At 43.8% G+C, this 144179-nt stretch overlaps 3 protein-coding genes across 5 annotated transcripts; 2 read left to right on the top strand and 1 right to left on the bottom strand.

Annotated features, from left to right (window-relative positions):
- The first annotated feature begins 17803 nt into the window (after window positions 1-17803).
- LOC309353923 (uncharacterized protein) lies at window positions 17804-21813 on the top strand. Its single transcript, XM_081883537.1, has 4 exons — window positions 17804-17869; window positions 18340-18480; window positions 19938-20018; window positions 21584-21813. Exons 1-4 carry the CDS (start codon window positions 17825-17827, stop codon window positions 21713-21715), a joined length of 399 nt encoding a protein of 132 aa, XP_081739663.1. The 5' UTR covers window positions 17804-17824; the 3' UTR covers window positions 21716-21813.
- Window positions 21814-39308: 17495 nt separating this feature from the next.
- PFKP (phosphofructokinase, platelet) lies at window positions 39309-99634 on the top strand. 3 transcript variants are annotated; one of them, XM_081931606.1, is made up of 24 exons: window positions 39309-39462; window positions 44407-44889; window positions 57182-57255; window positions 64032-64109; window positions 66614-66803; window positions 68619-68784; window positions 69971-70015; window positions 70104-70212; window positions 71435-71530; window positions 73372-73464; window positions 74387-74512; window positions 75320-75384; window positions 76484-76553; window positions 81748-81894; window positions 84065-84135; window positions 84780-84867; window positions 85775-85927; window positions 89966-90118; window positions 92731-92895; window positions 93210-93271; window positions 94749-94860; window positions 96159-96258; window positions 97855-97960; window positions 99057-99634. In XM_081931606.1, exons 1-24 carry the CDS (start codon window positions 39453-39455, stop codon window positions 99193-99195), a joined length of 2901 nt encoding a protein of 966 aa, XP_081787732.1. In that variant the 5' UTR covers window positions 39309-39452; the 3' UTR covers window positions 99196-99634. The 3 variants fall into 3 exon arrangements, with proteins under 3 accessions (XP_081787732.1, XP_081787731.1, XP_081787730.1); XM_081931605.1 differs by lacking the exon at window positions 85775-85927; XM_081931604.1 differs by lacking the exon at window positions 89966-90118.
- Window positions 99635-105690: 6056 nt separating this feature from the next.
- On the bottom strand, window positions 105691-136127 carry PITRM1 (pitrilysin metallopeptidase 1). Its single transcript, XM_081931546.1, has 27 exons — window positions 135983-136127; window positions 133973-134081; window positions 132506-132612; window positions 132000-132151; window positions 130535-130649; window positions 130341-130437; window positions 128720-128880; window positions 127679-127805; window positions 126070-126158; window positions 124686-124814; window positions 122700-122813; window positions 122425-122521; window positions 121433-121567; window positions 121098-121236; window positions 120473-120589; window positions 119558-119690; window positions 117630-117750; window positions 116901-116977; window positions 115222-115387; window positions 114748-114848; window positions 113404-113524; window positions 111459-111530; window positions 109588-109700; window positions 108308-108433; window positions 107382-107527; window positions 106862-106964; window positions 105691-106251 (listed from the first exon to the last, which is right to left on the bottom strand). The coding sequence occupies exons 1-27, from the start codon at window positions 136036-136038 to the stop codon at window positions 106158-106160; spliced, it is 3117 nt and encodes a 1038-aa protein (XP_081787672.1). The 5' UTR covers window positions 136039-136127; the 3' UTR covers window positions 105691-106157.
- Window positions 136128-144179: the final 8052 nt, after the last annotated feature.

The raw sequence follows: 144179 nt of genomic DNA, 5'->3' as shown, positions 1-144179 counted from the left end.
CCTACCTCACAAGGTTGTTGTGAGGATAAAATGCTGGGGCGTGGGGAAGAAGAACCAAGGGCTTCTTGGTGAAAAGGTGGCATATAAATTTAATAATGTATTTCTAAAAATGTGGTGTGGGAGGAATTGTGCAATAGGGATTTAAGAAGAAGAAGAGTTTGGATTTGATATCCCGCTTTATAACTACCCGAAGGAGTCTCAAAGTGGCTAACATTCTCCTTTTCCCTTCCTCCCCCACAACAAACACTCTGTGAGGTGAGTGAGGCTGAGAGACTTCAGAGAAGTATGACTAGCCCAAGGTCACCCAGCAGCTGCATGTGGAGGAGCAGGGAAGCGAACCCGGTTCACCAGATTACGAGTCGACCGCTCTTAACCACTGCACCACACTGGCTCTCTTAAGGTTTTGTGCAGATGGGCAGGTGGGATTTCAGAATCCGAAGGACCACATCTCCCTACATGAGCCTGCCTGGGCTTTGCCTCCGCCTGATCAGGCATGTTTGGTGAGGGCATGAGAGAGGGCTTTCTCGGTGGCTGCGCTCAGATTGTGGAACTCCCTTCCATGGGCAGCTAGGTTGGCCTCGCCTCTGCTTTCCTTTCACCAGCAGACAAAATCTACTTTGTTCTGACAGGAACTTCAGCCACCAACCGGCTGTGGTGGCAGTATCTTCTGAGAGTGGGTTCTACTAAGTGGTTTTAAGTGTTTTCCCTATGCTGTTTTTAACAGGGGTTACTCATTTGTGTTCTTGAAATATTTATACTGTGTGTGCGTGCGCGTTTTAGCTGTATCTGTTTTAATTTACGCTTGGGTCCTGCGCTGGGAGAAAGTGGAATGTATAGAAATGTCACAGATACATGAGCAAACAAAGAAAGAAACAAGGCAACTGACTGTTTCTTAAAAAAGAAATAATGGAGAGAGAGAAAAAGAAGTTTGCTGTTCTTTCAGTATTCACAGCCTTCTAATAATTGTGTATTAGAACCTTCCTTTGCTATTTATTTCCTCTCTTTTTTCTTTCTAATTTCCTCCTCCAAGTCATTTGCATCTCATCCTGCCCTTCTTTCTTTGGGTTAGGAAAATATTTCAGGGGAGGAAATGCTCACGGAAGGCTCAGGAAATAAACTCTGCCTTGGTTGACAACCAACGGCTTGGTCGTCTGCATTGGTCTTATGCCTCCCTCTGCTGGTTGCTCAGCTTTGTGCTGCTTTGAGACAACCTTTGGCCAGTCTCGGCCCCACAGGTGCTTTTGCTGTGATCCTGCAACACCAGAGACTGAGGAATTGCCCTGCCTTCCTCTGCAGCTCTTTCAACGGGTCGTCCCCCCTCCCCCGCTGTCTCCTTGGTCCTTTGCTGTCTTTCTCTTAGTAATGACTTGTTTTGTTTTATTTATCTTTTTAATGTCCATACTGTTCTTCATCTGAAGATCACTGGGAAGTTTACAACACGAAAAAGAAGATGATGAAGACAGTGGTGTGGAGGTGTTGCTGTTAGGTAGCTCTTACGCGGACGAGGGGGGAATTGAAATCTTGAAACATGGTATTTCCTCATGAGGAAACCCCAACGAAAGAACAGTGGCAAGAAAAATTGATGAGCTACGCAGAGCTGGCTAAATTGATATACAAATTGCATTCCTTTAAGGAAGAATGGGAGCTTTTTACAATTTATCTAAAAAGACAACAAAATGAATTGGGCTCCTTAGCAGGTTTTGAATAAAGATACACAAATTTATTGGTTGATAACATGGTAGATAGATAATGTATGGATATGTATAATTTTATAATATGCAGAGAATAATACGTCTCTGTGAGGGGAGGGAGGGTTTGAAGGGGTTGGGGGGAAAGGAGGAGAAATGATGAATATGATATATTTTGATAATTTGTTATGTTGAAAATGTTAATAAAATATTTAATAAAAAAAAATAAAACAGCTCAACTGTTGTTTTTAAAAAAATATTGAACCAAGCAGCTTGAAAAGGAGAATACAATGTGAAACCACCCAGTTACAGTCATCAGTTTGATCACCTGTGACTTGAATCTGGGTAAAGTGCTTTTGCTTTTTAATCACACGTACGTCAATGACAGGATCTCTGCATCACCACTAACCAATTTCGCAAATGCCCCCTGTTAATAACGGAAGTATAATTATGATTTCTGCATTTCATTTCCCTCTGGCCTTGCCATTCACTTTCACTCTCTCTCCAACTTTATGTACCTGTCAACTCATTATAGCGCTGCATGCATCTAAAGAAGTAGACTGTTGTCTGTGAAAGCTTATGCCATAATAAATGTGTTTTTAGACTTTAAGGTGCCACAAAACCCTTTGTGGTTTTGTTTGTTTGTTTGCTGCAGCAGAATAACATGGTGACCCCTTTTGAATTTATATTGAATTAGGGTTGCCATATTTCAGAAAGTGAAAACTAGGACACCCCACAATTGATGAGTTTAAGGAAAACCTGTAAGTTGTTGAACTACAAAGATCCAGGACAAAACGCCACCTTTTGGAAATTCCCCTCAGAACTGGAATATAAGGTCCAGGAAAATCCCGATGTATGGTACCCCTAATTTAATGGTCTTTTATAGGGAGATAGTATGGATAATAATGTATCATTGTCAGTGTGTTGAAGTGCTTAGAGTGCTGGACTATGCCAAGGGTCAAATCCCCACTCACTGTGTGACCTCAGGCCAGTAATTCACTCTGAGCCAAACCTACCTCACAGGGTTGTTGTGAGAATGAAATAGGGGGGGAGAACTAAGAATGGCACCATGAGCCTTTGGAGGAAAGACAGGGTATAAATTAAATTTAATTAATTAATTAATTAATTAATTAATTAAATCTCTGGATTGGTCACTCCTGTATTGGTTGGATTGGTCAGTTCTAGAAAATGGTGCAGCTCATGGTCAGACCCACTTTGCATGTGGGTCCCAGTTTGAACCCATGGCATCTCCAGCTAGGACTGAGAGAGAGCCCTGACAATCAGTGTAGATAATATTGAACTAGATAGACCAATGGTCTGACTCTGTATCAAAGACAGCTTCCTGTGTTCCTACGGATGTGACGGAACTGACTTCCTGCCCTTCCTATCTGGGTAATAATAATAATAGTAATAATTTGTTATTTATACCCCGCCCATCTGGCTGAGTTTCCCCAGCCACTCTGGGCGGCTCCCAATCAAGTGTTAAAAACAATACAGCATTAAATATTAAAAACTTCCCTAAACAGGGCTGCCTTCAGATGTCTTTTAAAGATAGGATAGCTGCTTATTTCCTTCACATCTGAAGGGAGGGCGTTCCACAGGGTGGGCGCCACTACCGAGAAGGCCCTCTGTCTGGTTCCCTGTAACCTCACTTCACGCAATGAGGGAACTGCCAGAAGGCCCTCGGTGCTGGATCTGTGTCCGGGCTGAATGATGGGGGTGGAGACGCTCCTTCAGGTATACAGGACCGAGGCCGTTTAGGGCTTTAAAGGCCTCATTGTCAGCAGTCCTGCTCAAACATTGGCCCTTACTCTGACTCAAGTATTTCAGCATCAGCTACTGACACAAAGGAAATCTGATGTGGAGAAGTTTCAGCTGTGGCCACGTATGACTCCAGCCTGACCTTTTCCATGTCAAAGGTTTGCTGTCATCAGAACTGCAGGCACTATTGCCTTATTGGCTCCCACTCTGATTAACTGTCCCTGGTAGCATTCTTGGAGGAGCTGGAGAGGAGCAAAATATTTTTAAGTTTCATTTATCAAAGGCTGCTCATTAAGGTCAGTAATGTTCATGCACGTTCCAACATGTGCAGTTTCTTTTTCCTTGGGTGCCGCACTTCTATCTGCATCGAGTAGCTTCAGTTTCATTTACTCAACTTTTTAATATATATATATACATACAGGTGCTTTTGTTTACAAGATCTGCTTTCCGCAGATGTGCTGCAGCGGACATGATGTCATGTTTCAAGTTGCCTGTCCTTGCTAAAATCAATATTGAGCTTCCGTTTGTTGACACAAAATTGTTCCTCGAAAAGGAAGGGAAATCTTGAGTCTCCAAGATGAGTAGACACACCCTACGCATTGCTGCAGGGGAATGCTTTGAAAAGCAGAAGCTGCCTTAAAACACACACATTCATAACACATTTCCCCCCACCCAAAGGACTCTGGGAACTGGAGCTTATCCCTCACAGAATTACTGTTCTCCTGGAGCTATCCAAGGTGCTACCCATCTTGCTCATTGGCCTTTCTGAACTTAGACCTGCACTTTGACCGCTGTGTACAACAGAGCACTGTTGCAGGAAAGCTACAAGAGAGCCTGTGGCATTCGTACGGAGCCCCCGGTTGTCTCACGGACTATTGACCCGTACACCACTAATCCGCCACCACCAACCAGGTCCTCCCCGGTAAAATCACTTCAATCTCAGTCAGGTTCTCAAGTTAATAAAAAAGAGTGTAGTTTATTTCAGACACAATCAAACTTTAACAGCATTCCAAACACTGTTACTCTTTACTTTCTTAGTCTTATTTTCCTCTCTCTCCAACTCCCTTTCCCAACCAAACAACCCACTAAAACCAACCAACTAACCAACAACACTAAAACCAACCAACTAACCAACAACAACTAACTCAAACCTCGGGCTAAGCCCTTTTATAAATAGGTAGCCTCCGCCTCCGGCTTTCCTACTGGTCTACATTTTTAACCCTTTTTCTCCCCCCTGTTCAAACATTTTCAAATGAACTGGCAAACACCACAGAGCCTTCTGCACTTGAAAAGAAAAACAGATTTATTGTGGCATGAGCACCTATGGACTAGAGAGCCCATGAGATGGGTGGCATTTTATTAGAGGTGTGGGGAGACAGCTAATAGTGTCGCCAATAGACCTTGAAATGCAAGAGGTACATTCTGGGATGATTCAATACCTCCCTTTGCATGGTCTGCATGCAACATTAATCTCTGCTGACCCTCAACATCTTCACAGTAAGTGAGATGCCTGCATTGCAGGAGTGTTGGATTAGATGACCCTTGAGGTCTTTTTCAACTTTACAGTTCTATGATTCTTTGATTCTAAGTGTGGGTGTCTGACTCCTTCATGCATATAAGCTGGCCTTTGTTTCACCAGGTATTTACATATTGAATATTCAGAATTTTCTGTTCATCATTAACTGTTTCATGTTTATATTTTGTGTACAGTGGACGCTCAGGTTGCGAACGTGATCTGTGCAGGATGCACACTTGCAACCCGCAGCGTTCGCAACCTGTGTCTGTGTATCTGTGCACGTGCAGGTTGCTATTCGGCGCTTCTGCGCAAGCACAAAGTGTGATTTAGTGCTTCTGCGCATGCGTGGCCACTGAAATCTGTAACCTGTTCCGGTACTTCCGGGTTTTGGTGGTTCGTAACCCGAAAAATACAACCAGAAGCAGCTGTAACCCGAGGTATGACTGTACTGATTTTATATAATAAAAGTTGTGTATGTTTTTTAAAAAAAGAGGAAGTATCTTTTTATTATCTATAAGGTAAAGGGTAAAGGTAAAGGACCCCTGGACAGTTAAGTCCAGTCAAAGGTGACTATGGGGTTGAGGCGCTCATCTCGCTTTCAGGCCGAGGGAGCCAGTGTTTGTCCACAGACAGTCTTCTGGGTCATGTAGCCAGCATGACTAAACCGCTTCTGGCACAACGGGACACTGTGATGGAAACCAGTGCTCATGGAAATGCAGGTGGCACTGTGGTCTAAACCACTGAGCCTCTTGGCCTTGCCGATTGGAAGGACAGCGGTTCGGATTCATGCAATGGGGTGAGCTCCCATTGCTCTGTCCCAGCTCCTGCCAACCTAGCAGTTCGAAAGCACGCCAGTGCAAGTAGATAAATAGGTACCGCTGTGGTGGGAAGGTAAACAGTGTATTATCTATACAGTGGTACCTCAGGTTACATACGCTTAGGGTTACCTACACTTCAGGTTACAGACTTCGCTAACCCAGAAATAGTACCTCGGGTTAAGAACTTTGCTTCAGGATGAGAACAGAAATCGTTCTCCGGTGACGCGGCAGCAGCAGGAGGCCCCATTAGCTAAAGTGGTGCTTCAGGTTAAGAACGGTTTCAGGTTAAGAACGGACCTCCGGAACGAATTAAGTAATTAACCTGAGGTACCACTGTAATTTATATATTGTTGCACATAAAATAAATTTCTAAGTGTTGTACAAGAAAAGTGTGCAGTGATAAAACAACAGCTAAAATGACAGCCATAGTTTTGAAAGACATTAGCCTACTAAGTCACAACACATTGGGGGGGGGACATTTTATGAAGCAGGGAAAGTCTCAATAAATGAGTAGGGTTTTTAAATCCTAAAATCATAGCACCCCTGACAAGAGTCGGGGTGGTGGGCGCTTGAATTCACACTTGCATCACCCTTTGACCTCTGGCATTTTATCCATTCATCATTTCCCATCCTTCTTTATAAGTTTCCATTTCACTGAAATCCATGGGTCTCCAAAGTCGGTTTTGGTGACACCTTCCACTTCCTCTGGCAAAAATGAGCACATGCTATCTTTCAATGAAGACTTTTGTGCAAGCTGAGACACAGGCACATAATTTCCGGGCATTGTTTGAATTAGTATTTGGGGTGCAGGAAGGGAAAGAAAGGGTTTTAAATGAACTGCTTTCCACACCCTCCCCAAAACATCCTTTTATGCTTCTGACACTTGTCATGTTCTGCTCTCAAATGTGTTGCAATAAAGCGTTACTTAGGAAACTACCCTGTGGTTACAGTATCACCAGCTGAATGATGTTTTTAAAATGGATAAAAGAAAGGGTTTCGCTACTGCACCATCAAAGTTTGAGAAAGAATTGTTACAAAATAATGTGAAACTACTTTCTAAAATGTATAAACTATTGTTGGAATGGTTCACCAAATACGTTAAATCGGTAACAATTCAATGGGCAAGAGATTTTGGGTATAATATGCAGTTTGCAGCATAGGAAAAACTTTGGAGAGAGGATTTAAAATTCACAGCGTGTTATACATTGAAAGAAAATTATATGAAAATGATGTACTGTTGGTATTTAACTAGGACGCAGGTGGCGCTGTGGGTTAAACCACAGAGCCTAGGACTTGCCAATCAGAAGGTCGGCGGTTCGAATCCCTGTGATGGGGTGAGTTCCTGTTGCTCAGTCCCAGCTCCTGCCAACCTAGCAGTTTGAAAGCATGCCAAAAGTGCAAGTAGATAAATAGGTACTGCTCCGGCAGGAAGGTAAACAGAGTTTCCATGCAGTGCTCTGGTTTTGGTGTTCCATTGAGCCAGAAGCAGCTTAATCATGCTGGCCACATGACCTGGAAAAACTGTCTGCGGACAAACGGTGGCTCCCTTAGCTTGTAAAGCGAGATGAGAGCCGCAACCCCAGAGTCGTCTGCGACTGAACTTCACTGTCAGGGGTACTTTACCTTTTAAGTTAGCAAAAATGTACAGGACTAGTTCAAATTTCTGTTGGAAATGTAAGGAAAAGGAGGGCACCTTTTATCTTATGTGGTGGAATTGTAAAATGATAAAGGAATTCTGGGAAATGATATATAATGAACTGAAATAAATGTTTCAAATAACCTTTGTTCAAAAACCAGAAGCCTTTTGGTTAGGAATAACAGGTGTAGAGATAGCGAAGGGACTGAAAAGACTGTTTATGTACACTACAACAGCTGCAAGGATGCTGTTTTCCCAGAGCTGGAAAGATGATAAGATACCTGTGAGAGCGGACTGGCAGATGAAAATACTGGACTATGCAGAGATGGCAAGACTGACCGGGAAAATCTGAAACCAGGAGGATCAAAACTTCAATAGAGAATGGGACAAATATAGATCGTATATAAAAGAACACTGTAAACACTTGAACTCTTTGACAGGCTTTCAATAACTCTTGCAATAATACAAAGACTTTGGATAAAATGGAGGACTGTAATTTGGAGGAATTTATAATATGCAGTTGATAAAGGTATTTAAAGAACCTAAGGAGGCGAGGGGGGACTCCAAAGATTTGGAAGAATCTTGTTTTAATTCTAAGATTTGCAAGAATTTTATTTGTGTGAATGAACTTGTAATACCAATAATAACTTTATGAAGGGGGTGGGGAAACTACCCTGTGCTGAGTCAGACCACTTGTCTCTGTAACTCAGAGTTTTCCAGATCAGATGTAGGCAATGTGGTGCTTTCCCTAAAGATGTTGCTCTCCTACAACTTCCACCATGCCTCACCATTAGTCATGTGGGCCAGAGAGGCTGGGATTTGGAGTCCAAGAATATCCAGAAGGTCTCACGTTGACTACGCCTGGGTCAATGACTGGCAGGCGCGCTCCAGAATTTCATACAGCTGCCTCTCTTAGCCTCCCTAGGATGCCTGAATCTTCTGCACACAAAGAATGCATGTGATTCAGAAAATGGCAACCAAGATGATATAAAGAATGGAGAACGTCCCCACTCACCCCGAGGAAATGTTGCCACATTTGAGGCTTTTTAGATTAGAGAAAAGGCAAATAATATGCAACATAATAGAAGTTTATAAAAAGTATGCATGGCATGGGAACTCGTGGAGATCTGATGAAGCTGAATATTATATTTGTGTCAATTAACTCAACATTTATTTATTACAGTCGTACCTTGGAAGTCGAACGGAATCTGTTCCAGAAGTTTGACTTCCAAAACATTCAGAAACCCAAGCACGGCTTCCGATTGGCTGCAGGAAGCTCCTGCAGCCAATCGGAAGCCATGGAAGCAGCATTGGATGTTGGCTTCTAAAAAAGATTTGAAAACCAGAACACTCACTTCCGGTTTTCGATTGTTCAGGAGATGAAACGTTTGGCAACTAATCCGTTTGAGATCCAAGGTACGACTGTATATTTATTCTTTGTTTTATTTATAACTCACTTTTCTTCCAAGTAGCTTAAGGTGGCTTGTTATCATCACAACTCTGTAGTGTAGATTAGGCTAAGTAGCAGTAACTGGCCCTAGATCACTCAATGAGATTCATGGCTGACTAGGCATTTGAACCTAGTCCAGCACTCTAACCATTGCACCACACTGGCTCTCAAAACTGCTGCACACCTTCACAAAGCACTTAAAGGACTTCCAACCTTCCTTTTGGATGAGTCAAAGTACTGCTTTTACAGCAGATGAAAAACATTGTTGCATAGGCAAGGAGGAATTCACCTTTTGAAAAGTGAGGTTAACACCTGCCAAGTCCATGTTAACCTGTACAGTGATTATACTCTGATAAGTCAGGAAATACACTTCTTAAAAAGAAAAAGGGAAAGGGGTTGGGCAGACAAGGAACCTGTGTAAACTTGACTTCTACTGACAGAGACTTCCTCTCCCCCTCTCCCGCCCCAAAATAAAACCATTTCACTTTCAGGTTTCAGAAATTAAGAAAAGGAATAGAAAGAGAGAAAGACACACCGAGAAAAGAGTGCATAGATCATTTCCAATAATGGGCTAAAGGGACACGTGTGTGTCCGACTTGAAAATTTCGCATATAAAGTCATTATTTGCTTAAGTGATCTTCTCTTGGGAAATTTCAGGTAATATTACTTATGTAACATGCTCATGTGTGTTTTTTTCACTTAGATCGTTGTTCGTTTTCTTATTTCTGTTAACACAGCATTTACAAGAAGGCCCATTGAAATGGATGTCCCTGAATTTTGTTCCGTTTATGAATTTTGTTCCCTTCATAAATGATTGATTTTTTAATAGAAATTCATTAGTTGATTGTAATCAAATCTCAAAGTGGCTTACAAAAAGACTAAAACAATAAAAGTATCAGGAAAGAATCCCAGTTAAAAAAAAACTATTTGAAACATAAAAATAAAAAATAAAAAATAAACTAAAATTGGATTAAAATACATTTCTGTATATGCTTTCTGAAACAAAAGAACATTTTCAGCAAGTGCGAAATGAATGAATTTTGCTGGAGGGAAGAGTATTTCTTTTCTGTTGTCTATTTCAAGGTAGTTCACAACCTAAAATTACAATACATAAAACACAAAATGAATTATAAAAATAGAAGCAAATGGAGACCAATAATACCTCCTTCAACAATGCATTTAAAAGGCCATGAGATGTCAATCAGCCAAAGAGAAATGTTTTTGCCTGGCTTATAAATGTGTATAATGAAGGCGCCAGCTGAGCTTCCCTGGGGAGAGAATTCCACAAATGTGGAACAAGACTCATACAAAGGTATAACTCTTGCATATCAAGGATTCTACATGAACGGGAGATGCTGTCAGGGGCTGGGTGGATGAGGAAGAATGGTGGAGACCGCTGCCCCAGGCATCACCTAGAGAGGAGCAAGGGGCAGGTAGCATAGACCTCCAGGAGTGGATTGTCACAGGGCAGACCTCAGAGGGAGATGAGGGCAAAAGCTGGGAAATAATGGGAGAGGAAGAGGAAGAAGTAGATAGCAGAGCCCGAGCAGCAGTTGAATGAGACGCTGTCACTGGAGAGAATCCCAGAACCCGTACCCTTGCCCCAAACCAGGCGTTCACTGAGAATAGCAGAACAGAGAGCTCAGAAGCAACTGTCACCATCAGAGGCAGGAGGAAGTGTCAGATTAATAGGGAACTAATCCCCTGCTATGCAAAAATCTCCAAATGAATCCCAACTTCAGTGTCTAAAATCCCTGGTAAAGGACAAGGATCCTGAGATCACATTAAGCGTAGCCAAATTCTGTGCGATTGCCATAAAACTTAGGGAACAAGCTCTGCTATCATAATGATTAAGGCCTTAAATGATAATTTTAGGTTGTATGTTAGTGACTAAGTTTTGATTTATATATATATTTAACTGTTGCTATATCTGTATTGTCCCTGTTATACCTAATTGCGAATTCAAATGTATCCCTATCGTGTTTTAGGACTTCCTTGATATTGTATGTGGGCTGGAACTGGTCTGTGACCGAAATAATAAATTCAATAGGGAAGTAACGGAGAAGGGAGTGGAGCTTCACTCGGGTCAACGCTAGGCATTACGGTGCATCTCCAATTCGTCTCTGTAAATTGTATCAATAAACAGAAATGAAAAAGCTTACCAGTTCCAGAAAGGATACCAGTTCCTCCTTCCAACTGGCAATTTCCCTGAACAGTGTCTCTAGTGCCATGGGACCCTCCAGATTCACTTGGTAGGCAGTACAGAGGACCACAGACTCACTGTCTCAAACCGCAGAGTGGTGGAAAAAGTTTCATCCCACAATTGGAAGTCTCTTGCACTAGTGGAACAGCAATGTTTGATACTATCCTAGGCTATCTGCATATCTATTTTCCCCAAAAGATTAAGATGGTAGAACAAGGACTCCGATTAAGATGTATTTGCACTCGCGAAACCAACATGCTGAAGGATCACTTCTAGGACCTTCTGCAACAAGCCACATGTTCTACCAAATGTAGGCCACCTTGCCCCCATGGTTGAGGGGGCCTGGGGCCATGAGACATCAGCACACCGTGTGTGCACGCCCTGCAGTGTGCATGCATGTCATCAGCATGCCCCGCAGTGTGCTGACTTGTGCAGACACACTGCAGCTCATGTGCAGGACACAAACACGACCCATGTCATGCATACACTGCTGCCATGGAACTTTTGGGTGCAGCCCTTTCATAGGAAATATTATGGGGCAGGGGCCCCCTACTTGGCATCCCTGCTGCCATACAGCATTGTAGCATGGTTTCTGGAGTTGGCCCTTATGTGGAGAAATCACATAAAAGGGCCTTATCTATCTGTAATCTGTAATCTATTTGGGAGAACCAGGGATGCTGCAAACAAGACCTCCAGAGCTATGGAATGGAAGGAGTCATTGGTTCAGAACTGTGGCTGGCAAACAAGCCTGCTTCGTCTTGCAGGGCAGAGCAAAGATTTTTCTCATCTCATGGACCTCTGGATTCTGAAATGAAAGAAACAGCAGATCAAAGATTGCCAATGTGACTAGGCCTTGGCCAAACTATGTTCCAGTGCCCCATGGTGTGAAGAAGATGTACAAAGATGGATAGGTCCAGCAGCTTTTGTCCCAGAGTGTACCCTCACAGTCATGACCCCAGAATCAGGTCAGTTGCTTCGGTTGACCCTGAGAACATGTCAGTTGTCCATCAACTGTAACATAAAGCGATGTGATGAACATTTTCTTCTTCATCTGCCATTTACCAACTCAGAACCAAATTTGAGTTATGACCAAAGGTGGGAGAGAAAAAGAACCCATCAGGAAGGAGGAATGTATTTGGGTATGTTGGGGAGCAGAGAGTGGCTCTAGATTCTCCACTGAGCTTCCTCTGAGCTTAATCACTTTTCACACAAGTAGTTTTTTCCTTCGGCCTTCCTTCCTTCCTTCCTTCCTTCCTTCCTTCCTTCCTTCCTTCCTTCCTTCCTTCCTTCCTTCCTTCCTTCCTCTCTCTTTCTGCTATTACTTCTCTCTTCTCTGGAACACACATGGCGAAGAAGAGATCTTTTATACGTCATCCTTGCTGATTGTAATAATTTTACACAGGGTTAGATTTTTTTGTGGGGGCTGCATTTTCCAGTCTTTCTTCAGAGCTCTGATTCATCGGGGTTACTACTTTTGAAATATTTTACTTCTCCATTACCAAGAGGATTCTTCCTAATGATTTTCACATAGCGCATTTTCTGTGCAGGATTTCTTTTTAAAAAACCACTTCTGATTAACTGTTACACTGAGCTAGATTTCCCTGGGCTTTGGGTTATGAACAGCTTTGAATATATTCGATTTTTATAGGTAGCTTTTCCTTTCTCCTTCTTTACAGTGGTACCTCGGGTTAGGTACTTAATTCGTTCCGGAGGTCTGTTCTGAACCTGAAACTGTTCTTAACCTGAAGCACCACTTTAATTAATGGGGCCTCCTGCTGCTGCTGTGCCGCCAGAGCACGATTTCTGTTCTCATCCTGAAGCAAAGTTCTTAACCCGAGGTACTATTTCTGGGTTAGTGGAGTCTGTAACCTGAAGCGTATGTAACCCGAGGTACCACTGTATTTCATTTATTGTGCGGAGGGGGAGGGCAGAGAGAACTAAGACTGTTTTATTCTTTAATTTTTACTAGACACCGGACACTAGACTGATCTCTAACAGCTTGTATCTAAGACCACAGGAGCAGGGCTGGCCCAGGATGCTTTGCTGCTTCAAGCAACACAGAAAATGACCCCTCTCTTGCCACTACCTCTCTCCTCCACACCCACCCGCCCCCTCTGTGCCCACCCAGGCCAGCTTGAAGGTGGCAGTTGTGATGACGGCAGATGGCTGCAGAGGAATACAATAGGCTGACATGGCTAACTATACGTAAGTATTGGAAGGCTTTTTCCTTGGAAAGCTTTGATGGCAGATATAATAATAATAAAACCCCAGTGAACTACAGATGCTGCTCCTCAGCATCAGTGCTGAGGTAGAGTTTATCTTGCATGGTTTTTTTTTTTTAATCAGGGGGCTCGAAAAGGCTTACTATATCCTGGGTTTCTCTTTTGAGTCTCTTAACATCACTTTGCTTCAGGGTTGCAATAAATTTTTGAATACAGTGGTACCTGGGGTTACAGATGCTTCAGGTTACAGACTGCTAACCCAGAAATAGTACCTCAGGTTAAGAACTTTGCTTCAGGATGAGAACAGAAATCGCGTGGCGGTGGCACAGCAGCAGCGGGAGGCCCCATTAGCTAAAGTGGTACCTCGGGTTAAGAACAGTTTCAGGTTAAAAATGGACCTCCAGAACGAATTAAGTTCTTAACCTGAGGTACCACTGTACAGCTGTCCTTGCTAGACTGCTTATGACTGCCTGACAATAGCTATCCCTATATTTTATTGATTTACAGTATTTATATACCGCTTTTTCAGGCAAAGCTCACAAAGCAGTTTTCAGGAGATTTCTACAACAATAAGCATCACTCTTTAAAATAAATAAGGTTACAATAAAATGGGTAAGACAAGTTATTTGTTTAGAAATAGCTGTTGCTGCTGCTTATCCCCTCCTCTCAGGGTAAAGATTCCCATTCAGACTCCCTTGTGGTAGCATTTGTGGAGATGGAGAGACCACGATATATAATGTCTATTATTGAGATTCTGTGTTTGTTCCTTAGCTGTATTAACATGTGTTTCTATCACTGTTATCAGTTGTAATTGTCAGTTGTTCTAAAATGTTTTAATGGTCTACTGGCTGTAGATAAAGAAAACCCTTCCATCACTGAAGTACTAATATTACTACTAATACAGTGGCAGGTTACTACTACTGCTGCTATTATTACACATAGTACAAATATTATTACAGGCATTATTACATCTTGCTAATATTACATGTCCATCTGAAATTGGACCAGATCAACATCTCAAATTCGGTTGTTGGCTCGTGTGAATATAATGCTGAATTCCAAGAATGAGGGTTTTTTCCCTCCCTCTCTCTCTTCTAACTTTGCCACCCACACATCACATTTTTTCATTGCCTGGAATTAAATTTACCTGAACAGGTGGAATACTGAAAGGAGGAAGTGCTTCATGCTTTATTGAGAAGTGGGCAGGACAGTGATGGAAGGGGAGATGGATATTTATAAGGTGCTTGAGACAGGCTGCAGAATGGGGTCTCCAACTCTTCTCCAAAGCGGTGTGTCGAGATCTGAATCGCCTCAGCGAGGTAAGAGTCAGTCAACTTCTCTTTGAAAGCTATTGCCTAAGTAACATTCTTCCATCACCACTGTGATGAAGAGGATAAAGCAGTTCCTTTGAATCGGATGAAACTCACTGGGTGGTTTTAGGCCAGATATTCTCTTGTCAGTCTAGTTTACCTCACAGGGTTGCTGTGAGGGTAAAAGGATTTAAGGATTTATGTCCCCTTAGCTCCTTGGAGAATGAGTAGGATATAAATGTAATAGATGGGTAGTTCCCAAACATTTTCTGCACCACAAACATTTTGGGGAAACACCTAATGCTTTTTCTGCCTGTTGTAGCAATTGTAATGCCCTGTGCTGAATGATTTTTTTAAAATTGTGAACAATACAACAGTAGAGGGAAAGTTTAGTTCCTTGACTGGTGGCTCCATTTTGGCTTCTTTGGGTACCTTCCAGTAGATGTGGATTTCCAAGCAAGAATGCAAAGCAGGAAAGCAATGTGCAGAAAGGAAATGCCCATAAAAATCTGTGATTAAAAATAAAATTTAAAAACTGCTGCCTTCTCCAGTGCTTCTAATATTGGACAGCTTTAGCATACTCAGGAATCCAAAGTTTTTTGTCTCTTTTGTAGGATATGTATACTTTTTGTGGCTTCTGCAATTTCCATTGCTCCTTTTATTTCATATATATTGCATTTTATTGTATTACTCAGATTTTGAATTGTAAAAATCACAATATATGAAATCAAAGAAGCAATAAAAAATAACTAAAATCAGCATGAAGACTTAATGCGATGGATGTGCCACATCACAGATCCACAGACGTGGCATGGAGCACTTGAATGAAGCTCATGGACCACAGTTTAGAAACCTCTGGTGTAGAGGATGCCGTGTTTTCCTTGAACCCGGATGAGCTGATGTGTGATGTAGAGCAAGGGGTTCACAAAGTGTGATCCATGGACCACCGGTGGTCCGTGAGCTTCATTCAGGTGGTCTGCAGCATGTCTGCATTCAATATTCATCTTTTTTTATTCCTTCTTTGATCTCTTATACTATATTTGATTGCATTGCAGTTTGAATTCCATAAAATGCAACATAAGAAATAAAGGAAGCAAAGACGATACAATTAAAAATCATACAGCATCGAGCACGGTACATTAAAATTGTTACAAGAGACAGGGGGGGGGGGAATGATGACATGGTCCGCAAAGACCACCAGCAGTTTTCAAGTGGCGAAAAATGTTTGGGAGCAACTGATGGAGAGTATGATGGAGAGCTGATGGAGATAGCAGCTCGGATTCCTTTCTCTCCTTTTCCTAGAGCCTGATGCTGCCAGTTGGGGGAAGGAGGACACTGATGGAGCCAGTCTTTCAGTAAAGCCATTGGGGTTAGAATAAATCCCCATTCCCAATGTCCATGGTGTTACCACAAACAGCACAGACAACCATGCTGACATTCACTCTCATGATCAGGACACAGAAATGCAAAAGAAACTATGAGCCGTTCCTTCTTGATCAAAAAGGAGTTGAAACATAGGAGAAATCCTCTCTAGAAGGCTGTGCTAGGGCAGTAATTTTTTTCCCTAGGTGGGGATAGCACAGAAAGTTATCCCATACATGCAACATCTTTTTGTCATGTGCAAAAGGGTGTTACAGTACGGTGGTACCTCGGGTTAAGAACTTAATTAGTTCTGAAGGTCCGTTCTTAACCTGAAACTGTTCTTAACCTGAAGCACCACTTTAGCTGATGGGGCCTCCTACTGACGCCACTGCACGATTTCTGTTCTCATCCTGAAGCAAAGTTCTTAACCCAAGGTACTATTTCTGGGTTAGCGGAGTCTGTAACCTGAAGCATCTGTAACCCAAGGTACCACTGTACTGGCAAACATGGGCAAAGATTTTTGACACTGTTTCAAAGCAAGCGACAGCTACTGTTGCAGTTGCTCAAGTTTGATGCGGGTTAACGTTAAGACCAAGTTTCTATCTCTCAGAAAATGTGCTGGTTTGGAAAACTCCTTTTCTTGGCAACTGGTTGCTTCCTTGCACATGCTCTGCCGCATGCCAGAACCAATGAGGAAAACTGTCCCACGGTGAGGAGGTTGCGTGAAACTTGGAAAGAAATTGAAAAACTGGTAAGTTGCATTGGCACTGTTATGTGTACACCAATCTTTGAGAAACTTGGGTTTGGTTTCCTTGGAACAAAGGTCACCAGAGACTGAGGGAGTTTTCGGTGATAGAAAGTTTTTAGAGGGGGGGGTATAGTCAGGGCTTCTTTTTCAGCCAGAACTTGGTGGAACTCAGTTCTGTCACCTCTCAGGTGGGCACCATTACCATTCTAAGAGAAAGAGGGTGGTGTTCATGGTGAGTTCTGGTACCTCTTTTTCTAGAAAAATAACACTGGCATAGTGATAGTGTGTTGGGCTAGAACCTGGGAGGTGAGGGTTCAAATCCTTGCTCCACCATGAATCACACCAGGGGACCCTGGGCCAGTCATAGTCTCTTGGCCCAACCAACCTCAAAGGGTTAATGTGAGGTTAAAATGGGGAGGAGGAGAACCGTGTATGTCACCTTGAGATCCTTGGAGGAAATAATAAGGGAAAACAGATAAACAAAAATAAGGCGAGAGCCTCACAGAATTAACTCTCCTGCTCCCCTGTTTGGTATCTGCTCTGCCATTAGATTTCTGTAGGGGGTCACCAAAGGCATAGCTTTGGGTTCTCACAGAGAAAAGCAGAGCAGTTCTAGAACCAAAGATGTTTGTTTGCTTTGTTCTCTTTCACATCACCTCTAGTCAGAGGAGGAAGGGAAGCCCCCTTCTGCTCACCTTCCAGAAGGTTCTTTAGCTTTTAGTTCCAGTGACAGCAAATCACCTGCACTTGGCCTACTTTCTGGATAAGCAAAGACCCATTTCCCCCAACAAAATGGAATGTGCCAAGCTATCTAGTTAACAAAAGAAATTGTTTTGACCCTTTCCCCCCCAATCCTCTTTTTCTACAGGGTCAGAAAGAGCTGTAAAATTTCAGAGCTGGAAGCACAACACTATCCCCTCACAATACTACAGTATAATATTACAAAGAAGCCTTACACTTTCAATGATTTACCAGCTGCCTTGACCTGATTTGTTTTTGTTCTGTTTTTATGAACCATTGTTATGTGTTTAAATGGTGTTCCTTTTCGTTTTGTCAACCTTCTTTTCCTGATCTAAGAATGGAGGAGGCTCATCTCAGGAATGCACATTTATGAACAAAAGCAGTTTGTGTGAACCAGCACAGATCGTGAAAATGGTAAGATGTTAAGCTTCAGTTGTGCATTGTGACCCTTCTGTTGCTAAATGTTTTCGATGTAAGCCATAATATCAGCCTACTGGCTGAAAAGTGAGATAGAAATAAGTAATAATGCATTTTCAATGGGTATTTGTTTATTTCAGCAATTTATATACTGCTTCATTACACGAATCTCAAAACAATAAAAATTAAATATATTCCCCACCCTCATACTTTTAAACAAGTTTCACAAAGTAGTAGTCCATCTCAGTGGATTGTAGGAACAGAAAACACCCCAATTTTTTTTTTAAGTACAGTTCTCTAAATTCGGGGTAGTAGCCAGCACGATACTCCCCAAATATTATGCGCTAAAGCTCCCAGGATCCTTGGTGATGCTGGTGGCAGCTGATGTGAGCTGCAATTCAACATCTGAAATGCACCATTTGGGCTATCCCTGCCTCTAAATCGTTCTTTTAACATTTACTTTGCAGGGTGTCTCTGATAAAGCAGCTATTGTTCTTCAAATCCTCAATGAAACAGCTACGCTCTTTGAAAGGAAGGACGTCCCCTTCTCCAATGTGAGAGGCGTTCTGGAGTATATCTATTATGTACATGATCAGCTAAAACCTTGTGTAAGTACTAAGAATTATTTTCCTAAGGAGTTATTATGGCAACATGAAGCAGAATGAAACTTGGTGTGCAGAAGAAACAGAGGGTAAGACAAAATGAAACTTGGATTTGTACATGCCTGTCTCTCGGTTAATATAGGTGTGTCCACATGGCATATTCCCCAATGTTGTCCCAGACCTTTCTCCTCTTTGAAAGTGATTCCCCAGGCCCTGGCCCTTTGGGGTTTTCTAAGTATGGGGGGGGGACATATTTAAAGGAGAAAAGGTCTGAGACAACACTGAGTAGCCCCTAAATTTATGGGGAGACAGACAGATGCAAATCCACATTTTGCTCCAGTGTTGACAAGCCCAGAATGTGCATATTCCACACTTTAACTGCTACAGCATGGGTCGGCAAACTAAGGCCTGTGGGTTGGATCAAGCCCAATTGCCTTATGGATCTGGCCCATGGACGGTCCGGAAATTGCCACATGGCTTGCCAGCGCATGCGTTCTTTCCCTCTCCCTCACACGGTGGCAGTGACGCCTCCTCCCTCCTCCTGGCTTCTCCTGGCCCTCCTAGAAGAGGATGGGGCCTGGGCTTTGTTGGTGCTAGCAGTAGCAGTGCTCGAGTGGCCGCCATTTTAAGCAGCCCCTCTCCAGAGCCCTTTCTCGCGCCACTCATTGTGCCGCTGCCACCAGCCCCTGCCACTCGCAAGACACAGGTAAGCAGTGTGGACATTTCACCCCTCCCATTGCAAGAATCTCACGATGTTTTCAGAAAGAAGGGGGCGGAATCTGCTCATCGCTTCTTCCGCTCCAGCCTGACTCTGTAGGAGTCTGTGTGTTATCTGTGTAGAGATAATTTGACTGCATAACGAACTGTAACACTCATGCAGTCCGGTAGCCTCTGTTAGTCTTTAGTTTGTAGTTTATTTCTAGTTTGCAGTAGCTGTAAAAGAATAAAGAAGTTAAGCTTCAGAGCTGTCGTTCGTGTAATTCATACTCTGCTGTGCTCTGCTGACTTTGGTGCTGAGTTCAAAGTTGGGAGTCCATTGCATTTAGACCTCTTTTCCTGAGTGGAAGGTCTCTGGAAGTGCTTCCCAGCTTGCCTAGTCCAATCAGGGCACCGGGGCTGAAGAGGTTGAGCCCAGTCATTGGTAGTGGCTCAAAGGCGAAGCTGAGAAGCAGCCACCGGGACTCATGGTGCTCTTGCATTTATTTATTTATTCAAAATATAGACCAGCCCCCCACAAAGGTCTGAGGGACCGGCCCCCTGCTGAAAAAGTTTGCTGCTACAGGGAAGTCATTTGTCTTCAGTTTACTCTATAGCAGAGAGCTGAATAGAAACTGAGACTCCAACAGCCAAATTTCCAAATACCACCTCTCTTTCTTTTTTCTTCAGAGGTGGGAAACAACGTGTTCTTGCCAACTATGCTAGTAAGGGTCTGTGTTCAAATTCTCTTCCCACTTAATTTACAGCTGCAATCCAAAACCAGTCTTCCTCTGACGGACAGCCCGATAGAAGATTGTTTCAAAAAGCTGCAGCTGTTTTTGAACGATGTAAGTAGACTGAGCGTCTCTTCAACAAAGCTTTTAATTCTAGGAATGCTTCTAACTCATTCTGAGTTTACAGCTGATCACGTGGGCCAACTGCGCAAATCAAGAATGGGGCGCTTACAGGTCTTCCAGATGTTGTGGGACTCTAGTTGCTGTCATTCCTGAGCATTAGCCAAGCTGGCAGGGGCTGATGGGAGCTGGCATTCAACCACATCTGGAGGGCCACAGGTTCCCCATCTCTGCCATAAATGATTTCTCAAGGTCCATGGTTCCCAAACTTTGTTTCCCGTGGACCTCTAGAAAATTGCTGAGGGTCTCCACAAACCACTGAGTGATTTTTTTCTGCTTGTTGTAGAACATGCAATGCGTTGCGCTAGATGCAATGTGATTTTAAATTGCATTTTTATTGCTTATTTTATTTCTAATAAACAGTGTTTTATCACATCACAATTTGAATTCCATAGAGGTCAAATTGTAATACTGTAAAATTCGAAAGAAGAAATAAAAGCGGCAATAAAAATACAATTAAAGACTCAATATCAATATTTAATGCAACGGATGTGGTGTCTCCACAATCTTCAACCACAAATGCACAGACATGTCACGGACCACCAGAATGAAACTCGTGGACCACAGACTGGGAAGCTTTCATTGATGTTTTGCTGCCACTTCCCACTATCCTGCCTCATCACCAGGGTTTCCCAGATGACAGCTCATTGTTTTCGGTTGGGGGGGGGCAGGGATAAAGTGTGCCTGTCCCTATATCTGCATATGAGGTCCTTTAAATAGAACAAGATTGTTGTTATTATAATATGCTTTGATTACCTACCCTTCGCCATAAGGGTGTGCTATAACAATTTCAAATACAATATTTAAAGTGGTTTTAAACAAACTACAAGCCTCACAAAGCCATGCAGGGCTGGTTTGGGGACAGCGGTGTGAGCATTGCACCCCCCAAAAATGCATTTGGCAGCCCCCCATGCTACGCCCCTGCTCTCAGCCTAGCCTACCTCAACTGGGGATTCAGTTGGGAGGAGAACTATGTATTGAGCTCATTGGGGTATGTTGTTGTTTAGCCGTGTCCGACTCTTCGTGACCCCATGGACCATTGGGCTATAAGTACCAAAAATAAATAGCAAATGAACCCAAGAAATCCTTTACCATTCTTCCTTGTTTTTAGACTGTTAGCGGTCCTGGGAAAGTAGGATATCAATGTTTTAAATAAATAAATACCACGTGTTTTCGTGTATAAGACTATATTTTTTCCTGAATTTTTGAAGTTTAAAATAAGGGATCATCTTATACATGGATAGTGCCTGGTGCATTTTATCCCCCCAAAATAGGGGGTGTCTTATACATGGGGGCGTGTTATACACGGAAAAATATGGTAATATCTGCAACAACATATTCCACCAGATGACTAAAATGGACCCGTGACTATATGGGAGTAAACAAACTACCTGCCAGAGAGCAGCACGGTATATAAAGGGCTGTAAGGCGGGTAATAAATATAGAAACACATTAACGAGGATTCCTCTTTTTGTGTGTGTTTGCCTCGCTTGAAACAGGGGAGCAGTCACTGCACTTGGCAAGTGGCTCGCGAAGATGTCATGGTGGTTTTCCAACAACTTGAGCTTGACATTTCTGCTTCACGGCATCGACAGCGTAGAACTGAGGTGAAGAATCTTCTGCTTCCATGAGTCGGCCGATGCTGCCACACAGCCTTGTAGCATTAAATATACCTGTACAATAATATTTGTTTCCAAAATTAATTATAATAAATGTATTTTGAATAGAACATCAGGTGTCACTCGTTTGCTCCATTTCAGGGCTGGGGAAATGTTTTCATCTCAAGGGCCACATTCACTTCTGGGCAATTTTCCGAGGGCCACATGGCAGTGGTGGGAGGGAAAGTGGGCAGGACAACCAATGTGCAGTTTACCTTTCTACAGTACGCTAGTTTCTACACAAACTCTTATTGGCCAGAAGATATACTGGCAAGCTCCTTGACTATTTCTTACTTGTGTGCATTGAATTTGTTTGCAAACTACTTTTCCCAGCAGCATCATTAGCAAATTTATTTGCAAGCAACTTGTTGTTGCTGCTGCTGAATTTATTGGCAAAATACTTTTTTTCTTTCATCATAATTGTTAAGTTTACGTACAAAATATAAAAACTACTTTTTCTATTCAAAGTGCACAAAGTGATGTAAAATCAACTCAAGTTAAAACAATGCACACATGCACAACCAGATATCCAAATGGAAGAAAAATGTATCCTAATGTTATAAGAAAAACTGCTCCCTTTCCCTTATGGGGTATTCCAGAGCCCTTATAGCAGGGGTCGGCAACCTAAGGCCATGGGCCACAAGTGGCCCACAAGAGTCATTTAACCAGCCCACAAGCCACCTCCAAATCGAGCTGCCCACAGATACCGGAAATTGTGGGGGCGCACACAATCCAGCTGACAGAGGGATCTCCGCTGGAGTGAACCGGCCCACTTGAGGTAAACCTTGCGACCCCTGCTTTATAGAATCCTTAAGTGGGTTCCATACTGGCAGGAGAAAAATAACAGAGGCCAACCAGAGTACAGTGGTACCTCAGGTTACAGATGCTTCAGGTTACAAACTCCGCTAACTCAGAAATAGTACCTCAGGTTAAGAACTTTACTTCAGGAGGGAGGCCCCATTAGCTAAAGTGGTACCTCAGGTTAAGAACAGTTTCAGGTTAAGAACGGACCTCCAGAACGAATTAAGTTCTTAACCCGAGGTACCACTGTATATTGAGAAGCAAAGTGGCTAGTAAGCCTGATCTTTATTGAAGGGAAATAAGCTATTGCAACATGGTCCCCACTCACCACACGCAGAAGTAACTTAGTATCGGCAACAATATGAAAACAAAGCAAGCTAAGTAAGCTAGGGAAATGTAATTTGAAACACCCAAATTGTAATTCGGGGGGGGGGAGCATAAAATGATGGAAATAAGTTGTACATTGCAAAGCTCTCTCACTGTTGTTGTTATTGGTTTATTGCTAAAATGTTCAAAGCAGTTTCTTTGTTGAGTAAATGGTCCTAGCTAGGTCTGCTAAATATCTGCTTTGTTATGTAGAAACGAAATAGCTGGGAGATAAACAGAAGGGGGTGTGCGTTTTCTCCTTCCCCTGGCTGTGGTCATCATGGGTGCCAGTGTATGAAAGGAGACAACAGGCTGGTAGTCTTGTCATGGAATTGGCTTGGAAACAGAGAGACCTAATTCTCTCTCTGTAACCATCCAGTGCCATGACATTGTGGAGTCCACTCCTTAGACACCTATTGGGAGGTATCTGCTGTAGTGTCAATGCTGTGAATCTTCCACCATATGCTCAGCCCATAGATAAGTGTAAACAAGCCATATATCACAGGAAAACCCCATCTACCTCCAGTGACCTCCATTCCAAGGAAACCCAACCCAACATATGAGCTTGGACTCTTGAGATCTCTCACCGCTTAGAAATTAGGGTACGCCCAATTTTATTTTGGGAAATTAATTAATAGCACTTAAGGCATATTGGTAAAGGGCAATATTAGGCTAAGTGGGCAATAGGATAGAGTCAGTGTAAGGCAACTCGTAACTTTGTTTGGAACACTGTCCTTAACACTATGCAAAGATTTGTTGGCTCCCAAAACTTTTACTGAGTTTGACTCTGCAGAAATTGTTGTGCTCCAACTCCCATGAGCCCAGCTAGCATGCCAGGTGTGATAGGAATTTTATGGTCTTAGATATATGGTAATGTTCATAACTGCACATACATAGATCAACACAGGAAGACCAACCTGGAACCATCTTGATTCCTAAACTGACCAAATCCTTTCTCTGCAAGGTTAAACTGGAAAAGCCTCCCCATTGTCTCTTTCCTCACAAATCCTGTCTCAAGGATATGTCTGTTTGAATAAGATGTGAGCCTGTGACCTGGCCCAGGAAATAAGTAGTTTACCACTGCAAAAGAATGGCCAGGCTCCCCAGGAAATCCAATCAAGAGAAAAACAACATTTAAATTTCTGTGATGTAGGTGGGATGTATCTGAGGGGTGGTCTTAGGTTACACCCCTTCTGTGATGTATGCATAATGTTTCTGGGGGTGGTCTTGATCTAGAGGATGGGAATTTCAAAAGTCTTTATAAGCCCTTGCACAGCAATTTTGGGGGTCCTCCTCCTCTCCTGTGTGTGAGGGGAGCACCCTGTTGCAACAGATCAATAAAGATCAAGCTTACTAGCTGCTTTGCTTCTCAATATTCTCTGGTTGGCCTCTGTTATTTTCTCCTACCAATAGGGAACCTATGTAAGGACTCTATATGGGCTCTTGGATACCCCATAAGGGAAAAGGGCATATTTTTATTTACAACACAGGGAAAGTAGGAGTATAATTCAGCACCTTCTATCTAGAGGGTCATACAGTTTCCCTAACCCTGTTCTAAGTACTTAAAAAAAAATCAAAAAGCATAATTTTGTATGACTCGTTGTAACGCATGTCTATTGATTTTTCTAGCAAGGCCAATAAAATAACATTCCAAACTTGGCTAATGTGTGTGAAAATACGGAAGGGGGTCATGAGAAGGACGTTTTGACCAAATAAATCAGAAATACAACATCTACTGGACTGCAGATTACAAAACGCTCATCTTTCCTGCACCACCATGTGGTTTCAAGCAGGAGGGAAATCTGGAAAAGAAACCAATGTCGCTGTTTCAGAGCCAGGCTATATATGAAACTCGCCACATGAGAGCAGTCTGGAGCTGTCTATTGAGAATGACTTCCCTGCTGAAAGAGAAAATGAGAGAGGAGACCACAGTAAAATACCAGGATGGGAAGAAGTCACTGGCTGCTCTGTTCTTTTTTATACAGTGGTACCTCGGGTTACGGACACAGGTGGCGCTGTGGGTTAAAGCCTCAGCGCCTAGGACTTGCTGATCGAAAAGTCGGCGGTTCGAATCCCTGCTGCGGGGTGCGCTCCCGCTGCTCGGTCCCAGCGCCTGCCAACCTAGCAGTTCGAAAGCACCTCCGGGTGCAAGTAGATAAATAGGGACCGCTTACCAGCGGGAAGGTAAACTGCGTTTCCGTGTGCAGCTCTGGCTCGCCAGAGCAGCGATGTCACACTGGCCATGTGACCCGGAAGTGTCTCCGGACAGCGCTGGCCCCTGGCCTCTTAAGTGAGATGGGCGCACAACCCCAGAGTCTGTCAAGACTGGCCCGTACGGGCAGGGGTACCTTTACCTTTACCTTACCTCGGGTTACAGATGCTTCAGGTTACAGACGCTTCAGGTTACAGACTCCGCTAACCCAGAAATAGTACCTCGGGTTAAGAACTTTGCTTCAGGATGAGAACAGAAATTGCATGGCAGCGGTGTGGCAGCAGCGGGAGGCCCCATTAGCTAAAGTGGTACCTCAGGTTAAGAACAGACCTCCAGAACGAATTAAGTTCTTAACCCGAGGTACCACTGTACTCTTCCCCAGTCCCCCCCCAAACACAGCAATTTGAACTCTATAAACAACTCTAAACCAAGAAGTGTAAAAACTATTAAAAGTGGGCTCATATATTAAACAGTTAAAAACAATTCCATATGCAAAATTTTAAAAAAATTCCACATAAAAAAACAGCTAAAAATAGGATCCAATACTATTACGCACCACTCTAAGCTCCGAGTGGTGTGAGGTTCAGGGTTTCCCAAACTTGGGTCTCCAGCTGTTTTTGGACTAAATCTCCCACCATTCCTAGCTAGCAGGATCAATGGTCAGGGATGATGGGAACTGGAGTCCAAAAACAGCTGGAGACCCACTAAGCTGTGACAACATTCACATTAACTTCTAACCGTTTCTTACATTATCTTTTTGGCAGTTTTGTGACCTCAGTGATATTTCTCCACTTCTTCCTAAGACTGGAATTCTTTTCCTCCCTCTAGTGATGATGCTTCACTCTTCAAAAATACTGTACTTATTTTGACAAATTAACTTTCTCTTACTTTATCCCCTCTGACATTTCTCTTCTTTGTTTGTGTGTATTGCATATATCTCAACCAAAGGAAATTTCCATCAATTTGTAACACTGCTTGTCCATTTTTACGAAGACATTTGCTTTTATAAATTACATTATCTCCTCCCATACTATCTGATTCCCCTCTCTGTTCTTCCTGCTCTTTTCCAATTGTGTCATGACTATTCTTAGATTGTAAGCCTTGACGCAAGGGAGCATTCTTTCTGCAGTATTTTGTTTAGTTTAAGCACCATCACCTGCCAACCTAGCAGTCTGAAAGCACGAAGTACAAGTAGATAAATAGGTACCACTCCGGCGGGAAGGTAAACGACGTTTCCGTGCACTGCTCTGGTTCACCAGAAGCGGCTTAGTCATACTGGCCACGTGACCCGGAAGCTGTATGCCAGCTCCTTCAGCCAATAAAGTGAGATGAGCGTCACAACCCCAGACTGGACCTATTGATCAGCGGTCCCTTTACCCTTACCTTAAGCACTATCTAGGGTCCTCAACCTTGTTGGGTGAGGGGGGGGCATTTTGAAATCTTAAGGAACTGTAAGGGGTACCACAAAATACCCATTTCACAGAAGGGAAGCAGGCAATGCTCAGATTCCTCTCCCACACCCACCCCAAACAAAACCCCAATAGGAAGAACTCCTACATCACCCTCAAACAACAAGTAAAATACAAGAGAAAGATTACTGTATTTGAATATTTTGTTGGAAGCCACCCAGAGTGGCTGGGGGAAAAAAATTATTATTATTATTATTATTATTATTATTATTATTATTATTATTATTATTAAATAGGCAAGCCCTCCAACAAAACAACAACAACAAAATTAAAAAGAAAGACAAGTGAGAACAAAGGGGTTTATCAAGTTCCAGTCGTGTGTGTGAGGGCACTGTGGAGCCTATGGTTGCCACACTTGGGACACCAGCACTATAATTTGGGTTGCCAGATCAGACACATCCCAGACCCTGAGACTTGAAGGCTCAACCCTAAGATGTGAGGAAGCCCCTAGCAATGCCATGAGGTGGGCCCTGGAGATGGAGGTTAATTGGCAGAGGGGAGCAGAGAAGGGCAGACTCCTCCACCAAAGTGTCTGACAATTTATGGTGTCAGTTATAAATTATGACAAGGCATAATTTGACATGTTTAAGGGCAATGTCCAATGAAGGAGAAAGTGCTGCTGGGGCAGCAGAAACAGCCTTGTAAAGTATCAATGTTATATACTTAGGAGTCTTCTGGGAGAACTACATGATTCAAAAAAAGAAGATAAAGTAGTTTGAGCTCAAGTATAACCACATCTTCCTGCTCAGGAGTCTCACAAAGAAAACCGGAAGAGGCAGGGCTTCCTGCTTTCTAAGTTGTTGACATTCTGACACCCTTATCTGAATGGAATAGGAATAGGAATAGGGATAGTAGATTTCTTTAAACAATTTACTTGTTGGCCTTTAACCAATTAATCACTTAGCTAAAGGGTAAAGGGACCCCTGACCATTAGGTCCAGTCCTGACCGACTCTGGGGTTGCAGCACTCATCTCACTTTATTGGCCGAGGGAGCTGGTGTACAGCTTCCAGGTCATGTGGCCAGCATGACTAAGCCACTTCTGGCGAACCAGAGCAGCGCACAGAAATGCGGTTTACCTTCCCGCTGGAGCAGTACCTATTTATCTACTTGCACTTCGTGCTTTCGAACTGCTAGGTTGGCAGGAGCAGGGACTGAACAACAGGAGCTCACCCCGTCGCGGGGATTCGAACCGCTGACCTTCTGATCGGCAAGTCCTAGGCTCTGTGGTTTAACCCACAGCGCCACCCACATCCCTAATTAATCACTTACATGCAGACAAATTTACATGCAGTACGTATCACGTATCCTAAATCAGTGTTTCCCAACCGGTGTTCCGCGGCACACTAGTGTGCCGCCGGACGTTGCCTAGTGTGCCGTGGGAGGGAGGCGGGCGAGTCGGGCTAATCCTCCGACGAGCTCCACCTCCAGACCCATTGCTCAAATCCTTTAACCCAGGAGGGGAAGAGAAAATATTTTTTTAAAAAAAGGAAAGAGAGGGAAAAAAGCGAGGGATGGAGGAAGGGGAATAAACAGAAGGGGAGGACAATGAAGAGGGGCAGGGCTTGGCAGGCAGCAGATAACTGGGGAGGGGGGCGCGGCTGGCGGCGGCTCAAGGCAGGAAGGGAGGAGCTGCCTCGCGGAGAGTCTTGGGCTGCAGAGATTTCCCGTTCAGGAGCGCGGGAGGCCACGCGGTGGATGGGAATCTCCTCCTCCTCTTCCTCCTCCTCCTCCAGGAGAGAGGGTGGTCCGCCCCACCGAGTCGGGCGTGCTCAAGCGTGGGAGCCTATAGTTAGAGCTCAGCTCCTTTTCTTGCCTTCCCCGCCCCCCCACGGAGCACATTTTCCTCGCCCCCCCAACCCCCGCATGTAGAATAGAAGCCCTCCAGCCTCCACGGTGCACAAACTCTCCCCTCTGCAACAAAGCGCTTTGTTGCATATCTTTGGTGAGGTTTTTAGGCAGTCTTGGTGCACCTTAAATCAGCGCTAATTGCGCCTGGACGCAGTATTTACTTCCGAGTAGGCCCCCCCCCCCCCGGTAGCACCTGACGTTGCTATTTGTATCATCAGGTTTGTTTGTTGATAATTTAATTGTTTTAAAAGCATCATGCTAAAGAGCTCTCTCCCACCCCCAGACCCTTGGGCAAAACAGAAACACACACATACACAAACACAGAGATTGAGCCCTGCAGGTTTTATGAAATGAATGGATTCTGAATGCCTGTTTCAGTGGCTTGTCCGCCTTAGGCTGCTGGGCCAGACACCTGTTACACGGTGCAGTCCGTAAGCTGTGAGCGCTGCTACCTGCCGCCGAGACCACGTAACGACAGTCTTGAAAGACCTACATTGGCTCCCAGTACCTTTCCAAGCACAATTCAAAGTGTTGGTGCTGACCTTTAAAGCCCTAAGCGGTTTCGGTCCAGTATACCTGAAGTAGCGTCTCCGCCACCATCGTTCAGCCCAGACACTGAGATCCAGTGCCAAGGGCCTTCTGGCAATTCCCTCACTGTGAAAAGTGAGGTTACAGGGAACCAGGCAGAGGGCCTTCTCAGTAGTGGCGCCCGCCCTGTGGAATGCCCTCCCATCAGACATCAAAGAGATAACCATTACCTTCTATGCTGTTACTATTTTTTTATTTTTTTTTACATAAGTAAAAAGTGACCTTTCCCCATCTGGCATGGTGGTGTGCCTCAAGATTTTTTTCATGAAACAAGTGTGCCTTTGCCCAAAAAAGGTTGGGAAACACTGTCCTAAATAACTGTCTTTTCTAAAATCCTGACAGAAGGGGACAGTTTCTGTTACAAGTGAGATAATATTCAAATTTAACAAAAAAACTACACTAATTTTTTTGAAGAACAGGGCATCATTACAATAATCATTTGCAGTCATGAGGTATTGTAGTGTTTTGCTTTCTTGTTGAGACCTTATTCTTTCTTATTTCTGATTCTATTATATTCCTTTAGGCAAAAGGGCCTGAAAAATAAAACAAAGTCAAGATCCATTGTTGTGAAAGAGGGACATTTAAATGACATAAGAGAACAGGTAGCTTCATCTACCTGAAGTTGTTATAAGGAAGGAAAGCAATGGCACTTTTGCTGGGAAAGGAAAATTACATTCCACCCTCTCTAAACCGGAAAGGTGTTTTGGCACAGAGCAGCTAGAAAGAACAAGTGCTTCTGGCAGATTTCCCAGGATGCAACTGGCTCATGGGGAAAAATAGGTCCTGGGAGAATTCCTGTGCTCCTAATCGTACACAGTACCACCCAGCAAGGTTTGTGAGGAGCTATCTTCTTGATGTACCCTTTAAAAGGAAAGTTCATGGTCACTTAATGGAGAACAGGTTAGTTGTCCTCAGCACACTATAACAAAACCTTTGCGGTCATATAATTGGGGTGGTGATCAATCCATGCTAACAGGTGAAGTAGGGAGTCGAGTATGCCTGACTGATTGTGAATATAGAACCAAAAAGGTGTTTGCTTTTTCTGGCTAAATATACTGGACCTGATGTCTGTGGTGTAAGATTCGGTGAAGCTGGAATACTATGAGGAATGCTATCCCTTATTAAAGAGGTAATAAATGTTTAAACCACAGAGCCTAGGACTTGCCGAAGGTTGGCAGTTCAAATCCCCGTGACAGGGTGAGCTCCCGTTGCTCGGTCCCTGTTCCTTCCAACCTAGCAGTTCGAAAGCACGTCAAAATGCAAGTAGATAAATAGGTACCGCTCCAGCGGGAAGGTAAACGGCGTTTCCGTGTGCTGCTCTGGCTCACCAGAAGTGGCTTAGTAATGCTGGCCACATGACCTGGAAGCTGTACACCGGCTCCCTCGGCTAATAAAGTGAGATGAGCACCGCAACCCCAGAGTCGGTCACGACTGGACCTAATGGTCAGGGGTCCCTTTACCTTTACTAAACATTTCAGAAATCTGCTGAACCATATATTTCTGTCTGTTTCACTCTTCATTTCTAGACATGCAAGTGATTTGAAATCTTTGCCTTGTCTGTGTCACAGAGGCAATCGTGTTTTTTGGCATGCTTTTTAAAAATTTAAAAACTCACCCCATTCATGAAGGCTGATGTTTGGAACAAAAAAAAAAAAGTAACACGGCACATTAAGTGGCCTGGCTTGTTCAGCAGCACAGAAGGCAAGCTTAAAATAGCACAAGATCTTAAGATGCACTTGGATGAACACATCCCCCAAAGGGGACAATTTTTGAAGTTTTATTAGTAAGTGATGTGGAATATTTAAACGACCAATGCTGGCGTGATGATGTGGCTTAGTGAAAGGGATTTCAGGCAGCATTTATAATTTGCAATACATTGTAAAAGTAGGTGTGAAGAGAAAAAAATAGTAGGATAGGTGAGTAATAACGACCAGAAATGCCCCCATTAAAAAGACCAAAAAGGACAATCAGGTGATTTTTGAGGTTGGTCTTGAAATTTACTGGTAGATTTCAGATTTCTTTGATGTTTCCTATTGTGTTCTTCATCATCTAAGAGAGCCTTTCTCAGCCTTAAGCTGCCCAAATGTTTTGAAACTACAATTCTCATAAGCCCCATCCAGCATGGCCCATGGTGAGTCATGATGGGAGTTATAGTCCAAAGCATATGGGGGGCACCAGTTTGGGGGAGGCTGAGTTAAGTATATTATGTCCTACCTCTGCAGGGAGCAAGGGTCATTTGGCACTGGTTAGCCTTATCAGGTGTCAGGCAACAGGATGCTAGATTCCAAATAGCAGGAGTTTGCAGGACCAGGGAGGGAGAGATCTCAGTGAGAGCATCTCTGCATTTTTGTGATGCTTCCACAAACAAAAGCAAGTCTGAGATCAAATAGCTGAATTACAATGGAGACCTGCTGAGTGTCCCTTAGATGCAAGCCAGCGGGAATTTAAAGAGACTTTGAGCTGTGAACTCAAAGATTGCTGGGCTTTTCCATATGCATGTTAGGAAGATCTTTCAGAAGAATGAGGGTGGGGGACATTTAGTGAGGTGGTTCCTCAGTTGAATCTGAGCCTTGGGTAGACTCTGGTGTCACATCCTTTTCCACTGGCTTAGAGTCTGCACAGTAAACATTAAGGCAGACTCCTGCTGACCTCGGTCAGATGTCTTTGCTTTGCTCACTGTCCAAGCATCCAGAAATTGAGACATGCAGACACTCAATGTTCACTGCATTTCCAACATTCCACAATGTGATAAAACATATTGGTACCCCCATGGGTTTTCATTGATGAAAATATACTCTGAAAAGTGCACTGTGAGATGCAGCACAGCACATAATGTAGATTTCACAGGAAGGATGCCCAGCCGCAAGCAAAGCTCTTTATGCGCTTGTCTGTGCTCTCTAGATGCCTCAGTCGACAAGATGTCTCTCTCCTGAAGCTGAGTCATCGCAGATCCTTCCTTGAACTGCCATGAATGACTCAGTATATGATGGGGCGGGGGAATATCTGAAGAGGTCTTCAGAAGCCTTGCCAAGGATGCTTTAAAAAGCAGTAAACAAAGTAGCAAGACAGTGTATTGATTTGATGAATCATGACCACTGTTTCTCTTCTGGAGAACTGACCATTACTAAATGATAGGTGTGATCAGAATGGAGCATTCTGGCAAATATATTGAAAGCTAGGAATTTCAGACTTCACATTTTAACAAGTCTGAAAAGGGGCATTTCACATTGTTCACATTTTATTACAGAGCAACAAAAGTCTTATAGAGAGCCTAATGTTATCCAGTTTTGGCTATTTATGTATTTCATGCATCCATGATTGTCCCACTTAAAGTCAGAATCTGGATACCGAGAATGTCAGCTTTCATTTAGAGAAAATAACGAGATTCAAGCCCTTGTGTTATGGAGATAAGCTTGTAAACATATTGGTTTGCCAGTGCCCGATAAAATCTCAGAAACCAGGGAAGAGCTTGGCAGGACTTGCATTGAAAGGGGGATTAGGCTAGCGATAAAATATTGTGCTCTCCAGATGTTGTAAGGTGATGACTCTCATCAGTTCCAAGCAGTGTTGCCAATGGCTAGTGCTGATGTGAATTGTGGTCCGCAACACCTGCAGAGCATCATGTCAGCTGGATTTCGAACTCAGTGCTTTGGCACAGCCATAGCACCTTGCTGTTTGTCATGCCTAGGCAAATAACAATACATTGTGGAGAACAAGTGTACATAATACACAATTGCTTAACAACTCAGTCGTGTAGTGTAGCCTTGCATTTCTTGCTCAGCATTCTGGCTATTATTGTTGTTGTTGTTAATAATAATAATTAATAATAATGGTAATAAATGTATTTCTAAATAGCTCTTCATCTCATGATCTAATGCATGTCATTCAACAATGCAGGAATATGCAGCTGTCCTTTACCTGCAACCTTGGTGTTGTCCAAATTTTTTTCAAAAGTCCTTGCATTCATAAGGACTAGAAGATTGCTCTTTTTAAAAAAATGAAAGTGGACATGGTCACGCCACCTTTTGTGCTCATGAAAATGATGCCATATTCACAATCCTCTGTATAAGTAACAGCAGCCAAAGAAATATTTCCTTGGGAATGATATGGATAGATGACTCCCCCCCCCCTCACTAGTTAGCTGATAGGTTCTTGGCCTCTGTAGTGACATCTGTATGCACAATTGAATTGCAATTGTGATTGTAATTGGATATAATAGATTTTCCCCTGACAGGTTACATAATAAAAGTAACCTTTTCATTTGCTGTTGTTTCTGGTCAGTGCAAGACAGGATAATTTATTATAAAATGAACTTTTCCATTTGCCTTACATAGGATCAATACAAGAGACTACTATTCATTCAGGTTTTCGTTGCCAGTTGGAACCATTGTAATAATTCCTTCCTAAACCCTGGGAGCAGCATCTTCATTCTAAAAAGCTCCAAATCCTTTTCTTTGGAAGATCTCCACTAAAGTAAACTAAAGGGTTGCCTGTTTATTTTTAAAAGGTGATGAAAGGCATAAGCATCTTGGTTGTTTTCCTTCACGGTTAGCAGGCTATTACTTGATCTTTTTCTTCACTGAGTGTTTTTACCACTAAAAGGATCTGGAAAAGTCATTCTGGAACAATGCAGGTTGGCTTTTAAGAGCCAGCTTAATAGGAATCTCTGCTGATAGCACCTTCGATTGTCAGATACTTTCGCTAATTCTACAAGTTAATGGTTTAATGCCTTGATTTTTCACTGGTGCTCAATAAGCACTATGAAAGCTCTAACACTAAACAGAGAAGAACAGCTACACCTGTTTTAAGATGCATTACCTTAATTATTATTTTCTTGAGGAGATCTATATCCCTCCTTTTTTATTATTTTCTTGAGGAGATCTATATCCCTCCTTTTGTTTTCTGAAAAGAAATACTCAAGGCAGATTCTTGAGCAAACCTTATAGTTAAACAGAAAATTACCACTGGGTTCCATACAATGCCTGCAAAAGTTATGGGCATATCTAGCAGGAAATGAAAGTGCAAATGTAATTTAGACTAAGTATTTTTGAATACTGGATCAAATTAAGTACTTGACATTACTCAGAGGTAAACATTGTGAACATGGAAATCCAAACCAGTGTGAGAGAAGATCTACAGTGGTACCTCAGGTTAAGTACTTCATTCATTCTGGAGGTCCGTTCTTAACCTGAAACTGTTCTTAACCTGAAGCACCACTTTAGCTAATGGGGCCTCCTGCTGCCACCGTGCCGCCGGAGCACAATTTCTGTTCTCATCTTGAAGCAAAGTTCTTAACCCGAAGTACTATTTCTGGGTTAGCAGAGTCTGTAACCTGAAGTGTATGTAACCTGAAGCGTATGTAACTCGAGGTACCACTGTACTGTAAATATTGTCCAGACCATTAGTCAGGTGAAATAGATATGCATTCATAATCCAATAAACATTTAAGGGATGCATACTTTGATATGCAGAACCTCCTCTTCTATCATCCATATTTCATTATTATATTATATTCTATAATTCAACCAGAAAGCTTAGTCCTGTTGCTGCAGCAAATTGGTGGATATTTGAAATGTGTTGCGGCCCCATTGTGCTCTGAGGGGCTCCTACAGTTCAGTGTCTTCCACTGAGTTGAAGATACAAAATGACAATGGTAAACACAGACCAAGCATTGATTACAGGTTTTGGACTCTAAATTTTGGGTTGGTTTTACCTCAAAATGTTTGTTTTGAATGACTGTTGTGAAAATGTTAGAACAGAGAGTTGTTTGTCCACTCCCTCCCAGACTCTTTTGTTTCTACACAACTTCTGACCTTGATGAGATACAGCAAACTGATAACACTCGGGCTGCAGCAACAGTGAGTCTTAGAGGATGTTGTTATATGTAGCTATTAAAAAACACAGAAGCCACAACTACGTCTCAGAGCCAGACTCAGGGCAATATTGGCCTAAGTGCTTTTCCTTATGATTATATATAATTGAACATGGAAACCTCGGCTGGTGCCACTTTTTATGATTCTAAGATCATCCTTCCACTGCAAATTGTTTCTTAGTCATTGATCTTCAGAAGACGTGTTTCTCAGTCTCAGTGTGTCCCTGTAATAAACTTGCCAGACCGTTTAGAGAGCCCTTTGCCTGGCGAAATTGAGTCCTTGGACTCTTTGCGTGGAGGACTGAGAGGGCTGTGTGAATACAATAGACTGCTGTGCAGAGATGAAATTTCCATTTGTTGCCCTGATCACCGCTGGCAAATAATCTTGATACTCAGGCCTCAACAGCAACCTGTAAACCTAACAGGATATTATTATAAATAGTTAGAAGAGAAGAGAGGAAAGGAGAAACCACAAGAAAAGGATGGGAAATCTTTTTCAGCCTGGGGGCTGTATGGAAAATAAGTGGAAGACATGTTGGGATCACAAGGAGAGAGTTGGCATTTCAATGGGTTTAATTTTTGTGAGCCGCCTTGAGTCCTGGTTCTGGGGGAAAGGTGATGATTTCATCTCTCTGAGGCCTTATGCAGCTAAACCCCAAACTAAGAAAGAGCTAATAATAGATTCTTGCATCCTACGTAAGTTGTGTAGAAATGTGTGGTCTTCTGAGGAAGGGATGTGGCGTTCTGCTAAGACCACAGTGTGAGAACGTACACTCATAATGGTGACTCCCCTCAGAGACCGCCAAGATAAGGCACTGGAGAGCTGCCCAGACATCACTGATGCACGATGGCCCCCTTTGGCCACTGGCCAGGCCTCTGCAGTGCCCAGTCGGGAGAGTGGGAAAGCTTGGTGATATCGTCATAGGATATTTAAGAACAATATAAAGCCCAGTAGTATCCTTGCTTAATTGAAGTTCCTACTGCCAGCTGCACTGAAGGAATAGGAGGACATGCTGCTGTTCTGGAAGAGCTTTCCCAGAAACTCAGAGGGCTGTGAGATCTCGTCTTTCATGCGTTTATGCTTCTTGTTTAGCAAATAAACCCTGTTCAAGTCTCAGCTTGGTGTTTGCTTTCTTGCCTGCCCTGGTGTGAAAGTCTCTCACACAGAGTGCAAATGGTCAAAAGGAAGCAGCCTGCTCCTCTTCAGCAATGGATCAATTTTTTAGGTCCCACTGTAATTTTTGCACATCTGAGATAAATGATATCTGTACGGACACCGTGTCCCCTGTGAAAAGGAAGGATAGGCAACTTCAGAGCCTGCTCTGGTTCAACTGTTTCCTCCTAGAACACAACGGTCGACTTTACATGTTATATCCTTTATTTTGGTATTTTAAAATGGTATACCTCCTTGGGTGCCTTGGCAGAAAGGTGACTGGCAAGTGCAATAACTACTGAAGTAAAATGTCTTTGGGTATATAAATTATGCTATTGGAATTTGCTACATTAGGAGCCATATCTTGTGGCCTTCCGTGGGCTAGAAAATTCCCTCTATTCTCCTGTCCCAGGAAGGGAAAGCAAAGGGGGGGAAAGGGGGGGCACCAATGGTGGCAGGTGGATTGAAGTCTGTTTGATGGGTTCTACAAGTTGTGCAGACCCTGTATATCTTCACAAATCCAAAACAATCTCAGAGAAAAATCAGCTAGGTAGAAGCTTAGGAGCAATGGGTTTTAATAAAAGGTAGATTTATATTAAACATCAGGGGGGAAATGTCTAAACTAGGAGTGTGCCCCTATGTGGGCACACATTGGGGCCCACCCAACTCTAGAGTTTGGCATATTAATATATATGCAACACATTATTTCAGTCCAGTAAACACATTATACAATGATTCCACCCCCCCCCAAAAAAAGGCAAGAATTTCTGCTGTCTCAGGCTGAGTGCTCTTATGTAAGCACCAACGTTGCCTTTCACACCCACTCTGTGTGGATGGGCCAATTCCACACACACACACACTGCATCATGCGCCCTATAAAAAGAAAGCATTGTTATGGGAATTTGGGTCTCTGACTTGCAGAAAACCGAAGCTCTTCCTCTGGTTATTTTGAACTGTAGCAAACTGGGGTGGTTATTTGCTTCACTGTTTATATTGTCTTTAAAGAAAATATATAAACCAAAAGTCACAATTCTCAGCTACAACGCCTCACTATCTGTAGTGCAAGGCAATACCAAACAGAATTGTTGCAGATATTTCATAGTTAATGTATGTGATTGCCTGTACTGTATGTACCATTTAAGGAGGGCAGGAGGCAAATGATCCTTTGGACCATTTGTAATTATTCCCCAGGCGAATGCTAATACTGTATAGCCTATGCAGCTTTTTAGTAGTGCGCTTTTGAACATATCCAAAACAGGCTTTTGGACCTTGCACCTTAAAGCTGTCATGTAAGTATACAAGTATGACTTCATTTATACTATCATGCTGCTCCTTTATTAGGTAAAGGTAAAGGTACCCCTGCCCGTACGGGCCAGTCTTGACAGACTCTAGGGTTGTGTGTTCATCTCACTCTAGAGGCTGGGAGCCAGCGCTGTCCGCAGACACTTCCGGGTCACGTGGCCAGCGTGACAAACTGCATCTGGCGAGCCAGCGCAGCACACACAGCGCAGCTCCTTTATTAACCTGGGGCTTAATCCCTCACTTCCTTCTCCCAAGGGAGTGTTTATTTTCATTTTTAATTAATTTCACCCACTGTTTTTTTTACGCTTAAAGAATGATTCAAGGAGCCCAAGTAAGCAGCAAAGGCTTTGTAGCTATGTCACAGTAAATTATACAGTGGTACCTCAGGTTAAGTACTTAATTCGTTCCAGAGGTCCATTCTTAACCTGAAACTGTTCTTAACCTGAAGCACCACTTTAGCTAATGGGGCCTCCTGCTGCTGCCACGCCGCTGGAGCCCGATTTCTGTTCTTATCCTGAAGCAAAGTTCTTAAGCTGAAGCACTATTTCTGGGTTAGCGGAGTCTGTAACCTGAAGCGTATGTAACTTGAAGTGTATGTAACTTGAGGTACCACTGTAGTTAGCATTTTGTTGCAAACACACTGAACTAAGTTCAGTTTGCTCCTCTCTGCTAGCATGACAAAAGAACCATAATGGTGTTTTTCTCCCTCCTTCCGCCATCTTTTTTACTCTCCGGGAAAACGGCTATGCAGACCATACTCCTATCATGCATGCTGGTTGAAGCCCCTTCAGATCCTGTCCCATGGAAGGCAATAGCCCACTGAAGCTAGGGAAGGCTGATTCCTCTCTTTAAAAGGCCCTTTTGACCTGCTGCACAAATGACAAAATAGGGTTGCCAACTTCTCAACCTGCCTCCTGTAACTATGCCTGTAACACTAACATCATCTTGAGAGGCAGACAATTAGCAGGTGGATAATGTTTCTTTCCACGCAGAATCGGCTGCTGACAACTGGCCATCAAGCTGCAGTTCAAGAGAAGTGCCCTCCTTCCCCATCTGGCAACCATATTTGCAAAAGGGCTCCATGGAACATATTGCAGTCTGTGAACCAAATGAATTTCAAACAAGACAGTGAAGTTTATGCTGTATAAATATTTGCTTTCCCTTAACGAGTTATGGTTTCATAAGTGAGACACAGAACAATGCTAACCGCAGTCTCCAAATTTTGATCAATGAATGCTCAGGTTTTGTAGGTTTTTTAAAATTTGGTGTGAGGATGGGCCTGCTATCCTGTTATTTATTACATTTATGCCCCATCTTTCCCCCCAAGGAGCTTAAGGTGACACACACAGCTCTCCCCATTTTATTCTCACAACAACCATGGGAGGTAGGTCCGGCTGGAAGACCAAATGACTAGTGGGAGGTCACCCAGTCAGCTTCAGGGCTGAACAGGGATTTGAACCTGTGTCTCCATCCAGTACCCTAACCACTACACCCCATTGGCTGTCAATGTGCTCAGTGCTCATTCACACCATGAACAAGACACACATATAATATAAATGCAAATGAATCCAACAGAGTAAATTAAAAATGCTTAAAAATCTCCCCTCATAGCAGACTTGGCAAACTTACCCACCAACCACCCAGCCACTGCAAGACAAGTGGCTTTTGCCGGGTCAGCAGACTCCCTAGCTAGGCAGAAAAACGCTGATTTTCTTAAAAAAACCAAATGCAAATAATAACTCTATCACTACCACACACACACACACCTCTCCTGATGAGGGCTGCACATGAGCAAAGCTCCACACGAGCTGAACATTGGAAACAGTGTATTTTTTATTGTTTTGAAGGCCTGGTTTATGCTCACAACAACCCTGTGGGGTAGGTAGGTCAGGCTGGAAGACAGTGATTGGCCCAAGGTTCACCCAGTGATCTGACAGGGATGAAATAGAGGGAGGGGGAGAGAGAGCAGGGAGATGGCAGTTGATGGCAGTTGATGGCAGTTGGTCTGGGGGTGAAATCCCAGCAGAGCTCATAGGTTTTGTAGTGTTTTGGAGCAAGGAAAGGTATATACAGCAGCAGCAGCAGCAGCAGCAGCAAGATGTCGGAAAGTAAGTCCATAAGGAAAGGTTTTTAAATGATGTAAATGGAAGGGAATGAGCGATGGAGCGCAGCATTAGAAGAAGGAAGTTAGGTGGCATTGTAGCACAGGGGAAGAAAACGGGGCGCTGGTGGTTTTTTCAAAGCCATAGATAAGGCGCCCGTGTTTGGGGAGCAGCAATTGCTCGGCGTTAGAAAGGAAACCAGAAACTCAAGTAAAGGAAAGGTATGGATGCAAGTGACAGAACAGAAATTTCGTGAGAGGGGAAATGAAGGCAGTCGTGGAACAATTAGGTATTATATGAAATATGAACTTGTATATGTGTGTGCAAAAAATAAAAATAAAAAGGGTTTTGTATACAACTCCACTCCAACATATAAAGGCAGTGTTGTATAGTGGTGAGTGGTGAGACCAGGACCTGGGAAACCCGGGTTCGAATCCCCAGTCGGCCATGAAGCTCACAGGGGTGACTTTGGGCCAGTTTGCTGCCCGTCCGCCTAACCTACCTTACAGGGTTGTTGCGGGGATTAATTGAGGAGAGGGAGAACCACGAATGCCACTTTGAGCAACTTGGAGAAAAATAGCAGGATATTAAGGCAAACCCAGCGGGAATGAACAAGACCAAAACGGGTTTAGTTTAAGTTCAGTTACTGGCTGCTAATAATAGTCCAATAAGATATTTCTGGGGCCCTCCCAGAGATTTCTAAAACAGATCAAAGTGATATTTGAGAGCAGATTGTCAAAACTACACCCAGAATCAAAATAAGAACAATGATGAATAATTTCAGTTTATTACCTGCCTTTTACCATAAGGCCCCATGGCGCACTACAGTAATTTAAAATACAATATTAAAAGCAGTTTATAACACTAGCTAACTGTATGTAGGTTAGCAGACCTGTTGCCGGTTTAGTAACTGTAAGACAATGCTTTTCTCAGCTGTTTAGTATAGCAGCTCTCTTTCCTATCTACATACACCTGAAAAGGAAAGGAGATGCTTAATTTTGGCCCTGCTGTAAGGGATTTAAAATCGTGCTTCCACTTTACTCAGCAACTTTCAGGGTGTCCTGGTTTTTCCTTTTTGAAATATGGCAATCCTAAAAATGCCAGTTGTCATATATTGGGACTTGGACTGCATGTAGCTTGGACTACAGACTTTTCTCTGCTGTCAGCCCAATCATAACCAAGCAAATAATTCTCCTGAATTCATTGAGGCTTGCTCTCAGGTAAGTAAGGTTAGGATTGCTGTCTTAATTCATGAGGTTTTTCCTTTGCTTACTTCCGAAGAAAGGATATAATAGCAAAGTGACCATAATCATTTACTTTAGAGAAAGAAGATTTAATTTGATGGTAGATCTGATTATACTATAGTATAACTGCAGCTCAAAAATATACAAGTACATTTGCTATCATGATAAGGGAGAGGCATGGAAGGGAAGGGAAGGGGTGAAGGACATTGCATGCATTTCCCTTCATGCTCCCTGGAGTCAATGTCCATCCTACCCCTACTAACTTATTTTGAGACTTTTTGGCAGGGGGCTGAAATCTGAAGAATCACAACTCTAGCAACTCACATGCAGATTTTTTTTGGAAGAAAGGCACCCTCAAATTTATCCAAAACATAAAATATGGACCAAGCAGGAACAATGATTTATCAATACAGGTACCAGAAAACAGGGGTTGTTACCTGGTAAAGGGATGATACAGATCATAGACTCCAATCTAGTTAGTCTGGACAAATCTCTAATACTTAATTGGGCTATCACGCAAGACAGGGAGTGGAGAGAAGGTTTGCAGGCTCAAGTAAAACATATAAGCCCAAGCCTCAACATCTTTACTCTGAAGTAAGCCCCATAGAGTTCAGTGGCATATACCCACAGAAAGCTTCAGCTGAGTTTCCTCTGCATGTCCTAAACTCATTGAAATAACTTGGTTTATGTGTGTCTCATAGCCACATATTTGGAAGTAATTCCTGTTAAATACATTGTGGCTTATTTCTAAATAAACATGCATAGGACAGGGCTGTGAGTGTGTTTATCTGCTTGCACCGATAATTTGATTTAATTAATATAATTAAATCCTTCTCGCTTTTTCAGAGAAAACTTTGGTGTAAACAAAAAGCAACATAAATCCTTTTCTTTAAAGTGGTAGGCATACTCTCCTTACAGATCATCAATACAAAAGACATTAAAAAGATACATTGGGATTGTTAAACAAAACATCATAAAAGAGTAACAACATAAATGCATTATAGAGAACAAAATCTTTCCCAAACTTGGTTACTGCGTGTGAGTGGGTTGCACGGATAGCTGCATTTCACACTTTTTTGTGTGCATGATCCAGGTAGGATTTAACTAGATTAGCTAACGAAAATCCTATTATGCACCAACCATATAAAAGCTGCTCTTAGAGCCTCTGCCACAGTCAGACAGTTCAGGTTGGCACTAAACCTAGGGTTGTAAGGGTTTCAGCAAGCCGCTTTAACTGTTCCTTTAACCTATGTAAGACAGATTTGTGGATGGTGTGAGGTACAGTTGACCCTGGAGCTGGTGGATCTGGGTGATATAGGATTCCTTCTGAAGGTTGAGGTCCACAATTTTGGGGGACATGGTGGGCCCCTCATTTGTTCTGGAAACTCAGGTAGCAGTCAGATCCATGAATCTGAAGTTGGTTTGCCAGCTGTAATCAATCCAAGAAAAGGGTGGCCTAACTATATGACGCACTTCCTGGCAATCTCCAGGCTGGACTACTGTAATGTGTGGGGAATTGTCACTGAAGACTGCTCTGAAACTTCAGATACTTCCAAATGCATTAGCCTCTGTTTTAGTGGGAATGACTTGCTAATAAGAGCTGTGCAATGGTTCCCAATTTGTTTCCAAGCAGAATTCAAAGAACTGGTTGTAACCTTTGACACTGTAAGTGTATTGGTCCAGAATGTCCTGTACTGTGGGAAACTGCTCTCTGTGTTACCTTTCTTGGAGGCAAGACTAATGATAACAAGAAAGGAGGGCATTTTTGGTAATGGAACTTCCTCCCCAAAGAGACCCAGCAAACCAGATTGGTTTTCATTTTCAAAGCTTTGGGTTGTTGCTGTTTCACTTAAGAGTGCTTCCTTGGGCCTTTTTGCAGGTGACACCTGCTGACCAGCTAGGATACATCTTGTTAACTTGCTCTGCTGTTGCTGACTATAGATACAAGAGAGGTTGCTTATGGGGGCATTTAAGCCTAACTTTACAAGTGATCATGTCTACCCTTACCATCCCTTGGCAACATTTCCCCCCTAGCCCTTTTCAACCTATTTATTTATTTATTTGGAATACTTGTTTTCCATTTTACAGACCCAAGAAGCTCTCAGAAGGGGCATACAAAAGATGTTTGCAATAAAAATCACATTCAAATCTGGCAAATGGAACAGAACCAAAGTCCATGAAGGAAGCTTATGCCACAAAACCTTTGTTAGTCCACAGTGGGAGGCAGTAATGCTTCTGAATGCCAGTTACTGAGGTCCAGCGCCGAGGGCCTTCTGCCGGTTCCCTGACTGTGAGAAGTGAGGTTACAGGGAACCAGGCAGACAGCCTTCTCGGTAGTGGTGTCGGCCCTGTGGAACACCTTCCCATCAGATGTCAAAGAAATAAACAGCTATCGGACTTTTAGAAGACATCTGAAGACAGCCCTGTTTAGGAAAGCTTTTAATGCCGGATGAATCATTGTATTTCAATACTCCGCTGGAAGTAGCCCAGAGTGGCTGGGGAAACCCAGCCTGATGGGTGGGGTATAAATAATAATAATAATTGCTACAAACCCCAGGAAGGGAGAGTGCTCTTGTGCTTGGGATTTTCTTCACTGGTTTCCAGCAGGCATCTAGCTGGCCACTGTGAGACCAGGATGCTGGGACTAGATCAGGGCTGGATTTAGGTTCGATGAGGCCCTAAGCTACTGAGGTACAGTCATACCTCATGTTACATTTGCTTCAGGTTGAGCGTTTTCAGGTTGCGTCCCGCAGCGACCCAGAAGTACCGGAAAGGGTTACTTCTGGGTTTTGCCGCTTGCACATGCACAGAAGTGGTGAATCACAACCCACACACACGCAGTCATGGGTTGTGTTCTGCTCATGTTGTGAACGGGCCTCTGGATCGGATCCCGTTCACAACCAGAGGTACCACTGTAATGGGGCCCTTTATATGTCCAGCTGTCCTTTGTTAACAACAAATTGTCGCTGGTTTTTTTGTGTTGAATATATGCTATATGGTAATTTATGGACCTAATAGGTATCTAAAGCCATTTGCACATGGAGAATGTAGGCACCCTATATATAGAAATGAGCAAAGCAGTGATATTTTAGGGAGCAGGCTAGCAGATGGGGCCCATTACTTACATCATAGGAGCCTACACAACACAAAACACTGTTGCTGTATGTAGGTTTTATTTCGTTTGTTTTTTATCTTATTTTGGAAATGTACATCCAGGTTTTTTCCCTTTGATTTTTGGGGGGTCCCCAAGAGAGTGGGGCCCTAAGCTATAGCTTGTTTAGCTTATACATAAACCTGGCACACTAGACTCCCCCCCCAACCCCTCTTCTTCCCTCCTCTCTGCTCTCCACGCGTTATCCTTCCTTCCACTCCACCTAAGCATCTTTACACCTCCGAGCCCAACGTCACTCGCAACCCGACGCAAGATCTACCTCCCGCCCCTGCCTGCGCGTCGCCATTGGCTCTTTCTTCCTGCCCGTCAAAGTGCCGACAAGCGGCTTTCTCCGGGGAGGAGGCGGGGCTGCTGCTGCTTGGCGTAGAGCTGTCACAGGAGGGAGAGAGGGGAAGGAAGAGTCTATATCGTGTCGCCACTGCAGGCGGGGGGGACTCCTGCTTTGCGCCGCCCGGTTTGCACGCACAGCATCTCTCTCTGCCGGGTTTCATCGTTTCTCTTTCTCTTCCCCCCTCCCTCCTCCCCGTGATCTAGGAAGCAGCCAGGTCTATTATTCGTTCAAAATCCAAACTTTGCGCGTGGAGTCCGTGCACAGCCCTCCTCCGGCCGAGGGTGCCGTCCAGCAGCAGCAGCAGTCCGAGGCGCCGCGCTCCGCCTCGCCGAAGGAAGCAGCCGTCGCTTCGCCCAAGGAAGGAGCGAGACCCAAGGAAGGGGCGCCCCGCAAGGAAGCTCCTTCACCCACCGAAGGAGCCAGAGCCAAGGAAGCCGCTTCGCCCAGGGAGGCTCGTTCCCCCAACGAAGGAGCCAGACCCAAGGAAGGCGCGCCAGTAAAGCAGGGCTCGGCGCCTGCGCTCCAGCAGCTCCTTTCCCCCGGCGACAGGGACAAAGCCGCCCGGGATCCCGCCCCGAAAGTCTTCATCCCTTCCTCCAACAGCATGCCGGACAAGAAGTTCTTCGAGAATCTCTCCGGAAAGGGGAAAGCCATCGGGGTGTTGACCAGCGGAGGCGATGCGCAAGGTAAGACAGGATTTTATTTTTGTTGCTGGGGGGGATTGGGTAATGTTATGCGCAATCCCCAACCCCACCGAAGGGGGGAGCTCATTGCCAGATGCCTCTAGGGGGGTGGTTTGAGGAGCAGGGACCGACCTGAAAGGGGACTGGACGTGGTTTCCGTGCAGGGAGGGTTCAGCTGCGCACGCATGGCTCCGGGAAAGAAACTGGAAGCGTTACAGGTGGAAAGGGAGGGGTCCCTAAGAAGGCATAGGGTAGTGGACGTGAGAGGGCTGGGCCAGAAAGCAGTGGGGATTCATATATGCAGGAGCAGGGGGGGGAAGGGTTGGTGGGGGATGTTGACAGGTGAAGATTGCAGGAATAAGCATAGGTGGTGTAGGGATAAATAAAAGAGGGTACGCGCTGCGTAGCTAAGATTATTCTTTTTTTATATTTTTCTGCTGCTGGTAAAGTAGCTAAGAACTGAGCTGCAGTTTAACAGGAGAAAAACCCAAACCTTTTTGCAAAGGTTGAGTTAAAAATGTTCTTGGAGTGAGAGTGAAACAGACTCGGGGAAAAAATTGCTTCTGACATTCCTCCTCCCTCTCCCATCACATTCCCAAACGTGTGACCTTCCTCTTAAAGGACCAAGCACCGCCAGGCTCTCTGGGAACTGGGTTATCATTCAGATGAGAATGCCTTTCCCCTCTCTGGCAGGAGAGGGAAGACCAGAGGAGGGGGAAAGACCGAGGGAGGCCTTTGTTGTTTGGGCTGGTTTTGGAAGTGATGGGGCTGCCTGCTACAAGAGGGAAGAGGAAACCCACTGGGTGGTATTCAACTAACTTACTCATTTCAGAGCTGTTGAAACTAAGGGACCTAACTTAGTCATGTTCACTGATTTCACTGGGTCTGCTTAGTCAAATACCACCATCTGTGGTATTTGGTTCTGCCAGACCTGATAGCCTCAGGCTTTCCCTTCACTTTATATAACACATAATTGATCCGGAATAGACAAAGGGCTCTCCAAGACAGCCTTATATGGCTAAAAACAACAAGCCACTTACTGGAAATAGTAGTGTGAGGAAATCGATTTTTAATTCTTAAGAATTTAACAGGCTGCTGGATGAGGCCCATCTAGTCCAGCATCCTGTTCTCACAGATGCCTGTGGAATACCAGCAAGCAAGACCTGAGCCCCCTCCCTTCCTGCGGTTTCCAGCAACGAACGCGTTAATTCTGGACAGTTAATTCTGGATTTACTTCCTTCTGCATTCATACAATTTGAATCATGCACTTCAGAGGGCGAAGACAGTGGCGGTTAAGTGAACTTGACCATGTACCCTAAGAGGAAGAAATGGCGGTGGCGCGGTGGTAAACGTGCATGGGAATCACGCACGTGTCTAACGAGAGCCAGGATAGCACCCTGCGTCTCATTCATAACTTCCCCCAACAGTTGCAACCGGTGACTAATAGGGCTGCATGGGATTTCTAGGGGGTGGTAGAATCGCGTTGCAAGACGCCTGGCTCCTCCTTGGGCGGCAGCCAACTGGGGTTTGTTCTTCTCCTGCTCCTGTTGGCATCTGTCTGTCTCGGGAGGCAGTGGAAGATTAACACCTCTGGAATTTGCAACACGATCAAGAGCCACAATTTCCGTTAAGGGCTGAACCGGCTCAAGATCACTCCCCTGCGACTAACTGAGTCGGTTGTTTCCGTTGAGATTCCTGCATTGTAGGGGGCTGGACTAGATGAGACTGCCCTGTGCAGCGGGTCTACTCAGAAGTAAAGCCCACCGACTTGATTGGAGGTTTTTAACGGAGCTTGGATAGGCATCTGTCAGGCATGCTTTAGCTGTAATTCGTGCCTTGCAGCGGGGTTAGACTGGATGAGCCTTTGGGGTCCCTTCCAAGTCCACGATTCGGTGATTCGATTATTCGATGACTCCGCTTGCAGCTCGCGGCCCCCGCGTGCCCTTCTTCCCGGTATCCTCGGAGGCAGGGCTCTTCTGGCCGGCGCAGGCTCCGCCTCCAGTGTGTACGTGATCCTTTGCGAGTCGCTGCGGATTGTGCCTCGGTACGTCACGCTCGCATGTTGGAAGCATCGGCGGCACATCTTCTCCCCGTCTGCCTTGCTCCACCGGGAACGTTGCCCATCCATCAGTTAGTGGCTGGACCAGGGCTTGCTTTGAGACCGGGAGCTAAAGCCTGCGGGTTCTCCTTGAGCACACGCGAAGGAAAACCGTTCTCCTGAGAGTGTGCAGAGGGCAGTCGCCTCGCCAGTGCTGTGAAGCTAGCTAGCTTTATAGCGGAAGGTTCTTAAGTGGTATTATTAAGTTGCACAGAAGCAATTTCACTGTACTACTTGGGGTCAAATAATATTATTACCCCTCCCTCCTCCACGCGTTCTCTCTGCTTACTTAAGCTTTCATCATGTCATGCCGGCGAAAGAACGTGACTAGGTAGCAACCCGAGTAATCCACACTCAAGTGCTGCCTCTGGGAAGCAGGAGGAGGGCAAATCCTAGTTTTCCCAAGGAAATAAACTGCATCATTCGGAGGGCGAGCCCTGGCACACATTCCAGCGTGACTGGGGCTTATATAAGAAAGGCAACAGCGGCGGGGCGGGGGTGAGAGAGACGGAGAGGAAAAATACATTTTTGCCACAAGGCAGTCCATTGCTACATTTAAACCTCCTCCTGAAATTGTGTCTCGATTTGGTTACCTAAATGGCCCCTTGACAACTGTAGCATGTGAACAGCCAAGAGGGAAGAAGAAAAGTTTGCATTGCAAAGGCTGTGAGCATCAGCCAAGCCCTTTTGTTTTCTTCCAGGATCGGAAGAGCACGGGCTGAATCTAGCCTAAAGACTTGGAATGATTATTTTTTCTGGAGGGAGATTAAAGGGACCCCTCTGAGAAAAGTAGGTGTGTGTGTGTGTTTCTGTTTTATTAACCTGCCAGGGAAACAGAAACACAGGCTGGGTTTTGTATCCACATCCCGGAAGGAGAGAGTAAGCATGCACTGGCTGCCTTTGAGTCATAATCTTTCAAGGTCATTGAGACAAGGTGGAGCAAGTGCAACTTCTGACTAAAAGTTGCAACGCTGGAGGTTACAGAGGAAAGCTTATGCAAAGCAGCTCTTTAGATCCACTAGTTTTTCCTTGTTTGCTGGTCCTTCAGTGCCCAAACTTTTTCTTTCAACATTTGTACACATCATTAATCGGAGTTGGAAATTTGAAACTGAATGCACATTCTTTCTCTGAAAGTCAACCACTGATTTAAGTGTCACGTGCATATTTCTATTATATCAAGTTTCTCCTTATTTGCTCCTGTATATTCATACAATCCTAGAATTTTAGTTTTGTATGGTGGAACTAGACAGAAGAATACATACAGATATTAATACTTCATATTTTAAAGCGAGGATTAATAATGTCGTCATGAACACAATTACTTAGGAGTAAGTCTCGCTGACTTTGGCAGGACTCTCAATTACGGATGCATATGATTTGGGCTGCATATTTTCTAAGCTGCACACTGCTATGGCTCCTTTTCAGTAAAATAATTGCCAATGTCTTGTCTGAAAGTGAAGACAGTACGCTCATGATGTGAGAGACATTCCAAGGCTGCCTTTTCAGGCACCACAAAAAAAGGATCTCAGGGCAGAATCCGGAATTGTACCAGCTCCTTATGGTATGCTCAGGGATATATTCACAGCGGATAGAAATCAGCATCATCATTCTGATGTCAGGCGACAAATGGAAAGGGTCTAGCATTTGAAGTCCATTTGCGGTTTTGGTACAAACTCTTACACAAACACCCTTCAAGAGATGTCTCAGTGCCCATCAACTGATCAGAGATGAGAGAGGTCCCTTTTGCAAACAGTATATTATTGATAGGTAGCTCATATTGGGAATAGGGCAATATTTATGACAGCTGACATAAATACTGTGGTTGAGGATGAAGTTTCTTTGTAATTCACCAACCACTAAAACCTACCTATACTAAAATGCCGCTATTTCTGTTAAATCCACTGTATTTACTGCTGTATTTGTCCTGCTGAATTAAAGGGGACAGGTTGTTGTAAAAATTGGTAGTACTGAATTGTAAGTTATTTTGCATTATCATGTCACACATCTAGTAGTTCCAGCCATCAAACAAACAGTATCCCTCTATAAACTCCTTCGCAGCCAAAATAAAAGGCTGCTGCTAAAATCTGATGTCTGCGGCTGTGCAGCAATGACTGAGCACTGTTAATGCTTGAGGATAGTTTTCTGTATACGAGAAGATAATTACATTATTGTAGATATAATTGAATTTCTATTACAGCAGTGAAGAATAAAATAAAGCCTTGCTTTCCATGGCCTCTCATTAGCCCTCTAACTAAAATACCATTCCTCTGTGTCTCTGCATATTCTCGTTCCCTGATTAGAAGTTTCAAGATTAAATTGAAAATGTGAACGGTGACAAAAGTCTTAGGTTCTCTGAGAAGTAACAAGACATTTAAAAGTGTTGAGAGCTGACATTGGATTGGAGTTAATTGAATTTTGGTCCCATTGAAACCAGCCTGACGTTAGTCATACCTAACCCTCTTAATTTCAGTGGGAACAAAGACTAGATCCAACCCAAATGGTTTTGAGAATATGTTTGGTAAAAGGAGCCTGTAGAAACAACAATTTAAACATCATTTTTGCCTAACAATAAAATACAAACCGTGTTTCTCGCAGCTAAAGGTCAGAGCAATCTGAAAATAAAGAAACATTTCCATGTGATATATACAGAAATAGAAAGCAAATGTGCAAATAATGAGCCTTTTTAAGCACTTAAAGCAGGCACCCCCCATCTCGGCCCTCCAGATGTTTTGGGACTACAGTTCCCATCATCCCTGACCACTGGTCCTGTTAGCTAGGGATGATGGGAGTTGTAGTCCCAAAACATCTGGAGGACCGAGTTGGGGGGTGCCTGACTTAAAGGATACCAGCATGTCTGCATTTCACCTCCCCACTACATGAGGTAAACGTACAATTATTTACCCAGTGCCAATGTTATGCTGTATCTCTGAAAATTTTACTTACCGTCTTGGCCCAAATATAAGCTGCATCTGAATATAAGCTGCACCTTTAAAATTAAAGGGGGGAAAGGAAATGACAATGCCCGAGGAGGAGCGGGGGCCGAGGGGGGCCAAGGAGGCAGCATCTTCACTCCACAGCCACGGGCAGCAGCGCTTCCAGAGGGTCTTCGCTACCATGGTCCCCCAACGGGACAGGTGGAGAGAGGCGGTGGTTGGCAGGACTCACGTGCCCCTTGGTGGGCTAAAACCAAGGCAGCACCTTGGGCTAGCGCCAGTCCCAGCACACCGGCTGCCTCTCCTGTTCCTCCTCCTAGCAGACTTTCTTTCTTGCTCTTGCTCTCACTCTCATCTGCGCTCCTCCTTTCCTTCCTCCTCCTTGCCACCTTCTGGCTCTCTCTCAGGGATCTCCTTGCCATGCCGCCATCTTGGGAGCTGGCCCAGCCAAAACCAGGCAACATCCGGGGACAAGCCCACTCCAAGCCAATTTTTATAAGGCTGCAAATATAAGCCGTACTTTAACTTTTCACAGTCAGAATTTGGGGAATATTATTATTATTAATAATAATAAATTTATTACTTATACCCCGCCCATCAGGCTGGGTTTCTCCAGCCACTCTGGGCAGCTTGCAAGAGGAGATTAAAAATATATTAAAACATTAGTCATTAAAAAACTTCCCTGAACAGGGCTGACTTCAGATGTCTTCGAAACGTCAGATAGTTGTTTAGTCCTTTGACATCTGATGGGAGGAAAAAAAGTGCAGCTTATATTCAAGCCAATACAGTATTTTGTCAACTTACAGACTACTTACAATATATAAAAAACAAGTAGTTCGCAGTAAGGAGTCATTGACTCTAGAATACTACCGTAATAATGATGTATGCACATGGACCTATGTTTCTGAGTGTCTGTTAGCCACGATGGCAAGTGCCAACAGGACTGGAGTCAAAACAGCCACCCTGAGAAACAAGAGGAAAGCATCAGCATTCTCTGGGAAACATCAAGGCTTTCAGAAATACAAAGTATATTTTTCAGGAACTCAAACCCCCTCCTCCAAAGCAGGCCACTGACAACAGAGCATGTGTAGCAGGCACGGAATTTTGAAAAATAAAATAAAATTGGAAAGGGGAGATGTAGTTAACTTTGAACAGGGACCCTGAGGATCATCTAGCAATGCAGGAATACGCAGCTGTCCCATACAGTGGTACCTCGGGTTACATATGCTTCAGGTTACAGACACTTCAGGTTACAGACTCCACTAACCCAGAAATAGTGCTTCAGGTTAAGAACTTTGCTTCAGGATGAGAATAGAAATTGTGCTCCAGCGGCGCGGCAGCAGCAGGAGGCCCCATTAGCTAAAGTGGTGCTTCGGGTTAAGAACAGTTTCAGGTTAAGAACGGACCTCCAGAACGAATGAAGTACTTAACCCGAGGTACCACTGTATAGGGAATGATCCTGCAACCTTGGCATTATCAGCACCATGCTCTAACCGGCTGAGCTATGCTGATGACAAACTATAGGACCATTACCTTTGTTTTCTGGTTATGAACTTCTGGAGGCCTGTGGTTAGCTCTTGATGGACCTTGGGTCTGACCCAACACATAGCACATTTAAATGATCCTGCATTTAGTATCTCTTGAGTTCCAGCCGGGTGATCCAACACAACGGTGCTTTATTTCTAAGCAGGAAGGTGTTAGGGCTTAAGCCATATCCCATGGCCTAGAAATCTTGTCCCTAGATTCATACGCATAGGAGTCAGCTGCAGTCACTCAGAAATGACACCCTGGTTTTCTGCTGCAGGTCCTCCATGGCTGAGCAGCGGAATAGAGAATAGGGCCTGGTAACTAAACTATAGCTTGGAAATAATAGGGGAGGGGAAATCAAGTTGCAAGGAAACAACTCAAAGATCTGTCCAGACACCTTCATTTTAGTTGAAAATGACATGTTACCTAACGAGCAATCAGCAGCCGAGCTTCATTAATATAGAAAGCATGCAAGGGGGGTGGGAAACCCCATTAACCTACATATTCCGTTTTACTTTTCTAATTTGGGAGAAAGCTTATTATAGAAAAGGATTACCAGACAAATTCATTAAAGTGAGGACACTACTTACTAAGAAAGGCAGATTTTGGGTTCCCTTTGGGAAATATAAATTATGCAGCTTTAATCATGGTTTATGAGATTATCATGGCTGTAGGATATCTGATACTATTTTTATTGAAATACAGCATGGCTTTGGTTAAAGCACCTTATTAGTTCTGTTCAAAATGAAACAATAAGTGTTGTGTCATTTTATTGGAGACCTGCAGGTACTGTCCGAGAAGTCCAGCATCACATCAGCAGGCATGGCTGGGCTTTTCCTTCTCTCCTCCTTTTGCAGCCTTCACATTCTCAGTCTTCTCTGGAAAATTCCTCAACCTGCTGGATCAGATTTTGGGGGGTGGGGTAGGAACTGTGGCATTGGGGCAGAGGAAAGGAAGGGAAAGCCCCATACATGCTAGTGGAAGTCTGTTGTACAAGTGGGATCCTGCAAGTGGATATAATCCAGTACTATGGTGCATCATGCTGTTGCATTATGCAATATGGGTGATCCTTTCTTTTGACTTTGGTGTGGGCTGATTATTGATAGATAATGAGCATCAATGAGCTGTTGATTATTTTGAGCTGCTGAAATTTGAATCGTCAGCATCAATCAGGATAGAGGCTGAAACCGTTTTGTCTGACATGGTTTGCACCAGAAGGGCTAGACATCAGCCGGTTTAAAATTTGATTTGGAGAGAATTGATCTGTATTCTTGTGAATAGGGTGATACCGCTGAATTCAGTGCTGTATTTTCTCCTACACCCACACAGTGAGCACTCAGAATAAAGGCTGCACTTGACTTCCCTGGGGTTGGAGGCAACATGAAACTGCATAATCCAAGCTGTCTGGATAACAATCAGATCAGATTCAAATTACTACAATTGAGGGTTCAGGAAGAGGACTAGGGAAGAATGCATTCACACTAGGCCAAAGACAACAAAGAACCCTGTGGTGTCTTCAAGACTATCAAATTTGTTGTTATTGCATGGGCTTTTGTGGACTGGGGCCCAGTTAGCTGCTGTGGCAAAATTATCCTAAGACTTAATAATGTCATCTACAACATCAGGGATTCTTTTACTTGTCCATTTTCCAGGGTGATTTGTGCTATGCTATCATCTGCCCGAGGGATGTGGGTGGCGCTGTGGGTAAAACCTCAGCGCCTAGGACTTGCCGATCACATGGTCGGCGGTTCGAATCCCCACAGTGGTGTGCGCTCCCGTCGTTCGGTCCCAGCGCCTGCCAACCTAGCAGTTCGAAAGCACCTCCGGGTGCAAGTAGATAAATAGGGACCGCTTACCAGCACGAAGGTAAACGGCGTTCCATGTGCTGCACTGGCTCACCAGATGCAACTTGTCACGCTTGCCACGTGACCTGGAAGTGTCTGCAGACAGCGCTGGCTCCCGGCCTCTAGAGTGAGATGAGCGCACAACCCTAGAGTCTGGCAAGACTGGCCCGTACTTGAAAAACCGCCATTGTATTCAACTATTAAAACTTCTAATGACACTTAATATACGAAAACACCACCCTATTATCAAAATTATTAACTCCTTTATTAGGGGTACCTTTACCTTTACCTTTATCATCTGCCCACAAGGGATGCGGGTGGCGCTGTGGGTTAAACTACAGAGCCTAGGACTTGCCGATCAGAAGGTCGGCGGTTCAAATCCCTGCAACGGGGTGAGCTCCCGTTGCTCGGTCCCTGCTCCTGCCAACCTAGCAGTTCGAAAGCATGTCAAAGTGCAAGTAGATAAATAGGTACCACTCCAGCGGGAAGGTAAACGGCGTTTCCATGCCCTGCTCTGGTTTGCTAGAAGCGGCTTAGTCATGCTGGCCACATGACCCGGAAGCTGTACGCCGGCTCCCTCGGCCAATAAAGCGAGATGAGCGCCGCAACCCCAGAGTCGGTCACGACATTCTCTTGTGGCGCCTATAACCTAGGATTAAGGTGCCATTTAGCTCCTGCTTTCACATCTCAGTTTCTAACACTGGGCCAGATAGGTCAGTCTCTATGCAAAACAATGAATGGACATCGATTTCATAAATGACAGTATCTATAACCCAGTGGCAGAATGTTTCAGTGTCTCAAGACACTTTCTAACTGATCTTAATTCAGGCGGCTATTCTGCAATGAAGGAATTCACATGGAAGAATACAGCATGAAACAGCTGAAACACAATTTATCAATAAGTTCAGTGCCATCACTTGTGGGTTAAATACAGACATAGGATTTTTAACACACTACATGTGTTAATATTACCAATGCCTGGACATCTGTGCTATCTATAACTGTAGCTTGTGATTAGCTCCATGCCCAACTGCAGGTTGATTGCATTATCACCAATCTGCTTCTGTAAAAGGTTAAAGGTGTGTTTATTTAACCTACACTTAAATTCTAGTTAACACTGACTTCAATCCATCACATTGCAAGGTGAAAGCGAAAGGTGAAATGCATGAAGCGAAATCTTAGGTATACAAAGCAGAATATTGACAAAGTAGACTTAGGTAAGTTCATGAAAGCTTATGTTAGGGGTAGTGAGGATTTTGCCTTTCAGGTGTTGTTGCAGTGCAGCAGTGCCTTGTGAACACCACATTGGCTAACCCTGGCATATGCCATAAAATTTAGCTAGTTCTTAAGGTACCCCAATATTATTTTGTGGGTTTCTTGGGAGGGGTGACTACAAGGGTTCCCCTCTGGAAATTTTTACTAGGTCGTGATTTTCAGATCCAGATGTCAATAGTGGCTTGGGAGATGACCCTCCTAAGCTCCGATGACTATCAAGATCCAGAAACTCCCAAGGCGTTTGCAACTCTGGAATAAGTAACCTAGGTTCTGACTGTAGTCTTTGGCAGAGTGAGTATTTTCTGGCAAATTTCTCTGGAATTTTGATGAGGCTGGCTGTTGAAGCAGAACAATAGTCAGACAATTTCCCCTCTCTTCATTTAGCACTGAGAGTGCAAGGGGGCCGTTAACAAATACAAACACAAAGCTATCTTATAATGAGTCAGGTATTTCCAACTAGAGATGCCTGGAGCTTCCTTCATGTGAGACACGAACTTTACAACTGAACTGTAATCCCACCAAAGGAGGCATATCCTGGCTGCTCCCCAATATCTCTGTTTCAGGCCACATGTGGTTACTCCTCTCCGGTCAACTCACTGATTCTCAGTGGATTTTAGAATGATTGAATGTGTACAAGCTGTGTACTTGTGCTGAAGGCACAGAACCATTTGCTCCCCAGATTATGTGAGAGAATTGTTGCAAGAATAGTCTTGCCATGGCACATGCTGAAGTCTAGATCTGCTCACACATGTCCAGTTGATCATGGCATTTAAATAGTCATAATTTTAGGGTTCTCTACATGTACCAAATGACTCAGGGAAGGGAGGCAACTGACTCATATACTTCTGTCTGCGTTAGTTTTTAGTGTGACTCTACCCCACATTCTCTGTAAACCTGTGTGATGGGCACTGTGTGCTGCTGAACATGCTGCCTTGCCAGGGCACAAGGGGCATTTGTCCTTCACAAGCTGGTATTGGATTCTTGAAGATCTATTTTCCACTGCTGTGGGCCTGTGCTCCCAAGCCATAAATGATCTTCAGTGCATAAGATACCTTCAGGCAATTAAAACCACAGTTGAATGTTCAGGAAGGTGAATGGATCCAGCTACCTACTTGGCAATAGCATGTTACTGTCATACAGGCAGTCAGGCCATGTTAATGTTCATCATCAGTGATGGGATTAGGTATTTGGGTCATCTTGTTCACTGGTTTGCGCAACTGGTTCCAATGATGCCATTGGTGCATCTTTGGAGCCTTGTGAGTGGGTCATCAAGTTGCTGGAAAAGGATGTTGATCCAGGGAAGCAGACAGGAAAAAGTTTTCATTTGGGGCAGGGGGTTACAATTCTCTTTACAGACCCATTTGTAAAAAAGTTTGGAAGCCACTAGCCTATGTTTGTCTTATGCTTTGTAAAACAAGAAGCTTTTAAAGTATTGAACCCTAGTTTGTGGAACAAGGATATTAGCAACTAATTTATGGTAGCTTGCACAGACTTTTGTTATGAATCAGTGAAACTTGCAAACAAAGAAAGCTTTTATGAACCTAACTGGGTCTGTAACATCCACAAGTTAAGGATGGAGTTTGGAGTGGTGTTCTTGAATACTGCCAGACAGAAATACTTTTTCTTAAGATAACTAAGTGGGGAGGATTTTGGTGTAGATTTTACAGTATGACCATTGCTGCTAGCTCCGTCATCTACATCGTTCCACTTCCCAATTTAGATCCCTTTGTTTTCCATTTACAAATTCCTTTATACGTAACCCTCATACCCAGTAGGGTAATCCTGCACTCTACCACTTAGAGATTACTGTGTGCTATACAGGGCAAATTAAAGCACATCACAGATATTGGAAATTCTTCATTGTGACTTATTGCAATATCATTATACTGCCTTACACTTACCCTTCAATTTGTCCTTAAAGGAAATTGCTGTTCTTGGAAATTTGCTGTCAGGACTACTCAAACCCAAATTCTGCAGAGCTCTGTGGTTCACAGTTGTGCCCTGGGGTTATTCAGCAAACACATGGTGACTTGTCACACCACACGCAGAACATTTTGCAGTTTATTGAAGAAAATGGGGCAATGTTGGAGGAGATCTTGTTATTTTGTTTGTATCTTACCTTACCCTATGGAGCTCAGGGTGATTGATGTACATGAAGAATTCAACTATTGGTTGAAATAGTTCAGGTGAGAGGTAGTAATTGGCTCAGGCTCATTCAATGAGCTTCATGGTTGAGTAGGGAATTGTCTCTCTTGTATCTCTGTCCATGCTGGCACTGTGCAGGCCCGGCGGTGTGATGGCTTCCTGTTGGTTGTGATTGGTCTTTGGGACACCCTGGAATTTTGCATCAACAAATGTTCAACCATTCCTTGATGCCGTGTGAATTTCATGGGGAGACTGCATATTTCTACATGGGCTTCCTGTGCCGGTCATATATATGTCAACAAAGCATATAATTACAATACACAGTGTCCTTTCTAAAGAAACAATCAGAATTAGTTTTGTAACGTGCCTTTTCATGCTAAAAAGTACAGTTTGTTTATCGTTAAAGACACTTCAAGTTACTGTTGGTTTGGTAACAATGTTAACCTTGCCTCTCTTTGCTTTCTCCTTCCCAGGTATGAATGCAGCCGTCCGTGCCGTAGTGCGTATGGGAATTTATGTTGAAGCAAAAGTATACTTTATCTATGAGGTTGGTGTTCACATTTGTTATATGTATGCCCCCACGGTCCATCTTTTGGTCTATGCAGAGAAAGAGAGAGAACACTCCTTTGGAAAGTGTGGAATGACACGGGGAAAAGCAGAGACAAATTGGGAAATGCAGCCATTGTCTCTCAGTACTACATGCTTGTGGGACGCGGGTGGCGCTGTGGGTAAAACCTCAGTGCCTAGGAGTTGCCGATCGCATGGTCGACGGTTCGAATCCCCACGGTGGGGTGAGCTCCCGTCTTCGGTCCCAGCTCCTGTCCACCTAGCAGTTCGAAAGCACCCCTAAGTGCAAGTAGATAAATAGGTACTGCTTTATAGCGGGAAGGTAAATGGTGTTTCCGTGTGCTGCACTGGTGCTGGCTCGCCAGAGCAGCTTCGTCACACTGGCCACATGACCCGGAAGTGTCTCCGGACAGCGTTGGCCCCCAGCCTCTTAAGTGAGATGGGCGCACAACCCTAGATTCGGACACGACTGGCCCGTACGGGCAGGGGTACCTTTACCTTTACTACATGCTTGACTGAAAGTATAGGAAACAAAAAAAGGTAGGAATCAGAAAAATACGGCGACACAGAGAGGGAAAGTAAGGATTTCCCCCCTAATTTTATTCTCCTCCTCTGCTCCACACCTTTGCTTTTTTCCTTGCTCCAACTAAGGAGGTCCATACATGGAAGCAGCCTTCTCTGTGTGTGACACTTGCTCGATCTGAAGCCAGGAGCCTAAACTGGATGTGCATGTTGGTGCTGTCTGTCCATGCCACATAAATTTATTTATTACTCTTTTTCATAATCTTATAAACTGCTTCACTGCCTGAAGCCACCAAAGTGGTTTACAGTGAGATAAAAACAAGCTAAAGTACAAAAATACGAATTCTAAAGGCAATGAAAAAAGGTATGCAATTATTATTCCATTAATGACTGGGTTACAGCTCAGTGGAAGCCTTTTTAAATGGAAAGGTATCTCCTGTAGGTACCTAAATATCATGACACACAGCACCTGTCTAACTTGAACTGGTAACTGAGGGCTGGACCTGCAACACTAAAAGCCCAATTTTGAGTACAAACAAAACACCTCTGGGGCATGTGGTACTCTTTCTCGATCCAGCTCTGTTACTGGACGCTGAGGTAGTCTCAGTGGCCAGAAACACCTTTTAGTAGCTGTTTAATAATATTTGGCCTCCCAGCCCATGTTTCTCACTTGGGATGTAATGACAACCGCCCTGCTCCCCACTGCAGCTCTCAGCCAATCGAGGTTTTCTTCTAGTATGTTCTCACCCTGTGGGACGCACACCACTTTCTTTCTCCTTTGTGGCAAGACTTTGTACATCCTCTGCTATGTCAGGCAACATATATCGAGCCCACAGCAAAAGTAACAACAATGAACAAACCTCACAGGTAAAGAACACCAGTAGCAAGGGGATGGCACTTTCATGACAATCAGAAGTATTGGTGTTGCCCCTCTGAGGTGACCCACAAGTGCTTAATTTAAAGTAATGGCTTAATTTAAAGTAATAAGGGCTTCTCTCCACCAGTGAGAAACTTGGCCACAGGTTTTCTGGCTCAAACATCACTGCTGCCTATGCAGCGGACATTCAGGCAGCCCAACCAACACAAGGCTAGTAGTTTATGAGGCAGCAAGGAGGGCAGATGGCATTATATACCACTCTGATGTGCCATGTAACCTGCTGCCAGCAAGAACAGATTTGCACATGAGTGTGCATCCCTATGAACATGTGCATTTAGGTGTGCATTCAGTCGAAAGCCATGTAATGTGGATTACTGATACCTGTAAACCCCACACTCCTTTCAACTTCAAGGGAAAATCTCTTGTGATGTGGAAGGTAGACTTTGTTTTATTTTGTTAACTAACTTTGGTGATGGTGTCTATAGGAACTTAAGGGTAGAATATACATTGGAAAATTTCCCTCTGCCCAAGTTCATGAAGCTCAATTGCTGGCCCTAAGACTTCATTCTGCATATCCACCCAAGCTGTTTTTATAGTGGGTGGTATCCTTATGGTAGGACATAATATATATTTGAATCTATGCATGCTGAACGTTCATTGGACTTCTTCCAAAGCCATACAAAGAGCCTATTGTCCTTAAGTTTATAAGCTAATAAAGCATTCAGCTCTTGATAAAGTTGCATCTGAATTGATGTGATTGTAGAGATTCAAAGTGCATTAGGAAGAGTATTTTCCTCCGTCTGGCTCTTTGTCTTTGCTGGCCCATGCCTGTCTACTTCCGTAACTTGTGAGTCGAGGAACTGTAAAACATATGAATATGCAGGCAAGTGGAACTCAGTGCACCACAATCCTTTGTAGTATTGCCACAGCAACTAACCAAGTATTTGCGTGTCATGCCAGCACTGGAAGTTCCTGTTTTACTGTTTTACTGAAAAGTATTTTGCCACCTTGCTTGAAAGAAGCTGGGTGCTTTTATGGTTGGAAAGATTTTTCTTTCCCTTATCTCTGCAAAGAGTTATCTCAAATCTGCCCTCTTATAGTGCTGGCTGACTTGGGGGCGGGGGGGTCACATTCTGAACTGAGCACTTGCTCTCCACAGAATCTCTGAGCTGAGGTTCAGGCAAAGGGCCTCTTAAGCCCCACAGGCCCCTCTGATGACCCACATTACATTTAGCATGAGATACATACTAAAAAAAATCTCTCTAGCTGTTCACCCTGGAGGAGAGTGTTAAACAGCCCTTTGCCTGTCTCTTTGCTCAAGTGGCAAAAACCAACTGATACAGGAATATGGAGACTATACAGGTGGGCACATCGAGTCACTAATGGTTTTTCCCTGGCATGATTTCATTGGCGTTCTGGATGCAATCTTCCTTTTCTGTATGCCATGCATTTGGAGTGCTGCCTTTTTTTTTTTTGTTCATGCAGAAAACTTATTCTGTAATGGAAGTTATTTCAGGCCATTAACATTCTTTTAAGCAAATGCTTCAAAAAGACTCTTAAAACATCTTAGTAGTTAAAAGATAATTTCCTAAGTTTATGAAAAGATAAACCTCATGGTAGAGCACCCATTTTGCAGGCAGGAGTTCCCAGGTTCAGTTTCTGACATCTCTAGGTAAAGCTAGTCAGACAACTAGATGCTGCCACTCCATGTAGCCTGTACTGTATAGATGTACCATTAGCTGACTTGGACAAGGCAGCATAATAGCTTCATATCTGTAATGAACCTAACTATGCTCTGGGACTATTTCCTCTTTAGTTCCAAAGGTCAAAGGAAAAACTTGGGAGGTAATAGCTAACTCCTGCTCCCTTCCAATGTTTTGACCTTTGAAGGTGGGAAGGTTGGCAAATGTTTGATACCTTTTTTAAAGTTTAATTTGACTAATAGCACAGCTTACTCCAAAGTAAGTCTCACTGATTTCAGTGGGTCTTACTACCTGCTGCATAGAATTGCAGCCTATTTGTGTTTAGGATAATTGTACCCTGATTAGAGAGCCAAGTCGTGGAGTTTCTGGTCTTACATTGATGTGCTACAGAGTTGTAGTTCCTAGCACCTTTATTCTGCTTCTTTTTTTTATCCCGTTTCCTCCCAGCGAGAGTTTTATTTGTTCAGTGAAGTAATTATGCGTTGAGGTCATGGGGAAAAGTACCGTAGCCCCCATGTCAGCACTGCCACCATTTTGTGTCAGCTGTGCATTCCAAGCTGCGAAGTTGTGCTGACTGTAACTTAGCAAAGGCAGAAATGCAAATTGGCTGTGGGCAAGTTGTCGGGTGGTTTGTCTTCAATATCCCTTTCTGTTTAAACACACAAGTGCCTATCAGAAAACTAACTTTTCTCTAAGTGTCTCCTGGAATGACGGAAGTGTTTGGTGAGTAAACCTTTTGTATTAGTGATGATGAATAGACTGGGATCCCATCTAGGCATAAAATAATCTAGTAAAAACACCTTGAACTATTTATTTTGATACCACTTTTCTGGTGAATCTTACAAATCTTATCAACCCCCCCCCCCGAAAGTATTAAAAGTATATGATAAAACAACTTAAATTTATTTTTATTTTAACCTTCTGGTGGCTACATGCCAGCCAGTAGTGGATGAGGATCCAGAGGAATGGAGTTATAGATGTGATCTTTGTAGGTAAAGGTAAAAAAAGATAGAGGACCCCTGGACAGTTAAGTCCAGTCAAAGGCGACTATGGGGTTGCGGCACTAATCTTGCTTTCAGGCCAGCATTTGTCCACAAACAGCTTTCCGGGTCTTGTGGCCAGCATGACTAAACCGCTTCTGATGCACGGAGGACCGTGACGGAAGCCAGAGTGTACGGAAACGCCATTTACCTTCCCTCCGGAGTGGTACCTATTTATTTACTTGCACTGGTATGCTTTCAAACAGCTAGGTTGGCAGGAGCCGGGACAGAGCAACGGGAGCTCACCCCGTCGTGGGAATCCGAACCAATCCGAACCACTGACCTTCCGATTGGCAAGCCTAAGAGGCTCAGTTGGCAATGCTCCAGCCATATGAAAGCCAGAGGTTTCCACTCACACAGCCACATTCAGGCAAAAGCACTTCTGTAGAGCTCAGAGCAAGATTAGTAAGGGGTATGCCCTTGGAAGAATCTAGAGGGCTACACAGAGTATTGCATTTACCTCCACCCCAGATTCCCTACACTGTGGTAAGGTTTCAGGGTACAAGGTTTATGAGGAGAAATTATAATTATTGCTCATTAATATGGATGAGCACATTATTGAGTGGCTAATAGTCTCTAGGTATAAATCAAGAGAAATGAGATATCTGGGAATTTGTCAGATTATGCCTTTATTACGCATAATATTTTTCAAGTATATGAGAAAGCAACATTAGATAAGAAAAAGTGGGCCACTTTAGCTCAGCATGTGTGTGTGTGTTGTGTTGTGATATATTCAAGAAGAAAAGGATGAGGAATATATTTAGACTGCAGCAGTTAGCTTGTCCTAAATGAGAAGTTTAATACACTGCTTAACCTCACAATGGATCAGGATTTACTATAGAATAGATTTAATTCAAACACATTCAGCACCATCTATTAGCTGGATAGAAGGGTGTTGGGGGAATAGAGGGAGAAGTTTATTTGCAATTCTCTCCCCCCCCCCACCCCACCACCCACAAAAGTCTGGCCATTGGTTTTTCTTTTAGGAAATGTGTGATAATGAGATTCTGGTAACTAGAAAACCACAAATGCCTTCTAGCATTATAAGGCAAAGTAAACCTTCCCAGCTACAGTCTGTGAAATAATCTTTTCTTAAGAAGTGGCGTGCATCTGCTTCTAGAGACTTTGGTGCTGAAATGTAACAAATCGAAAATGTAGCAACTCTAGTGCATATTGTATCAACTTCAACATTAAAATTAAGGTACTTCCCATCCCAAACCTCAAAAATCAAAAGAGTGAGAAAATTGACTCGCTCTTTTTTAGGAATAGGAATCAGAAATTCAGGACTACCCTGGGAGAACTGGAGCATATGATAAGATGCAGTTTTGTTTTTTTGAATGCTTCATTAGCTGAAGAATGAATCATAGCCAACATCTCTTGAATGCATGGGTCTGCCACAAAGAGGTATTTGTTGTAGGTACCAGAATATAATCGGGCAAGTCCGGTGCCATGGCACGTAGGCTGGGAAATTCCAAAGGATATGTTGAAAGGACAGAGATTTCCTCCGCTCCACTTCAGAAACCATCATAAGCACAGCAGCTTCAATGGACATTGTTGTTCTGGTGATTTGCCCTCTGTCTGCAATGGAGAGTAGCCATGGTTGCTGTAACATGCTTGTACTTGTAATTAGTGTCGAATTTTCTGTGTTTGTGTGTGAACGCCTTTGTCTCTATGCTTACTCTGTCTCTGTGGGCACTGCAACATTCTCAGGTTTATCAGGTGCAAAATTGTTTTGATTTACATTACCTCAGCTGGAAGTACGGTCAAATTATGTAGGAAATGGATACACAGTAAACGTTAAGGCTTCCAACAAGCAATCAGCTCTTTTAAAAGAAAAAGCAACAATGTTTTAGAGAAAATTACATAGATAAGAGATTTGTTCTGAAATGTGTATTCAGAGAAAGGGACAGGTAGCACTTAGGAGTTTGGCAGATAATCACAGTGCCCTAACGCCGTATACATAAACCAGCCTTAGTGAATTTTTACACAAAAGGTTTATCTACACTACAGATGTATAGTTCTGAACATGTTTATGCTGTCATAGCTTCTCCCTACATGTGTGTGGTTCTGCCTTTTTCCTTCTCCTGCAGCAATGGGACCTCTTTGAATTTGCCCTGACTCCATATAACTGCCCCTAAGAGTTGGCTCCTGTGGTTGCTGATATTATAAACTGTTTTAGCCTTTCATTTCGAATCTTCTTGCTTGCAATTATTATTATTATTATTATTATTATTATTATTATTATTATTATTATTATTATTTATACCCCGCCCATCTGGCTGGGCGGCTTCCCAAAAAATATTATAATGCTGTAATAAATCAAACATTAAAAGCTTCCCTAAACAGGGCTGCCTTCAGATGTCTTCTAAAAGTCTGGTAGTTGTTGTTCTCTTTGACATCTGGTGGGAGGGTGTTCCACAGGGAGGGCGCCACTACCGAGAAGGCCCTCTGCCTGGTTCCCTGTAACTTGGCAATGGTGACACTTACTTGATCATAAACTTAGCGTAAGTTTTATCATAAAAACCCTTTTATGTTACAACTGTATTTAATCCCCTCTTAAATGAGTGCTCTTTTTTATATGTCAGGTTTCTATAATGTTTCTCTCTTGTCACAGGGTTACCAGGGCATGGTTGATGGAGGTGAAAACATTGTTGAAGTCACATGGGAAAGTGTTTCAAGCATCCTTCAAGTGGTAGGTCCTGAATTAAGAATCATTTTCATGCAAGTGTGTTACTTTTCTAAAAGCCATCCCGAAAGATCTAATGAATAAAATGTTTTCACAATTAAGCAAAATGATTTGCACTAAACAGCTTTGTGTTTCAGTCCCAAGCCTGTTTATTTGAAAGTAAGTCTTAGATAGACTTACTTAGAATTTTTGCTTCTGTCACCATCCAATATTTTCAGTGCACAAATATCTGGGCAGCCTTGTTCTCTCTCTCTCTTTTATGCTCAGGGAAGAGAAATGGAGCAGCATCCAGGCAGAAGGATGCCAGCAGAGCTTGATGTCTCTCCTTGCTTTTTATTTCCCCCTCCTAGTATGAGTCAGTACTGTATAAAAAATGTTCCTATGTTGCCTTCAGGATTTAATAACTGTTTTGTGTTGGCTTGAGCTTGGCTCCTCTTGCAGGAAAATTCCCTGCCTGCCGTGACTTGCATCACGTATAGGTATGGTAGTGCCAAGAAATGTTTTCAGCATAGATGAGCCCTGTACCACAGTAAACTGACACCATTCTGAGAGCAAAATATGGACATAGCTTTAATTCTTTTTTCTGCATCAAAAAAGAGGAATTAATATTGCGTAATCAGCAACTAGCATGTTTTCAGCAAAGGAAATTACATAACACTTTTCTCTTATATTGACACTCTTCTAGTATGCAAAAAATACTTCTGACCGGTGGCAGAACTTCAGTCAAGGATAATAAATGTGATTTAAACCTTGACTGAAGGGATTTATGCTTTTGAACCATATACTATAAAACTAACAGAACAGATTATCTGTTTCATAAGATTCAATTGAAACACTGATTCTTCCTGACTTTTAAATCTTGCACAGCAGCAGTTCTGAAGGTGTGGAGGAACAGAATACCAAATTGAAAAATAGATAAAGAAATAAAGGAAACTGTTGTGCAATGATAGCAGGAAGCCGAAAAAGAACCTGGCTGAAATGCTACTTTGTTCTATAGTCATGAGTAACAGTAATGTGTGTGTTACTTATTAAGGAACTTGTCATTAATGTTGTTTATTCCCCAGTAGCAATCACTTTATTATCACATCTGTTATCTATAATTCAAGTTTATATATAACTGACTACCAGCCATCATTTTTAGTCACCATCTGCACCAGACGACCATAAATGCTGTGCTTTGTGCATAAGCCGAGTAAAGAGGATTAAAGTCCGTTAAATGTAAGATATTGGATCTTCTGGTCAATGTTGTACTTTCACACCTACATCCTGCCCTTTCTCCACGGAGTTCAGTGTAGCACGCATGGGCTTATCCCATTTCATACTCACAACATTGACCCTAGTCTCTCCCTTGTTTCTTGCTCCCTCCCCCAAATATCCAACTGATCTGAAATGAAATGACCTCTGCAGAAAACCAACATACTGTTGCTGCTCTGTGTCAGACAAGCACTGCACATGGTATAGGGAACCTTTCCGTATCAATGCTCTCTGTTTTTATTTTAGCCTGGATCTCAGGCACGAGAGGGAAGCAGCAACTGCTGACCTCCTCTCTCCCCACGCTCTCTACTGCCCTCAACATTTTACCAGCTGAGGCTTCCAGGACTGATCCTTCTTGTCTGGTGCCTAGCTGACTTATGAACAGGTTTGACAGGAAACCCACCCTTAGCTACCCACCCCCTGGTCACCTCCAGGCTTCCTGGCAAGAGAGGAAGTGTCTCTCTTGTTACGGCAATTGAGCCAACTCTCCCTGGCACCTTGCTCTCCCTCTCTGCCATCCTCAGTTCTCAGTTCCCTGCTAATAAAGGCATTGCTATGACAAGTATCAACCAGCCCTAGTGGGTTGTGAAGGTGACCTTTTGTCTCATCATTGGTGCTGTTGTTTGACCACTGATAATGAATTTTGTCCCTAGAATAAAAGGCATAGTTTGGAACCACTGAGCTACAAAATTAGCGCAATAGCTTAAAATCATTTTCAGTCTTATGGAGGACAAGGAAATGTATACATGTTGCATATTTCTTTAACCAAGTAGTGTTTACAGCTGACAACAGACATAGGAAATGTATACAGACTATATCAGGGGGCAGCAAACATTTTCAGCAGGGGTCAGTCCACTGTCCCTCAGACCTTGTGGAGGGCCAGACTATATTTTTTGGGGGGAAATGAACGAATTCCTATGCCCCACACATAATCCAGAGATACATTTTAAATAAAAGGACACATTCTACTCATGTAAAAACACCTGGCAGGCCCCACAAATAACCCAGAGATGGGTTTTAAATAAAAGGATGCATTATACTCGTGTAAAAACTTGCTGATTCCCAGACCATCCGCAGGCCGGATTTAGAAGGTGATTGGGCCGGATCCGGCCCCCGATCCTTAGCTTGCCTACCCATGGACTATATACTCCATCATACTCCTGCCAGCAAAAGCTTCTGCATTAGTGCTTATAGCAATGGAAATAAAATCTGGAAAGCTTGTTTTCTCAACCAGATTCTTCTCTTTTATCTTTAAGGGAGGAACGGTCATTGGCAGTGCCCGCTGCAAAGCTTTTCGGACCCGGGAGGGCCGCTTGAAGGCAGCCTGCAACCTGGTGAAGTGTGGCATCACTAACCTTTGTGTTATTGGTGGGGACGGCAGCTTAACAGGGGCTAATCTTTTCCGTGAGGAGTGGAATGGCCTTTTAGAGGAACTGGCACAAAATGGTAAGTCGTGGTTAAGCTTGTGGGACATTAAGCTCCTCACGTTCTATGTCATTTATTTTAGTATTTTTAAATTGCAAACCTCCTTTGGTACATCAGCAGAAAAGTGCCACATAAGTGCACAGAAAATGTATTTGTTGTGCTGTACAAGTGCTTACTTCGTTAGTTTATTGTAGAAGAGAAGAAGAAGAAGAATTTGGATTTGATATCCCGCCTTTCACTCCCTTTAAGGAGTCTCAATGCGGCTAACACTCTCCTTTCCCTTCCTCCCCGACAACAAACACTCTGTGAGGTGAGTGGTGCTGAGAGACTTCAAAGAAGTGTGACTGGCCCAAGGTTACCCAGCAGCTGCATGTGGAGGAGCGGAGACGCGAAACCGGTTCCTCAGATTACGAGACTACCGCTCTTAACCACTACACCACACTGGCTCTCTTCTATAAGATTTATATCCCTCCCTACATCACCATGATCTCGGAACATTTTGCAATTAAATAAAAATCAAGTAGAATATACTTTAAAGTGCAACCATCTCCCTTCTGTTAAATATATTGGTCAGATTAGACATGCACTGACAAATATCACTTGGACACATGACAGCCCATTCAAAAACCCTTTGTGGAATAGGAGAGTCTTCAGCTGTTGTTAAAATATAACCAAGGTTTGTGCTGGTCAAAGTTTGGAGGGGGAGAGTATCCCATACCTGGGGAGCATTTACACCAGGATTGCAAGTGGATACAGAGGTGACGGTGCTTGGATTGAGGTCCTAGTGTTACACAACAATGCAGTTTGTCACTTATTTCCTTGCTGATTCCAAGAAGGCATCTGAGAGACAAACTGTACCTAGACGGTTCTGTTCTCCCACTTGCCTCTGTCACAGAATTAGGCTCTTAATCCTTGCTTTTGCCCTTAAAAGCCAATACTGATAGCCACTGCTGTGTAGTTTTATCCCTGGCTGAGAGTGCGTAGCACTGTGGTAACATCTTATTTGCCAGTAGAGGAGCTATAATGGCCCTTGATACAATTAACTGGTTTTGTGAAACTCTTAATAACAAATAAAGAGCACATGGCTGCTTTGAAAATGGCCAGCATTTGTAATACATGGATGACAAATGAGAATTTGAGTCACTATTGCAGGTTGGCAAGCTGCTGTATTCTTCAGTGGATGCGCTCTTGTCCAGCAAGCGCTCTGGGGAACAGAAGTGTATTTTGCCTCTCAAGCAGTACTCAGTTTGGTCAAACTCATAAGCACAGTCAGTGACATCTGACAATCATTTTTTCACACCACAAAACCTAAAGGGTTAAAGAGTTTTAAACCTAAAAATTTCAATGCGAGCTCTCTTGTGTGAAAACAATTGATTTTTCTTTGGAGTGAAACTCTGAACAAGCATTCTACCTTTCTAAACATTACTTAGGGGGCAGAAGTGGCTCTGAGGCCACCAGTTGGACCATCTTGTGTTGTATTGAGCACAACTGATTACATTTAAAGGTTAATAGTTGTTGTATTTGTCTATTCATACAAGCACAGTCTTATCAAAACTTCTGTTCCGTGATCCCAATAAAGTGAGGACAATCTCTGGTCTCCCAGCCCATTCCCCATTCTTTCCCAATAATTGAGGACAGAAATAAAACTCCCATTCATTGGTGAAGCTTCATGAAGCATTAATTCACTTAATCCTTTCTTCACGAAGAGCATTTTCTTGCCTCTTACACATGCCAAAACTGTAATAAATGATAAAACTACATTGGTTTAACTTCACGGGAGGGGAGTGGTGTTTGTCAGACATTTCTGGATCTATTTTTCTCTTGCTTTTTTGCCAGGTGAGATTGAAAAGGGGGCTATCAAGAAGTACGCTTACCTCAACATTGTGGGAATGGTTGGCTCCATCGACAATGACTTCTGTGGTACCGATATGACCATTGGCACTGACTCTGCCTTGCACAGAATCATTGAAGTTGTGGATGCCATTATGACCACTGCTCAAAGGTACTTTGAACTCAGGATGTGAGATTTTAAAGATGGTCACTTGGGCAATGGATAAGAGCCATGGTTATTTTCTTTAGCAGTACTAAAGTGCACTGAAGTTGTATTAATTTCATCCTTTTGCCAAAGATGCAAGGGTGGTTATGTCACACGGCAAACCCACCTGCATTGCATTTTATGACAAAGAGAAGAGCTAAATGAGAATTTGTGGGAAAATGTGGCAGTCTTTGACTGCATCCACTATTATTTTTTACCCTGCATGCGAAGAATGCTGCCCTCAGGACAAAAAGGGGTTATGACTCTCAGTTTAAACTAACTGGAGCTCCCAGTTCCGATGGATTGAGGAACTGCTTAGTTTAAACTAGGAAGCATATACAGTAGCTCCAGTCTCCTCACAGCAGTTCCAGAGGAGGAGCAGGGAGCAAGAGAGGTCAAGGCTTACAATTACTCATTCACACAATGCTAAAACACAGATTGGCGCTGCATTGAAACTTTTGACCGTAGTCTGCTTAAATACTATTGAAATCAATGGAATTTAAGCAGCTTCTGTGGAGGCTTGCAGCCTTCTGCATTGTGTAGCCAGAGGAAAATGGAGCTCTGGAAGGCATTTCTGGATTCCTGGGAATGGCAGCTGACTCCTGTCACCACTTGGGCTGGTATTTATCACATCATCAGACACATGCAGTGGTATGAAAACTGCATGTGGAGGTCAAAAGAGGGGGAAAGCCCATCTTGCATAGGTCAGGGGCTTTTAAGTTAGGCTTTGCTTTAATATTGCTTTTTGGTATGTAGTTTAGTTCTGTGAACAAATGGGGGGGGGGATTGAGATTTGATTGTGAGGACTTGCCTAGTTTTGCAGTTTTTCAAATAGTAGCCATAACTGAAAGGCAATTAAGATTTGAGGAATAACCTGTACACTCTCTTAAATGGCATGACATCATTAAATTTAGTGTGACACAGTGGTCTGCAATCTTTGTGTGGGAAATAAGAATGCAAAGAATAATGGCAAATGATAGTATGCTACAAACCAGAAAGTTAAGAAGTGCCTGGGGGAAGATGGAAAACACAAGCGCAAATGTAGTTTCTACAGTGCCAAACAATCACCTGTCTTCTTTCTATGAATTTGTACATATCACTTCATACTTTGATGCTGTTGTGACACTATTAATATTTATTGTAATTGTTACAGCCATCAGAGGACCTTTGTCCTGGAGGTGATGGGGAGACACTGTGGGTACGTATGTCTGTCAACACCACATTTAGTTAAAATTGCCGAAATACATAGTTCACACTCTCATTTGGATTTTCTGATTCTGTTCTAGGTACCTAGCTCTTGTTAGTGCCTTAGCCTGTGGTGCAGATTATGTCTTTATTCCTGAATATCCACCTGAGGAAGGATGGGAAGATCATATGTGTTCTAGGCTTTCTGAGGTAATTATTTTCTGCAGTGGCTTTCAAACTCTGTCCTGGGATCTCTTAGTCTTCTTTGAAAGCTTACGCGGTTCCTCAATGAAAAGATCAGGGATGGCCAGAAAGCTTTCAAGTGTCCTAGGTAGAGCCAAAATGGAAGAAGTGTTCCACAGCATTGTTTTCCTACTGCAAAATTGTCCTCCTTTTTCATCATCTTTCCATTTTCACCTAGTAAAGTCCACCCACCCCCCAGCATCACATGGGGCAGCATAGAGGGAAGGCACATCCAGGCTGGCTCAAAACATTTTGGCAGCTGAGGTGAACCACAAAATGGTGCCTCCCTCCGTGCCAGGAAAGAAGGGGTGGGTGAAAAACTACATCAGGAATAGGGAAGGGGGGGGAATAAAGATCTACATTGGACATTGGAATCTGCTGCCCCTGTGGATCCTGCCATCCAAGGCAGTCACCTTGCCTCATGGGTGGGCCGGCCCTGTCCATGGCACATGTTCAGGTAGCAGACACCCCCTTGCCAGCAGGCACCTGGCAGTTAGGTGAGCAATGACAGCACTGCCTTGTGAACTGCTTTGTACTCCACCTGACTCTTATCTTTGGTGCTAATGGAAGATATTGGTGCAGAATGGAAGATATTGCTAGTGTTGAGGATTTAGACCTGATTGGCTATATCAGGGGTCAGAAAACTTTTTCAGGAGGGGGCCGGTCCACCGTCCCTCAGACCATGTGGGGGGGCGGCCAGACTATATTTTTTAGGGGGGGATGAATGAATTCCTATGCCCCACATATAACCCAGAGATGCATTTTAAATAAAATGACACATTATACTCATGTAAAAATATGCTGATTCCCAGACCATCCGCAAGCAGGATTTAGAAGGCGATTGGGCCGGATCCGGCCCCTGGGCCTTAGTTTGCCTACCCATGGGCTAAATGATGATGCTACAGTTGCAAGAAGGAAGGGTTATTTGCCAACAAGGCAATCCACAGCTGGCTGGGGTTGCCAGCAGTAATGAGGTGGTAAAAATGTGTTAGGAAGCAATATTTTTATCCTGGTTTAGCAAGGTCTGTGGGGTGATTAATGTTCATTTTCAAAATGGCAACAACACATTAAGTAGTTGTAATAGTCTGAGAAGCTTTCAAGGTACAGCCCAGCTTTGAATTTCAGCTATTTGCTGTGGTCTCAGGCCATGAGGCAGATTTAATGGCTTTTCTGCATTTTTTTACCCTAGAACCGTGCACGAAAGAAAAGGCTGAATATCATAATTGTAGCAGAAGGTGCCATTGATTGCCACAACCAGCCTATAACTTCAGAGCAAGTTAAAGATGTAAGTATCAAGCTGCCAATTAAATCTTCTACCAAGGATATACGTAACTGAATGCTTCTCTTCCACATAGTGTAAAGAGTGTATCATTTCTCTATTAACATAATTAGCCTTTCTTTATATGGTTGATTGCATTTTAATCATTTCAGGCGATACAATAAGTATTATATCTGTGTCCTTTAGCAGTAACGTAATCTCAGTAATTATGATTATAACCTAGCTGCTGCCTTTTAAAAGGCATAAAACAAACATAGAAATACAAATGAGTATACTATGTTATTTGGGTATTTTGTAGGACCTGGTCAAAACATTCAAAACAAGGAGGATGCCTTCAGTTCTCAGTGCTGAACTGATTTTTGTTATCAAATTATATCCATTATATGAACTAACTTTGGCACTTATCAACTTGGCTACAATTCCGGCAATTTGAGCCTGCTCTATCGTCAAGGCTTCTCAGAACAAACTGTTTCACTGTTCAGCCAGACAGTGACCCAGAAGTGCTATAAAAGGGAAGAAAAATCTTCACTTTAATGTGGATTGGAAAATAGTTCCAAGATGAGTAAGATGCTGCTGCACAAACCACGAGGAGGCCATAACTTACCTTGACATAGTATGGGTTTCTTCCATGTTTGCAAGTGGGGGTGGGGTTGAACACACAACCTTTCAAAATTGTGTGGCCATTCCCTGCTGCATACACTTTACCTTTGCTTCTGCCGCCAACACATTTATACTTGTAAAAATTCTTTTAAACCTCCTCTGACTCAGATGTAGAGCCTGGACTGTTTGGACTTTACTTTCTGTCACCTCAGCACACTTTCAAGTGCTTTGTGTGGTTCCTTACCCCTTCTCCACTCCCTCACAATGTACAAAAGGGAATGGCAAACAGGGAGATCCCATAATAGTTCAGATAAAAGATCTCTCTCTAACCCCATATACCAAAACCCCTTTCTATATCACTTTCTGTATCCTGGGTTAAGAGAGATCTTGCATTCAGGCTTTCACTCCTGTACCTCAAGGCCTTGTCCCAAAGTTACCATACATGGAGGTAGGTGAAGAATTAATGCCCAAACAGTCCCACTAAGATGTCCAGTCAAAGTCTGGGGCTACAGGGTCACCCATTGTCAGGTTGTAATTCTTAATCTTGATTGGAAAGAAGCCAGATTCTCAAGGAATCTTGCCCCACAAACAGAGCAGACTATTCCAGTCTGTTTGTTCAGAAAGAAAAGTTTTCACAGATCTGGAGTTAGTAGAGTACAGACTTGATTGTAACAAGGAATAGGACATGACTGGGTTTTTTCCTTGCTCTTACTCCACTGTATACAATGGTATATATTTTTACCTCAGCCTTGTAAGAAACATCAAAAATTATTCTTTTGTTTGTATAATATTTGCGCACTAGAGTTAAGTAATTTCAAAACGTTCTGCTTTAATTATTATAGGGAACGGTCTTTCAGGATGAAGATAAACAATAGTTTTTCAAAGACTCGAAGTGGGAGTAGTGGTGACATCGTTGCCAGTGCTGTACACACTTTTTTTTATTATTATCCTGCTGTTTCTTCTAGTCAAACTGGTTCTGAAACCTTGCCACCTTCACTTTTTAAAAATACTTGCTTACATAGGGATCAATTTTTCTTGTCTTAAGGTTAAAGGGATTTGAGAGTGTTTCTCCATCGCTATTAAAGAATCCTAACTCTTCATAATCTTTGTATTGTATGCATTCTTAAATTTTAAACTAGGATTTCCACCTACTGTTCAGGCACAATAGTACCCCCGTGTGTTTCTGCAGCTGTTACAGCTCATAATCCTATTCTCGTCTTTAACTTGACACTTTGTCTTTTTTGTAGCTTGTGGTGCAGCGACTAGGGTATGACACTCGCGTGACTATCCTTGGCCATGTGCAAAGGGGAGGCACTCCCTCTGCATTTGATAGGATTTTGGTAAGTAGATGCAGGCGGCCTGTGTGTTCATCACCGCTGTTTAGGGTGTGACATAGTTCCTTGTCCTCATTCAGATTGTAGAACAGTCACAAATGCCACTGGCTCTCTAGTGTGTGGGGTAGTGAGAAGAAAGTCATACATAAATGAGCAAGTCATGGATTAAAATTTGTACTCAGCCATTATGTTCTCTCGATTTTGGACAATAAGTGTCTCTCAGCCAACCTTTAGGATAAAACAAGGTAGAACCATGTATGTCACCCTGACCAAGGAGGAATAGGTAATTCTGTAATACACATACAGCATCTAACACTGAAATCAGTTTTCTGTCTGTCTCATAATTTCCCGTTGCGACATTCCATCAAAATGGCTGGTCCAGAGTAAATGAAGCAGTCTGCACCTGGCAGCCCTTAGCACAGAGCTAGCCTTCTGAAGGGTGCTATCTGCCTACCGCTCATTGTCTTCTCCATGGGAAAAAGGGGAGAATGGATAAGCAATATTTGTGGCAGTGGGGGTTGGACTTCTTTTTGCCTATTTCCTGCAAGATTTGACCTTCCAGCACAATGAGTTGCTGATCAGGGAACAGCATTAGAACTTCCAAGGCCGTATATAGGTGCTTAGCAGAATGGAAGTAGAGGCTGTATAGATAAAGAAGTAGACTCTTGATCGGCTATGGAATTATGTACATGATTTAGGGGTTCTTTGCTTTCTCATCTGTTCCATGATAGATTTTAAAGCAACCTGCGGTCATTTGTTCTTATAGTATTGTAATAATTATCCCTCCCTATGTCTAATTCTGTGAAACTGCTCTTTACAAAGAACATTCTGTAGATGCTTGCTGGCATGTCTGCATAGCCTCCATGCAAAATGTTCTCGTATGGTTAGAGGTTTCTTACGGATTTCTTATGTTTTTTTTCATTTTCAGGCAAGTCGCATGGGTGTAGAGGCTGTTCTTGCCCTTCTTGAGGGCACACCTGAAACTCCTGCTTGTGTGGTCTCCCTGTCTGGAAACCAAGCTGTCCGCCTGCCTTTAATGGAGTGTGTGCAGATGGTGAGTTGCTGAAAAGAAGCAGTTGTGTTTGTTCATTGACACTCTCTTGTTGGTTAGCCATCAATAGTCGGTTGTTACTTGGAGTCTGGAAAGATGTGAGCAGAACTCTTGTCCACGTTGGGCACAATGAACTCCAGTCATTCCTTCAGTGACAGTATCTGGGCTATTTGTTACTGCCCCATGAATCTTGACAGCAAACAGCACTGCTTACCTTTTGTAATGCAGATGCCTTTAACATAGTAGCTGCACATTTATATTCGCAATGAGTCTCTTGCTATCTAAACTCTCATTTCTTGTGGCTAGTTTAGTTTAGTGACTACACAGTAACACCCACATACCATAATACACATACATACCAATGAGCTGCATGCTGAGATTATTCTGGTTTCCCAAAACCTTCGCAATAATGTTCAATTGAGGCATTCTGTATGTTGCAGTCTTATAATGAATGATTTGAGACCATGAACCTAATAAAATATAGTCCTTTCCTGTTTATTTCTGACTTTAAAAATTATGCTTTAACTTTCCCAGGCATTGAAGTAACATTGGCTGAAGTGCTGGGCTGGTTAAGAGTCCAATTATATACATGTCTACTGAGACACCAGTCCTATTGAACTCAATGGGGCTTATTTCTAAGTAGACAGATTGCATTATAAATCCCACTGAAATAATTTGGATTTACTAACCTGAGCAAGGCAATAGCGATTGTCACCATTCGGATCTACTTCATAGCCTTCTAGCATTGTGATAGATAATATCATTTTCTAATAAATGATGACCTTTCCCCCCCCCCCTTATTTCAAAAAGACCCAAGATGTACAGAAAGCCATGGACGGAAAAAGATTCAGTGACGCTGTGCAACTTCGTGGAAGGTACTCCTCTGTTGTTTATTTCTCTGCTGGCAGCAATAACTTTTCCAATAAATCATAGCTAATTGTGTTAAGGCAGGCATAGGCAAACTCAGCCCTCCAGGTGTTTTGGGACTACAACTCCCATCATCCCTAGCTAGCAGGACCCGTGGTCAGGGATGATGGGAGTTGTAGTCCCAAAACATCTGGAGGGCCGAGTTTGCCTATGCCTGTGTTAAGGGATTATTTTTCATGGCTAAGGAACAGGGGGCAAATAGATTATTTTATGCTAGTTTCTAGTGTACACATTTTAACCCCAAAATCCCTCCAAAGTTATATGACTATTCTAGGCCAATTCTATACCGGGAAAAGGAATTCAGTACCAGTATTATCTCTGCAGAATTTAAAATGCCATTTCATCAGAAATGGTGCTTGCATTGCCTTTCGCAGTTCATAGAGCACATAATATTGAATGCTAAGTGGGTATCAGTTGTGGAGTTGCATAGGGAGGAGCAAATGTTATTTCTGAAAGATTCCCTCAAATGGCAGATCATAAGTAGTCATTTGCCTATCTCAAATGTATATGAGACATTTGTTGTTGTTGCTGGCATATGTCTATCTCAAGAGACATGGGAGTGTTCCTCTGGAGGTGAAATCAAACCACTGAAAGTGGAGTGAAGATATTTCACATTCAGTCCACTCCAAAATAAAACAAGTTGCACGAGGGAAAATCATTCACATTCCATGATTTGTATCCAATGATGTTGAAGGGCTGATGATGGAAAGCACTGGTGGAAATGGAGGAGTCTACCAGCCTAGCCGGGAAGCGGGGAATTTTTCAGCAGTTCCCCCTTCCCCCTTCAGTCCCCTAAACACATCTCACATTGTTCCATTGGTTCCCAAGCCAACTAGAAGCGGAATTGGTGACTCTGTCAGCAGAGCGACACCAATGGCTACAACCTATGTCTCAAATACAATCTACCAAGTAACAAGTAAAGATATATAGTTACTAAATGCTCTGAGTGACACTTTAGGTAAGAAAAATACCTCTCGGTATTCTCTAACATTGTGAAATAGCTTTATTATTCAGACAACAGCGTGAAAATATCGTTTTCTGTTGCAGGAGTTTTGAGAACAACTTGAATACTTACAAGCTGCTGTCTACCAAAAGGACGGCTGCTGACCTTCCCAAGGTACTTCTTAGATAGTTGTCAAGTTGTCTGGTTAATTCCTCATTCCTGTGTCCTTAGGGTGGCCAATTAAGTGCATCACCAAGAAAGGGCATGCCAATTTGCATAAAAATTGAAAATGCTGATGTATATGAATTTAAAAATAGTTTCTACAGTTTAAATAGAAACACCATCCTGCCCTTGTGGGGAAGACCTTTCTCCTTACTCAGTTTGCTGTCCCAGGAGCTAATAAATGGATGGCTTACAGCAAACATGCCAATCTGTAGATTGGCCCTTCCTCTTCCTCCTTATGGTTCTTTATACTTTTCCTGCTTTTCAACTGCTTTCAAATAGAGGACTGCCCTCTATATAGTAGAAGACGCTACGTGTTTTGTTGAGAAAGCATCTAAACACACACAGCAGGTTGTTCAGAATTTTGAAAACGGTCTCCATGGAAACATCTATGGACTATGGACTTGTATATTGAGTTGAAGCCTGGCAGGCAGTGATCTAAATTTTGTAAATATAGCATTTTGTAAACAGTCTAAATTTTGTAAACATTGCCATGTCTATTTCCTTGTTTAAACTACCAAAATACCATTTTTCCTGAAAGGTCTAGGCCTTTCTCAGATACCAATTCCATGTCTAGTTGTGAAATTCAAAGGTGTACCTTACGAGAGGTACTGAATGCATCTATATACCACAAGCTGTGTTACAGTGGTCTACCAGCTGGTCAGCTGAACAGTTATTTTAAAACAAGGTTTTTTGCCCAGTGCTAATGTATGTCGCGAGAAATGTACATACTGGTTTTGCAAAATGGCTCAGTAAGTGGGAAATATCTGCGGCTACAGTTTTACTTTTAAATCTTTCTGTTTTCTTTAACAGGATGATATCTCATGTAGCGTATGTAAAAAAATAAACAAATAAAGTGACTAACCTTAGCAAGGTCTTTTGCTTGCTAGGTTGGCAGGCTCTCTTATTTTTGCATGGCAATGGGATTTGCTATATAGTTATTTTTGTTTTTTGACTGTGCACTTCTTTGCTTAAAGCCGGACAACCAGTATGCTCTTCAGTTTTGCCACAACTTTGATTTACAACAAGTGTAACTTTGCAGAAGCTTTAATGGAGCGCATAAGACGTGCTTCTTGTGAAGTTGAAAGAATTCTCCAGAAAATGCGAAAGGTCCCCATTTATTGTCATGGTGAAAAGATAGAAAAATGCCATGCATTTCAAGAATCGCTTGAAATACCTCATTTTCAGTTCCGCTATTTTTATATGACTTGGCATAGGCAGACATGGTCCTCTGAAAATACCCCTTGTTGTGAGGCCTCCTCATTTTCCATACAAAAAGTGACATAAATGGCTCCACATGAGGCCTGGCATACTACCAGACTCTCCAGTGGGGCTGCCATTTTTGTGATTAAGAAGGTAGAACAAGCATGAGCAGGTTGTGCTTTATTTTCTGCTTTCTGAGACTCATAAGAGGCAGATCACACATTAAAATGGCCTTGAAGTCGCTCTCATTTTTCATTTATGCCACAGAAGCTTGCAGGCTTAGGAGAATCCCAGCCATTCTTGCAACATTGGCAAGCATGAATTAATTACCAGAGACCGTGAGAGCCATAGGGAAGGAGGGGATATAAGGGAACCAGATTTCCAGGGAGGCATTGCCAACATAAGCTTCTTTCTTAGAAAGTACAGGAGAAAGATTCTTCAGGAACATGCTCTTTGCTGAAATGCTGTGCAGAGGTGGGAATAAGGCCTCAGTCAGAGGGGTGAAATATAGGCCTGTGCTTTCCAAGAGCCCAAATTTTCTCTCAAGGGGGCTGGTAATTGCCGATTTAGTCAATTGTCTAGATAAGCGTAGACTAGCCTCCTTAAAGACATGCTCACATTCCAGTGCTGCTATGAAACAAGATAGCAAATGGGCAGTAGATAACGTAAGGAAAAGATCATGGAGGCAACTGGCAGTCATGGTTTATTTTGATCACACATTGGCCTGCTTCTCACAGACCGTTGATAAGGAGGCAAACCTCTTTCTGCCTTTGTCATTTCAGGTTGGAGGCTCATGTGACAATGTGCACCTTAAAAGCCCTTGCACAGAACTTTCCATGTGCAGGAGACTTTAATGAAATGTGAAGTGACATTCTGTCACGTGAACATTGCCCTGTAGTCTGATTTCTCACAGTCCAGACATAGGTTTAGGGGTACTCTCATTTTGACTCAAGAAAATCACCATTTTATATTTCATATCAGGAAAAATAAATACAATAAATGAACAAAAGTACAAAGATTCACAAAATGTTTAGGTACCCCTGCATCCCCCCAGAAAAAAGCACTGGGTTTGGCACTTCATATGCTGTTTATGAGAACTAGGTCATAGTTGCTATTGGAGAGAGGAGGTATATTATATTGCCTGTGAAAGGGCTTGGAGAACATTAACTGCATGCCAGTTGTGCCCCCAGTACAACTAAACTTCATTAACTCAGAACCAGAATTCAGAATTATTTTATTCAGGGATGATTCATCACCCCTTGTCTATGTTTAATGATACTATGCAGACGGTCCTTTAAATGACTTGGTGTGGTGGCTGTCGTCATGTGAGCTATTTGTATAGATCTGCTTTAGGCAAGCCATGTTTCTCCACATCAATGCAAACCTTTCCTTCTCAGACATTTCTGCTAGCAGCTTTTTTTGGGGGGGGTGGGGTGAGGGAGATGCCCCAAGCACATGCTGAGTTGTCCCACATAAGTGGCTTGCCATGTATTGACAGGCAAGTCTTGCAAGCCACAGAGTGATGAGCAGTGCACTCCTATACATATCTATTGGATGTAAATCCCACAGACTACAATACGGCTAAGTCCCAGATAAACAGGCACAGGATTGCATCCTTGAAATATCAGTCAGCCTTGATTCTGACATCTGAGTTATGAGATCCAACTACATAAATAAAGTGTATTGTGGAGACGATTACAGTGGTACCTTGGTTCTCAAACTTAATCCATTCTGGAAGCCTGTTCCAAAACCAAAGCATTCCAAAACCAAGGCACAATTTCCCATAGAAAGGAATGCAAAATGGATTAATCCGTTCCAGACTTTTAAAAACAACCCTTAAAACAGCAATTTAACATGAATTTTACTATCTAACTAGACCATTGATCAGGAGTCAGCAAACATTTTCAGCAGGGAGCCGGTCCACTGTCCCTCAGACCTTGTGGGGGGCCGGAATATATTTTGAAAAAAATATATGAATGAATTCCTTTGCCCCACAAATAACCCATAGATGCATTTTTAATAAAATGACACATTCTACTCATGTAAAAACATGCTGATTCCCGGATCGTCCGGGGGCCGGATTTAAAAGTCGATTGGGCCGGATCCGGCCCCTGGGCCTTAGTTTGCCTACCCATGCCATTGATCCATAAAATGAAAGCAATAAACAATGTACCGCAGTCACACAATCAATCAATCAGTAGCTGAACTGGGTTCCACACAGTTGCAAAAACAAAAAAGCCACAAAAACACAAAATAAATAGCAAAAATAGACAGACCTCAGCGTAACACTCAAAATGGAAGTGTGGCTCTCAAAACAAGCACGTTCAGCTTCTGAAAAATGTTTGCAAACCGGAACAGTTACTTCCGGATTTGCAGTGTTTGGGTTCCAGTTGTTTGAGTACCAAGGCATTTGAGAACCAAGGTACCTGTACAGGAGAGAGAGCAAAGCAGGCGGAGATCCCCCCAGTGCCTGCTCTAACTACATTTTCTCTGCCCCTCATTGGGCTATCTAATAATATAAGGGCCCATATTAATTGAGTCAGGCAGCTTTGACAAGGTCCAGGATGTGGGATATTTTAATGTGAGACACAGGAAGAAGCCAGAAAAGAGTGTTGCTTGCTTGAGGTAAGATTTCTACATGTCACTCAAAATTTGAACATGCGTAGTCTCCCCCTCCTCCTTCCTTTTTTTTCTTTTTTGCTTCTTAGTTTGCTAGGATGGGGCATTATAGTTCATGACAATTTATCTGAAAGCAGAAGAGGGGATAGTGGTGTTCTGTCGATCAGCATTTTGAGTACTTAGGTTACAGAACTACAACCAATAATTACTTCATTAAATTTGTTTCCAAGTGTTAGATACATGAGAAAGCAGCATCTAAATGAAAAAATAGATGTTATTATTATATTATAGCTCTTCCTAAGCACAGCTACATTAAATTTATATATTCTGTATGTGAGCACAGAATTGCTAGATACAAGCGGTGCTTCCTTGAGGGCAGTAGATGAAGAAATTAAACATCAATCTGAAAACCAAAAACTTGTAATACAACATTTTGTGTAGCATATAGCCCATTGTGACAGACTGTATTCTCCTCAAGAGAATTGCTTGTGGCAATTGTGTAGTTTGAAGTTTGTATTTTTACGTCGTGAACTGCCCTGCGATCTTCGGGTGAAGAAGATGGTATACAAATTTAATAAATAAAAATAAAATTCATGTTCTACCTTATGTACACATCAAAGGTGCTTAAAAGGTGCTCGAATAATGTTATATCCCACACTTGAGCAAGCTAAAGGCAGATAGTATGGCAATAGTTTTATAACGCTGAAAAGAGTGGTTGTCAAATGCCAAACTGATAGGGTTCTCACATACTTTAAAACGTTGTTAGGTGCTGGCAATAATGAATCATTCGCTTGTGCCATAGCTCAACACATTACGGCATGTGGCATCACATACTTTGGTTGCAGTGGGCCAAGGAACAACATTGCACAAAAGCCATGTATGCATGCATATGGTTATTTGGGTTACAATTCCTATTCTGTATAAATTTGTTTCTGTATGCAATGCATGTGCTTGTTTCTCAATGCTGGGTTATTGTTACGCCAGAATCTGGACTGGATAGTTCAATGCCTCACATTTTAATTTGGACCTGCTGCTGATTGCAAATAGCTGAACACTCCCTGAGTACTATGAATGGTTGACCCCACAAGCTAAGATTAGTGTTTTCTAATGTTTTAAAATTAAGTTTTCTATAATGTGATGGGGTTCAGAAGGTAAGGTGTGTGTCTTCCTTTCTTTTGATGCACTTTTATATATTTGTCACTGGATATACGGTTAGCAGCAGGATAAAAGGTAAACTGGATGTTCAGATTTACCGCTTGATGATTCCTTTTTCCTGCCATGGGGTTTATGTTCCTGACTATATTTTCTCTCTCTTCTGCTGCAGACTAACTTCAATGTAGCTGTTTTAAATGTTGGTGCTCCAGCAGCTGGCATGAATGCTGCCGTTCGCTCTGCCGTGAGGATCGGTATAACCGAAGGACATAAAATGTTCGCTGTCACTGATGGATTTGAAGGCTTTTCTAGAGGGCTGGTTCGTATATCCCAAAGATTGTATTTTTTAAGAAATCTCAATACTATGGGAAGTGTTCCAGTTGCTGGAAATCACAGGAGGGAGAAGAGTTATTGCCTCAGGGTCTTGCCTGAATGTTTCCCACAGTGAAAACAGGATACTGGATAGGCCACTGGCCTCATCCAGCAGGCTCTTCTTATTTTCTTATTCTTAATTTTGTTTTAACTTGCCCTCTGGCAGGCCCCAAAACTTAATTTTCCTGCTTTCAAAATGCACTTTCATACAAAGATTGGAATTCAAAGAAACCAGAGCTAGGTTTTCCACTGATAGCTACAATGCAATGGGAATGAAGAAGAGAGGGTCCTCCTTGGGGAGAACATATGCCGACTGCAGAGATAAATTTAGTGAAATTTGTTGCGGGAGGTGTGTTTGTGAGGTATTTTTAGAACACTAAGCACAAGTGACCAACACCACCAAACAACACGGAGCAGGAGTCTTGTTATGACAGATGGATATTGTGCATCTCCCACAGGAGCTCTCCTCATAGAGGCAAGACCAGTTTCAAATATAGTAAAAGCATAACGGTTTGATCTATTTTTGCTTGGATTGCAGCTAATTCTACCCCCGTACGTCTAAAAAAATACCCTTAAAATCTTCTTGAAGAAGAAATGATTAACTATGTTTACATGAAGTGTTTGCTTCTTTGATACTTCCTGAGAAATCTTCCATATCTGATTCAATATATTTGGTCTCAAGGGTAGCTTTGAAGTGACCTTGGCAAGAGGCCATATTTGGCAGTTTGCCTATCCCGGAATAGCTGTGGGAGTATGAAATCTATGGAGATAAGAATACACGCTAGATAACTATTTCTGAAATTATATCACAAAATCTGTTGTGTTTGATTCTCGTTTCTCAGTTGTGGTGGTGTTTGTTGAATGCTACATTTATAGTGTGCCCAGTGCTGGGACTCCTGATGCGGCATATTTATGAGTCTATAATATATTATATATGTTATTATTATAAATTGTTCAAAATAAATCCAGATTGCCTCTTCGTTAAACAGGTAGAAATTAGCTTGAACATTTCAGAGCATCTCTCAACTGCATCACATTGTGACACTTCTTAGGACTGCAGAGTGGTAGTCAACTTAAGTTTTGCTCCGAGTAGATCTATTGAAATTAATGGACCTTTCATTTCAGTGTGTCTTCTCTGAATAAAACATAAATTAATACCACCTGCAAAATTTCATTCCCAAACCATTGACAAGTTGCTTTCCACCATAAGGAGAGACCATTGCTCAAAAGTACTAAAAATATAAATTTATCTGTAACTTTTATTATTATTTTTATTTATTGAATTTATATACTGCCCTGTACCTCTTGTAAGAATCCATTTGGACTTCCATTTTGTTTAACCCATTAGATAAAGTTAGAGCTGAGCCAAAATTTATCAGAAGACATTTTTCTGAGATTTTTCTTTTTCTGAAACCCCTTTACCCCGCAAAAAAAAAAAAAAACCACTCTAAATGTTCTGTGCCATATTTTTGTTGGAGCCACCATTCTCTGTAACTCCATGTCCTTGAACGTCACTAGATCTGGGGCTTTGTGGAGGACACAAAATGGTGGCCAGACTACCAGCACAGTTAGCACTTGCAACAACAGCAAAACACACACACACACACACCATTGTGGGAGTGGAGAGAAAGAAACTGTGCTGCTGCCATTGCTAATACCGAGCCACATCTCGGAGAAGCTGTCACCATGTTTATCTTCCCCCTGAAAAAATGTGTTGATTTCCCCAGTTTCTCTGCTCACAGAGTGGAGAATATTGAGAGGCCATCTGCATACAAAAAACATCTGAAGGAGTGCCAGAGCCCCGTGCCACATTCTGTGACCTGCCACTGTTTTTGTTTCTCTTCTCATATTGAAGGAGTGCAATGTTTTTGTGCAATTGTTCAGGACAGAAGGCGTGTAGCCCTCCCTATTTCATTAGATGGTACCCTGGTCTATTATCCTCTCTGGAAAAGTGGAAGTCGAAAACTGAACAGCAAGAAACACTGGTTTGGACACGCTGTACAGTGTAGGGCTGAATGAAGTTAACTTTTGTATCCATTGCAGAAATGACCTACAATGTGTATCTAAACTAGGGCATAGTAATTCAAAAACTATGTCTTTTTTGTTTTGAATGATAGATCAAAGAAATCAGTTGGGGAGATGTTGGAGGTTGGACTGGCCAAGGCGGGTCAATTCTTGGCACAAAACGGTAATGTGATCTTTCATATTAATATCTTTGAGAAAACTGACTTTCACACACACGTGTGTGTGTAATTTAGTGTGAAGATTTATATACAGACTTGATGCAGCAGTCAATAAAGGGGAATTTTTTGTGAACATTGCTAATGCAGACTTTGGAAGATCATAGGGGCTGCAGAGCGAGAGAAGAGGACTGTGAAGTCCCAGTTCTTGAGCAGATCTGCTTATACAACATTGGATTCTGCCTCTTAGTTTTAATTAATGCTTATTATAAAAAGGAAGAGAAGACTTGCTTAATGGTGTGATAGAAGGAGCTTCTATAACTTGATCCTGAAATTTAAATGTTTTTACCTCTGCATGTATTACAGATATTGTAAAGGGGAAAATAGAAATTTTTTTAAGGAACGTAATTGATTTTCAGTTACATTTGTATGAGGCATAAAGTGTGTGTAGGTCGGACAATGTCAACCAGTCATCACAGGAAGCAAAGGCTTTTCACAAAGTGCTATAACGTAATAGTTTAGAGATTGGGTGTAACCTTCGAAGCTAAGATGTGGAAAAACACTTAGCGTAAAAAATTATAGTCTCTTTTAATCATATAGCCTTAAGTGCCCTGCAAAAAGCTTTTTTAACAGAGATGTGTATATATTTTAGTGCACTCCCTGGAAAGTATTTGGAGAAGATTGCAGAACAAATGCGAACTCATAACATCAATGCCCTCCTGGTAATTGGTGGATTTGAGGTATGTCACTTTGTTTCATTTCCCTTGTGAATTCTTGTTAAATGAGCATATAACAGCTGAAATATTGTAGTCAAGGATTAATGCTAGAATTTAGATTCCAGTAAGACCAGCAAGATTATTTAATTTAAAACTAATCAATCAGTCCACAAGGTTCCAATATGTTAAATGTCTAGATAATAACTAGGTTACATTACAGTTATGTAGTAGGAGTTGGAACTCTATGTGGGGTTTCTATTTTCATGTATCTTATTATGCTTAGAATTATGCAGTGGGCATTTTTTTAATGAATTGCATTTAATTAATCTTCCCACAGCATGGTGCCAATTCTGAAAGCCAAACTCCTGTTCAGGAGTCCAACTTTCCTAAACATGGCTTTCATAAACCTGTTACTTAATCAACATTATTGAAATACTGATGTCATCCATGTAGAATTGGGGGTGGAGACCTTAAATTTGTAAGATTTTAATTATCTGTGTTATACAAAACTTGGAGGAATGCTTAGATGTATTTACAGTATTATGCTTGTCTGTTGTCTTATATATTCTGTTTTGGCCTTTCCTAGTGTGTCTCTGTGGCTGGCAATAGATAGTCGTTTTCAAGTGTGTTGAGAGAGAGGCTTCACTTTCCCATCTAGTACACATTTGTTTCTGTTCTACTAACATCTGTAGTGAAACAGAATTTTGAAGCATTGCGAAAGCCTGTTTACCAAATGTGTCATGAGCGGTGATTCCCTCTTTCAAATCACTTTTGACTCTCTGGAAAAAAAGCAAACAAACCACTATTTCCAGCATGTGTGTGTTTGTGATACAGTAATCAAATCCCTCTGCCCAAACCCCATCCATGTTGCAAGCCTTGTCCTCTTGTTGTCTCCTCTAATTCTGCATTCGTTACCACATGTGCCCATCAGGCCTACTTGGGACTTTTGGAACTGTCCGCTGCCCGGGAGAAATTTGACGAGTTCTGTATTCCCATGGTTATGGTTCCTGCAACCGTATCCAACAATGTACCGGGTTCTGATTTCAGCATTGGTGCAGACACTGCTCTGAACACTATCACTGATGTAAGTTTCTCTTCTCTTGGTGCATGCTCACTAACATAGCTATCCCAGGTGCTGCTGACCACGGCTGGAGCTGGAGACTTTTGTGAACCAGAACGCCCCCAAAATATGATTGTGGCAGAAACTAGGTGTAAATACATGTGCGTGCGTGCATGCACACAGAGAGAGAGAGAGAGAAAGAATTTTTTTTTTATTAGCCCATCAATTTCAGAAAGTTTGAAAACTACATTTTTACTTGATTCATTCATACAAAAACTATATTGCACCTTTCCAAAAATTTGATCTTCAAGGTTTTTTACAAATACTTAAAACAATGTAAAAACATATATAATAATGGATCCCGTCAGAAAATAGCAGCGAAGACAGATAACCATTAAAAGCTCAGAGTTAATTTGGCATCTAAAAGATTGTAATTATGAATTTGGGTGAATGGTTTTAGTTAATCATCACTCTTTGGCTATTTACTCTCTGAGGATAGAAAGAAGCCTGTTTATTTCCATCACACCTCCAATGTGCTTGTGCACACCTGTGTGACTTGAATTCATGGCTAGCGTGCTCAGGATTTCTGATGGAGGATTTACCTTTTTAAATAGAATTTTCTAGATTATTGCAAAGCAGATTGCTGTCGCAACACTGAAAAATAAATGCACAGGTGCTTCTCCATCTCCGAAGGCACTTGGTGTAAATTTTCCTCAAGCAGCCTCTTTTCTCCATTCTGTTTGGCAAACTGCTCTTTCTGGTGCCTCCAAAGCATTTTATGATTTGTCATAAATCTGCTTTTACATGTATTGAAAGGCAGAGCATCCCTCAGCAACATGCAATGGGCTATATAAATCTTTAAAGAACCCTGTAAAATTTACATGTTTGATTGTAACAGGTTTCATAGGTGCAAACCTGCTTTATTAGATGCAAAAAAGAGAGAGAGAGACACCGAGAGCTCAAAGCAGTTCTGCTTTTTCCTGCTGATGTCATTCTTGGCAATTAAAGTTTTCTTCCTCACAAGACACTTAACGTATTTCCAGTTCTGGTACATAACATTCTCCACCTCTAGTTTTATAGGCAAACTAAGGTGAGTAATGGTCTCCTGCATGTTTCTTGTTATCCTCTCTGCTTCATGGATTTTCTTGGGACCTGTAGATCACTTTTCTGAAAGAAATGGTTTCTCCTTCTTTTGCATTATACTCAAAATGCAAATGTCACCAAGTTGGACTAGACTGTAGGTAGATGGTTGTTTCTACATTTCTTTCAGTAGAAGCTGAACCATCTTAGAATCGCTGTGGCTTCTATACGAGGGAAGCATTGTGGCTGGTTTAGCATTTATTTTCTTTGGTCAGTAGTTCTCAAATGGTGTTCCGGTGGTGGTAAGGAAGAGAGGTGTCTCACCACTGTGATCTTCTGCTACCACGTTCAGCCACTGAGGATTATGGAATGCATACTCCGTTTCCAACAGGTACAGCTTGCTCCACACAGGAACTGACCATGTGCCCTAAAGATACCTCAGAATCCCCTGCAACCTGGAAGATGTTGACGAAGAAAGGAAGTTCTAAAAACACTGGCATATATATTGCTTCCAGATGGAGGTTTAGCTTTCAAGCTTTTATTTTTGCCTTGGGCTTCTGCCCATCAGGCTGCCGCCTGTCGTCCAAAGACAGGAAGGCAACATAGTTGAGAATTGCAATTCCGTTACCTGTTCTCACCTGTCCTTTCCTGTCTTCATCTGAGATTGTTCTCTCCCAGTCCTAACTGTTACATTTGATTTTGTGAGATCTTAACCTGTCTGTCCTTTTGTCCATTTTTCTTCTCTCACCATTCTTTTCCCCTCAATTTCTCTGTCCTCCATTTTGTTTCCTTTCTGCTTCCCTCTCTGTCTCCTTTTCTCATTCCCTGTAGCCATCTTGGGCTCAGGAGTGATAGGTTTTGTGCTTTATAAAAAGACAACTCTAGTTTACAGCCACCTCTTTCTGCTCATCTGCCTCCTCCACTGTGGTGGCCGCTCTGTTGAAGGCCACTCCAGGCCACAACTGATCGCCAGTTGAGCAAGTCTTACTGCCCAAGTGAAATGGCTTGTAACCTTGGGAAGAAAGTTACTGCGTCATGTTGGAATTTGTAACAGTAAGCAATGTGAAAATTATGTGTATTTGGAGGTGTACCCTGAACATTAGGAAGAGCTCAGATTAAAATTGATCACAATCCCATGGCCTGAAATTTTGAAGGAGAACAATGTTCAAGAGGGATGAGAGATTCTGTGTTCAGAGCAAGAAGGTCAAGAAACAAGCAAATTGCCTGTTTAGGAAAGGTGTTGAAGTGTTAACAGAGGGTAAAGAGAAGGTAGAACTACTCAACTCCCATTTCAGGAAAAGTTAGACAAATGATATATGGATGGATTTGCAGTCCAGGATAGGTAAGGAAATAGCTGGAGAAGAGAACACATAACAACTTTAAATAAGTTGATGTCTCCAGGGTCAGATGAAGTACATCCAAAAGTGCTGAAGGGGCTTGCAGAGTTTATTTCAGAACTGCTTTCTGTAATCTTTGAGAATTCTTGGAGAATGTTTGAGAGCCTGGACAGAGACAAATGTACCTATTTTCAAAAAGGGGGGAAAGGTGGATCTAGAAAACCACAGACCAGTTGGCTTGATGCTGATACCTGGCAAAACTCTAGTCTAGAACATATTATTAAGCAGTCCATCTGTGAGCATCTAAAAATGAATGCACTGATTACTAGGAGCTTTCACAGATTTATCAAGAATAAGTCCTGCCACACAACCATCTCTCCTTTAATGATAGAATGACTGAGTCAGACTTCAGGGAAATCCTTCTTAAACACAAATATATTTATTAGCTGCCCAAATGTCAAAATACTCAGGGCTGTCTGATTCCAGCTAGTAACTCATTCCAGAGGGCTGGAGCTGCAACACTAAAAGCCTGCTTTCTAGTGAATACAGTAGAATGCAGGAGTGTAGTTGACAGGCACTGATATTTGGGGAAGGCAATCCTTTAGGTCACTTTGTCCCAAGTTGTTTAGGGCTTTTAATGCTAAAAGTAAATCCTTGACTTGCATATTTGCACCCAGTTCAGTTCCCTCAGCAGATGTTATATGGTATGAATGGCATGTCAGAGCCAGCTACCTAGTTCTGCACCAGCTGCAGTGGGAGATTTAGTGCCTATACTTCCGGGAGAAACTTCTTTGAGAGGAATGAATGAATAAAATAGAACTACACGGCCAACAAATGAAGATTTTCATCACTTGATAGAACACTGCTATATAAAAAATTCAGTTCTGTTAAGTTAGTGGTTGCATCATTCAGAAGTAAGAATTTAAATGCATCTTGTCAGGGATAAATGCATCTTGCGATAGTGCTGCTCTTGACAGGCCTTCACCAATCTGCTTACCTTTTCCTTTGGCCCTCTCACGTGGCCTGTGCTCAGCATTACATGAGAAACACCCTGTCCCCTTGACTTTGAAGATAGAAGAAGAGTTGTCTCATGTCGTGCTTAGCTTTGGCAAGCCTTGGCCTGCTCCTTGGCCCAGTGTGATGATATGACTGTCCCTAGCCTCTCTGGCATGTACAGAAAACTGGAGAGGAAGATTAGTAGTGCCCACAAATGATGGCCGGCTGCTAAGCTGTGCCTAGCTTCTTCCGTGCTCCTAATTCATTTTGAAAGCTGAGTTTGACAAGCAGGGTATAAATAACCTCAACGGTTATTTTCCTCAACCTTTCAGAAAACAAAACCGTTGCTAATTTCCTTTACTACTAAACGACTTCAGTCTCTCTGTGCTTTCCACGTTCTGCTTGTTTCACCTTTCTACTAACTTCTGCCGATCTTTCTTCTGCACCAATGCAAATCCAGCAACCTTTGGTGGGTCTACACGAGCCAAGCCCTTCTTAAAATCACCAGCTTGGGAAGCCTTTGCACCCTCGGAAAGTCAGACTTTCCATTGCCACACACAAAGAGCCACTAGCACAACGCCTAATCAGTAACTATGCAAAGCCAGGGCACCAAGCGTGTTGCTTATCATTCCTTGTACCACCACTTCAGGCCTACGATGGCTGTCTGCAGTTATTTGAAGCACGGCCCCGTTTTGAGGAGTTTTGCATTCCTATCTGCATTGTGCCTGCTACTATTAGCAACAATGTGCCCGGCACTGACCTCAGTATCGGTGCTGACACTTCCCTGAACGCCATTGTGGAGGTAAGACGGAAAATACTTAAACCCATGTCTGCAAGATGAAAGAGAAGAAGCGTTTCCCTTTGGTTTTATGGGGATGAATCAAAATTGTGGTTTCAAATTCTGAAGGTCACTGCATCAAAACTCCTGAAATTTAGCCAGGATCCCATGCACCTGATCTCTTCAACAAGATCAGCCCGTAAAATGCAGGTGCTGGTGGACAGGAACAAGTAGGATGCGCCATAGGGTTGTGCACAGGAAGAACTCAAAATGCCAAGTTATGCTCCCAATCATCAATCATTTTAGCTCCCTAAATTTTAGTTGCTTTAACTATGCGGTTTTGGAGCAGAAAGGTGGCACGAGCATTTAATTGCAACAAATATTATTATTATTATTATTATTATTATTATTATTATTATTATTATTACATCATCATCAGTGATTTTTTAGGGGGGAAAGATGCTGGTACTCACCATGAAGTTGTTACAATAAGTGCCACACTTGTAACATTTGGAGAGAAAAAGGGTCCTGGTACTGCATATAAATAATAATAGTAATTTATTATTTTTAAATAATAACCCATCTGAATGGGTTTCTCCAGCCACTCTGGGCGGCTTCCAACAAAAAAGTAAAAATACATTAAAACATCAGTCATTAAAAACTTCCCTAAACAGGGTTGCCTTCAGATGTCTTCTAAACATCAGATAGTTATTTATTTCTTTGACATCTGATGGGAGCGCCACTACCGAGAAGGCCCTCTGCTTGAGTTCCCCTGGAAAAAGCTACTGTTGTTGTTATTATTAAAGATACTTCCTTTGTGGTTGCTATCCTCCAGGAATTCAGAAGAGTGTTGTAAGATCAAAACAGAGATGTTAGGAAGGCAGTCTCCTACAGCTGAAAGCAGTGTTCTTCAACCTTTGGTGGATCACAACTCCCATCATCCACAGGCCAAAGATGATGAGAGTTGGGTTTCCAGATGTGGGTGAAGAGCACTGATCCTAGAGGCTAGGGCTGCTAGCTGTGCATCAAACTCTCTCCTTATGGAAGAGTAAAGATGAGCTGGCACAAAGGCAGGTGCTTTTGATGTTCTAAATAAATGGGCCCTGTGGTGCCGGGTTGGGGGGGGGGTTGCATTCTAGGGACAATCAAAACCATGAGATCTTCTCCAAGTGGAAGAGAAAACTCTGACTTCATAGAGGGCAGTTCTGATGTTGGATTCCCTTTGTCTGCAGTGCGAAATTTTCCAATGTCACAGCTCCAGATGGTGATAGGGGTGAGAAGGATATGTGTGCTGAGGTTGACCAGAGGAAGGCTGGATGATGACGATGATGATTTATTGAATTTATATACAGTGGTACCTTGGTTTGCAACCGTTTTGGATTGCAACCACATCAAACCCTGAAGTGTGTATCCCCCCTTTTTAAATTACAACCCATTTTTTTGGGATTGCAACACATTTTTGGGGGGAGGCCCCATTGGCGAAAGTGTGCCTTGGGTTACAACCTGTTTTAGTTTACAACTGGACCTCCGGAACAGATTGTGGTTGTAAACCAAGGTATCACTGTACTGCCCCATGCCCGGAAGTCTCAGGGCAGTTGGATCTGAAGGACCCAACACTTTGCCACTCCTTCAACTCTTTCAAGCCAGCCCTGAAGCTGCTGTAGCTCAGTCTCTTTTATTTACTTGGAGGGAAATGTTTTGTTCTTGAAACGTAAGAAGTAGGGAGGTGCCCAAGAGCATTTCCACCCTGTTGCAAGAATCTTTCAGAGCACTGGGTATGCTAGGTGGACCACCTTCAGTTCTCTCCCTTCCCTGCCCAAGACACATGGTCCTATAAAATAGGCAGTTGAAGAAACTGTTAGTTAATATTATGACAATATATATCACATGTCAGGCTCTTAAGTTACCCAACTGATTGCTTTAGAAGGTAGTAAAGTGTAAGTAACAGTTCTATCTGGATCCATATATTATAAAGTATATAACATCTGTTTCCTTGCAAGTTATATACACTTTATTTCCATGAATGGAACAGTGTTTCTAGAATGGGCTTTTCCTGCTTTCCTTTCCTACATTTACCCCCAAAATCGGATCTGGAATATATCTTGGGGGATATATTGTATTTTGGGGAGGGGGCTGCAGATGAAGGGGAAAGCAGTTGGAAATGGTTGTCTCTTTTATATGTACTGAAGAGCAACTTTGGATCTGGCAGCACAATGTTAGCCATGCTTACTCAGAAGTAAGTCCTGTTAAAGTCAGTAGGACTTACTTCCAAGAATGTGGGGTTAGGATTATAGCTCAAGACCGGATCATTAGAGGGAAAAGACTTGATCTCAGTCATAGCTTATGTTGAAATCTAAGAATCAAGAGGAGTCATGGATTTTTGCTCCAGAAAAACGGCATTTGTAAGATTTTCTGAAAAAACTACTGGTTTTATGCCAAGTTTCACCTAATATTGTGTGAAGCATTGCCAATGACTTGTGGAAATCTCAGAGAAATGTTTTTGAACTAATTATTTTTAGTTCTCATGGTGCATGATAAAAACAAAGCAGTTGTGGTCTGAATGATACTAAAATAACATCCTTAAAGGATGGTGAGCATTTTGGTTTGAAAGTCACTAACAGACTATTCTTTGCTAGACATGCGACCGAATCAAACTGTCGGCAAGTGGAACAAAGCGACGTGTGTTCATCATTGAAACTATGGGCGGTTATTGCGGCTACTTGGCAAATATGGGTGCCCTCGCTGCAGGAGCTGATGCTGCATACATCTTTGAAGAGAAATTTGATATTCGAGAACTCCAGGTATGCAGATCCTATATTTTACCTATTGGCTACCTCGGGCTCCATTGGGAGGAAGGTCAGAATGTGGACTGAACTCAGTAAGTAATAATATGTAAATTCAATGTCTGTGGAGCAGGTATATCAACAGATTTATCATTGGCTGATGGCTCAGCGCTGCACATGAGAACTCTTGTCTCTTTAATAGAGTTGCTTTAGGGGTGACATAAAGTAATGGGATTTCTGTCTGGCAGGCCACCTTAAGGACAAAGCAAAGGTTAGCAGTAGGCAAATTTACATCACTTGACTCACAGTCATAAATGATGCATTCTTTTTAGGCCAACGTGGAACATTTGACTGAAAAGATGAAAACCAGCATTCAACGTGGTTTGGTGCTGAGGTAAGCTGACTGCTCACTAAAGTGCACTGTAAAAGGAAGTTAATTTGTTGTTGGGATGGTACTTTGGATGGGGAGAGTAGAATGGCAAATGTCACCACTGGAAAGTGCTATAGTTCATTGACAGAGTGCAGGTTCAATCCCAGAGTGCAGGATCTTGGATGAAAGGAACAGCAGAGACCTTTGCCTGAACTCTTGGGAGAGCTCTTGCCAGTTATAGGAGTATAGGAGTAAGTATAGGAGTAAGCATGGACCAATGGTACCAAATAGTATGGGAAACAGCCTTACTAGAAAAATTAACCAACAAACTAAAACTGACATGGGGACAAATGGAAGAAGACGCCTTCACCCCGGTATGGCTCCCCTTTATCACATACACAGCCCAACAAGACAACGACAAGAATCCACCAACAGCATACGAATCAATATGGCTAACCTGATTCAAAAACACCCACCTGCCCCTTCACACATGTAAACAAAGATCACCACAGCCAATCACAAACAAGTAACCGCACCCTAAGCCAACCCCAATTTCTCTCACCACCAAAGGAACACAAGCAAATAGCAAAGAGAACCTGCACGAAGGACACTGACACAAAACCCCACACTTACATTAAGTAAAATAGAAACATTGCCACCCAACCCCATCCCTACCCACCATGGCCCCCTTTACCTCTTCCCCCCTTTTCTTCCCAATGTAACAGTAACGTCTCAACAAATGAAATTGACCTGTAGAAAATGTAGCTTGAAAAAATACATTGCACATATTTTGTAAACCAAAAAAATCGAGAGAGAGATTGAGAGCGCCTGGCCTAGTATAGAAAGAACCGTCTCCACGTCCAAAGGGGGCACCCTTGAAAATTACGTTGGCTGCCAAGTCAGTTCACCCACCCCCATACCCTGGTGAGCTTGTTGTGGTTGGCAGTAGCAGTGTAATAGCCCACCACAAGCAGTGGCAAAGTCCTTGCCATTTGAGATTTCACTCAAGAAATTTTGGAATGGCCAGCAGCTTCCAGCAGCCACACAAACTTAAGAAAAGGCCAGACTGGGACTACAATTAGACCCAGCTCAGGTGTCAGTGCCATACGCCAACACTGAGCCTGATTAAAGGGCAGTTATATATGCTCATTCATTGTCTCTCTCCCTGTCCTCACATTGCAGCTGGACAGCTTTTATTTTTTTTAATGTAGTGTCCTATTTCAGTTTTGAAGGCGATAAGCTGTAGGGATTTGTACTGACAATTCCCTTCAGTCGTATTTGCACCACTGTTATTGTTACTTGTTTGAGAGTCAAGTTTAGGAATACGAAATTCCTTCTGGATTTTGTTTTGCTTGGTTTTGTTCTTTTACAAAAAGCTCAGGATGTTTGGGTCTGGTCCGTGCCTGGGTGGAAGACTTGGGTTCCATAACGAAAGAAAGGCAGGATATACATGTAACTCGATAAAATATAAGCCAACCACACTTATGCTTGTGTTGTACAGGAATGAAAATAGTAGCGAGAATTACACAACTGACTTCATTTACCAGCTCTATTCCGAAGAAGGGAAAGGAGTCTTTGACTGCAGAAAGAACGTACTGGGTCACATGCAGCAGGTAGGCATACCTTACAGATTCTCCAGGATGAAGCAGGAGGCTTAAAATGCCATTCTAGTGCTGTAGTTGTGAGTGTAGAAGCTGGTTTCATGTTTCCTCCTGGACTGGAAACCTCCCAGGACAAATGCTGCAGTGCTTAATTTCTGCATCCATCACCTGGGACAAAATCTGCCATAGATGCACATACATCTACATAGCTTGAAAAGGACCTTTTTGCCTACTTCAGGGTTGCAGATAGTATTACATAACAAATAGCTCCATTGGCAGAGTTGTTGTTGTTGTTTAGTCGTTTAGTCGTGTCCGACTCTTCGTGACCCCATGGACCAGAGCACACCGGGCACTTCTGTCTTCCACTGCCTCCTGCACTTTGGTCAAACTCATGCTGGTAGCTTTGAGAACACTGTCCAAACATCTCATCCTCTGCTGTCCCCTTCTCCTTGTGCACTCCATGTTTCCCAACATCAGGGTCTTTTCCAGGGAGTCTTCTCTTCTCATGAGGTGGCCAAAGTATTGGAGCCTCAGCTTCAGGATCTGTCCTTCCAGTGAGCGCTCAGGGCTGATTTCCTTCAGAATGGAGAGGTTTGATCTTCTTGCAGTCCATGGGACTCTCAAGAGTCTCCTCCAGCACCATAATTCAAAAGCATCAATTCTTCGGCGATCAGCCTTCTTTATGGTCCAGCTCTCACTTCCATACATCACTACTGGGAAAACTGTAGCTTTTACTATACGGACCTTTGTTGGCAAGGTGATGTCTCTGCTTTTTAAGATGCTGATTGGCAGAGTAGGAGACTCTTAATCTCAGGGTTGTTGGTTTGAGCCCCACAGTGGGTGAAAGTTGCCTGCCTTGCAAGGGGGTTGGACTGGATTGGCCTTTGTGGTCCCTTCCAATTCTACAATTCTCTACTTCTAAGTTTAATAGCATTTAACTAGTTTTAATACTAATTCATTGGTAACACCGAGGCATGAAGATATTAGCACTGGGACCACAACCATTGAATTGAGGTCTCGCAGCTCTGTATGTCAGTACGATTTAAACTATAACTATCTGATGCTGCACAAAGAACTGTGTGTAGAAGCAGTCATTTGTTTATGATGCTGCCTTTGTTCAGTGGAGACCAAGTTCACTGCAGGTGCAGGTAATCTTCCAACCTGGATCCCTAGTTGCTGTCCATGACTATGGGCATGCGGCCATGCCTCAATTTCTGCCTAAGCGCGAGGCAGGAAGTCTTGTAATTGTTTTGTAACTCCAGAGTCCTAAAACTTCAACTCACTGTTAATGTACGTTTTGAATTTCACAGGGTGGCGCTCCTTCGCCATTTGACAGAAACTTTGGGACAAAAATTTCAGCGAAAGCTGTGCTTTGGCTCTCCAAGAAACTCAAAGAGTGCTATCGAAGAGGTAAGGAAATGCTGGTGGCATTAAAAAAAAAAAAAATTAACTAGTTTAATGTGTCAGTTGCTAACATCAATAGGAAGGTGCCAAACATGTGATACTGAGTCTGTGAGGCACAGCTGTTTCTTCTCGTGTATGTTATCACATCTATGAAAAAGGGCTTAGCTGCCCTGTTTTATTTTTCCTTAGCTTGCTGGAAATATTGAAGCCAGGGACTGGTGAATTGTCTGTTTCCAGTAATGGCACCTCATTTGTACAGTGCTCTTCCAGTTTGAAGACTGGAGTCTTGAATCACTGTTGGCCTTTTGAAAGCAGGCTGTGTTTTGATGTGCTTTTACAGGGGAAAGTATCTAATCCTGCTTGCTTACATTTTTTTTCTTGACTTTAAAAAAGATTTCATAGTTTATATTGCTTGTAAACTGCTTTGCAGGCCCACTTCAGGGCAGAAAGACGGTATAAATTTATTAAAATGTAATATAGCAAACATTTACAAGCAGCCATTAATATTTCTTAACCAATTAGGCCAGCTCCCTTTCTTCAAGGCACGTTGCACTGAGTCAGTGAGACTTTTGAAAAGACATGTTTAGGACCAAGGTTTTTTTTGCATTATCAAGAATATTTGAGGCTGATAATTCAGAAAACTTAATCCACAATTCTTTATTTACAGGAGCTAAAGTATCCATGCATGTTAGGTATACCTCATGGTATTCTATATATCAAGGCACATTCAAGTGCTTGTAACAGAACTAAGTAAAAACCCATCAGTTACTAAGGAATCCTTTCACTTAACTAAGTCCAGACAAGCTTATTCAGGGGATAAGATCCACCAAATTCTAATGGTACATTGTTTGAGTAAACCTGCGTAGGGTAAGGCTTCAGATTTCTTAGAATATTAGGCAAATTACCAAAGCTTGCCATGATTTGGTCATGCTGATTGATATTTTACTTCAGGGTAGTCAACTTGGTGCCGTCCAGTGTTTTAGACTACAGCTTTCATAATTTCTGGCTGGTTAAGCTGATGGGCATTATAATTCAAAGCATCTGAAAGGCACCATGTTGGCTATCCCAGCTCTACTTTTTTTGATTATGACCGATTCCTCAAACTGTGCTAAAATGTGAGTAATCTCAGAATTCCAACCCCAACCCCCCAAGACTTAAAAGTTCTTGACAATAATTTGTAAAAACATAGGAATGCACCATGTGAGTTACATATATTCTTCCTTTCTTGTTTTGTTTTCTTGGTTGCTGCACGGATCACAGATGAAGGTAACACACTTCATTCTTTTGCAATTTTATCAGGTTTGAGGAACAGTTCTTACTGAAATGTTGAACAATTTCTAACGAAATTAACCATGGCCAATGACACGTTATTTATCCATTCTCTTTCACTCTAATTACTGATTTGAAAACCATGCCCTCTAACAGTTTCAGTCCCTATTTTTTGTTGTCGTTCTTCACTGTAATATTTCAGTTAACCAAATTCAATTAAAAACCCTATGTGGATTCTTTAACATTTCATCCCCCCCCCCCCCGTACACTATTCCCCTATGTTACTTTTTGTATAGCTAAAAGAAGAAAATGTATGTTGTTGTTTTTTCAAAGGAAGGGTATTTGCCAACACTGAGGACAGTGTTTGCCTCCTGGGAATGCGCCGGAGGAACCTTATTTTCCAGCCTGTGGTTCAACTGAAGGATGAAACAGACTTTGTGTAAGTAAAGACAGTGCGGGGAAAAACACTGGTGTCCACACGAAGATTAGAATTAAGAATTGGTATCTCTTTGGGGACAAACGGTAGACTCTAGTTCAACTCTAGTTCAACTTTAGACTTGAAGTGCCCTCCCTCACAAAAAACTCCTGGGATTATTGAAACTCCTGGGATTATTGAAAGGAGAATCCTTGCTGCCAAGGAGTGTGGTGGAGTCTCCTTCTTTGGAGGTCTTTAAGCAGAGGCTTGACAACCATATGTCAGGAGTGCTCTGATGGTGTTTCCTGCTTGGCAGGGGGTTGGACTCGATGGCCCTTGTGGTCTCTTCCAACTCTATGATTCTATGAATTTCTCTTTTACAAGGACCTGGCAGCGCTGAACCAAACACAATCTTCTTTCACCCCCTTTTTAATCTTTTAATAGCAAATGCTTCCAATGCACTGTTGCTGTTGTGGGTGGTGCCCAGCTATTGGGTAGCATGGCAACTGCTGAATTTTTCAAAAATCTCTTAATCCCTGCATCATCTCTACTGGGCCTTTTGCCCAGCCAAGCTAGGTGCCAAGTCTGAAGCTTGGATTTTAAGAGAAGCAACATGCCCCAGTGGAAGAGCATAAACTTTGCATGTAACATTTTGCTTCTGCAGTATTATTTAGTGGCATCTGTAAAGACCTCAGCCTGAGCCATTTGACTGCTTTGGCTACCTGCACTAGACTAGCCAAGTCTCACTGAGCCCATGGTAATGTTGGCAGACTTGGTTAAACTGCTTGTCTAAGCAGCAAAACCAGCAAATTAGAATCTTTGTTTTAATGGAGGAAGGGGAGTGTGTTTCCATTATCTAATGGCTCTCCTATAGCATCGCTTGTGCACATAGGCAGCTAGTTTATCTGCTGGCCACAAGTTGACATGACAGCATGTCACTAGCACTAACTCTCCATATAAACCAGCTATTTATATGAGCAGAGTGACAAGACCCTGTTGCAAAGTTCCTGTGTCTTGTTTCAAGTTGATCAGCACCCTCAGTTGTTGGTGTTCCTTATAGCCTGCATATAAGTTTAAATGAGAACTTCTAAAAACTTTCCCCTTCTTTCTTGCTAAACAGGCACCGAATTCCCCGCGAACAGTGGTGGCTGAAGTTACGGCCTCTGATGAAAATTCTGGCCAAATACAAGACCAGCTACGATGTGTCAGATTCGGGCCAGTTGGAGCATGTGCTCAGACCAAAACAGGCAGAAGCGTGAGCCGACGGGTCCAAGGTGTCCTACTGTTAAAAGGTTGCAATAGCTCTCCATTGTGTGTCAACGATGCTTTAGAATACTTGTTGCAGCTTCATTTTGTAACATCTAAGTTATTGTACCAGCACTTTATGTGGAAAAACAAAAAGCCGCCATCACAGACACTCTCTACCTGGTATTGTCCTAGGCTTCTTAAAAAGACACCACACAAAACACCCTAGAGCCTAACTTAACAACAAAAAAACCCAACTTACCAATGTGTTCCTTACCAACAACCTGTGCAAAAACGGTTCTATGCACTCCGTGTGATGCTATTCATCTCTTGCACTTTTACCAGATAGTGTTTACACTTAAAGAGTATGTTACAGAGGCTTAGTTTTGTGTCAAACTTAAAAAAGGAAACTTATATATGTCCCCCAACAGAATAAAATACTATATTAAAAGTCAGCTCTGGAGTCATTTGTTCTGTACAACGTGGGATGAGCTTGCTTCATCCTACCCACTGGCTAGAACTTCTCAGGGCTAGCCCATGTTATTGGTACAACTAATGGTGACCAATGGTCAGAGGTGATAGGAGTTGTAGTGTGACAACATCTGGAAGGTGCCACGTTGACTAATCTGCACTAGCTGAACGTGCTCTTAAAAGGAAAAAAACATTGGATTTCAAGGCCTACAAATACAAGGCAAGTTTTTTATGTAGTGCAACCAATTTCAGTCCAGCTGCTTGGGTATCTAAGGAGCAAGAGTAAAAGTAGCAAGTGCAAGATTATGATTTTTCTCTGCTGTAATTGCAAAGAAAGACCCCAGCTTCAAAACTAATGTTTGCCACAACCCCTGCAGTGGTTTGGATTCCAAAGCAGATGTAAAGATATAGCTTGTTAGATCTGCTCTGGAATCCACTGGCATGGGGTATGACTTTTGCTTTGAAGACAAGTGACTTCTCCCTATGCTTAGAGCCCTCAACCAGGTGGAGTTAGCAGAGCAGCCACATGGTACCCAAGTAGGCTGGAGCCAAGGAACAAGACAGCTTGAATGCATCCTGGAATGCGTAAAACCATGTCCCATTAAACTTTAATTAGTTTAATGTAAATGCCCAGTGCACTTCCTTCTTTAAAAGTCTCACCACGGCAGAGGATTTCGCGCAGCAGCTAAGAAGGGCAGGAGAGGCAGCATCTTCCCAAAAAGGAGTCCTGGAGCATGCGGTTTGTAAATCAAAAATAAGGTTTATTTACAAAACACCCAAAAACAATCCTGGCGACGAACCACACATCTCAGCAAAACACACCCCCAAAAGGGAGAAGGGGGGAAGAACAAACAAACAGGGGGACTATTTATACAGACTCATGTTCCTGGAAGCCTAATGACCTCCAGCTGCTCAGTGATTAGAGCGTTTCTGCTACTCTTTTAACCCTTTGATAGCAACACCCCCTCTCGCTCGTAACACTGAGCTGTACCAACCTTAATACAAATTTAAACCTGAACAGAAACATTTATGAGATTGCGGACTCAAAGCTTTTGTAAAACCGTCTGCGAGATTTTCTTGGCTTGGACAATACTTTAGTTCAATTAAACCTTGTTTTACACTTTGGCATACATTTTGATAACGGATATCCAAGTGTTTTGTGTGCGCCTTGAATTGACCTGATTTAGCTAGTTTAATACAAGGTTGATTGTCTTCCCACACTCTGATAGGTAGGGAACATTCTCCAAACAATTCTTGTACCAGTTGCTTATAAAATTCCAGTTCTCTACATATATCTGATAACGCATTGAACTCAGATTCAGTTGAACTTAAAGCTATAAGTGATTGTTTTCTTGATCTCCAACCAATTAGTGCATTTCCAAATTTTATCGCCATTCCTGACACTGATTTTCTATCTGGTCCAGCATCTGCCCAACTGCTGTCGACCCAACATTCAAGTTGTGTGCTGCCCTCTGCTGATAGTTTTAAGCGAAAGCTTTTGGTAGTTTGGAGATACCTTAAAACTCTTTTTACTCCTTGCCAAGCATGCATTGATGGTTTTTCAGCTTGTCTACACAGCATGTTGACAGCATATGTTATATCGGGCCGAGTCCACTGTGCAATGTGGAGTAGACTGCCTATCGCTGACTGGTAAACCCCGGGATTACAGAACTCTGCCTTTTGCTCAGTTTGAGCATCCTTTGTGTAACTTAACTCCATTGGGGTTTTAACACCAGCACAGTTGTTCATTTTAAACCTTTCCAGCAACTGCTGGATTTTAGCTTCTTGGCTAAGCCAATAGTTACCATTTTCATCTTGCTGAATTTTAACTCCTAGATAAACAGATACATTGCCTAGTGATTTTATCTGAAACTTTTCTCCAAGCTTTGTGGCAAATTGTTGTGCAAGTTTATCATCCTTTCCACTGTATAATAAATCGTCAACAAATATCAAAACTGCTTCTTGTTCACATCCCGAGCCTTTTAGATAAAGACACGCATCTGCTGCGCTCTTTCTGAACCCCATGCTCTCTAGAGCATCGTTTAAGCAGGAATTCCAATTACGGGCGGACTGTTTCAACCCATAAATGGATTTGTGTAGGCGCCAGACCTGGTTTGGCTTGTCTCCTTCAAAACCTGGTGGTGGTGTCATATAGACTTCCTCCTGTAAGTCTGCATTTAAATAAGCCACATTGACATCAAAATGAAACAGCTTATTTCCCTTCTTAGCTGAAGAGGCTAGAAGCATTCTTAATGACTCCGATCTTGAAGTAGGGGCATAGATTTGAGAATAGTGAACACCTTTGCGCTGCGAAAACCCTTTTGCAACTAGCCGGGCTTTATATTGCAACTCTTCAGTAGTTGTGGGCTTTAAACGATATACCCATCGACAACCTACAGCTTGTTGCCCTTTCGGAAGCTCTGTACTTGTAAACACACCGAGAGACTTCATTGAAGCCATCTCTTTTTCCATTGCTTCCTGCCACTTTACGGCTTCTGAGCTTGGAAGCTGTTGTACTTCCATATAGCTTTCTGGCTCACACTGTGCCATATTTACGTATACACTTGTCACCTTAAACCGCTCTGGCGGCTTGCCCTTCGTGGCGCGTTTAGACCTGCGCAATTGCTCCTCTTGTGCCCCCTCTGACCGTTGGCTGTCAGAATCTGTCTCAGACTTTATATCTGGACGTGCCTCTAGGGATAAAGACCTCCGTTTAGATACCTCCCTTGGGCTTGGTGTTGCAGGTGACCTGCTTTGCTTTTGCTGTCTGCTAGGCCTACTGACTGGCGAAGCTGGAGCACTCCTAGATTCTGGCTTTTCTACCTTAGGAGAAGAACCTCGTGCCTGATCAGAATCTGCATCTGAACCATGTGCACCATCCCTTTCTGGCTCATCACTCTCTGGACTTTCTTTCTCAGCATGAATGCCTAAATCATCTCTCAAAATGTCAGGGTTAGCGTGTAAGTGAGTCCATCCGGACTGCTCACAAAAATCAGCGCTCCTACTGAGGACCACTCTTGTAGTATCCCCACCTGGGTCCACAAACCTCCAAGATTTGGCATGTGGTTCGTACCCGCAAAAGATGAGTTTCCTAGCCCTTGGACTTCCCTTTTTCCTTAACGCTTTTGGGATAAGTACATAGGCTTGAGATCCAAACACCCGAAAGTAATTAACTTTGGGCTTCTTCCCATATAAAGCAAAATAAGGCGTAATATCAATTACCGAATTATATACTCGGTTCAGAATATGAGTAGCCGCCTGCCAGGCTTCCGCCCAGTAACTCTGAGGAAGTTTAGCATCAAACAACATAGAGTTTGCCAACTCTTGCAGAACCCTATTTTTACGTTCGGCCACGCCTCCTTCTTGGGGGGAATAAGGTGTAGACAGACGATGCTTAATTCCCTTTTTCTTAAAGAAATTCTGCAACACAGACCCGGTAAATTCTGACCCTCTGTCTGTCTGAAAAGCAAGTACTCTAGTACCGAATTCAAGTTCTACTGCATGAACCCAATTTTTAACTGTTTCTGCAGTATCTGCTTTTGTTTTGAGAGGAAAAAACCATGTAACCTTTGTTTTGTCATCCGAGAGACACAGTGCATACTTCGAACCTCCCATGCTAGCAACAGGCATTGGGCCACATAGGTCCATATGCACAAGTTGGAATACTTTGTCAGATTTCCTATCTGAACTGGGATAGCTGCATCTATGAACCTTCGCACTTTTGCATGCAGTACAATCCAAATACTTAGTACATTTGTTCAATTTGCACCCTTCTGATAATTCAGGTTGCCTTTTAACATACTGAAAATTAATATGCCCTAAACGGCGGTGCCATAAATGAACACAAGAATTATGGGTAGGCGTGTTCACACAACCAGCATGAACCTGTTCAACTTCATCTGGACTTGTCTCAAAATAATATAACCCATTTCTGCATTCCACCTGCAAAAGAGATACGTTATTCTTTGAAATAGTGCAAACCCCATTTTCAAACACAGTTTTAAACCCATTTCTATCAAGTTCTGACACAGACAAAATACACCCCTTCAGTCCCTTTAGCACGTAGGCATCAATTTCTGTTTGCAAACAATTTAAGAACACTGTGCCTACAGTCTCTAAGGAACGTTTAGTTGAATCTGCCATTGTCACAACTTTAGGGGTTTGCAAATGTCTGCAATTCTGCAAACGTACACTAGATGGCGCCACCAGGTGGTGAGATGCACCACTGTCGATCAACCAGCGTAGATTGCTGCCTTGGCCACGCCCTTGCATCAACGCCATTGCTGAAGCCATGTGCTGTGTGCTGTGGGAGTAGCCACGACCTCCTCCTCTTCTTCGACGTCCCCTGGAACTCCTTGTCTGGTAACTAGGGGTAACGGCCTTGTTGCTGTCTTGACCAGGTTCACGTGTGCAATTCCTGATTAGATGGGAAGGGGAACCACAGCGAAAACAGTGTCTAGCTGCAAAAGCATTTACTGTGTGCTCAAACTCAGCATCAACACTCTTAGGCACAGCATAACTCCCCTTTAAAGACAAACCTCTTTCTCTTTGCCTTTTATCCTGTTCATCCGCAAGCCGAGAAGAAATGTATTCAAGGGTTAATTCAGTTGAAGGCATAGCTTCCAAAGTTAGAGCTAGAGTCTCATAGCTTTTATCAAGAGAAGACAACAATATGTATGACTGCTGCTCCATAGAGAAAGGAATGCCCAGCTGTCTTAGTTGATTAAAGGCAGACACCATTTTGGCAATATGTTCTTTCACACACGCTCCCGGTTGGAGACGTAAATCAAACAAACATCTTGTAGCATGGATCTTGGCCCCCGCAGTGTTTCTGGAATTTAACCGCTGCAGAACCGTCCCGACCTCATGCGTGTTCTTTAACTCAGAAACATAAGGCATTTGCTCTGGTCCCACTGCCAAAACTAGTAGACCTTGGGCTTTCCTGTCGCGTTTCTGTGAAGCTGCTGCTGCTGCTTTGGCTTCTGCAGACGCGTCTGCAGCTGCCTGTAAAGGCGGTGCTTCAGTACAGCTCCACAACTCTTTTGCTTGCAACCAAACCCTTACTCTAGCCTTCCAATCTTGCCAATTTTTCCCATTGAGTTGCGTAAACGGGACAGTAAAACTTTCCTGGGACTCTGCCATCCTCCCTGGGGCTTAGGAACGATACTCACACACCTGTAGACCGTCTCCCAGCTGCTGAGGTGGCTCCTTGAGGAATCAGACGTCTTCCAGCGAGTACAAACTGCGCAGTGCCTCTTTAAAACTTTTCTAGGCACGTTGCAGGACTCAAGCTGCTTTGGAGGCTTTCGTTGTCGGCAACCGCTTCTGTCTTCACTCCAGTCCTTGCATAAATCACTCTGAACTGCTCTCCTTATCTCCTTCTTGACGTACAAACATCCATAACCTGTCCCATTAAACTTTAATTAGTTTAATGTAAATGCCCAGTGCACTTCCTTCTTTAAAAGTCTCACCACGGCAGAGGATTTCGCGCAGCAGCTAAGAAGGGCAGGAGAGGCAGCATCTTCCCAAAAAGGAGTCCTGGAGCATGCGGTTTGTAAATCAAAAATAAGGTTTATTTACAAAACACCCAAAAACAATCCTGGCGACGAACCACACATCTCAGCAAAACACACACCCAAAAGGGAGAAGGGGGGAAGAACAAACAAACAGGGGGACTATTTATACAGACTCATGTTCCTGGAAGCCTAATGACCTCCAGCTGCTCAGTGATTAGAGCGTTTCTGCTACTCTTTTAACCCTTTGATAGCAACAAACCACCACCTGCTTGAATTGCATATATATTAAGATGGTAGGAGCAACCCTGTATTTTAAATTCCCAGTATTGATATGAGTGCTTCTGCCAGTACATCCTTTACTACCTAAAACACCAGGGAAGAAAGGAGTAACCTCTCACCAACCCCATCACTAAACAAAACGGGCCAGGCACAAACTTGCCTTCTGCTGTGTTGTCTCTAAAGATAAGCTACCTGCTGCGGGAATAAGAAGTCCCATGACAAGATACTAAGCAGAACAACTCATCAGAGGCTGGAAATATTTAATGGCACAAGGTTGAGACACACAATATTCAAATAAGAGAACTAAAGATAGTCAATAACAGTAATCTTAAAAAAAAGAGGAAACCCTAACTCATGATTTAAAGAAAACAGAAAACTTAATTGTGTGCTTTGACAATGTGCTAGGTACCACCTAGTTAAACTAATCATGATCAGCTAGGCAGAACCAACAGTAGTTCCGGTGGGAAATTAGAGTTATTGAGCTAGTTTGGGACCATAATCCAGAGCTTCAGCTTGGCAAATTGTGAAAGATTGACAGAGGGCGAAATCCTGCTTGAGAAGTAAGCACCACTGTGGAGTCAAGCTCTTTAAGATGACACAAGTGTAGTACTGTCCAGTCCTGACAGCACTGCTATAGAGGAAGAGGACCCCAAGTTATTTTGGTATCTGTCACACACATGATTGCATCTAATCTGAGCCGGCAGCAAATATCATCGTATAACCCATGAAGGGTCTTTGGCAGTGTGTGGGTTTTCTGGGCCAAGAATAGCCAGTCCTTTTGTTCTCTTCCCAGCGGCAAGATATCTGAAAGTCAACAAAGCATGCACCATTAGTCTACCGTTCATTTGCGACTGTCTGTTCATCAGATAAGTGTAGGGAATATTAAGAGTCTTCAATTCTCAGGACTCAATGGGCAAAAGTGATGCTTTCGTTTTAAACTGCAGTGGGATCATTATTGATAAAGGGCAATTCAGAAACTGAACAGCACATGTCATTCTGAAAAACGTTTTAATTTTAGATAGCATCAAAGTCTCTGGAGCTCCTTTCACTTGATGCTGGAGGGTTGTTCAAGCTGGAGAAGTATAGCATATTTGTATGTACGCATTGCTCAGTCTGCAATTCATGCTTGGCTTGCTTATGAGTTATTCTAGGGCTTCACCACAGTCCCAATGACACCTTAGCATACTGCTATGCAACTAGCTAGATTTGATTCACAAATCTAGGTTCTGTGTAAGTTTTACACATCCAACTGTTTTGTCCCATTGTCCCATTCAATGGCCCCATGCCACAGGAAACCCACAATCCTGAAAATTAAAGGGCTGTGTGGCAAACATCAGTTCCCCCCACTCCCCTTTTGGGTTTCGGAAAGCTATCTAAGAAGTCTCGCACTTCCCGGTCAGGCACACAAACTCACTTGTTGGCTGCATCTATGAGGTTATCTTTGGAGACGGCAAAAAGATGCTCTCTGTGCCTCTGCTTCATCTCATCGGAGATCCCGTACAAAAAGGTATTCATCCCTACAAAGAAGAATTCACAAACGTTAAGAAAACAAACTCGATTCTTAAGAGTGAAAGCAGCAGGTGGAAAATCCCACCTCCATCCTGCAGCTCCTACTTTTAGACAGATCTGTTTCATAACACACTGAGATCACTCCCAATTCTTCTGGAATGGCATATGTAGACAAGAATTATGCAACAAATTTTAGATAATTTCTCCATGTTGGAAATGCCTGATAAATGTCAGAAACTCTTTTTGGCTGCGATTTAGACACATGAAACTGGGTCTGCCCCCCCTGCCCCCGCTCAAAAGCATCAAAGATAACTAAAATATGTGTAAAATCATATTTTGGCTTTCAGACTGATGGCTCTTTTGCTCTAGGAAAGGCTATTCGCTCTACTCATTTGGCTCAATCCCAAGCTGAGAAGCCAACATACCTTTATCCGACGGTGCTTGGGGGGCATCCACGGATGCAAACATGGCAAGCTTGGCTTCATCAATGTCTTGCTGCGTGAATTTTCCTGCCTTGGCCCATTCGGCGGCCTTTTCAAAAGTAGACAAGGTACCCATTGAATTTGGATCCCTAAAAATGCAAGGCAGGCACAGGTAAGTTTATATAGCCAGGTTTTTTTTACAGAGAAATGACACCACAAAGCGACTTGCCCTTGTTCAAGTGGTTGCTTTTTCTAGCTTTGCCTCACACTGTGATCACAGATAGATGAAAACCCAACTGTTAAAAATCAGTGTTGACTTCTGAAGGGTATTTCTGTCCCAGTGACATGGTATTGAGCAGGTTCTTACAACAAATAAATCTGTTGGGTTCACTGAACTTAGAAAGCTTGAAATCATAGGAACACAGGAATGTGATTCAAATAGACCTTTGGCCAATCTAGCTCCATTCTATCTACACGGACTGGCAGCAGCTCTCCAGGGTTTCAAATGGGGGCCTCTCCCATCCCTACCTGGAGATGCTAGGGACCTTCTGCATGCAAAGCAGATGCTCTAGCGTTGCCACTGACATCAGGACCTGATCCATATATTCAGTACATCCCAACACTTACAAGCCATACACTGCTGGCATTCTGTTCAGCACTGCAAAAGTGGAAAGCAACTACGCAGCTTTCCCGCCACTGACGTGTTCATGCTTTTTTACATTATGGGATTTCCTCGCAATTTAAAAGCACTGATTTGAGTGCTCTGGGGCAGATGGCAAGAATCTACTCTCCCTTTACCACTCAATGACTTGTACAATTCCAGTTCCTGAACTCGTTTTATTTGGCAGAGAATGCTGGTTTACAAAAGAAAAAGACAAACAAGAACAGTCAAAGGAAGACATTGTGGTTCCACTCAGTCAACTAGTTACCTATAGGAGTAGAAACTGAATATGCCATTACTGGCAAGTTGCGCACCACCTCCATATGCACCTCCTTTCTCTCTAATTTCCGTATGTAGAAATTTAGCCGTCATCAGACGGGCGAGGATGCGAAGGCTGAAAAAAGAGAGAGATCGTTAGTGAACAAGAGATTCCTGCATTGCAGGGGGTTGAGGCTAGATGAATCTTCCAACTCTTCAACTCTGATTAAGATGCTCTCTCCCTGGCCCTTCCTTTTTTCCTCACCACCACCACCATCATCATCATCATCATCATCATTATTATAAGTCTGCATGAACAAATGTACCTAATCGGCAAAATTTCAGACTCAGTAAGATTTCATAACTAGTCTCCCCACAGAAGTCAAGATCGCTGATCTCCACATTTCCATACCACATTTTTTCTCCTTTTTAAAAGCACAAGACTCATGCATGTAAGGGAATGTGCTTCTCCAAGTGGAAGTTTTAATGAACTTGCTAGATCATGGTGCCCTCTAGCTCAGTGTTTCCCAACCTTGGGCCTCCAGATGTTTTTGGCCTACAACTCCCATCATCCCTAGCTAGCAAGACCAGTGGTCAGGGATGATGGGATTTGTAGTTCAAAAACAGCTGGCGGCCCAAGGTTGGGAAACACTGCTCTAGCTGCTGCTAAGACTCCCAACTCCAGTCAGCAAGGCCAGGTAGGGATGATAGGAATAGTAGCAGTGGCTACCCCTGTACTAGACATTCCTTGGGGAGAGTGAACTGGGGGCTCTGTGGGCAGAATCAGTGCCAGCTACCTGGTTCCACCTTGCAGCGCCTCCGCCTACTGAGTGCCAAGAGAGTACAGGTGTCATTAGCTCAGAAGTGGTCCCTTATCAGCTGCTGTTACCTTGGCAGCAATGCCCCCTGAAGACACACATGGGAAGCAGTGTTGCTGAAGCCCCACCCGCAAGCAAAGCTTGCGAGCCAAACCCACCTGTGCCCCACAGATGCTCTCCTGAGCTGAGAGGCAGGCAGCAACACAGAGCGAACAGGCAAGTGGGGGAAAGAAAGCCTGATTTTGTGAGCTGTGGGTCACCCTGCCTGTGAGTCCAGACATAAATGCACTACTTGTAGCAGCCTCTAACTCAGAAAACATCCCAGTGTTTTGAAAGCAAACGTCTTCCCGAGAGCACCGTCGGTTGTTTCTGAATGCAGTTCTCAACACAGCCGCAACTGGAGATTTAATTTATTCAACTCTGATCACACACCATTTCCACATCTATTTGGCAGCACTTCCCATCGTCTTACCTTGCGTGGTCCGGGGCTGTAAAGGGAACTGTCCGAACGCAGGCGCCAACGTAATTGACAGGGAAGGGCAGAAGGAAATGAGTCTTCATCTGGCATGGCTGGAAAGTGGGATCCTGGAGGAAAAGTCACATTGTGTTTCGTTTAGATCACCTCTGGCAGAGAGTGTGTAGAGAGAAGAACGAAGGCACTCAGTTTTAGGTGATCGCCTCCTCTTACCCATTCAAGAGCATCAAAACGAGTCCAGAAAGGTTAATAGTCAACTCTGCATTTGGTTACTTGGAGAGAGAAGGAAGGAGGAAAATGAGACCGCAGAGTCTCAATGTGATTGCTTGGAGGGCTCAGAACAGCCAACAGCAAGGGAGAAGAGGGAAAGCATTTTAAGAATTTGATACCTCCTATTATTGTTTTTTTAGGGACGCGGGTGGCGCTGTGGGTAAAAGACTCAGCACCTAGGGCTTGCCGATCGAAAGGTCGGCGGTTCGAATCCCCGCGGCAGGGTGAGCTCCCATTGCTCGGTCCCAGCGCCTGCCAACCTAGCAGTTTGAAAGCACTCCCGGGTGCAAGTAGATAAATAGGGACCGCTTACTGGCGGGAAGGTAAACGGCGTTTCCGTGTGCTGCGCTGGCTTGCCAGATGCAGCTTTGTCACGCTGGCCACGTGACCCGGAAGTGTCTTCAGACAGTGCTGGCCCCCGGCCTCTTAAGTGAGATGGGCGCACAACCCTAGAGTCTGGCAAGACTGGCCCGTATGGGCAGGGGTACCTTTACCCTTTACCTATTATTGTTTTTTAAAGGCAGTAGTTGTCAAAGGCAAGGAACAGCTCAGCACAGCCCCACATTTGAAGGAGGGACAGTTTGCAAAGGGGATGTGCATTCCCCAGGCGTACAACAGAATACACTTTCACTTGACATGTAACTATCTCTCTTCCTCCCTCCTTTCCTAGCCTAGTGTTGCCTTTTATAAGCAATGAAGGCAGAGCTTGGGTTGGCTCTAATTTCTGGACACAGCCCAGCAACGTTAGTAGCTTTAGAAATATAACTTTAGGAAGCCCCAAGTGAAGATAAATCAGGAGAAATCTTTGCAACGCAAGAGCAGACTGTTCATATTCCAATCAACTTTTTAAAAGAAAGATATCGTATGCCACTTTGAAGAACTTTCTGGAGGCAAAAAATGTTTCAGAGATGGGTCATACGTAAGCCATCATCCTCCATCCAGTTTGTGGGGCAAAAATTGCACCCTAGATGCACCTGCCATTGTTGAATTTACATAGAAGGAGGTCTACAACAAAGTCTGTCTTGGGTAGGGACAGAAAAGTTACAGCTCCCAGAATCTGCTGGACTCCAACTCCCATCAACCCTGACCACTGAGCTACGTGGACAGAGGCTGATGGGAGTTGGAGACCAACAACAAGGGGGCACAGGATTGCCATTTTTGTTCTAAGACAATTTTCCTGTGCAGGTGACAAACAACATCCTCAAATGCCAGCCACTTATCACTGACCATTCTTCTTCTCATAAATGAAGAAAGCACTCAAACAAAACAACTCTAAGAAATCTTGATTTTTGCCACTGGGGTGTTTTTTTCTTTTCTGTCCAGCCAGTATGGAGCAATATTTCTAAAAGAAAAACCAACTCATGAAATAGAATTGGGTGCTACCATCACACAATTGTTTTGGGGGGATGGGGACCATTTTACTTCCCTGAGTTTTTATCCAATTTTAGCTTCCTGCAAAGGCTTCAGCCCCCCCCCCACCCAAACATTAATCTTCAGAGCAGTAAGGCTCAATTAATCTTCAGAGCAGTAAGGCTCAATTTAGGGAGTAGTGACAAATACTGGCAACTTCGACCTAAGCCAAATGAACTAAGACTCACCGTAATGAGCTTCCTGGTGATCTGGGAGCAAGTGAGCGCCTCACTGCCATCGGTTTTGGGGTCTGAAGGTTTCTACAAAGAGAAAACTTGGTTAAAACAACAGAGATCCGATTGGTTTCTCCCAAGTAACCAGCACAGCTTCCCCAAGCATTTCCTTTCTGCTGTGTCCAATATTTTGCTGCTGATCACACTAAGGTTTGCATTCAAAACATGTCCTGCAGGCAGTGCTGATGTTGGGGCACCCTGTGAGGATTACAATGTAAGACAGGGGTGGGAAGCCTCCGGGTCAGGGGCCAAATGTGGCCTTCCGTGTCTTTCTATCTGGCTCTCCAAAAAACCCCTCTCCCCAGGCTAAATTCCTCTAGGGCATCTGCTTTGAGCCCCCAGTGTTTCTGCCTAACTTACACTGTAATAATGCATGAATGGAGAATGGGGATATGAGTGTGTACAGGAACTTGGGGCCAAAATGCAGCCTATTGCACAAAGCTAATGCTTTTGAATTGGGACGCGGGTGGCGCTGTGGGTAAAAGCCTCAGCGCCTAGGGCTTGCCGATCGAAAGGTCGGCGGTTCGAATCCCCGCAGCGGGGTGCGCTCCCGTTGCTCGGTCCCAGCGCCTGCCAACCTAGCAGTTCAAAAGCACCCCCGGGTGCAAGTAGATAAATAGGGACCGCTTACTAGCGGGAAGGTAAACGGCGTTTCCATGTGCAGCTCTGGCTCGCCAGAGCAGCAATGTCACGCTGGCCACGTGACCTGGAAGTGTCTCCGGACAGCGCTGGCCCCTGGCCTCTTAAGTGAGATGGGCGCACAACCCCAGAGTCTGTCAAGACTGGCCCATACGGGCAGGGGTACCTTTACCTTTACCTTTAATGCTTTTGAATTATGGTGCTGGAGGAGACTCTTGAGAGTCCCGTGGACTGCAAGAAGATCAAACCTATCCATTCTCAAGGAAATCAGCCCTGAGTGTTCACTGGAAGGACAGATCCTGAAGCTGAGAAGAGAAGACTCCCTGTAAAAGACCCTGATGTTGGGAAAGATGGAGGGCACAAGGAGAAGGGGACAACTGAGGATGAGATGGTTGGACAGTGTTCTCGAAGCTACCAGCATGAGTTTGACCAAACTGCAGGAGGCAGTGGAAGACAGGAGTGCCTGGCGTGCTCTGGTCCATGGGGTCATGAAGAGTAGGACAGGACTAAACGACTAAACAACAACAACAAAAGGGTCACGGCCATTGCTCTGCCCACACCCAACTCTGGCATGTGGCCCCCAGAAGGTTCTCTATAAAGGAATGCGTCTCCCAGGCTGAAACAGGCTCCCACCTAGGCAATGAGAACAGCCAAAGCAGAAGTGACATGGGCTATCAGAAGTGACACCCCACAGCCTTCCATCCCTCCTCTGGCTTTAAAAAACTGCTGCAGGGGGCTTCATACATTATTGGAGCTCTGTAGGACATTTCCCCTTATCTAAATCCCCATCCCACTCCCAGAAGCTATCTGGCCCACTGGGGAGAAATACAAGCACTGTTGGGGTATCTCCCTCTACGGAACTAACAGCATCTTTGGAGGGAAGCAGTCTATGTCTTCTCTCCCTCTCAATACTCCTCAAATTCTATTGCACAGATCAAATTTGGACACCATCAGTAACACGAAGAATTCAGCTGTAGTATCAATGAACCAAAAGGCACTGCCCCTTCTCATCTCAGCCTCAGCTCCCTCTGGAAGGGATGGAAGAATAGTACTTGAAACATGCTAACATTTGTAGGAACCACAGCAGGAAGGAAATGTGAGAGAGCAGGGGGAGGCGCTCTTGGCAGCCCGTGTTGCAGTATTTGTATTTCCACAAGCTACAGAAAAATGCACCGGATATGTAGCCAATTCTGCCTCTCACTTGCATGAGAACTGGAAAGTCACTGCAACGCAAACGCTTTCTCTGCTAATCCTGTTTTACCTCAATCACATGGGGGCGGATGGGCTTGCGTTCCTTTTTACTCCGGGCGATGCCCTTTATGAACTTTTCGATGGCTTTTGCAGCGTGTGGCATCTGCTGAGGAGTGGCGTTCACCGAACATCTAGGCAGAAAATAAATCGCATCTAGCCGCATGCACAATCACACCGTCTGCAAGGAACCAACTGCGCTTTTACACCTCCCCAATTTTCCGAGTCGAGTTCTGTTTAGCCATCAAATATCACCGGCTTTAAAAAATGCTGGGCAGACAATAATTCTGGTCTCTGAGTGCTCTGCGTGGTGAGGGCAGTATGTAGCCAGGCTTCCCTCCGACTCTGAAGCTGAAGAGGCTCAGCAGGGAGGTTTCGGAGGTCCTGGCAGCAGCGCTGCAACTTCCCCAGCTACAAAGCTGGGAGATTATTTATTTATTTATTTAATAGCCCACCTTTTTCGCTCTGAGGTGGTGTACATGGTTCTTCCTCTCAACATTTAATCACTATGCCCCGCCATGCAAAGTAGGGTCAATCCTAGGGGCAGTGACTGGCCCAAGGTCACCCAGTGAGCATCACTGGTCAAAGCAGGGATTTGAACCCCAGTCTCCTAAGTCCTAGTCTGACACTCTAATTGCTACATCACGACGCTCCCCTCATTGCCACACCTTCCCAAGCTAGGTTGATGCACTTGCCGCTGCCTGAAATCAGGAGCTGTGTTCAAACTGCAGTAAGCCAAGCAATCACACTCCCTTCTTCTCCCTGCTGGTAAGAGGGATGGAGACCAGAATTCTTGCTTTGAGCAGCCAAGAGTTGTGGACTCCCAAGGCCGCTGTCTTGAGAAGTAGTATGTTATTTGCCAGCTGCATTTATACAGAACCTTCCTAGCCAAGGAACTCAAGGCAGTTCAGTTTTAAAACACTATGAACAAGCAAATAGTGAAACACAGAATAACAGTGTTCTCTCGGGTCAATGGAGGGAGGGTGCTCAATAATTCTCCTTTGTTGCTGATGGTTGCATCGGCAACAGATTTCATGTACTCCCCCCCTCCTGCAGACCAACAAGCAGTGTTTCCAAACTATGTAAAACTGTAATTTACTTTCAAAAAAATCCTTATTTAATGCTTTCGTTTGGCACTAGAGCTTCGGATGCTTGAATTCCTGGATAATGCTCAAGAAGGCAGACTAATGCTCTCTTAAATGCTCACTGCCTGCTAACTGAATGCTCTGTGGAGTACCTGTCTCTCACACGGTTGTATACATGCAAGATTCACCATTATGAGGTATGGGGGGAAGCCAGCAAAGGACTTAGAAATCCACTCGGGACTAGCTTAGGGTGAACATTAACAGAGCCTCACCGCATGTTGTCACTGTTTAAGAGGTATTTCTTGATGCGTGGCAATTTCCGCAGCACTGGCTTAATGTCGGACATTTCTGCAATCCTCTTCATCAATCTCACCTGAACGGGATTGGGGCAGCAGGGAGGAGAGAGAGAATGAATAGTAAAGCAAAAGCAATGAAACCCACCAAGCAGACCTGGGACCTTAAAATATGTGACTATAAACCACCCCACAAATCTTCCCCACATATGGCTGCTGGGAATTTTTCCCTTGTTTCAACGTGCTTCTCTAGAAACCTCAGGCAAGAACCCCAGTCAGAACTGAGACAGCGGTGTACAGGCTACTTGAGAGATTGCTTCAATCTCTGTGGAGTTGCTGCTGTTATGCAGAGCGCACAGCACTGGGCTGGCTAGACAAATCAGACACCTTCATCTGAGCCAGTTCTCCTCTTCCAGAATGATGGAAGCCTTCTCCTCTCGGCTGTCCCCTTACCTGCTCCATGCCATTAAACATTTCCTGCAGCTCTCCGGCTGGCGTCAGGGTTCTGCTGGCTCTAATCGAGGCGTACATGTGCCCAGAATCGGGAATCCCGTTCGAGAGCTCTTGAGCCGTCATCTTGACTAGAACCTTGAAGTGTTCCTCATCTTCAAAGTGAGGGCTGCAGAAAGTGGAGAGAGGAAGCAGAAAGGCATCAGTTTGGGGGTGGGGGCGGAATCACGGCAGAAAAGCACTGAAAGGTCTTAGAAGCTGCCATTGCTGAAGACCAGCTTCTTCCAAGTATAAGCACCAAGAGTTGGGCAAAAAACTTCCAGCTATTACCACCAGCCCTGGTTGTTCTGCTGGAAGGTCTAGAGTGCTTTTCAGAGATGCTCTTAGCAGCTGCTTAGATTTTAGGGCAATTACTTCTCCTGAGCATTCTCCTGAGCCTGGCTACTGTGTTCTGCACCAGCCACGGCTTCTAGATTAGATATACAGTTGTACCTTGGGTTAAGAACTTCATTCTGGAGGTCCGTTCTTAACCTGAAACTGTTCTTAACCTGGGATACCACTTTAGCTAATGAGACTTCCCGCTGCTGCTGCGCAGCCACCACACAATTTCTGTTCTCATCCTGAAGCAAAGTTCTTAACCCAAGGTACTACTTCTGAGTTAGTGGAATCTGTAAGCTGAAGTGTCTGTAACCTGAGGTACCACTGTAAAGGCAGCCTATTTCTGGGCTCAGATAACCCAGCAAGCTTGAATCAAAAGCTTCTCAAGTACTCCATCCACCTGATGTGACTCCCACACAAGGAGAGCACTGCTGGATCAGGCCCACAGCCCATCTAGTCCAGCATCCTGTTTGCAAACCAACGCCCTATGTGAGGTACACAAACAGGGACAGAGCATGACAGCACTCATTCCCAGACACTGGTAATCAGGGGGGGGGGGGATACTGCCTCCGACAGGGGCGGCAGTTTGTTCACCCAAGTTTGTTCACATCATGTTGAACGATGGTTGTGCATGGCATCTTTAAGTGCTTGTGGACTGGACTCATAGTCTGTTGGCAGAGTACATGCCTTGGATGTGAGAAACTCCAGTTTAAGTCTGTTAAAGGAGAGGATCTCAGGCATTCAGGGAAACTGCTTTTCAGCCTGAGACTCACAAGAAGGACTGCCAGGAGGAGACAGGAGACAACAGGCTGCCCCATGGACCAATGGTCTGCTTCAGTAGAATGAACCTTCTTATATTCGCGGAGAATCATGGAGTTGGAAGGGACCACAAAGGTCCTCCAACCCCCTGCACTTTAGGAACCTTTTGCTCAATGTGGGGCTCAAATCCATGACCCTGAGATTAAGAGTCTTAGGCTCTACTAACAGAGCTATATTCTTTATTTTTTAAAAGTAAGTTACCGTGTTATGAATTAAACAAACAAAATAAATAAGCAAAACCCATGCTTAATCCTGTGCACATTTAGCTATGCACTTATTTCATTTTCAGGGTGATATGAAATGAATGGCCACATTTTGGGGGTGTTATTCTATTTTCTAGTATCCAAGCTTTGTGACATGTATCAAAAGCAAGCCATTTAGCTCTTTTAGCAGGAAAGCACATAACTGCAAACAATACACACACACACACACACACACACACACACAGAGAGAGAGAGAGAGAGAGAGAGAGAGAGAGAGAGTACCTGTTGAATATTTCACTCCAGATGTGCATCATGGCAGGCAGATTTCGATCCAGGCAGAGAGAAGAAAAGAGCACACCCTAAAGGAGACATTTAACAAGAAAACTCAGATCAGTAGACAAGCCAGTAAAGGTAAAGGTACCCCTGCCCATACGGGCCAGTCTTGCCCGACTCTGGGGTTGTGCGCTCATCTCACTCTAGAGGCTGGGAGCCAGCGCTGTCCGCAGACACTTCCAGGTCACGTGGCCAGCGTGACAAGCTGCATCTGGCGAGCCAGCGCAGCACACGGAACGCCGTTTACCTTTCCGCTGGTAAGCGGTCCCTATTTATCTACTTGCACCCGGGGGTGCTTTCGAACTGCTAAGTTGGCAGGCGCTGGGACCGAGCGACGGGAGCGCACCCCGCCGCAGGGATTCGAACCGCCGACCATGCGACCTGCAAGTCCTAGGCGCTGAGGTTTTACCCACAGCGCCACCTGCGTCCCTAGACAAGCCAGTAAGAGATCCTCAAATAGTTACTTAAGGAATAACAGCTATCTGCTCAGTTGTGATTCCCAGACAGTTATTTACTGGGTATGGTGCCTTAGAAATAGGAAGTTCAGCAACACTGCCAGTCATTCATTAGGTTTGCATCTCATCTGCGGCAAGGGAGGCACTCGCATCTCTAACCAACACAGCCCCAACATGAAAGAGCACCAGGGCCACGTGACACCCGACCTGGAGACTGACTTACCTGCTCATACACGTCCAAGTGAGAGTCGTCCACGGTGATATGAGGGCAGACAGAAAGGCCCCCTGTTTTCAGATCTATCTCTTGAGCCTGTTCTCTGTAACTGAGAGCGCCACAGCCCATTCTGCAAGAAGGAGAGAGCAAGTAGGGTGTGGACAGCAGGCCAAGCAAAAGCCTGCAGCATTTAATTATCTTCTCTCCTGGCATTTATTTTGCATGTGTCGGAGAAGGGTTTTGGAAGCCGAGCCCTAAGAGGAATGGTAGAAAGAGCTGGGAAAGAGTAGCCTGGGGGATGGAAGACCTGAAGATTTAGGCAAAAGCCTAATGGCAGCATTAGAGGGGGACATGCCAGGTGTCCTCTTAAAACCTGCTGGCCCAAAACAGCAGCAAACGGGAAGAGGGACTGCTGGAGCTTAGAAGGTCACTGCAGCTTCTACAAGTAGCATAGCAGATTTGGGGGCAGCAACACTAAACCTTAGCAGCCAAGAAGAAATTATACCCAGCTCTGCGCAATCCCAGGGATGTAGCTCAGCAACCAAGTCTAGACAGCAACAACTTTAGGGCTGTTGTTTCTGTTACTGGATGTTGCATGTTGTTGAAGTAATCTTGTTGCATTTTTAGTATTGAAATGCAGTTTTTTGGTATGTTATTATATTTCTGCTTCGCTGCTACTGTGAAATGGTTTTGCTACGTTGTTTTGAAATTGTTACTGTGTTCTTGTTTTGCTATGTTATTATGAGATTGTGGTGTTTTGTTTTGAGATGTTTCTTTGTTGCAAGCCACTTTGAGGATGCAGTAAAATGAATGAAAGGTTCCAAAGTTCAATCCCTGGGCATCTCCAGGCAGACTTGGGAGAGACCACCACCAGTCAGTGTAAAGGAGGGATGGCAAAATCACTGGCCCTCCAGATATGGTTTGACTGCTGCTTCCATCACCCTGACAGACGGCTGCAGCTGATAGGGGCTACACCTGGAAGGCTGCAGGTAAGCCACCCCAAATGGTACAAGGCACCTTCCTTTAGAACTACAGGATCACACAACTGTGGCGTTGAAAGGGACCCAAACGGTCATTTAGTCCAACCTCCTGAAATGCAGGAATCACAGCTGTGCTCTTCTTCTCCCAAAAACTTTGTACCCCAAGTCACCAGCCCCAGTACCAGAGGGCCTGCCCCACAATTGCTCGGAGAACTGTTTAACAACTTTCTTGTAGTAAGTAACCAAACAAACCCCTGTGTTGCAAAGAGAACGTCAGCAATGTATAGGCAACAGGATGGCCATGTACATACGCAATAAACAATCTTTTATAGAATTCCTTCAAACCATAACAAGTCCAATATGAAATCTTTGTCTTGCCTATACATTGCTGACATGAATAACTTTCTTGGCCAAGGATATACATATTTTGTTCAAGCTCATTACACTATAAAGATAGACTGTAATACCATTAAACGAGCAATATCCACAACATGCACCCCAATAGTCTCCCCGCAAAAAATAATTTGAATTTAGGTCAACTCATCAACCCCAAAAGAAGGGAGAGGGAAGAGGGAAGAGATAGTGTTCATTAACCACCTTTGCTGGAATGAAGTTTATTGCAGAGATAGCCCACGGGGTGCCCTGCAGATGTTCACAATCTTAGAATTGTACAGTTGGAAAGGTCCACAATTGAATTATATGTGATTCAATCCCCTGCAGTGCAGGAATCATTTGCCCAACTTGGGCAACAACTCACAACCCTGAGATTAAGAGTCTCGTCCTCTACCAACTGAGCTATTCCAACCGAGCTGCTGTAGGACTATGCATCACATCAGCCCGAGGGAGTATGGTTGGTGGTCAGGACTGATGGGGAACTGGCAGTCCAACATCTGGAAGCACCACATGGGCTCTCTCTGGAATAAATCCCCAAAGTGCAAATAGAAAGCTCCTCCTTACTTGGTGATGACATTGCAAAAAAGCGGGACGTAAGGCCGGAGCTCCTCCGGAAGAGTGTTCAGGCTGGAAACCGCTCTGAAATACACCATGCCGTTTGTGGGCTGAGCACAGTACTGGACCGGGACATCCTCAGCTACAGACAAACGAGAAGAACTCATCAATATTTGGTGTCAGAATTGGAGAGTGGAGGGAGCAGTGTTTCAGAAACAAGCCCGGCCTCCTTCGAAAATATAGAGCACCGTACAATTCAAGCCCAAACCCTTCTCTTGCCTCGTATAAAAGCTTAAGGCCCATAGACCCATTCCAAGCTGCCCCACCTCCCAGGTTTGATCCCTTACATCTCTAGGTAAGAGTTGGGAGAAACTCCTTTCTGAAACCCCAAAGACCCCAAGAGTCAGTGTTGAAAATACTGGACTAGATAAGACTTGTGGTCTGACTCAGGAGGAGACAGTTTCCTCAGAAAACATGGGAAATGGAATGGAGCACCCAGAAAAATGGACTGGCTGGCTGCAACCCTGGACAGGAGCACTCACTGTGCAACATTACGCAGGCTCCTTTAAGACAGCTGCTAAAACCTCCCTGTCCCACCCCAGTCTATCTGGATGCAAAAATCAGTTATGCATACATGACTTTCAATTGCAGTAATTTTATCTGTATGTTATTGATAATTATTTTACTGTCTAGAGACTTTGTGATTAGGCTATTTATAATTCTTACTGTATCCAGCAAGCATTAAGTTGCAGAGCCCTCTCATACTAAACCGAAACCTGCCTGCATTTCCACCTGGGAAGAAACCCAGAGTGGTGTCAACAGACTGAGAAAGAGCTGCTATTCCAACATAAGGCTACCTACGTTCACAGGCTCTGCATTTTCTGTTTTGTAACAGAACATCAGCATTGAGTGACTCCGTCTTACCTGTAAGTGACGTCTCCAGCTCAGTAAACACAATCCTAGGCTCAATATCCGAGACCTTCAGAGCCGGGAGGCAAGATGTGTCTTGAGGCTTGCTTTGCAGATCAAGCAGTTCCAACCCTAGAAAGAAAAGTGGAACATCGGTCAGCAGTTCTGACAAAAACTATCCAACAGGAATTCAGGTTCAGCGGCAACAGGAAGGATTTGACAACTTTCTCCTGGGAATTTAATGAATTTGCTTCCCATACAGCTCCTGGTGGTTTTCAAAGTTAAGTCCCCTGCTGCCAAATTTTGGAGAGGCAGTGGAATACAAAGGGATACAAATCTCCCCTCACTTATTTATTTCTTTTAAAACTTTTATACTGCCCTTCATTGAGGGCACAGGGTGGTTCACAATATAAAAACACAAAAATAAACGTCCGTTTACAAGGTGCGCGTTGACCTCAAATGGGAAACCGCAACGAATGTGGTTTAAATTTCTGTTATCTTTTAATACAGAAATGGGGAAAGGGGAAAAAGAAGTGTGCAGAGATCAACCACCAACTCAAGCTCACATCCTCTGTCTGTCTGTCCATCCCTCTATCCACATAAACGTAAGAGAGTCAAAGCAGGCAGAAAAACGACCCACCTTTTTCATATGTCAGCTTCTTCTCTTCTTCAGAAAGGGCCTCAAGTTTTTCTTTCAGCTTTGCCGCTTCCATCGAGGTTTGCTTCTCATAGAAAGCCCCATCTGGACTCATCGACAGCGTCAGCCTATGGGGGTTACCCTAGTTGCCCAGGACCAAGGCAAAGAAAACAGAAAATGGAGTGTCCATCAGTGCAAAGAACAGTCTGCTATTTTAAGATCTATCCTGGCCATCATGGGAGCGCTTGGCTGACCGTTGTCAAGAGACAGGGTGCTGGACATGATGGACCTTTGCAAGTCCAGAGTCGTCGTCCCCTGCCCTGTAACTGGATCCTTACCTTAAAGTACTGCTTCATCTTTTTCTGAAGAAACTGGGGGTCCTCCTTAAGGCACTGCCTGAACCGGGCCACTTTCTCAGCGATCTTTAGAAGGTCAACGGGGTCTCCTTCGTGGTTCCAACAGGAGGCAATATACTTGAGGGATGAGAAGAGGGGAGGAATTAGAAGCCAGCCATGGAAGGCAGGAGGACTGCTGCTCAGAGCAACCCTTGAAGAAGCGGCCATTTTGCCATCTACACCTGAAGATGCCTCTGCTTATGGAGCCCAACTTACAGGCCAGGCAAACACCCGAAAGGTATGCCACAGACCAGGCTCTGCATGAGGAGAATGAGCCATAGTACAGCCACAGGACTTGAATGCACTGGCCCATTCATCAGTATCCCCAGTTAAAAGAACTTGAGTGTTTTGGAAGACCTCTGCCTCTGCCAATATAAACAATAATTTCATAATTATCTGTCTATGTATTTCTAATAGTATAACCAAATCAGTAATTTTTGATATAACTGTAAAAACTACTCTGAAAAATTATTATTCCAAAAATGAAGCTTTCCTCTGGTTGTAAATATTAAGATTATACCAGCAAGAATGAGTCTTTCAGTAAGAAAAATGATTTAAATCAAGTCTTACTGACTTGTGATTTAAATCATGCTTTAAATCAATTTGATTTAAATCAAATCCACTCTGCACATAACCAAAGAAATACTAATGCCAATGAGTGCAGCAGGGGAAATCTGACGAAAAGATGATTTAGTTTAAAAAGCAATGGCAAGATGGAACTCTTGACGTAATTATCCTGAATATGGAAGGTTAAATTTAAAAGCTACCTGGACTTGGAACTGGCGAAATGCTGTCATTTCTACCTTGTGATCAACCTATTTCCTACCCCATTACACAGGAATAATGACCAATGTATTAACAGGGTATTGTTAAGAAATGCTGTTAACTCGAGAGGAGACAAGCCATGGACCCATCACTGGGGAAAGAGCACTTACTGAAGTCAAAGCAAGTCCAAAGCTAGTTGACTGATGCTTCATCTGAATTTCAATCTTGTGAAGCAGTGCTTCAATCCTTTCTTCCTCAAACCCATTCCTTGGGAGAAAACAAACAAGCAGGCGGACAGTTAATAGTGCTCTAAAAGCACACACGGAAGGGAGACTTCCACTCCCAAGAAAACATTAAAAAAACAGGGGAAAAGAAAGACCCACACACTCAATGACTCACATACTCCCCAGCCACTACAAAACAACCCCACACAGCTTTTACTTACTCAATAACTTCATCGACAGTCCTGGAAATAATTTGTTTCACAGTCTCAATGTTCTCTTCGGCGATCCCTTGAAGGCCAACGCTGAAATAAGCCTCTCTTGTGGAGCCGTTAAACCTGCAGAACACAAGAAAACGAAGGAAAAAATGTCTTGGCTGCTCACAGCAGGGGTGAGGAGACATTTTGCAATTCAAGGGCCACATCCTTTCAATTGTAGCCTCCTTGGGGCCACGAGACAGTTATGGGTGGAGCCTGAGAAAGTGGGCGGGGCAATAAAGGTGACTTTAACTTTGTAGAGAAGGTGACGTACCAGCTGTGCGCTACATAGGTTTGTACAAAGAGACACTTATTCTCTCCATCCAGGGAAGGAAGAGGCACCATCGCAGTTGAGGCATGTGTCCCAGCCAGGCAAAAGCACCCAAAGAAGGTGAACAGCAGGACTACCAAGGGCTGTGGCTTGCAGAGTCCCAAGGACCACACAGAAAGGTTTGGAAGATTCACATTTTGTCCCTAGGTATTGAGATTCCCCACTTCTGGCTTTCGGCCTTCGCTCTTGGGCAGCTGAGTCTTGAAAGAGTTGTGCCCCAGGAAGGGAGGGGCAAGTGGAAAAGAAGTGGCACGCTGCATTAAATTTGTTCCAGTGGCAGAACAGCAGAGCCCAGACATGGCGCATAAAGGCAAACAGCAAGGGTAGAAACACAGGCAAACCGCCCATTTGCCAGAAGGAAGCTATAACACAAAGCTACGAAGAGTAGTTCTAAAATTTCAGGAAGCCAGAATGCTTTTAGTGCATTTAGCACTAGTTAGAAGCAGGAAGTCCAGACATTCCACAAACTGAGATCCAGTCAACCAGGAATCCTGAGAAGGCGTTGGTCTGAACCAAGTTCCCAGGAGATTTTATCCGTGAAATTACAATACAGGTAATTTGCAACTGACACACATTTAACTTGTGCGCATTCAGCTTTATGCCCTTGGCAAAAAAAAATTTAAAAGTTAAAAAGGTGGGTGGGCATCTGGGAAAGACTTTGGCAGCCCCATCCGCCACTGAACCCAACGTTTTGACTATACGTGATTCTGGCTTTGCATGCGCTCCCTCCCGGAACATAACTCCAAATTGAGAGTCGCCTGCAGTTGGCGTGTTTTCACTTACTTGGCTGGTCTTGGCCTGAACTATTTTCTCCCCCTCAAAGTCAAATCAGGGAACAGCAGTGTGAAATATTTCATTTGTGTCAGCCTAGTGTGACTGGATGTATGGAAGTGAGAGCTGGACCATAAAGAAGGCTGATCGCCGAAGAATGGATGCTTTTGAATTATGGTGCTGGAGGAGACTCTTGAGAGTCCCATGGACTGCAAGAAGATCAAACCTATCCATTCTTATCAGCCCTGAGTGCTCACTGGAAGGACACATCCTGAAGCTGAGGCTCCAATACTTTGGCCACCTCATGAGAAGAGAAGACTCCCTGGAAAAGACCCTGATGTTGGGAAAGATGGAGGGCACAAGGAGAAGGGGACGACAGAGGATGAGATGGTTGGACAGTGTTCTTGAAGCTACCAGCATGAGTTTGACCAAACTGGGGGAGGCAGTGGAAGACAGGAGGGCCTGGCGTGCTCTGGTCCATGGGGTCACAAAGAGTCAGACACGACTAAACGACTAAACAACAACAACAAAGTGTGACTGGCCCGAAGTCAATCTGTAAACTTTGTGGCATGAGTGGGGATTTTGAACCTGAGTCTTCTGGATCCTAGTCCGACACTCTGATCATAACATCACATTGCCTTGTTGCAACCTTACTTCATGCCACTTAGAAGTCACAGTGTCAAGCAGCATATAAAATGGTTGGGTGGGTTGGGGGGGAGTGAAATAAAGAGCAAAGTGTGCTTTGCCCCTATTTTAAATGCCCAACCCGAGTAATTTAATTAAAAAACAACAAATTGAACTAAAGTTGTGGGGCGAAGTCCTTCACTGCTGCACGCGGCCAATGCACTTACCCAACATCTGGCGAAAAATCTGAACCCAGACCAGCCTCGATTAAAGCTTTATAAAAGGGGGAATTGGGGCCACCAACCAACAGCGAAGACAACAAGTTCAGCGTGAAGGATTCAAAATTATCTGTAATGCTAAAAAGAGAAAAAGTTTACAATAGTACCGTGGGATTCAGCATACAAAGGACGACAACGGTAGTTAAGACCAAACCAAAAGTTACAGAAGGCTGGTCAAGTTATTCTGGAAACAATGCAGAAAATGGGAGGGAGTCTTCTGCAACATTTTTATAGGTTCCGGAAACATTCTGAGTAGCTGTGGATTATAGACAGGAACCTCTACAGATTACGTGCCACTCCCCACATTTGTTGTCATAAAAATACGAAATCAATGAAGAAAATGGCCAAATAATTTGTCCTTTCATGACTCCTGAAACCAGGTAGCTGAGAAGCCACTTCAATCTACCACAAAAGAAGATTGGCTGACTGATCTACCTTATCAGGTTGCGGTAAGTTTTATAACAAAGCAACACATGTGAATCACTTTGAACCTTCTAAAATGCTAATTGCTAAGGATTCTACTGGTAATTCCATGATGTCCAGTACTGAGTTAGCTGTGGATTCACGGAACATTTTGAGGGTGGGAAAGTGGCAATGGTGCCACAAGCCTATAGCTTTTCTGTTCTGTTTTTGACCAAAGTTGTTTGCGAAAAAAGCAAAAATCACCAAAATCTACACTACTGGCATGGGCGATTTCTGCCCAGACACTGCTTAAGGGGGCTGAATACTGGCTATGTCCAGAAAATTCTGGGCGTATGGCAACTCTGTTCAGCCATATTCTGCAAATGTGTAATCCCAGCTCATCATATAACTGCAGGGATGTAACCTTCATGGCTTTTAATTGTCAGAGGACTGATAACATGGCAAAAGACAGCAGCGCCCCCTGGTGACAGCTCCACATCACTACTCAACCATGAAGCCTGGTGACTTTCTATCAGTCATATACTGCCTGCACTGAGTCTTAACGACTTGGTAGGATTATTGTTGGGAGACAATGAACACTGCCCCAAACTTTTGGGAGATGGGCAGACTGCTTTATAATGTAATAAAGAAATGCAAGTTAGCCCTCTGAAAAACAACCACCACTGTACCCCTTTCTCAGCTAAGCCTTGCTGAAAAAAAAGTATGGGGGTGGGGAGCCAGGATCCCAAGGGGCGAGGCTAAGCATCACCAAACTAGTCATTTTATGCTTTTGGTGGCTGGGGTCAATATGCACTAAGCACAACTGGAGAAGGCAGAGATGATGGGAGCCCAATGCAATGCATTTCAAGGTTCCCTGTTCATCAGGGAACAGCCAGCTGTTTGAAACTCATCCATTTCCTGTTCCACATACTCTGATAGGAGGTAGCTGACGCTGACCATCGTCTGCTTCTTGGAGTCTGAAGCAAGCGAATCAGTCCCGCAGGTCACATGGTGTTCCCTCTGTAAAAGAGAAACCGATGATTTGAGAAGGCAGGGGAATGCAGCCCTCTCTCTCTCTCTGCCTCCAGTATATGGAAGCTCCAGAGTTAAGCCCATTGGCAAGAGACACATGAGAGTGGGATGCTGTAGATGAGCATGTGCAACCTTACACTGAATCAGACCATCAACCCATCGGACATAAGATATACCAGTATATTCAGTATACCTGAAGGAGTGTCTCCACCCCCATCGTTCAACCCGGACACTGAGGTCCAGCTCCGAAGGCCTTTTGGCGGTTCCCTCACTGCGAGAAGCAAAGTTACAGGGAACCAGGCACAGGGACTTCTCGGTAGTGGTGCCTGCCCTGTGGAACGCCCTCCCATCAGATGTCAAGGAAATAAACAACTATCTTTTAGAACAATCTGAAGGCAGCCCTGTATCGGGAGGTTTTTAACGTTTGGTGCTTTATCGTGTTTTTAGTATTCTGTTGGAAGCTGCCCAGAGTGGCTGGGGAAACTCAGCCAGATGGGCGGGGTAATAAATTATTATCTAGTCCAGCATCCTGTTCTTACATTGGTCAACCAGGTTCCTGTGGGAAACCCAAGGAGCAGAAAAGCACCCTCCCCTCCTGTGGTTTCCAGGTATTCAGAAGCACGACTGTGTCCAACTGTACAAGCAGAGAATCGCCCAGCACAGTCGAGGCTCAGCTAGCTGTGGATCCCCAAAGCCTCAGGTAAGGGTCTTTTTCCAGCCCTGCTTCCCCAAGATCTATTCACTGAAGATAGGAGCCATTCAGAGCATTTGCACTGCATGCAGGTCGGAGGTTCAGTCAACCAAACAGGAATCTTCAGGCTCCGGCCTGAAGCACTGAAGAGTTGCTGCCAAACAGTGTGGACAATTCTGAGCTACGTGGACCAATGGTGTGACTCAGTGTAAGGCAGAGATGCCCATGAACCCAGCCTCTTCCACCCAAGGTAAAACAGGCAGCTAAAATAGAGACAGGGCCTTCTCTGCAGTGGGGCCCACACTGGGCAACTCCCTCCCCTATGCATACCTGCCTGGTGCCTTAATTAACCTTAATTAAACAAGGCCCTTAATCTAGTTCAGAACCAAGGCTGCACAACCCTAGATATTATCTCTTTTTCTTGTGTGTTGTTATTATGCTATTGTATTTTTTAAAAAAATTAAAGCCTCATTCCTATGCATTTGTGGGAAATACGGCATGTAAACAAACTGAACTACGACTAAACGTTTCCTAGAATTTTTTCCACATTCAAAATATACCAGAAAAGCCACATTGTTACGGTGGGAAGAGATGAAAAAGCCAGGCAGAATTCCATCTTTCCTCAATCAGGAACTATTCACAAGATACGTAACAAGAAGCCACACTTGATTGTGGCTGTTATGATCATCCCTGCTAAACAATTAGGCTGGAAAGCGTTCTGTGGGAAATGACCAAGGACAAAATGGCCTCCGTGTGGGTCTCAAGAGTCACCTATGGAAATCCAGAGTAGAAATCTTGTGGTCAATGACATACTCACAGGTTTATCCCAGAGCTGTTGTGTTGGGACAGCAGTGTTCGGCTCAATTTTCTGGAATTTACTCAGGGCATCCTCGTGGATCTGTTCCAAGTGTTGTTCCAGTGGGAAGTTACCATAAGTGAAGAACCTGGAATTTTATTTTTTATTATATACTACTATTAACAGGCAAAATAAGCTTGCATATTCAAAAGCCTGGATGCCAAAACTCCCATTTGCACATATAGATATCACAAGATTTATGTTCCATGTTTTAGACCATGGTCAAGCCCAAAGGCCCATCTCTGATTCACAGAGGCTGGAGGACCATCTACCATGTAAGATCCAGTTGAGATTCCTGCTTTGCAGGAGGTTGGACTAGATGATCCTTGCTTCCAACTCTACAATTCTATGATGTTATTATTCTGCAGATCTTTCACTTTTGATTTCTACTTTACCAATGCTAATGATACACATCGTTAATCCTAAAATGACAATTCAGGGAGCAGTATACCTCAGCATCGCTCTTAAGCAAAAAGCCATTATTTCTACATTTAATCTTAGTCGAAAGGCTGCAAAGCTACTGAAAACCAGTGATTTTTGCATTCTTGGAAAAGTCTAGAAAGCCATAGAAAAAATGGGCTAGAAAGTGAAGAGAGCTCCCTCACTAGAGGCACAGAGATAGGAAGTCGGGGCATGTGGTTGGGCAGAAACATGTACCTTATTTAAAAAAATGGCTCATTGCTTTCTCCGGCCACAATGAAGCACTCGTAAAAAGTGATAAACTGAGTGTCTCATCAGAAGAAGGAAGCTTTGGCCTAGTCAGCCTTAGCCGGAATCCAAAATGGCAGAACAACTTTGCTGAGCCCCACCTGGGGCAACCTCGGGCCCTTAAAACTCCCTGGGTCATTTGCACAGGAAATGAAACACACACACCACACACCCAGCTAGGATTGACTTATTTCCTGGCTCCCCCAACTGAGAGCTGAAGCTGCAAGAGCTGTGTTGGGCACACCCGGGATTATTACAAAGCACCCCTTTCCCTTTCAGACGCACGCTTCTCACCTTGCATTACTAGGGTGGTAATGTGTTGCGTGGAATTGCTTCAGCTGTTCCCAGGAAAGGTCGGGGATCTTCAGCGGGTCACCGCCAGACACAACTGCGTACGTGTGGTCGGGGAGAATCTTGTTCTGAAGGTGCTGGGAGAATACTCTCTCATTGTCTGTCTTAAAAGAAATCGTTTAAGTAAGAGTAAATAAGCTTCAGCAAAACTCACCTGCAACGACCACGGTGACTTCAGGGAGCACGTCAGGTAATACCCACAGTTTTCCTGGAGAACCCAATAATCCCCAGAAAACAGGAAAACAGTGGAAGGAATCACAAAACTGTAGAGTTGAATGGGTTCCTAGAGGGTCATCTAGTCCAACCCCGTTCTTAACCAAGACTCAGGGTGGAGTTAAGAGTGCATGTGGCCCTCAGCAAGTTTCCCAGGAGGGACAGCGGCCCTCAGGCTAAAGAAGCTCCCCCATTTCAGCATTAAATTGTGGGAAAATATATAGATTGATAGGAAAGGACTGAATTATGCTGTGAACGCACTGAAACATTGTGATGAGTGAGTGTCGCTGGCTTATTATGGTTTGTTGTGAAGAAGCATCATACTGGTACATGCTACCTGATCATTCCTGCGTTACTCCTTTGACATGAGAAAGAATTGATCTTACTTGAAGTGCTGATTTTGGAGTGGTTCCAGCATCCCATAATGTAAATGGCTGCCCCCTACAAGCATGGATGACCAACCAGACTTAAAACAATGGTTTGTTGACGGCTTACACATCCTGGCTTGTTAGGGATTCAGGATCCCGTATTTGGGCCTCACAGGAAGCTGAGCTAAACTGTGGATTCTTGGTTTGTTTCCCCAGCTCATATCAAGGAGAAGCAGTGCCAGAGTGATGGAGCTGTGTGCACTAATCTGCTGCTTGTTTCACAATAAACCATGGTTAGCTAGAAACACTGTTTTACTACAAATACAGTCAATAGGTCAATTGGACATGATGATGATTTTATTATTTATACCCCGCCCATCTGGCTGGGTTTCCCCAGGCACTCTGGGCAGCTCACAGCACATTAAAAATTGTAAAATGTACTATATATACATAAAATGTGCTGTATATATATATATAAGTATACAGGGCTCATCCAGACTTCTGCACGTGCTGTGCCTAGAAAGCACATGTCCTGGTTGTTTTCCACTTGACCCATGCTTTCTACGTATGGGTCCAAGGAGATTTTCCCTTGCCCCGCTACTTTCCAATGGAAAAACAGTTCTTTAGTGATATATCAGAACAAATGGCAATCTGGGAAAAACCCAAATTCCTGTTAGCTCTGATTGAGCACTAAAGAGCAGTTTTTTCCAGGAGGGTGATGGAAGCAGCAGAACAAAGGGAGGAGTGGATAAGCAAATCCACTCCATGTATGCATGGTTAGGAGAGCTTAACTATGAATGTCCGCTGCTGGGAATCACAAGTAGAGAGTGTGCTCTTGCACTCAGGTCCAGTGTGTGGGCTTCCAAAGACATCAGGTTGGCCACTGACGGTACAAGATGCTGGACTTAGATGGGCGTTTGGCCTGATCTGGCAGGACTCTTATTGCATTCTTAAATTAAAACGATTTTGAAAAAGGAACTTACAAATGCTCCCTTCATCTCATTGAAGACAACTCCTTTGAAGACTAGTGGCGTCTGAGGGTCTGCTGGATCCTCATGTTCTAATCTCCAGCCTTCCTGCCTGTGCAAGATGAAGACACGCAACACAGAGGGGTCAACACTCCTTCGGGCAGCACCACCACGTGTGTGTATATGTGCCCAAAATGTGAAAGTCTTACCAGAAGTCAAGGTGTCTCAAACAAGGGAAAAACACGGCGTCCAGGTATACAGACAGAAGGTTCTGGAAATCTTTGGGATTTTGGGTGGAAAATGGGTAGAGAGTATAGTCGCTAGCTGTGGGGAAAGACATTAAAAAATAAATATTAAGAATTTAATGAGGGTGTTCCAGGGACAATGCGATTCCATGGCTCTACCTTTGGAGGAGGGAGGCCTGTCCTCTGAAGCCCCTTCCTAGCAAGGATTGCTGCTGCAATCCCCCCTCCTCTGTTGCAATTCTGAGAAGGGTGTGTGTTCTAGGGAGAGGTTTTAGATCCACTGGATCCACGCTCCCAAGATGGACAGGAGATGGTGGGGCTATTGCTAACCCTTCGCTCTAATAGTCTTGCTCATCTCTCAGATATTATAGTTAACAGATCAGGGTGGCAGGTGTGTTCTTTTTGTAATTCACTCCCCAAGACTATGGGGAGTGACTACCTACATTCAAACCTACTACCTCCATGACTACCTACATTCAAAGCTGCCTTACACAGAGTTGCAGCCATCCTCCATTTACCCCACTACTATCTGCAACGACTGGCAGGGGCTCTTCACAATCCCCAGCTGCCCCCAGAGACTCTTAACTGCACATGCCAAAGGGTTAAACCCAGAAGCTTCTGCTTGCAAATGATATATTTTGCTCCACCCTTGAACCAAGCAGGGCGAGCACATTATCAAAGGCAGCAATCGTCCCCAGATCTGAGCCAGACATTAAGCGGAAAGTTTTGCAGAAGCTTCCCAGCACTTCACTCTCATCTCCTTTTTTCCAAGTCAGCTTTCTTTCCGTCAGTAAATAGACAAGCAGCATGTATTGATGGGGATCCTGGGAGCAGGGGCTACGTTGCCAACATCCCAAATGGGCTGTGCATCAAAATGGGGCTGCAGTTTGCATTTTCCCAAGGTCTCAATGCAACATGCAGAACTCAAACTGATGCTTAAGGAAAGCGCTGGGTCTCTCAGTAAGTCACATAAGGCTCCTTCCACATATCTGAACCAGTTCTACAGCAACTGACATGCAGTTGAGGCCTGCAATAAAATGTTGCTGCATTTCCTCCTGCCTAAAGGGAGTTTAATGTTCCAGGAACATTCCAAGCAAGGTACTTCATTCTTACCCCTCCCTACCATGTTATTTTCCAACTGTAACTATACATTCAATATCTGCAGAGCATGCTCAGTCCTGATTGGTGGCTTTTTTACCCTCTTAGTTTTCTTTTATTTTTGTTCTCGTGCAATGACACACACTGCCCCAACCATGCATTTACCTCCCCTCTCATTTCTCAGCAGCCTTGGTTTGGCTACAGTCCTGCCGGCACTCTCCACTCAAGTTTGGAATTGGAAGGAGCGACAGGCACCATAGATTTCATCATATGAGTAAGTTGCCATTTGCACGGGAAAAACGCAAGAGGCTGCTTGTTCCCATTTTCTCACCTGTAAAGGCATTCATGAACGTGGAGAGTGACCTGTTTAGCATTTTGAAGAAAGGATCTCGGACAGGATACTTCTGCGAACCACAAAGCACAGTGTGTTCGAGAATATGGGGGACACCTGTACTGTCCATTGGAGTGGTACGGAATTGAACACTGTAAGGTGATTAGGAAAAGGTTGGAGAGGTTAAAATACGGAAGTAAAACATCACTGCACACATAAAAATAATTTGTTATTCCTATAATGCTGGACCCCAGATTTTCCCTCCTTTTAGTGGGAGCTGCATTCTCAGTGGCACCTTAAGAAGAAAGCAGTAGAAACTCACGAATTCTTATACTGACCTCTGACCTTCCAGGGACCTTCCACACAAATTGATGGCAGAGGGCCCTCTGATGCACCTAGGAGGGTCTCAGAACATACCTGCAAGCTCTAAATGGCACTCCCATAAATTCACGATTCTAATCCCATCCCTAGCGAAACTTGTCAAACCCTGATCCCAGCACACCTACCTGAAGAGATTGTTGGAATCCTCTCTTGCCACATGCAAATACTTGGCTCCCGTCTGATCATGGCTCAGGTTGACAGTAGTTAAGAATAACTCGGGTACAGCTGTCACCTACGGTGGGCAAGCACACACACACACATTTATTTCGGTTAATACAAATGGCCACAATCGTTTTTATTATCGTTAAGCTATTTGATGCACACGAACAATGATCTCAGAAGCTGAACAATGCACAAATAAATAAAGGCAAAGCTTCAGGGGCTCTCTAGTGAGCACAAGCTATTCTACCAAGTTGCCTGGGCACAATTCTTACAGAATGCAGGCAGGTAGTTAAGCACCAAGCAGAAAAAGAAGAAAAGGTAAAAGAGGGGTTAGACATTAAATCAGAAGCGTATGAAATAACGCACGGTGTGTAGAACGTGGATACAGATAATTTATTCTCCCTCTCATAACATTAGAGCCTGGAGAAACAGAATCAAAAACATGTAAGGACCATGAGGTCCCTGCAACGTAGGAACCTTTTATCCAACGTAGTGCTCAAGATTAAGTGTCTCATGCTCTACTGAGGGATGGAGCTATCCCTCCTATACCCAATGCTAGTAATTCTCAAGAGCAGGCAAACTGAAATCAATGGACTTAAGCAACCTCTCCATTGTTTTCAGCGGGTCCTACTCTGAAGAAGAGGAGTTTGGATTTGATATCCCGCTTTATCACTACCCTAAGGAGTCTCAAAGCGGCTTTCTCCTTTCCCTTCCTCCCCCACAACAAACACTCTGTGAGGTAAGTGGGGCTGAGAGACTTCAGAGAAGTGTGACTGGCCCAGGTCACCCAGCAGCTGCATGTGGAGGAGCGGAGACACAAACCCGGTTCCCCAGATTATGAGTCTACTGCTCTTAACCACTACACCACACTGGCTCTCAGCAGCACCAGCATTGGCTATCGCCCAAAGCAGCCGTATGGTAGGAATTTCAGGACAGACAAGAAGATGTGCTTCTGCCACACAGTGAACAGCTTGAACTACGCAATTTGCTCCCGCAAAATGCAGTCATGGCCACCAGCTTTAAAGGGAGATCACACGGGAAATATATGGAGGATGAGGCAATCCAGGGTTATATATCACCCCAACTAGCAGAACCCCCGTTGCTGGGGAACATTGAGCAGGAGAATGCAACTGTTCTCATGCTATATTTGTGGGCTTACTATGGGCATCTGGCTGGCCACTGTGAGAACAGAAGGCTGGACTAGATGGGTCTTTTAGTCTGACCCAGCAGGGTTCTCCTTATGTTTTTAGCTGTTTATAAACTGACTGGTTGTCAGCTGCAAAAGGCAGCGCGTGTGTTCCTCCGCCGAGAAGCTGATGCAGAGTTTTCAAGATATTTTTTTTACCGTTAGATCAGACAAAATGCACCCCAACTTTCTTGGGAGAAGAGAGCCAGAGAGCCCTGAGCGACCAGGAAGACCAGACAAGTACCTGGTTTACTGTGAATCCATGGATGCGATCTCCAGTTTTGTACTGCAGTGCCCTTTCGTTGGCAGAAGTACTCTTCCATCTCCAGAGTCTCTGATTAAATGGCCTGAAACTATATGCACAAAAAGAGAGGGGAAGAGGAGAAAGCAAACAATGAGACTTCCTTTAAAAAAAATAACTGGGGAGGGGAACCTTGGGCTCAGGAGCCAATGCATCAAGTTAAGCAAATGTGTGAGCACAGGGCAGGTGGCACCCATTTATTCAGTTACATAATTAATACAGCTTAGACTAATTAGGGCACAGGAAAATGGATGGGGGGGGAGTGCTAGGAGCCAAATCCTGCAATAAGTACCTATAACTCAGGAGCTAAATTCCAGGAATGTGAAATCTATAAGAAAGCTGGTGTTTAGGGCCACACTAGTAGGGTACCTTAGTAAACAAGACTTTTAAAACTCCCAATTTTGGAGGAGTAAAAGGGAAGCTCCACTGTGCAGACACTTCCACACAGCACAGCTCTAGCTAGTGGGAGAGTCGACATAGTTTTAAGAAGGTGAGGCCTAGCCTTATTTAAAAACACCACTTAACAGGAATGGGGAGTGTTGATTCAGGACTTAAGAGTCAGAGTTGGAAGGGGCTTTTCTAGAGAACATGGAGGCCCTCTACTCCAATGTAGGCTCTGCAGTGTGAAATGCAACCACAAAATCCCTTGCCCAACCTCTGCTCAAAGTATCTGCAGGAAGGGAAAGCCCACTATCTCCCAAGACAGCCTCTTCCATTGCTGAACAGCCCCTTACCGCACATTTCTCCTATAAAGTTTAACTGAAATCTGCTTCCCTCGCACCTTCAGCCCATTTGTTCTAGGTCCTGGACTTTGAAAGCACCAGCAAACAGGTGAGATACAAGCGCAAATCCTTAATTATATCAATCTTAGCTCAGCCCAAGTGTTATAAGGCAAAGCATTCACAAAACAAACTATGCAATCCAGGCTACAGCATAAAACCATTAAAAGAGTCCTGCTGGATCACACCAAATCTTAGGATAGGGAAACCTGTGGTCTTCTGGTTCTTGAGACTACAACTCCCACCATCCTTGACTGACTGTTTTGCTGGCTGGAGCTGATGGGAGTTGGGGGTTCACAAACATCTAGACAGCCACCCTTGACCCAGGTGCAATGTCCTGTTTCCCAAAGTGGAAAGTCCGAGGCCTCCATCACAGGAAGACAACACAGGCAACAGGCCTTGCAGCACTGTGGATTCCCAGCATTTGGTGTTTAGAGATAAACTAGCATGATGGCCAGAGTCAGAAAGTTGGGCTTCTCACCCCTAAATAAGACAACTGCTCCCAATACTTCACAAAACCCAGCCGCCAAGAATTCCAGGGAGAAATGGGGGATGTTTCACCAGTGGCTTCCACCCAACCCCCCACCCACAATTCCTCTTTTCTTTTATCAGTCCCCAACCAGCAGAGGAGGTAGGTGTGGCAGCGGGAGAGCCAGTTTAAACAGCCTCCTTCAGAAAAAAACATGTCAGAAAGCAAGCTTTCGTCCATCACATTTTCCAGAAAGGTTGCAGGTGGCCAAATACCTGAGCTACTAAAAACAACAAGTGCTGGAGTCAAAGACAACCATAAAAAGGGGGGGGACCCTTTCCCCCAGATGCAGAAAGTGGAAGGCACTCTGCACATGTTCAGAGCCTCCCTTTACATCTCACTCTCCAGTAAGAAACTCAAATAATAGAAAACGGGGTTTCTGGGCGTCGGTTCCCCAGGGGTTCCTCCTAACACCCCCACCCACCCCCAAGCAGTATGACTCATGGAAAAGGATGAGAGAAGCTGCAGCCCAACCACTTCCAGGGAGGGCCCCACGGGATGAAACCCCGGCTCGGAATACGGGGCTTCATAAACGTGGGAGAAAGCGGAGGAGAAAGGGAGCCTCTGAGCACATGCAGAGTGTTTATTCGCCCCGCCCGGAGAAGCCCCCACCCCACGAGTCGACCAGCGGCGGATGCTGCTCACCGGCCGGGACTCGTCCGCGCCAGCCGCCGCCCCGCCGCGCAGAACCGGCCCCACATGGCGCAGCGCGACCTCCCCGGCGGCCACCGCGGAAGAGAACGGAAGAGGCGATCGCGCTGCCCCGGACGACCTCGCGGAGCGCATGCGCGGGACCTTTTCTCGGCGGGTACTAGACAGACGCTAGCTCCGCCCCTGGGGCGGGGCCTCTCCGGCGAGGGAGGGCTTTGGAGCTCCGCCCCTTTCCCTAGCGAGGCTGTTTCCCCGCCCGCTCCTCGCATCGCTCTTCTTCCCAGGGAAGCTTTGCGACGGGGCTGCCTGGCGCAGCCGGGCGATTCAGTTCCCCCTGCGCTTGCTGGGAGCTGCTCTATCTGCCCTCCCTTTAAGGGCAATTGGGAGTTGTAGTTCAGGGTGCTGGGAACAGTACTTTTCGGGGGGGGGGCAAAAGTACAGTTACTAAGATTCATTTGCGCTAGGTGGGTGCAGTGCCAAATTTACGTACAGTGGTACCTCGGGTTAAGAACTTAATTCGTTCTGGAGGTCCGTTCTTAACCTGAAACTGTTCTTAACCTGAAGCACCACTTTAGCTAATGGGGCCTCCTGCTGCCGCCGCGCCGCTGGAACACGATTTCTGTTCTTATCCTGAAACACTATTTCTGGCTTAGCAGAGTCTGTAACCTGAAGCATATGTAACCTGAGGTACCACTCTATAAGCTAAACAAGCTATGGGGGATGCGGGTGGCGCTGAGGGTTAAACCACATAGCCTTGGACTTGCTGATAAGAAGGTCGGCGGTTCGAATCCCCGCCACGGGGTGAGCTCCCTTTGCTCTGTCCCTGCTCCTGCCAACCTAGCAGTTCGAAAGTACTTCAAAGTGCAAGTAGATAAATAGGTACCGCTCCGGCGGGAAGGTAAACGGTGTTTCTGTGCGCTGCTCTGGTTCGTCAGAAGCGGCTTAGTCATGCTGGTCACATGACCCGGAAGCTGTACGCTGGCTCCCTCGACCAGTAAAGCGAGATGAGCGCCGCAATCCCAGAGTCGGTCATGACTGGACCTAATGGTCAGGGGTCCCTTTACCTTTAAGCAAGCTACAGCTTAGGGCCCCACTCTCTCGCCCCCCCCGCCCAAGGAAAAAAAACATGGATGTACATTTTTAAAATATAAGATAAAAAACAAATAAAATAAAGCCTACATACTTAACAGTTTGTGTTGTGTAGGCTCCTATTTGTTATGTGCAAATGGCTCTGGATACCTATTAGGTCCATAAATTACCATATAGCATATATTCAACACAAAAAACAGCAACAATGTGTTGTTGACAAAGGACAGCTGGACTTATAAAGGGCCCCATTACCTTCAGTAGCTTAGGGCCTCATCAAACCTAAATCTGGCCCTGGTTTCTAGGTTCATAGGATTGCAGCCTTATAGAATCATAGAATCTTAAGAGTTGGAAGGGATCCCAAGGGTCATCTAGTCCGACCCCATGCAGTGCAGGAATCTCAGCTAAAGCATCCCTGACAGATGGCCACCCAACCTCTGTTTAAAAACCTCCAAGGAAGGAGAGTCTATTTTTTTTTAGTTATTATTAATTTATTTAACATAATTATTACAAAATATAAGCAAAATATTGCAAATACATACATATATATTTCAGATAAGTACACATATATAAAAAGAACAAAAGAGAAAAATGGAAGAAAAGAAAAAGAGAAAAATAAAGATAAAAAGAAGTCTATTCCACTGCTGAACTGCTCTTGCTGCCAGAAAGTTTTTCCCCGAATGTTTAGAATATATCTTTTTAATAACGTTATAAAGGCCAGTGTAGATCCAGCCCAGGTGAGGTTCAGCAAAATGTATCCTGATTTGCAAAGAAGCCGTATCATCTGGGGCGACGCTCGGGTTGCCCAAGTTTATTTTAATTAGATTGCAAAGTGTGTCCTTTGACGCAACAAACGGAAAGCTTATTGCAAAATAAAATAAAATAAAAATAAGATTGGTTGCCAACCACAGAACGGATTCCTCCGAACAACGAAGGCTGCAAAGCAGGAAGGCCTTGATGCTTTTGCTCTTAAGTGGGTAGCTGGTAGGTCGGCGTAGGTCATTCTTCCTCTAAATCATCTCCCAAGTAGGAAATGTGCCCCCTGAAACCTCAAGACTCGCAAAGAGCTTGTCAGCATAATAATAACTTGGGGGGAAAAAATAAGCCTAACCACAGTCAATGGATTGAAGCTCTGAATGAACATGTCCAGAATGCATGAATATTCTTGTTTCATCTTCACCGCGATACCCAAATGAAGGGAATGATATCACATACACCGGTGCAGAATGAGGTTCATTATGTTCTGCAACATGTCTTTCCTACCTTCCACTGAAGCAGAGGATTCTCTTTCATCTCCGCTCCTAATGAAGACCTGCTACCTCTCGCTGCTTAATTATTAAAGGCACAGACTACTGAGGAGATATTCTGTCAGATTCTTGGCTGGATTGGTAAATGGGGAGGGGGGAATTTTAATTATTATTTCTGATCCATCTGGAAGTGAAGCTGGAGAAGTAGATGGGAAGGGGCAAGGGCTCACAGGATCTCTTCTCTGCATTATATATATATATATATGCAAAAAATGCAGTGCTACTGCCTGACTGCGCAGCCCTATACACGGGGAAGTGATGTAGCTCTGTGGTAGAACATCTGTGTTGCAGGCAGAAGGGCCCAGGTTCAATCCTTGATGTCTCCAGGTAGGGATGGGAGAGATTCTCCTATGTCTACTTACTGGTAAGGCCACATCCGCACCATATATTTAAAGTGCACTCACTCCCACTTGGAGATTCAAGTCCTCTCTCTGGTACCTGGAGGGTGTCAGGCAAATCTGGACTTCTTAGTTGACCCCAAGCTCAGCATGAGTCAATAGTGTGATGCTGCAGCAGCAGCAAAAAATCTAGTGCTATTCTAGGCTGCAGCAATAGAAGTCTAATGTCCAGATCAAGGGAAGTAACAGTACCACTCTATTCTGCCTTGGTTGGACCACATCTGGAGTACCATGTCCAGTTCTGGGCACCAAAATTTAAGGAGGATATAGAAAAGCTGGGACATGTGCAGAGGAGGGCAACCAAAATGGTCAAGGGTCTGGAATCCCAGCCTTGTGAAGAAAGGATGAAGGGACTGAGTACAGTGGTACCTCAGGCTAAAGACGCTTTAGGTTACAGACGCTTCAGGTTACAGACTCCGCTAACCCAGAAATAGTACCTCAGGTTAAGAACTTTGCTTCAGGATGAGAACAGAAATCATGCAGCGGCAGCGGGAGGCCCCATTAACTAAAGTGGTACCTCAGGTTAAGAACAGTTTCAGGTTAAGAACGGACCTCCAGAACGAATTAAGTTCTTAACCTGAGGTACCACTGTATGTTTAACTTGGAAAAGAGGCGACTGAGAGGAGGTACAAGGTGTGACCGGAAAGTTCAGTGAAGGGTCACAGAAATCAGACTGCGAGAAATATGCAAACATACATGCCTTCAAAGTAGGCCCCCTCTGATACAATGCACCGTTGACAACGTTTGTAGAACTGTTGGAAACTTCTGGAGAATTCCTCTTTTCATACTGCTTTCAGTTCCCTCATCACAGCAGCTTGGACGTGTGAAATGTGCCCTTTCAGTGCAGATTTCAGTTTTGGAAAAAGAAAGAAATCTGGTGAGAATATGTAGAATGGGACAACTCAGTAACCTCAGTAACAATTTCACATGGAATATGCAATTCTTCCGTCACCATTCAGACGGACAAACGCCAATTCTGCAATAACTCACAAACTCTGTTGACACTTGCCGCCATTCTGCTCATCAACTGTCTGCCAGACCGAGGGCCATCTTCGATGGTTTGCCTCCCTTCATGGAAAAGCTTAAACCACTCATACACTGTCTTTTGAGTTATAGCTTCATCTCCGTACACAACTGTGAGCATTTCGTGGGTTTCCGATGCCGATTGTATGTGCAAATATTTCTTGCTGTCGGATTCCTGTGACCATTCACCGAACTTTCCGGCCACACCTTATATCTTCAGATATCTCAAGGACAATGGAAGATGGAGCAAGCTTGTTTTCTCCTGCTCTGGAGGCTAGGACCTAAAAAATATTTCTCGCTGTCGGATTCCTGTGACCATTCACCGAACTTTCCGGCCACACCTTGTATCTTCAGATATCTCAAGGACAATGGAAGATGGAGCAAGCTTGTTTTCTCCTGCTCTGGAGGCTAGGACCTAAAAAACCAATGGATTCAAGTTCCAAGAAAGGAGATTCCAACCAAACATCAAGAAGAACTTTCTGACAGTAAGAGCTATTCAGCAGTGGAACAGACTCCTATGAGAAGTTGTGAACTCTCGTGGAGGCATTTAAACACAGGCTGAATGGCCACCTATCATGTATGAGCGAACTGAGATTCCTGCCTTCCAGGGATTTGGACTAGATTACCTTTGCGGTCCCTTCCAACTATGCAATTCTGTGATTCTATGATAGGTCATCCCTGAAGGTCAGGCAACCCTGGTCTTTATTGTTGTACTTTCTCAGGACTGAAAAAAGAGAGTCACGAAACACATGTGCCTCTGCAGCATTTTTGACATGAGATCTCCTTTAATCATTTTCTACTTTAGTTAAGTGTTGCTAATGAGGTCATGTTTGCATGTTGTCCTTTGATCTATGGTTTCCCCCATCCATTAACTTTATTCATTCCAACACATATCTTCAAAACCTCCCCCAAAAAACCATCCCTTTTTCTTCTTGCAGGAAGATCTTTACTGTATGTAGCTAACTAAAGTTCTTATCTAAGGCAGTGTTTCCCAACCTTTTTTGGGCAAAGGCACACTTGTTTCATGAAAAAAATCTCGAGGCACACCACCATTAGAAAATGTTTAAAAAATTAACTCTGTGCCTATATTGACTATATATAAAGTAACTCTCTTTAATAGGAATCAAATAAACACAAAAATAGTATTTTATAATTACTTTATTATGAAATAGTAAGTAAACAGAAATATGAAAAATTATAAAATACTTTATTCAGTGCGCAACCTGGGCCTGTTTACCATGCGCACAACATCATCCAACACATGAACTAGGTCTGCTGGTAAAGTCTTGGCTACGAGGGCCTCACGGTGCAAAAAACAATGCGTAACAATCACATCTGGATTTCTTTCCTTCACTCTGCTTACAAAGCCTTTGAAACCTCCCTAGATATCATCGTCATTTGCAGGCTGTTTCCATAGTTAAAAACCATGCTCGAGGCGGCTTACAACATGGCAATATTTACATAATTACCACTCATAAGAAACCGTATCAAAGCACCCACAACGAAATTAAGCAATCCCCACACAAGTTATAACGAGATCTATAAAGAGTAGTTTAGTATCACAAACAGCAAGATGGACATAAACAAAATAAAATCTTGACTCTAACAACCCCACCCGGCCTAAATCTCCTGTGTGCACCGATGCCCACACAGGCATTTCCAGCAGCTCTTCCTCCTCCACCTCTTTTTGCGTTGCCAGCAAAGAAGGAATGAGGAAGAAAAGGCGCAGCGGCGAAGAAGCGCGCCTTCTCAGAATGCTGCTGCTGCCCGAGGACTACATTTCCCAGAATGCCGCAGCCGCCCAGCCGAGATGCGCCCTGATTGGACGGCGTTGCTAAGCCGCTCGGCGCCAGGGCTGAGCGTTCGGCAGAGGCACGCGCCATAAGACGGGTGTCGCGCGCGGAGCCTGGCTCGGGTCGCCAATGCTGCGGGCGGACATGGCGAGCTGGGCGGGACTCGGGTGCGCGCTGGGCGCCTGCTGCCTCCTGGGCCTCTTCTGCGGCGCCGCGCTGCCCTTCTCGCTGCAGGGCGTGAACGAGAAAGCGCCCGCCTCCCTCCCACGGCACACCAGGCAACGTCTCGCGGCACACTAGTGTGCCGCGGAACACCGCTTGGGAAACACTGATCTAAGGCATTGTTCTTCCTTTAACTCCTGGTGAGATACACTGCCATTGATCCCTGGATGCTGAGAGCAGGAGAATGAAGGCAAAAGATCACTTGGACAAAGTTGAATCAACCCCTTATTTTTCATCAATATCTCTGATAATTGGTATATACAGTTTGGGGGTGGTAGCTACAGCAAAATACAGTACTGCAATCTCACAGGCTTTCTTGTATATAATTCTCTCCTAACCAAGTCATTTCTTTATTTTTCGGTATTAACTGGTAAGGATAGGGTGTGGGAGAAAGCAGAGAGCAATCAATATATGTTTTTTTAAAAAAATTCTATTTCTTGTTTTCCAGTGCCTCTGCTATCAGTAGGAGGGGAAAAACCCACAAAAGTTTTCTGAAGCCATCTAACCAACCTTCACAAGGTTGGTGTGGGTTTTACAAAATGTGTGTGTGTGTGTGTATACACACATACATACAGTGGTACCTCGGGTTCCGGAGGTCCGTTCTTAACCTGAAACTGTTCTTAACCTGAGGTACCACTTTAGCTAATGGGGCCTCCTGCTACTGCTGCGCCGCCGGAGCACGATTTCTGTTCTCATCCTGAAGCAAAGTTCTTAACCCGAGGTACTATTTCTGGGTTAGTGGAGTCTGTAACCTGAAGCGTATGTAACCTGAAGCATATGTAACTTGAGGTACCACTGTATCTCTCTATCTCTCTCTCTCTCTCTCTCTCTCTCTCTCTCTCTCTCTCTCTCTCTCTCTCTCTCCTCTCCCCCCCTCTCTCTCTCTGTATGTGTATATATATATATATATATATCAGACCTAGATGTTCTGCACATGTACGTGAGATTGTCGGAGGCTGGGGCAGGGTGGTTCACATTGTATATAGATTATCAGCATATGAGAGTCAACTCCTGGGGTGTCAGAGGTCTTCGCCCCCACCATAGAATATTTGAGGCCCTGCCCCAAGTTGATAGACATTGCGATTCAAATGGTGTGTGCACGCCGTGTCATGTGATTGATTATGTAGGGCTTGGCTTACCTGCTCCCCCCATATTTTATTCAAGTTGGCACCACTTTGTCTGTGTTAGAGTAAGTGTGTTAATAGCTTTTAATTACAGATAGGTGTTGGTCTGCCATAGTCAAAACAAAAAAAATTCCTTCCAGTAGCACCTTAAAGACCAACTAAGTTAGTTCTTGGTATGAGCTTTCGTGTGCATGCACACTTATCTGAAGAAGTGTGCATGCACACGAAAGCTCATACCAAGAACTAACTTAGTTGGTCTTTAAAGGAAAAGCTTTTAAGTAAAGGTAATTTTGATGCCCCCCCAATCCTTAGCATCACAATCAGCACAGATGAAAATTAGGTGTTTGCCTTTTGGCTCTTAGTTGATACATTTCATCAATATGAAGAACAAGGACATATTTCTATTTTGCTACCAGATTTAAGGGCCAAATCATTTGCATGGGGGCAGGGGAAAGTTCTGGTTGAATCCAATGGAAGTTTTTATTCCTATGCAAATTGCCAGCATGCTCCAAATCAGGACCACAGCAGGAGATTGTGGCTGCACACTTATTTGGTGGGTAATTCCCCCTACTGAATTCAATGGGTCTTATGTCCCACTCAGCTTATGTAGGAAAACAGCCATGCAGTCCATTGGGTGGTGCTGTGGTCTAAACCACAGAGCCTAAGGCTTGCCGATCAGACGGTCGGCGGTTCGAATCCCTGCGACAGGGTGAGCTCCCGTTGCTTGGTCCCTGCTCCTGCCAACCTAGCAGTTTGAAAGCACGTCAGAGTGCAAGTAGATAAATAGGTACCACTCCAGCGGGAAGGTAAACGGCGTTTCCGTGCGCTGCTCTGGTTCGCCACATGACCTGGAAGCTCTACACCGGCTCCCTCGGCCAATAAAGCGAGATGAGTGCAGCAACCCCAGAGTCGTTCCAGACTGGACCTAATGGTCAGGGGTCCCTTTACCTTTACCCAGAAAGACATCTGGGTAATCTAGGGTTGCCATATCTTGTAGAGCAAAAAAGGATAGCTTGAGCTGCTGCCAGCCCAACCCATGGAAAGAGGCCTGTGGGTGCACGGGGCTGCCACAATGCCCGCATGCCTCAGGCATTTCCTTTCAAACCCAGACATTTCCTTTAAAGTATAAAAATCTGCCCAGATGGGCAGATTGGCCCCACAAAAGAGGACATGTCCTGGTTTTCCCAGACATATGGCAACTCTGACTTATTGGCAGTGAATTTGCTTAGGACTGGCAT

The sequence above is a fragment of the Podarcis melisellensis genome (assembly GCF_964234715.1).
Source record: "Podarcis melisellensis genome assembly, chromosome: 12".
In the NCBI taxonomy this organism is placed as follows: Eukaryota; Metazoa; Chordata; class Lepidosauria; order Squamata; family Lacertidae; genus Podarcis; species Podarcis melisellensis.
Note: the sequence above shows the minus strand (reverse complement) of the source record. Positions and strands in the feature narration are given on the sequence as shown.

Excerpts from the sequence above, each read along its gene's own strand:
- LOC309353923 (XM_081883537.1), top strand. The coding sequence starts at position 17,825 with ATGAACAAAAGCAGTTTGTGTGAACCAGCACAGATCGTGAAAATG. Across the intron at positions 17,870-18,339 it reads CAGCACAGATCGTGAAAATG|GGTGTCTCTGATAAAGCAGC; the intron begins GTAAGATGTTAA and ends TTTACTTTGCAG. Across the intron at positions 20,019-21,583 it reads TGCAGCTGTTTTTGAACGAT|GGGAGCAGTCACTGCACTTG; the intron begins GTAAGTAGACTG and ends CGCTTGAAACAG.
- PFKP (XM_081931606.1), top strand. Across the intron at positions 68,785-69,970 it reads ATTATGACCACTGCTCAAAG|CCATCAGAGGACCTTTGTCC; the intron begins GTACTTTGAACT and ends TAATTGTTACAG. Across the intron at positions 93,272-94,748 it reads CAACGTGGTTTGGTGCTGAG|GAATGAAAATAGTAGCGAGA; the intron begins GTAAGCTGACTG and ends TGTGTTGTACAG.
- PITRM1 (XM_081931546.1), bottom strand. The coding sequence starts at position 136,038 with ATGTGGGGCCGGTTCTGCGCGGCGGGGCGGCGGCTGGCGCGGACGAGT. Across the intron at positions 121,237-121,432 it reads AGATGAAGCAGTACTTTAAG|GGTAACCCCCATAGGCTGAC; the intron begins GTAAGGATCCAG and ends CTGGGCAACTAG. Across the intron at positions 111,531-113,403 it reads TCCGCCCCCATGTGATTGAG|AAACCTTCAGACCCCAAAAC; the intron begins GTAAAACAGGAT and ends TTCTCTTTGTAG.